This window comes from Triturus cristatus, chromosome 5_2, assembly GCF_964204655.1.
Source record: "Triturus cristatus chromosome 5_2, aTriCri1.1, whole genome shotgun sequence".
In the NCBI taxonomy this organism is placed as follows: Eukaryota; Metazoa; Chordata; class Amphibia; order Caudata; family Salamandridae; genus Triturus; species Triturus cristatus.
The window spans coordinates 207,578,583-207,722,761 of NC_140588.1; the positions used below are offsets into that span (position 1 = coordinate 207,578,583).

The following is a 144,179-nucleotide window of genomic DNA, read 5'->3' on the forward strand; positions in this document are numbered from 1 at the left end:
AGTGCTAGGATAAAAATTAACCTAAGTTTCTCTGGTGTCCTTAATAGAACTCTTCATAGAGCATAGGACCTTCAAAAACAAACCTCACTCTAATGGATTCATAAATATATTACATATCTAGGAGTCTACTTTAGCCTCTCTGTGACTGATTGTAGAAAAGTCCTTTTTTTAGCCCTGATCACCCAAATTTTTCTGACTGGTGCTGGTGGTTATTGACCCTGGAAGTGCCCTGGCTCTGTTAACCAGGCCCAGGGCCAGTGCTAGTACATGGTAATTTGTATGATTGTAATTGGCCAAGACAAGTTACCTGTAAATCCCTAGGTTTAGAAACCCCAATAGACGTAATGCTCATAAGTGTACACTGCTGTGGTATCTGGTGTCATTCTAAAGCCAGGCCTGCCTTGCAGGCTAGGGTAAAAATAAAACTGTGTCCAAATTTGACTTTGGAATTACAAGTACTTCCAAAGACTTAAACTACCTTCCTAATGTAAATGTGTATGTGCTTATATAGCCCCGAATCACCCCTAGGGGTATCTCAGTGCTGTACTCATACCGCTGAAGAAACCCTTCCTGGCTTTCCGTGGGAAGTGTCCACTCCTGGGCACCCCCATGGTGAAGCCAGGTATCCCAGCGCTTTTGGGGCCATTGTGGAGATTAAGCAAGCTATTGCCCAGAGTTGCAGCGTGGGACCCATGATTAGAATAGGCACTGAGGTGAGAATATCCAGTCCGAGGAATTTATAGCCCGAGACCCTGCCGCAGCGGGAATCGAACCCTGGTCCCGGACCAGTGCTCTGCATCGAGATCTGCCGCTCTAACCATTGAGCCACACTTCTCCACATTCTCTAATACATTCATGTCACCCCTACAGTCTTTCCTAGGTGCCCCATGGGTAGGGTGCATTGCTATAAATAGCAGAGACAAAATAAAATACGTCTTTATGGATCGATAAGGAAAAACAGCCAACCTAATGTTTCCCTATTGCAGTTTTGCGAGCCCCACAGGCTAAAATAGGAGGGCTTTCTTAAACTTAACAAAGCCTAACCTTTGATTGGAGCTAGCTGGCCAATCATTTAAAGTATCATAACAATGGTTTAAATAAATCCAACAACTTGCCAAAGTTATAATAATTATGACTATTACAAGTAAGTAGTTTTGGAATATGTGTTCCGGAGGTTACCCAAAGCATCCCTGTAGTAGCCTCTTTTGATTGGTCAGCCTTTTTCAGCCTGAGCCAAGCTGCCACCTTAGTAGGTGTGAAGAGGCCTGAGGCTGCAACAATACAGGCATTTAATGGGAAGAAATGTTTCTAATAGGGAAGCTAAGGGGAGGAAGGGACTTGGGAGATAAGCTGGATTTCAAAGGCAAGAGAACAGCCTTCATAGGACCCAGGTCAGCCCCACTTCCTTGATCCCTATCCAGATAGGAGCCCCTTTAATTATATAAGGGAAGGGGCCTGAAGTTGAATGTAGTCCGATTGTAGCCACATCTCTGGGCTGGGTTACACAGACACACACGCCAAGGAGAGAGTTTCTTCATTTTGATTTTTAGGAGAACAGTAGATTCTGGGTCAAAAATATGCCACACTTGGCAGAAAGTGGTTATAAAAGAGGAAGGTAGCTTTTCCCTATTGATTGAAGTGTTCCTTCATCCTGCCAGTTCAGAATGGAGCATAAATATGGGAGAACTGTAGGAGCCCATTAGATCAATGCTTGGCACATCAGAAGAAGATGGAGTGCCCTGCTGGACCCTTGAACTGCACCACAGAAGACTTGCACTCAGTAGGACTGCATCTGATGCGCTCACAAGGCTCCACACAGAAAGGACTGTGCCTGACTGAAAGGAAAAGGAGTGGACTCCGTGATCAGCTACAGGTACAACAGAGCTGGAAGAAGCCACCTGCCGAGCCAAGAGAGGATCTCCCCAGCTCACCAGTTGCAACAGATTGTCTCCTGGACTGTGTAGGTGCACTGTGGGAAATTGAGTCATAGTCACCAAGAGGCAATTCAGGGTCTGTGAACCCTCAACTGGTGCTACTGGACCCTTGTCTTCCCCAAAGGAATGCAGAATCAATGAGATATCAAAGTTTGGAAACTTTCTGCAAAGGAGGAGACCAGCTCAACGTCAAGAGTCAAGCTGTCATCAGTGAATCGCAAATCAAACTGATCATGCTGATTTGAACCACTGAAATTTCTGGAGATCCTCATGGTCAAGGACAAAGGCTTCCAGAGCCTCACAGAGGCATTATGTTGCAGCAGCCTGCCATCGTCAAATCGAACTCCGGACCCGAGGAACCTGAGGACTCATTGCCAAGAGAAAGGCCCCATGGAAAAGACTAAGGGCCTGATTACAAGTTTGGTGATGTGGGAGCATGGTGGTACTCCACTACTCCACTCCAGGCACCCCAATAGTAATGTCAAACCCCGTTCTTGCATGGCATGGACTGTGAAGCTCATGCCATGCAGGAAAGGGGGTACATGCACACGGGCGCAAAACATGTTAGCCCCTGCAAGCATCCCATGGGCCCGAGGCACCAGGGTGCCCTAACGTTTCCTCACTGACACCTTTTCCAATGCATACTCGCAGCAGTGGTTAGGGTTGCAGTGAGGAAACTTGTGATATGCTTTGCGGTGCAGCAGTGGCACGACAAGCATATTGTGACCTCAAGACCGCCGTGCCAGGGATTGTCGATCCCTGGCAGCTGTGGTGGTCCTTTAATGGTCTGACCACTATACTCATAATAAGTAATTCGGACCACTGGTGCGGCGGTCCCCCCTCCACCACCACACATCCACCATGAGTTTGGCGGTCCAAACTTTTATTAATGCCCTATGTCCGAAGGTAAACTTTTGACCGGGAACTAGCCCTCTGCTTATCCAACCTACGCTCCACTGCGGTCTTGACTTTGCCCCTGTCCAGTGTGACCAATTAGCTGCGAGTGGTGCTTTAGGGCTTTTTGGTGCAAGAGTGCACCATTTTTGATTTAATCTTCAAAAATTCGTATTTCTGGTTTGATTTTTGCTGCTTTGAAGTTGTTTTAAAGATTAAAAAATATCCTCTATTTATATAACTTGGTTTGGGAGTTTTGTTGTGCTCTGTCTTCTACTTATTTACTGTTTAGTTGGTATTAAATGCTTTATGCATACCTGTCTCCTTAGTTAAGCCTGACTGCTCATTCGCTAAGCTACCAAGGGTTGAGCAAGGATTCATTTAATTTACTGAGACTTGACTGGACCTAAAAGTGATTATTACTAGCTTAGGGTGACTAACCCCACCTACTAATTGCCCACTTTCCTACACTGATCTTGGTAATGTGAACTATCCTTGACTCCTTCCTGCCAATTGGAAAAAACTAAGAAACTGGTACATGGCTTAACTCTCTTTTTGGCCATAACAAATGGCATAAAAATGAATGCCCTTTGATGGGTCCTATATATTTTTCAAGTGCTCTAAGTGCAAGTGGACCGGAGAGTCTTTTGGAAGTTAAAAAGTTGTACTTAATTTTTATCTAGCATGGACTGAGGCCATGCCTACCTTACAAATTGCTATGTGCACCATGAAATGGGGAGGACTGGGTCTCCCTGAGTTTTTCTAATACTATAAAGATGTGAATTTGAGGGTGTTGGTGAACTAGTCTCTGTGGAATACTGTCAAGATATGGTTGCGTATGAAGCATGTGCTCATTCAAGGAGACCTGTGGGATCTGCCTGGGATTGCTACGAAGGATCACACAAATTGCCAATGTTTACCTCAGCACACCAGTAGCAACAAACCTGAGAATATGGGGTATTAAAATCAGGCACGTAGGATTGACAATGTTCCAGTCCCCTGTCACTGGTTCACTTTATTTTGTTTTCTTCCTAGCACACCTACAGGACCATTTGGAACAAAGGGGTATGAATCATGAGATCCAATAGGTTTAGAGGGAGACTTATCAGGACTTTTGAGATCAGTAATGTAGAATTTGGCATGACAGATGAGGTTGAGGATTTGGTATGCATACATTATATAATGGGTATTATAACCTGTTATGGAACAGGGATCAGTTAGGGACCTCACCCCCTTCAGAAAGTTTATTAAAATGACTGCGGGATTGAAAGACATAACCTGCTCTATTTATAAGCTGCTACAGGAAGCCTCCACCCAAATGCAAACGTGCCACAGAAAGCTTTGAGATTTTAAATAGCATCAGTGATAAATGACTTCCCTTGACAGCAAGTTGGGTGGGCTTTAGGGAACTGCTAGCATAGGGAAGCTCATTATAAAAAAATGTATGAATGGTATTCGTGCCCTGCTAAATTGTTCCACTACTACACTTGAGGGAATATTCTCAAGAACGTGTGATAACCATCGCAAAAGTTACTTAACGCAACCCTCAAAATTGCAGTCCATCGCGGGAAATTTATACCGTGTTAACCAGGTATTCACAACATGGCGGTACCATGCGATGCTCACCAGATAACGCGTCAACTGACCGCATTAAAATCAACGCCACGACACCAAAATGTGAAACCCGAATGCCCAAAAAGCAGCGATGAGGCCAAACGAGATACAAAAAACAGCGAAAACCAGCTACAGGCCTGCAAATCCCACACGTCTGGTCGGAAAATGCACTATAAAAGCAACAAGAACTACACACCAGAAAGAAGCCAAAGTGCGTAGCAACATGGATGCACCCTGACCGAGCGCAGAGGCCAACGTGAAACTCACAAGCTCCACGGACCACCAGCAAGGAACAACAGGGTCGGGGAAGGCCAAGGAGAAGAGGGAGAGAAAGACGGGGTGCAGTCCGCAGGAAAACAAGACCAGCGTCACAGAGGTGACAGAACACAACCAGCAACTGACCCACAATCAGACTACCTTGAATGCAGCCGGAGTGTTAAGGAAGCCAATGGAGGAGGCCAAGAGGCCAAGAGGCAATGGCATGACGTGTGAATCTAAACCAGGCACTAAGCCGCTGCCAACAGGAAGGCAGCAACGGCAACAGAAGGTGGGAGTCCTACGCCACAGGAGGAGCTGGAGGAAACAGAAGCCACAGTCCACAGTGCGGAGATGGTGCAAGGAGTCAGGAGTGCGGACACAGCTCAGGAGGACCTGACACAATATCAACAGGGTGAGTAAAGACCAGGGGCTGGGGGGACGGGGGGAGATGGGCACAATGGCACACATGTACAAATAAGCAGAGCACACTGCACACCCACAATGACCCTGGATCATGTCCCTCATCCCTGTGGCACACTGCAGCACACACACATAGCAACAACAGCACATCCACATTGACGACAATGTGTTACAATGTGCAACTCCGACACTGCAGAAGAGAGGACACAACTGGCTCCGTACACGTGCAGAAACAGGCCCACTACATCTGACAGAGCTGGAAACTGTGAAATGGAAATGTATGCGTAAAACCTCACACCGGTCATGCAGTCCAAATGTACATTGTCATACAGTCTGCCTGTAAACAAGAACAATATGCTAAAACACATGTCAACACAATGTCAACATGCATCTCCCCTCCACATTGCAAAGGGACACACAAAACCTCCAGCAGAGCACAGAAGACCACACATCAGTGATGCCGGAGATGACCACCACACCTTCGACATCGATGCCCTACAACAGCCCATGGACATCCCATGCAACCCACCACCAGAACCAGGGCAGCCAAGCTACTTAGAGGAGACCCCAGCCCCTGCAATAGACCACACAGCATGAAGCGCCCGCAAGCACGGCAGGCTCACAACACTTCACTGACCCACACATGGCACCCCAATGCCAGGTGTCAGAATGCCAAAAGGAGGTGGCCCAAAAGGTGCAGGCGTGTTCCGAACCCATGGAAGGCGAACTAGATCACATACATTGCGTGTCTATTACCCTTCAGGGACCACCTACACCACACAAATGGAGACCCACACTGCCATAGAGACACATGGAGATTCCCATTCCCAGTACAAGTACAGAGGTCACCCAACAGAAGTGTCCGTGGGTCCCCAGAGCTGAGCGAGCTCATGTGAAGAAAATGTCTACGATTGTGTCCCTTCTTGACATTCATGATGCAGCTGCAGTGGGGGGGTGTCACACCTGCATCATCTCCCTCATCACCGTCCCAGGTCTCCCAAACTGCCTGAGGTGAAATTGTTGCGTGAGCACTCCACATCACATAACCAAAACAGTAATGGGCGATGATTCATGGAGCACAGAGCTAGTGGCACCTGGAGTGCTGAGCAGGAGATCAGCAGAAGATGGCATCCATGACAGGTGCGGGCAACTCCGTCAGTCTGCCAGTATGACTGTTTCAACACTGGCAGTTGACGGTTGGTCCTGGCGGTGGTGGCCTGTGCCTCCTGCGGTGATGCGACATCCGGGCCAATAAGGACTCGCTTTGATGTGTAGGCCCGGGTGGGCCGCATTTGAGTGGAGGCAGCGGACAGTGCAGGGCCAAAGACACATGGCGTTGATGACCCCAAGGCCATCGCTTCAGAGGCCATCCAACATCTCAGAAGAAGGGGTCCCGGACCTGACCAGCACAGAGTTAGTGGTCCCGGATGCACTGCAGCTGGCACAGGCACCCCGCCACAGGACGGTGACTTGTGGTGCAGTCAGATGGGCCACGCGAACTGAGCGGGTCCTCATCAATGCCCGAGGTGTATGTGGCAGAGGGTTGCGGGGAACAATGGAAGGTGTCCTCCAGGGTATGATGAAGAGGGTGGAATATGTCTGGAAGCAGCAAATGGTGTAGTGGAATGCCACGGCATCATTTTAGCCACAAAGTCAGTATCACCGACATGATGGCGATGACAACCCCAAGTCCATGAACTAAGTCGCCACCAAAGTTCAACCAGAAAGTGTCCATGGGTCTCGGGGAACAGACTTAGTGCCAGCGGGATGGAAAGGGGATGCACTCGGCATTGACGCCTGTACAATGACATCAAGTCAGCCATAAATAAATCAAGACTGAATTTGAATAGTGTGACCTACTCAACCGCATTGGTGGCCTGAGGCAGGGGTTAGCGCAGGCCAGCGAGCTCCTCCTGGAACTCTAACACACGACGGTGACACGACATTTGGGGGTGACTTGTGGTTGACGGAGGCAAAAGCACCAGAGCCGAGCAGGTGTTCAGTCAGCGACGATGGCATGCCCTGCCCAGTACAGACTGAATTGAATTGGCGTGAGGACTGCTGGACCACAGTGTAGGCCAACGGTGTAGTCATCAAGGGCCCACAGACACGTGTGGTTGGGATGCCGGGCACATACTTGGTGTCACCACATCGGAATGAGTACAGTGATGTAAAGTCTGCATTAATGTGAGTACTCGGACAATGTATGATCAAGACTCAGTCCCAAATCTGTGACCTACTCGCCCGCAGCGTAGGCCGGATGCAACAGTCACCAAGGGCACACAGCCATGTGTCATTGTCTTGCAAGGCACAGAGTTAGTGACACCAGGACAGATGTCGGTAGTGTTCGATCACCTGTGTAACGATGATCCTTATACCCTCCAGACTGAAATGCATCATCCACTTACACCTCTCCTTGCGTGGAATGATATGTACTCTGCCATTGACAAATCAAGACTCAGTCCCACAGGTGGGAACGACTCGAACTCAGCGTGGTCCGAGGGCAGTAGTCCGCGTGGGCCCACTGACACCTGTGGATGGACTGCTATGCACAGACTTGGTGGCACCACATCGATGAGAGTATAGTGAGATAAAATCTGCCATAATTGATGTTCTCTGCCATAGTGTAATCAAATCAAGACTCAGTTCCAAATGGGTGCCCTACTTTTCTGCTATGCATGCAGGTGGAGTACCTCAACAAGAAGGGAGTACAGTGGGCCGGTGTCGTGGAGGCCGTGATGGTCTGAGGAGGCTGCCAGGTTCACGGCACCCTGGCTTGGAACTTGCACCGGCACGTGGTGGGCCCTCATTGACACACGCCGGTGTCGGCAGGTGTGCATTGAGGCCTCGGTGTGCTGGGCCTAGCAGAACTGGTATGGGGCCCTGTGGCCAGGGGTGCAGCATGAGCACTGAAACGCAGGCAACACTGCTCCCGGTGTCGGTGTGGGCCTCATGGCGGGGTGAAGGGTGCTGCCCTGGCAGAGTTGTTGGACATTCCGGAAGAGGACCACACCCAGAGCTACTTGCTTTTTATTCACACCCCTACGCGTGCCCGGCGTATGCTGTGCCAGCACACTCCGCTCACGCTTATGGGGGGATGTAGCAAGCTACATTTTCGGGATCTCCCTCACTGACTGGGGTGACATGGTTGCGTCCACTCTCCATTGCACTCCATACACCAGCGGTGTATGTCGACATGGATATGTGTGTGGTCTGCATACTGCAGTCTGGCCATCGCTTTGATGGCACACTTGGCATTGTGTACATTGTCATTCATCAGTCAGTTGCCTCCTTCGCACATGCCTGTTCCCCAACTCCTCCCACAGTCTTCTATCATGTGGCTAGGTGCCATGCAGTTGATGGCTTATGTGCATGGCTGGCCCAGGTTGCCAGAGTGAGTTGTGCCGTTGTGTCTGGTGGGTGGGCATGTTGTTTGGCATATTGTATGTGAGTTTGTGACATGTGCATTCCCAGTGTTGTGAGCTGCATGGTTGTGGAATTGAGGTGTGTGGTGTGTTCATTTGGTACTTGCCAATGAACAGCGCATTTACGTAGGTGCCAGCCAGGAAGTGCCAGGTGATGATGGGCTGTCGGAAGATGTAGGACTCATGCACTCGGAATAGGTGGTTGGCGTCGAGGTTGGTGGAGATTCCCAGGTGGTCCACTTTTGCCTGCACAGTGATGGTATGCATGTGCTTTCGGTTGTGGATATTGTGTGCAGTGTCACCAGGAAGCACAAGTAGGACATGTGTGCATTCAATTGCCCCCTGACACGTGAGGGAATCCAGCTATGGCTTTGACGCCTCGCTTGGTCTACAGCTGTTCCTGCATAGTGTGGGGGAGGGATCGGTAGTGTGATACCAAGGTGGTGATGGCATCCAAGATAGTTGGGGGAGCTTCGATGTGGCTGGCTGTGAGACTCCTCGGACTCTGGTGGTTGTTGGTTGGCAGGTCCTAGAAGCCAACAGGTGCGGCCCATCCAGCAGCTTTGTCTGCGGAGGGATGTTGGTTGTCCGCTGTATTGGTACCGTCAGCCTGTGGGCAATGGTGGTCAGGATGCTTAGCATGGTTGTCCTTTTGAGCCTGTAGCGGGCAATGACATTCCCAGGTGTTGAGTCTGAGGTTGGTGCATTTTCAGCAGGTCGCTTTCTTTGTCTGCACTGCCTCAGTGTTGGTCCGGGTGGGGTTTGTGGGTGCGGGGGGGGTCGGGAGGCCTGGGGGTGGTGGCTGTTGTTGCCCTACTGGTGCTCCGGGCTGCATGTTCAGTTGCCGGGTGCATCTGTTGTTCTTCATGTTTGGCCTGGGCTGTGTCCCTTGTCTGTTGCAGGTTGGTGTCCGACTTTGCACCAGGTCAGAGCAGGTGTTAATTTCCTGCTGCTAACACGCCTTATCGCATGTTTTGTGATTTTATCGCTGATCTGGCTGGTCATTGAGAATGTTATGGAGTGGTGCTGTCGCGGCTTTTTGCACGGGAACGCCTACTCTCATTAGCGATAGTTGCCAGGGTCATCTGTGGCGATGTTTTTTGTGGTTGCTATCGCAGGTAAACTGGTGCTATGGGCTGCTAGCACCAGCTTTTGAATGGGGTGATGAATTTATCGTGACTTTGGCTGCGCAAAAGTGCCGTTAACTTGGCGATAGCTCCTTGAGAATATGCCCCTTGGTTTTCCCTGCTGACCTGGAGGAGATTGTGCCCTGATGGGAGAAATTAATCTCATTGGTTGTTACTACAAAAACATCAAACGCTATTGGGAGGAAACCCCTCCAGGCGACGAGAGAGGTATCCAATACCAAATGACAGAAGAACGATTCCTTTAAGAGTGCAGTCCTCCAATTCTGAAATATCATATTAAAGCTGATTGGATACTGTTATTTGTCTATAGCCAAAGTGGTATTAGCATTTAATTGCAAATGTAAATAAACACTGTCTGTCACAACGGCACTTGCGGCTGTCCAATAGAGAGACAGAGGTGGAAGTTGGCAGGTTGGTTTAGTTTAGTTGACTACATTTTGGCCACACTCCTGGAGTACCTTTCAATTGGTCTGCCAAATGTAACCTGTCAACCAAGATTAAGGGCCCTGGTTTTATTTTCCTATTGGGGCAAGGCAATATTCCCTCTGGACGTGAGTGGAGGTAGACCATGTAGGTAATTAGCCTTATTACTGGGTATGAGAAAGAAGCACAATCCTAAAATACAGTTAATTACAGATTTTGACTTGGTTTTGTTTATGGTTTTGGAAGAGGAGAGGGTGGTTTAGAGCTACACAAACATTATGTATGTGTGGTTACATAATGTTTGACCATATGTCTAATGTCACATATGAACTGTTTTTTTTGCTGAGTATCATTGTAATCATGGTTGAACAATGTATGTTCCAAAAACAAATAACAATGATTTGTGACAAACTATACAAGAAGTAATGCCAGTAGGGATGGAGAAGAGTGCTAGGGAACGAATATGTGTTTTTCATGACAGTACTCCTGACTGTATTGACTTATCTCATAATGAGCTCCTTCTCTTCTCACAAAGCCTGAGACTCTGTTCCTGTAGATAGAGGAATAAATGATTATGAGGCAACGTTATCTAGAGTGAGGATTTGTCGTGGAGAACTACTAATCATCTCCATTTACATCTGATCATCGCTATAAACACATAGCAAAGTAGGGCTTTGTGCCCCAAACTAAATTGGATGTCAGAATCTAATGATTGTCAACTATCTACTGAAGGGGTTCAACAAACCTTAGAAAACTCTAAAACTGACATGATCGTATGTTGGGAATGAAAGCAGAAAGGCAATGCAATCATTTGTACCATACTGTATTTTCAATCAAATTTCTTCCAACACCACAGAAGGTTGAACAATGCTGGGTTTCAATGTGATGCTGATATGACTTGGAACCACAATTTATCACTTTTGTAAATATTTGTAATTGTGAATATAAGCAGGTACTGTATCCTACCGCTAGAGACGTTTAATTCTAATTTAGTGCTACAACACCACCCAGGTATGTGCGCACTTTTAAAAGATTATTTTCATTCATTCTTTCATTAATTCATCCCTTTATCTCTGGTGCAAAATCTTACTTAGCATGGTATCTTGCCGTTTCTGAGGTAGGAACAAAATGTAGAAATGTAGAACTTAGACTGTGAATTGAGAATGTGGGGTGTGGTGGAATGATGCAGGTCAGTTACTTACAGGCAGCTGTTGTGGATTGGACTTTTCCTATATATTGAGATACTTCAACAAACATCCTGTTCTGTGCTACGCTTGGGTGTCCAACCTCTTCACACTTAGGCCCTATTTACAAGTTTGGGGCTAAATTCCGGTCCTTGTGCAAACACTTGTTTACACCACTTGTATGCACAAGGATCAAATAGTGAGTTGTGTGATAATTATAACGCTCTTACAGTTTTTCGCTTCTAGATTCTGGGAGGTCAAACCTGCCAAAATTTATTGAGATGAAAGGCATACGATAAAAGGCAAAACATGTAAAACTTGGGGGCATATGTATCAAGCTATATTGCGATCGCAAACACTGCGAATCCCAAAAAAACAGTGTTTGCGACCGCAAAATAGACTTGTGCTATGTATGACACATATTCGCATCGGAAAATAGAAATTGGCAAATTTATCGAATATTTATTTTGCGAGGCCCAAAATCTGCGAATTCCCATTGCGAATTTGCCAGCTGCGACATGCAACCAGCAAAAATCACAAATAGAGAAATCGCAAAATGCGAATTCGCAAACCAATGTATGAAAAATTCGCAATTTGCGATTTTGTGAAATTCGCAATTTTGCACATCAAAATTACCACCAACTCCACGCAGGTGGTAACCAGGTGCAACCTATATAAACAAGCCCACAATGCAACAGAGACTTCCACAATGGCAGGGCTGTATATGATAGCAGGAGGCTGCGAATTTGTGCTGCAGCCCAAGAAGGAGGCGACAGGAACAAATCTTCAGAGTGCGCATCACTTTGTTCCAGCAAACTGATGAGGAGATCCATGAGAAGTATAGGCTGGACTCAGCCACCATTTTGGACCTGATAGAATAGCTTAAATCCCAGCTGGAACACCCAACACGCAGGACCCAAACAATTCCAACCCATGTGCAGGTCCTGTGCTCACTGCACTTACTGGCCTCAGGGAGTTTTCAAGGGGTGATAGCAGCAGCAGGTGGGGTCTCCCAGAGTTGCCTGTAGCGCTTCTTTCATGCATTCCTGGATGCAGTGTTATAGAGGCGACAACATCACATACAATTCCCTTTAGACATAGTGGGAAATACAGACGTCTCAATGCCGGCGAGTTTGGTGAGGGCTACCTGCTAGGTAAATGCATGTCAAACATTCCAACATACAGTAAATGACAGGGGTGGGAGGACAGCAGGACTTCATCCTGACACCATACCTCAATCCAGCCAATGCAAGGGAGAGGAGATTCAATCGCGCACACAAACCTACGCGCTGTGTAATTGAGCAGACATTTGGGATACTGAAGAGCCGGTTCTGCTGCCTGAATATAAGCAGAGGAGCACTCCAATACAGCCCAGAGACCTGCAGCAAGATTGTGGCTACCTGTGCAATGCTCTACAACATAGCTATGAAAAAAGGCATTCCAGTAGAACTAACTGATACAGATACTTCTGAGGATGAGGGCCCAGGTCTGCCTTGCAGACCAGCAGTTGGAGTTGGGCCAGCTGCCGGATGACAGAGACAGGATGAGATCACACTGAACTATTTCTAGGTGAGAAATAATTAAATCGTGCAAAAGATGTTTTGGTGCAGGTCTGTGTTTATTCAATCCTTAAGTCGCAGGATGAATTTAGTCACACAGCCTGACAGACACATCATGAGAGTCACCAGACGTAGCACATGTTATGGCCACAGTGCAGGTATGTAGGCAAGTCACAAGTCCGGTTATAATGGGTTGCTTCACCAATTTGCTAAACTCAATGATGGCAGTTAATCTCTTTCTGGAATGGCCTGCTGGTGCATGCTCAGTGTGCTGACTGCCCTCCCTGGACTCCTCATGTGCTGCACCCTGTCTCTCACTACGCCATCTTGTTTTGGATACTGGTGGGGTTATGCTGCTCATACTCAACAGCTCCTCGCTCTCCCCTGAGCCCAGGAGTCCTGTGCCACCTGTGTTGGCTGTCTGCAGCTGTTCTAAAGCGGTGGTGACCTGCACCAGGCCTTTTGACACATCCTGGCTACAGTGGGCCATCTCCACTTGCATGCTCACGGAGCGACGTGACAGCAGGCTCGTGGCAGTGCACAGGCAGTTCACCATCTTGGTGTAGGTGTCCAATCGGCTGTTGAGACATTGTCTCCCCCTGCACCTGGCTGCCTGCTCCTTCTTCATTGTGGCACACAGTTCTCGGATTGCACCTGCCATGTCCCTGATGCCCTTCCTCATGTCACGTAGGTTGTGGTTTACTGAGACCAGCTGCCGGTTAATTGACCGCATTGATCTTTGTTGCAGGTGCTGTATCTTAAGCATGCTGCCCTCCAGTCCAGCAAACACCGTGGGTTTATCATCTGCGGAAGCGCTGGTGCTCGCCCTTGGCCTGCGTCTCATAGTTCCTTCCTCACTATGTTGCATTGTGTGCTCTTCCTGGACCTGTGTTGCATGCTGCCCTGACTCAGCCTGAGCATCATCCTCCCCTATGGACTGGGTTTTTGCCACAAGAAGTGGCAGTGGGGGCACAATGGTCCGCGTTCTCGGTGGGACAGGTGTGGTCTGCGTGGTATCATTGGTGTCCTCCTGCCCTGCCTGCTCCTCCATATATGCCACCTCCCCAGCTCCTGCACTGTCATCCTGTGTTTCAGGTTGTGTTGTGAATGAAAAGGCACATTTTGATTTTGTGCCATGATCTGCATTTCTCACTCAATAAAGTTTTCTCAGTTTATATTAGCTAACTACTATCTACCGCTTTTTGAATTTACTGGAATTCTCATACTGCTTCTACATTGCTGTGTGTGCTGGAAAAAGTGGACTGGAGTAGCACATGTACTTTGTAGTTGGTGCATTCCTGAATGTATGAATGGGATAGTGATGTGTGAGGCTGGATTTGGCATGCATCTTTCCTTGGCTGGTGTTTTCAGGGTCCGAGCTGTCTATGTCAGCCACACCACTGATGCTCTCGGACTGAAGGGTGGACTCCAGCAACTCCTTGTGGGGTGTTGACTCTGTTGCAGTTGGTATTCCCCCACCAGTCTTCTTAGCTTCCGCCAGCCTGGCTGCCACCTTCTCCTTTGACCTGGAGCGCATGCCATACCATCTCTTTCTCAGGTCCTCCAGAGTGTGCTGGGTCACACCAACAGCATTTACCTTAGCCTGGATGTCCAGCCATATTTTCCTCTTTCTGGACTCTGGGACACGGAGTGACTTTTTTCCAAATAATAAATAATGGCTGAGTACCATCTCCTCTATCATCACCTCCTGCTCCCTCTCACTGAACCTCTGCTTTCTCTTTCTCCTTGCCTCCTCCTTGTCCTTCTCTTTCTCCTGGGGATCAATTGTGGATGTTTGGAAATGCAGTGCTCAGTTCTCTGCCTCTCCTCACAGCCTCTGACTCAGCCTCTGGCAATCATGTGCAGCATGGCACTCCCACTTCTTAGGAGTGATGTCATCAAGCTATACCTGAATTGCAGATTCCCTATTTTTCGCTTTCGATTTCGCAAATAAGGAATCGCTAAAAGTGGGTTTGCATTGTCATTCTGCAAATTTTTGAGAATCGCAATTTATTTGCGATTTTTTTATTACATCGCGGTTTGCGACTCTCAAAATGTGACTCGCTATGAATCGCATTTTGAGAATCGCAAACCTCTTTTTTGATACATATGCCCCTTGGTGTGTTAAAAACTGATTCCTCATGTTAGACCTCATTTGCAAGTTAGCAATTCGGAATAGGATGTATCTACCACTCGTGGTAAATACCGCATCCTGGGGTACAGGTATTTGCCATGTGTGGTAAATAGCTCAACCTATTGCATGTATTGAGGGCCTTACACTCAACTTTACTTGTAAATGAAGGACACACGTCCCTTACTACAGTAGGTGGCATATTTCTTCCTAGGGTTTGCCTCGTCATCTACAAACAATGTTGCTGACAGACTCACAATGAGCTCGCTAAGTAGTGTGTTCATGAGAGAGTTGCCCTTTGTGCTGTAGATACAGATCAAAATAGGTTTGAAACTTTACACAGGTGGGCAAGAATTTTAATTAAAACATACCAGGGCATTCACCACCACTCATGGCCCACACAAAATGCTTGCAAAGTCCTCCATTGTCAGATTTCGAATGACTTCTTAGAATGCCTAGGTTAATTGTTTAGTTTATCATGACTGGGGATGATTGAGGTACAGTCTGACAATGGTGTTCGTACTGTGTAAAATGTATTAATAAGATATTGTATTGTTGTGTGCAGATTTAGATTCCGTATATAGGTTTCCCGATTCATGCCCTTAGATAGGTACAATTCACATTGCCCTTATTTGGACATAGAAATCCGGCCCTTTTTTAGATTTTGTCCGTACAAACCAAATACAGGCATGGACACCTACATCCGTCCATCCACGTCACAACGAATTCTTGGAAAACCAGACCCTTAAGCCTTTAGGAATTTCCCTCACCTTGAATATTGATTACTCCAAAAACTCATTAAGTATGCATGAACATCTATTCCTTAGGGGTTCATTCATGACGTTCCTCTGCCGGACTTTTACGTCAATACTGGCATTCCTAGACACCTTCAAGGTATAAATATACCTGCACTTGCCCTGGCAAATTGCGGTTCCCGGAGGATTCGATCCAACCCAGACTACGCGGTTCACCACGGCAAGTTCGGAAGGAGATCGAGTTCCAGCCTGATGCACTGACTTGACGCTGCCATCCTCCTCACAGAGAATCCAGCTCCAGTGCTCTCTGACTTCCCTTGCGGGGGGTTAGACTATCGAGTCCAGAAAAGAGATTCCAAACTCTCTCATTCTAAGGTATAGAGCTGACTAGAACTTAGAGAAACTTTTGCCAACTCTTGGCTAAACTAAAATATAGGTAGCTATACTTTAGAAATGGCACCTACTTCAAACCTCGTACTATACTTAGGTTAGGTACACTGGGGTAGAACAATTTAGAAGCATCAGATGAGTATCACATTTTAGTTTATGTTATTTATGTATGTATTTTGATTAATATATGTCATAGCTACAAACCATGCTATTGCAGTATTATTTTATCTTACCGCTAACCTCGTTCATATTGTACTTTGCAGTCTGTCTTACGATTGTAGCAATTCATATCTCTTGCATGAGAAATAAGACTGTTCAATAAACCCTTTTATTGAAACGCCCGTCTCTCTATTTCTGTGCAACTCTGTAGAAACGAAGCATGCACGATTGATTGAGTGAAACTGTTATCTATTGTTTCCACGATTCTGAGACTGTTCCGATTCTATTCTGTTTATGCGGTTGTCAGAGACTAATCCCTTCTTGTATATTCGAGAAGTTTCTAGTGACCTCTGAGTTAGCTGGCATACACAAGTAATTAAGTTTAATATAGACATACTTACCTTAGTCCTATGTCAAATCTATAGTGTATGTTATTCCAATGCGCAGAGCCTATCAGGGATATAGGAACTACACTACATGGCACCCAACGGTTTGGTAAGGCACTAATCTAACGCTAGATACTGAAGGAATTCAGTTGTGCTTTTCTCAGAGACCCTCTACTCATAAAACTTTATAAGACGTCTGGAGTGGGTAGTGATAATATCCGCCATAGGTTAGTTTTGTTCAACGTTGAAGGCTACAGCGTTCCAAAATATTGTGCACCTTATCTTTGTTTCCTTGAAACAATGTTGGAGAATGACAATACTATTGTCAACAACGGTCAAGCTACGGCTGAAGTTAAAGGTCTTAATGAAGACAAGGTGGGTGTTATACACATCCCACCAAATTTAAGGAGAGCCATCACTCTAAAACTTATAAAACATGGTCTGACACCAAGAGGTGGTAGAGCAGTTTTCGTGATAGAGGCACATGAATCTCACCAGACAGAGGTATTCTATTCATGGATAGTATTCCCATAATCAAATCCAGTAACACATGTGTTTCACTTCTACAAAGAAGATGAACCACCTGAGGAGTATTTTCCTTTCGAGGATATTGAAATTCCACTCACATACCAGGAGTATGAGCTCTGGTTTAAAGGCCCCCTAAAACATTACAATCACATTACCAGGCTCGGTTCACTAGGTAGACCAGGAGCAACATGGCCGGTTTTAGCCGGCTATACACCTCATCCTGACATTGAAACTATGTCAGACGTAGATTTACTTGCTCAACTCAAGGACTTAATCAAGATATTTAGACAATTGGTTCAATATGTCATGCTGACTTTCATAGTCCAACAACCATTAACAATTCAAAATCCAGCCCCTCATCAGGGGAATACGTTAATAATTACTCCACAGACTTTACACTCAGTCATGGGTAAATTACCCGCAAAACGCGAACAAATTCCATTCTGGTTAGCTCAAAAAATTACTCAAATCAAAGCAGTATTTCCTAATACTACCCCTTTTGAAAAGCACAGAATTTTAACAATTTGTTTACCAATGGGGATCACACCACATCTGGAAGACTGCACCTCTTGGGGCACAGTCTTTGCTACTATCTACAAAAAAACACATGGTGTTCCATCAATGGCGGTAATACCTGATGTCCTGAAACAGATTCAAAACGAATACGGGGCAGAGCGTGCTCTGAATTTAGGTATGAAGTTACTTAAAAATTTCGACCAGGTATCAGCAATAATATTATCTAATATTAAAGGAGAAGCAGCATCAGTGGCAATCCGCCAGAAACTAAGGCAATTTGATGTAACAGAACAATCTCAAGAACTAGCCAGAATAATTGAAAAATCCTATGAGGAATTAGGCAGAGACAGTCTGGGAGGGAAACCAGTAAAACCACAACTGTCTGAAAGTCCTGATATGGTCTTTCCTAAAAACACTCCTACCTCTTCTAGAAAGAAGAGGGAAAATAGCAAACAGAATTCCCAAGAGATGCATTCTCATTCCTGAGGCAAGTCTCTTCCACAGAAAGAGCCCTCTGAAAGGAGGTACAACCTCAGGAATAGGGATAATTTGTGAAAACCTGACAGATATCAAGATAATGATACACGTCCCTCTCGTACCTTTCAGATATCGTCACAGACATCCGAAAGAAGAGGACGGTCAGAAAACAAGGAAGAACGCGTGAAGTCCAAAGACGATCAACACGTTCAGAAAAATAAAGCAAAACCTAAATTCTCCAAGAAAAAGGTAGCAGGTCTGAAGATCAGACATGCCGAGAATACTGAGAACCCAACTCAAGAACGGAGAAAGGGCTTAGACCATGCTGGACAGTGCAGCAGAAATTACAATAGCTCGCCAGAACCTGAAGGGACTTCTGGAGACAGTGGACTTGAATGAAGACATACAAGTTGAGACTGTAGACACCAGGGTTAGTTCTCCACATAGGTTATATGAAATAACACTCCGGATGGAGGGAGACATACCAAGAAAAGTGAAAGGACTCTTTTGGGAGCATCTTTCAAATGGTTATGATATACTTCTAGCAGAACAGGACTGGCCACCAGAATTTGTCAGGGAGTGACCACATGGCAAGGACATCATTATGCCTGCCTTCTCTAACCATGTTCCAATTCATTTAAAATAGACATTAGCCAGGAAATAGGCAGTAGGCCCAAGCCCCAGCACTGTATAAAAATCATGTAGGATGAGATGAGGACTCACCTCACCATAAAATCCAGTTAAAAAATCAACCGACTGCACAAAGGCCGTACCCAGTTATGCAAGAAGCTAAAAAACAGGTCAGGGAGATTTTAGATCAACTTGAATAGCAGGAGGTGATTGAAACATGCACCTCATCAATGAACAATCCTTTGTTTCCTATCTCCAAACCAGACAATACATATAGTCTAGTTTTGGATTACAGACACTTAAATTGTTGTTGCAAAACATTTGCAGTGCAAAGCTCACATGGTACAGCATTAATGAATAATCTTGTGCATAAAAAATGTAAAACCACATTAGACATTTCAAATGGTTCCTTTTGTCAAAATATTGCACCAGAAAGCTTTCTCAATAATGGGGAGCCAGCGTCAATTTTGTCGACTGCCCCAGGGATTCAAAAACAGCCCGGGGTTATTCTCAGCAAGGGTAACAGAGTTACTACAAACTTATGATGACAAGGGCATTGTCATATGTTGATGATATATATCTGACAGACGATGACCTCGATAGGCACTTGAACAGGGTGAGCACCGTAATATTGGGCTTCGCCTCAAAGGGTTACAAATTCAACTTTAAAAAGTCAAGAATTGCCCACCTCAACGTCCTTTTTCTAGAATATGAACTATCAAGTGAAGGCAAAAGCCTGGTAGCCAACTTTTTAGAAAAGTGTGCGCTGCTCCAACCGCCAAAAACTGAAAAATTTACAGTCGATTCTAGGTTTCCTGAATTTTGGAAGAACTTACATTTTAAATTACGCAGAAAGGGTTAAACCTCTCTACGAATTAATCAAACCTGATTTTAAAATCACACATTGGACACAAAAACGCACAGAAATTTTGCGTTCACTCCAAACAGACATGTTAGCAACTAAATACTTGCAAACACACGTAAACGTACGCAACTTAGTGATCCGAATAATTCCGGGTCAATGCGGATTCACCTACTTAACTTTCAACGAAGGTGAAAAAGTACCAATTGCATACAAATTCCACTTGTATACAGAAGCAGAAATGAAATTCACTTCTACAGTAAAAATTCTGACAGCAGTTCAAACCACTATAGCAAAAGAAAGAGTCCTAGAACAGGGGAAATGCATTAGGGTTGTAACTCCTGTACCAGACCTAGAGGCAGTTACAAAGGCTAGCATTCCAAATGCAAAAGCTTTACATCCAAGATGGATACAATGGGTTAATGCTAGGGGTGGGCGGAATTCGCGTAATCGCGTTACGCAAATCTCTGCGAAACGGTAAAAAATCTCCGCGAACACGCGGAAATTCTGCGAACACGCGGAATTGCTTGTTCACGATACTTTTTTCCTGTTCGCGATCGCTGTTTGCGTGCTCGGGGTGAAATATCTCGTGAACACGCATATTGAGAACGCGAACAAGCAAAAAATTTCGCGAAGTCGCGGAACGTAGATTTTTGGGCAGTTTCGCGTTCTCCGCGGAACCCGAAATTGCCCAAATTCCGCAAATTCCGCGAACGGAACGGAATTTACCGCCCAGGCCTAGTTAATTCTCTTGCTGCAACTGATGTTGAGTACGCTTTTGATCCATATTTAAAAACACAAGCATTCCTGCAATATGAACACGAATGTCCTCTGCCTACTAAAATTCACCCTCTTGACCAGTACGAATTTATAATTTATACTGAAGGATCTGCACAGCCCGCTACGGGGAGTAAACAAGCTTACAGTGCAGAGTGTGCTATCGTTAAAGGTCGCATGCGAGATGGCAAATTCAGACCAATGGTCACAAAAACCCAATCTCTAGGAAATTGTACAGCTCAGCGAGCTGAACTACAAGCATTTAAGATGGCACTTGAAAATACAGATCGCGAATTCCCCACACTGATAGTGTGCGATTCTTTTCCCTGTGCTCAATCTTACAATGAATATTTAAAGAATTGGATTCAAAATGGTTTCAAAGATGCAAAAGGTGGCACAATCAAGCACAAATTGCTTTGGGAACAAGTAGTTCAGTTGCGAAACAGACTACAAAACACTCATGTGATACACACGCTGAGTCACCAACGTGATGGCGTTCACGTTGAAGGGAATTCATTGGCTGATGAAGCCGCGAAAGGGGCTGTGCAAATGGCTTCCGTAGCTGCAATCACTCGTTCAAAAATGAAAATAGACAGTGAAATAATGCTGGCTGTCAATGCATCACGAAAAGTCAGCGGAGAGGCATTACCTAAAAAGTTTCCACTCAAATACTCATATATAATTGATGCGAATAACGTTCCGTTTGCTCGAATCCCTGGAGTGGGGGATAGAGTAATTCCAAACAGGGAACGTAGAGCAGCTTTGATTTACGAAGCGCATCTGGGAGAGTGTCTGATACATCAGGGATCTCAAAGACAATTTTAGAGTTAAAAGAGATGTACTGGTGGCCAGGGATGAATATTCTCATTCACATCTTCATTAATAACTGTATAGCATGCAATAGAGATCACAGTGCAGCACGCCACCAGACACCTGACTACAATGTAGCCAGCCCAATTCAGACACCATTGTTAGATAGCATCAGACTAAAAATATACATGCGTCCTCATGGACAAATGCAATCCCAGAAACACTAAGTCTAGGTTCCTATGGATGTGGCCTCAGCGCTCGGCTGATGCTCGAACTGTTATAAAAGATTTATGAGTCTTTATCGGCACATACGCAATAGGCACACTACATTCTGACCAGGGTCCTGCGTTTAGCTCTAGGGCTTACAAAGAAGCCATAGCCAGTCTGGGTGTAGCATTGCGGTATTCTTCTCCATTCCATCCTGAGGGAAATTCTGTTGTGGAAAGAAAAAAACGGGACATAAAGCAATCTATAACAGCTAGGGTATTAGGTTTGGATGATGGGTGGGTCAAACATTTATATGGGGTCCAGCGCGCAATAAACAACTTGCCAAGAAGTTCTCTAGGGGGTGTCACTCCATATGAGGTCCTGTTTTGGACTAGAATGTTGGTTCTGGACTTAGATATGAAAGGCACAGTGGTGGAAAACAAACAATTTGATATCAAAGATCGTCTGGCTGTTTTACAGGACTTAAATGAACTAAGAGCACAACAAAGCAACGTGGTCCTGAAGCCAACCACCACTGAGAAAAATCCGGCTGTCCCAGCAAGGCCTGTCTGGATCCCAAAGCTTGGGGATCTAGTCAGAGAAAAGATCGCGGATAAGAAGGAATTTTGGCCTTCATACAGACAACCAGTACCTGTCCTAGCAATCCACGGATCAAGAACAGTACTTTTGCCGCCCCTTGCTGGAAAAAAGGAGAAATAAATTGAGTCCATCGACCAGATCAAACCACACTATGTGGCTGATACTGAACAGTAGGCCAAGTGGACTCTGCCATTGTAGCAGACGCACTCCTCTAGCTACAATCCAAGAGGTTCAAACTGAGAGACTCATCACCTTTGAAGATTCGACAGTAAGAAATAGAGGACTAAGCAACAATGCTATGGACCTTGTACCTCTTGAGACCCAAATAACAGTTTGTCCAGATACACCTGTTTACAACGAAGTAACAAGTGATCAACTGGTTCCAGCAATTTCATCAAATACGGATGCAATTCCAACCATTGACAGAACTGCTTCTGGCCATTTCATGAACTTTGATACGTTTTCTGAGGATCCCAGCGAGCCTGAAATTACGCCAGTACAAAGAACTTTCAAAGAACAAGCAACAGACTTTTTCCATCTACTGGAAAAAACTTATCTGGTTTCACCATGGATTGAATTATGGATTGTTTTGGGAATATTCTTCTTTCTACTTTGGTTAGCTCTGGTAATAACTCTGGGTATGCTGATTAATGGAAGATATATTCAAATGGACACAGCAAGTAAAAGAGTGAACTTACTTCTCCAGCCACACAAATCATCCCATCGTGAAGCAAGAGACTTGTCAGCAGTGAACATCACAGCGATTCCTATACCTGATGGTATAGTTTGGGACAACACCGAATAGGACATTTTTGGCCCGTACGAGCTTTTGAAGATTCCACATTTATTTCAAATTTCATTAAGTGACTTTATTACCTCCAGTACCTTTTCTGATGATTGGGACTTCGAGACTGTTAATAATATGATGTCTGATCTAGAGATGTCAACTGCATTCACTAATAATGAATATTTACAAGGTTCATCAGACTATGAACAACTGTATTGATATAACCACTATGGTCATCATTTCTTGCATAAATCTGCAACACCTAGAAATGTATTTATGTATAACCAATGGGAACATTGTCCTACGCCACCAAAGGGTAGCTCGAAAACATTTGCAATGAAATTTCCATATTTTTCAGGGTTTAATATCTCAAATGCAGAGACACTTTACTTTAAGACTGTCAGCAAGACAGGCATGAAAAATATGTTAACGAATACCAAACAAATTTATTCTACAGCCTTTATTGCCCAACTGTCTAGACAGGGTTACGACTTTTGGAAAGACAACATTGAGACAAAAACTGTCTGGGGTACTAAAGGTTGGCAAGTACAGAGAATAGAAGCTTTGTTTAGAGCCTGTATCATCCCTAAGCAAATTATGTTTTTGAACGACACTGTCCATCAAACATCATGCCTTGGAATAGCCAAGATAAAAGACATGAACACTCCATCTACTGAAACAACTAGAACAAAATTTGAGATTCATCCCGAAACCTGTATACAACCTCAATAAAGAAGAGTTTCTAGCCATGAATAGTTTAGCACAAAATAAACTTTTAACAATAAAGTGCTGTGACAAAGGAGGAGGAATTGTCATTTTAAATACGGGAGACTATGAAGAAAAAATGCTTAATCTGTTACATAACACATTCTATTCTAAGATTAAGATTAATCCCATCACTAGAATAGCAAAAAGAATACGGACCTAAACTGATTTCGCACTTAATGAAGGATATATTACAACCAAAGAACATGACTATCTAAATTCCTCAAAAGGCAAAACAGCATGTATATACGGAGTACCCAAAATTCATAAAAATGTAGAAGATCCCCCGTATAGACCAATAGTTTCCACTATTGGGACAGTGACAGAACCATTGTCTAAATTCGTAGACAACCAGTTAAGACCATTTATTCCTCTAATTAAATCCTATATACAGGACACTAGAGACATAATAAGCAAAGTAGAACATCTGACATTCAATTGCTATAATGATGTATTAGTGATTCTAGACATAGAGTCACTATACAGCAATATTCCCCAACAGGAAGCTATAGAAGCCATAGATTGGTTTATAGAGTCTTTTAATATACCTTGCTCCAAACCTTTCATTAAAGAATGCCTTCAAATAATATTGACTGAAAACATTTTCACATTTGGAAGTCATCTTTTCCGCCAAATAAAAGGCGTGAGTATGGGAGCATCAGTAGCGCCTTCAATAGCCAACATCTACATGGCAATGTGGGAATCGAAATTTATTTTTAATGAAGTGGCCCCCTTTTTTGAGTCTGTCACCCACTGGTCCAGATATATTTATGACATCTTCTTTATCTGGACCGGTGGGGAAGATACTCTATTCGAATTCACCCAATGGCTAAATCTTACTGATCCTCACTTAGGGCCCGATTCACAGAACAAACTTAAGACTAAATCCTAAACTTAGTACCATTCTGGTATTCACAGAATGCACCTAGTACTTCTGGTATTCACAGAATGAACTTACTACTTTTGCTATTCACAGAATGAACTTAGTACTTTTGCTATTCACAGAATGGATTTACGACTCCTAAACTTACGTCCGCACTCGGGCCGGAAATTCCGGCCCGGAGGCGGAGCTTCCGGCCCGGAGGCGGAGCTTCCGGCCCGGAGGCGGGGCTTCCGGGCCGGAGGCGGAGCTTCCGGCCCGGAGGTGGAGATTTCGGCCATAGCTAAATCGGCCGGAATCCCCACCTCCGGGCCGGAAGCTCCGCCTCCGGCCCGGAAGCTCCGCCTCCGGCCCAGAAGCTCCGCCTCCGGCCCGGAAACCCCGCCTCCGGGCCGGAAGCTCCGCCTCCGGGCCGGAATTTCCGGCCCGAGTGCGGACGTAAGTTTAGGAGTCGTAAATCCATTCTGTGAATAGCAAAAGTACTAAGTTCATTCTGTGAATAGCAAAAGTAGTAAGTTCATTCTGTGAATACCAGAAGTACTAGGTGCATTCTGTGAATACCAGAATGGTACTAAGTTTAGGATTTAGTCTTAAGTTTGTTCTGTGAATCGGGCCCTTAAAATTTACCGCTAACAGCAGCAATAATCAGGTTGAATTTTTAAATATCAACATCATCAATCGATCAGGACAACTAGAAGTAGACCTTCATGTAAAACCCACTGCAAGAAATACACTGCTACACTTTCAAAGTTTCCATCCACGTAGCCAGAAACAAAGTATCCCATTTTCACAATTTCTGCGAGTAAGAAGGAACTGCTCCAGTCTATTAGATTTTGATAAACAGGCTGCCATTATGAAAGTTACATTTCTGGAAAGAGGTTATCCTCATAGACTCATAAGAGAATCTTATAAAAGAGCAAGATTCTACGATCGAGATAGCCTTCTCATAAAAGAACATAAACAAGAACAAAAACAATTGGTATGTGTCACCAAACACTCTACTCTAAATGCCAAAGTTAAATACATTATTAATACAAACTGGCACATTCTGAACTGTAATTCCACGAATGTTGACAAACTAGAGAAACCTCTTTTTGCCCACCGTAGGAACAAAAATTTGAAAGATATTATGGTACATTCCAGGTTTGAAGATCATAGTACAAACATTCCTTTTATTCAGAAATCAATTGATGGTAACTGTCCCACCAAAGGAACAGTCAAATGTACGAATTGCAAATCTTGCGACTCGATTATTTCAGGTGATACATTGACACATAACGGCTATAAGATTTTAGCAACAAATACGTGGAATTGCAAGACATCCAATGTAATATACCTCATTCTCTGTCCTCGTCCACTTGGCTACGTAGGTGAAACCTCTAGAGCTATACATATTCGAATAGCTGAACATCGTTCAGCTATCAGAACAAAGAAATTGATGGCCCCCCTAGTGAAACATTTTCTAGATTTGCGACACAAACCTGAAGAAATCCGTTGGCGCATTCTGGAAAAAATTAATATTTAAAATGATTACACCAGCACAAAGATCCTCAAAAAACGTGAAGTATTTTGGATCTTTTCATTGAATACATTTAAAAACGGTCTCAATAGCGAATTCCCGTGGGAAAATGCAATCGTATAATCATGATACATAATTTACACCATGCCAAGATCATATAGGACTTTGACCTACGAGTCTCACTGATGTATACATTTTTGCATTATAAACTCTTCTGTTATAAGAAACACACAGTACTGGATTTCCATCACTAATAGGGATATATTGTAGCGATCCACTATTTTAATTTGCCCTTCTGACTATTATTAGATATATTGAATCTATGTATCATACATAGATATATTTATCATGCCGTCTCAGCAGCACCTTTATTAAATGTTCTTTTCCAGTCATTCTGGACATGACATACCACCATTAGTGGACTTTTTTTTATGCCCATTCGCAAAGCATTTTTTCGCTATACATGGATAGTGTTTTAGTTTCAGGCAGACGCCACTGTATACGGAAGGTAAAGCCAGCTTCACATTGACGCTACACTAGTAGCGTTCTAGGTACCAGTTCCATTCCGCTATGTACATTGTGAGAATTAGCCTGCGCTATGCCTTGACGTCCATCCATACGTCACACACCAGCACCAATTGGCACACGCTAGGTGAGTAGCGTTTCACGTTACGCTCTCACGTCTTTTGCTCATACGTAATTATACACGTTTAGTATTGCTGCCGGCATTATAGATAAGCGACCCGTAAACACGTCAAGTGCTCTTTATCTTCCCATCAAGGGCTATCCTGCCATCAAATCCTTATGAGATCGCCACTGCACTAAGAGCATTTCTATTGAGGTAAGCTGCCAGTAATTAATAATTTACCACGTTTGATTAATGCATTGATGGCCTCGCTGTGTCTCTCTTTTTACTATCATTCACAGCGACTTTACCGAATTCCATTTTATGTATCCATGAAATAGAAAAGATACATATATATACATATATATATACGGTTCATCTTGTCATTTATTCAACTAGAAGCAGTATCTATTTTGATCGACTGACCTAGATACTTGCTTCAGTTTTAAGTTGCCGTATATTAACAAGACGGTCCTGCTAGTGTTGCCCGACTTGTTAATAATAAGAACAGCATATCGACATAGAGACTATATATTCTAGAATCTGGCATCCTGTACTACTCGTACAGATTAGTCATACATGGACCGCATATAATAACCAATATAGTCCTATTATATCAAACTTATGTTTGACTGCTTTAATCCATGCATTTTTTACTAGTCATCCCAATTGCAGATAGCACAATCTAAATTAGTTTGACACCAGAGATCGTTTAGAGTCATACACGAGTTTCAAGTCTACAATACATTTAGCACTATCTATTTATATGTTCTATTCTCATTTTAAACAATTTCCTTTCTTCCTTTTAACTTATAGGTTATATCAAACTCTATAGAAACTCATAAATCATATGAAACAAGTTCGCCATTCAAGCGATTGCAAATAGTTGATTATCAGATAGGATCTCTCATCCCAGGAGGTAACACTACTAATTAACTGTTTAAAATTGATATGGACACATATATCCCAGCCCACAAGAGAATAATTATGCCCCTCTTTTTAGATTTGACAGTCTTCGAACCCATCAACAAGCTCCGTTTATGAAGCATTGTTACGTATCAACTCACATGTTGTAATATTTACAGTTGGATCAACACAACACCGTCTAGGTATACATTATAACACCTATGACATTACATTATGACTTATTGACCCATTAGTATCACTCTTACCGTTTTTTGTTCTGCTCAATTAGGCATTTATCCCTTGAGGACACCAATAGTCTTCTACTCTCCAGTAGCTCTACTCTGGAGCACAGGTATATAGATCCAGCACATATCTGAAATCTCTATTCACTATTGCGGACTCTATGAAAAATATAATTCTTTCAAGGGATGCTCTGGTATTTACTACATATTCATTTTTTCTGTTTACCAGTTTACTTTCATGTTTGTTCACTCTTTTTTTAACTATCTTGATCTTTTCTTTATTCTTGAATTTCTGTTTACTATTGAGTAATAATTAGGCCTGGGCGAAGCACTACGCTACGCTCGCGTAGTTTGCGAAGTTCGCGCTACTTCGCACTACGCGAACTGCACGTAGCACAGTGCGAACACGCGTAGCGTAGTGTTGCGTAGTGCTGCGGTCATTTTTTGCTTGCTCGCGGTCCTCAACGTCAAGTTGGCGACCGCGAGCAAGCAAAATGACATCCCGGCGAGACTTTTTCCTTGTTCGCGATCAGCAACTGCAAGTTGGCGATCGCGAGCATGGAAAATAAACCTCCCGGCGAGATTCCCAACGCGAGGAGGTCAGGTTTCTCATTGCGAGTGGTCGCGTATGCTCGCGACCGCTCGCGATGAGAAACTACCAGTTCGCGTTGAGAAAGCTGAAGCTCGAGTAAAAATCTACTCGAGCAGCAGAAAACTACAGCTCGCACTGTGCAAGATGCCATTTTCAATGATTGCACAGTGCCGGTTGCTTGTCCGCACTGTGCAATCATTGAAAACAACATCTTGCACAGTGCGAACATGTTACTACGCAGTTCGCGAAGTGCTACGCGTAGCTCGCGTAGTGCGAACTTCACTTTGCGTAGCTTCGCGAAGTGCTACTTCGCGAACTACGCCCACCCTTAGTAATAATCGTCAATAAAGGAATCTCACATATACGCACTCTGACTCACTATGAAGACATACCATAAATTAACTATATAAATGTGTGTCGGTCATATTAAAACAATGTAATTGACAACAATGACAATTGTGTTTTATGAAAATAAGTTGTTAAACCAATGTTCATAGACTCTTTTTTAATTGCAGGAATTGTGACTTTCTCCTGACAAAGGCTTACTTCACGCCGAAACGTGCGTTACGTCACATCATTGTTTACTTTTTATGTATAATATCATTTCTATGAATGTTATGATTTTAGTTCAGATATTTGTAGAATACCATGATGTTTTTATGCAGCTTTCCATAAATGATTTTAATTAACAAAATAAACACATATATATTTTTATGTTCATCGTTGTTTTCAGTTTTCTCTTATTGACCTTGTGACACACATTTAGTTTTTTCGTTGATGATTGCCTAGGTTGCTATTTTTCAAATATATTTTACCCTGTCCTAGGAATTGGAACTATCAGGGGGTCCTTGTTTTATTCGCACATGAACACTCCATCTATACCTGCACCTACAAGTGAAAGCACTACACAGGGGCAGGTTGACATACATACTATTTTGAAAAATAACAGATCAGATCCTGAATGGAAAAAATGGTTGCTCTGACCCCTAGACACAAACAGCTGTCAAGATAGATTCCTGAACAAAACACACGGTTTTACCTTTCAAAGGCCAGACCCACGTTATGTCCAAAAACTGGCACAAAGGGGAGCAGACTCTACGGTGCTGAGCATTGAAAAACTGGAGAAATTACCATTCGCAGTGGCAGAAAAACCGGCTACTGAGTGGATCATACATGGTTAGATTACTCTGCCTGTTACGACTTTCCATTTTGAGTATTGCCTAAAAAATATACCAGCAGGCAAATATGAAAGGTTGGGTAAAGAATTCATCAAGACATCATGGGATTTACCTTACACACACAGATGTTGGAGTGGGGGACGTGAAGTGTTTCTTAGCGGTGAAAACTGTGAACACGCACTAAGCGGTTCTCTCCTTTGTCAGGGTATTAATTTACATGGGGCTTGTGACGGTTCTTCTACAAACTTATCCTGCCACCTGCACGGTTCACCAGCAGCAGTGATTAATCCAATCTTTGGTCAACTTTCAAATGGGAGTTACATTATGTTAAATGATCACAGCTGCTGTGGCATGCTTCCAGGTATCCCATATCTAGTAGCGGTAACATCGAGGGTCACTTGCTGTATGCAGGTCTTGTTTCCACAAATAGACATAGTCAGGGAGTCGCCTTTATGGCCTTCACTGAATATCTCTTCTATTCGATTTGATACTCTAAGCAGAATGAAAGCCATTCGTTTACAAAAAACTGTGCCTTTGACCTCTGCCAAAGAAACCTATGATCTCCAATTCGCAAGGACTTCTGCGGAGAAACATACCCTTTTGTATACAAACGGGCCTGTGCATTTCTCAGAAATGTTAGGTCTTATCTTAAACATGTCTGATACGAGCGGTCTTGTACATGTATTTAAGAACGTGTGTGCAGGACTGTTAGCACCTTTTTCAAGTAGTCCTCAGAATTTTTCCAAACTTCGTGCACTCTGTGTTTGGCAGACTGCCGCTCCTTTTAGCACTTGTTGCAGGGATACTATTTTTGCTCCTACTGCTACGATATGGCAAGCCAAATCACCAGCAACACCCAGTTCACCATGGAAAGAACTCTATTGGAGATGAAGTGTCGTGAGTGCATCGTCCAAATTCTGGGTTTACCTCATCTACGAGAATTAAACACCACTTGGTTTCTGTCATTCAGACCAATCTGGCAAGATTACATCTTACCTGTTTTACGCTGCCTGCTATGCGGTGAAGAGTGCATGCTGGACATTTGTCTGACACTCCCATCAGTAATGCCTACAGATATCGATACTCTGCTAGACCCGATAACGGCCCATGCTATGTGTTGTCCCCAGCGGCTACCAATCCTGATGGCGGCATTCATTGAGATCTCACAAACTCAACATGATACTGCTGAGGTACGAGAGGAAACACCAGGCGCGCAGGTAACATCCAATCCAGACATTGCTGATGCTTCCCATGCTGAAGGCGATAGTTCACATTTATGTGCTGTTGATCTTCTACACAAGGTATTCCAACTCTCACCCACAACGGTAGACAACTTGTTGTCTACAGGATTAGAACATTTTATGTTTTCTCCATCCCCACACACTGACTTTTGATTCAAGCACACAGTGTTCCGGAGAGACTCTGAATTTGGCCTTCATTCTTTTTCAAACGTAATACTGACTTTGGAACTTTTTCTATAATTATATATTTTTTCTCTTCCCGTCCAAAAATTGTATTTTTCATTTTTTGGCACAGTAATCTGCTTATAGTAGAACTATTCATAGAGAACAGAATTCTTTGATAACACTTCCAGGGACAGTATGCCACCTTGTCATGAATAATAATTTGACTTGTGTAACATGATATGAAATGGTTTCAGACCCTTGTTCTTCGTATTTACGAGCCATTTGACACATGTATATATTTTGGTTCATTCACTTAGCATTCCAATGTGATCCTATGCTTAGAATGGAACATTGCCTTTCATATGTACAACACTTTATGCATAGCAATGGTTTTGTAATGTATTTTTAGGACATATCTTTTAGATATGTGTTTAGCTTATTTTAGCAAACCCATGTGATACTCTGTTTTAAGATATGTTTAGAACGTTTGGATTTAGTAACGTCGTTCATACGAAATGGGAGTGGGTGTTGTGTGCAGATTTAGATTCTGTATATAGGTTTCCAGATTTATGCCCTTATATAGGTACAATTCACATTGCCCTTATTTGAACATAGAAATACGGCCCTTATTTAGACATTGTCCGAACAAACCAAATACAGGCATGGCCACCTACATCCGTCCAACCACGTCATAAAAAATTCTTGGAAAACCAGACCCTTAAGCCTTTAGGAAATTCTCTCAGCTTGAATATTTATTTCTCCAAGAACTCATTAAGTATGCATGAACATCTATTCCGTAGGGGTTCATACATGACGTTCCTCTGCCTGACTTTTACGTCAATACTGGCATTCCTAGACACCTTCAAGGTATAAATATACCAGCACTTGCCCTGGCAAATTGCGGTTCCTGGAGGATTCGATCCAACACAGATTACGCGGTTCGCCACGGCAAGTTCGGAAGGAGATCAAGTTCCAGCCTGATGCACTGACCTGACGCTGCCATCCCCCTCGCAGACAATCCAGCTCCAATGCTCTCTGACTTCCCTTGCGGGCGGTTAGACTATCGAGTCCAGAAAAGAGATTCCAACCTCTCTCATTCTAAGGTATGGAGCTGACTAGAACTTAGAGAAACGTTTGGCAACTCTTGGCTAAACTAAAATATAGCTAGCTATTCTTTAGAAATGGCACCTACTTCAAACCTCGTACTGCACTTAGGTTAGGTACACTGGGGTAGGACAATTTAGAAGCATCAGATGAGTATCGCATTTTAGCTTATGTTATTTATGTATGTATTTTGATTAATATATCTCATAGTTGCAAACCATGCTATTGCAGTATTATTTTATCTTACTGCTAACCTCGTACATATTTTACTTTGCAGTCTGTCTTACGACTGTAGCAATTCATATCTCTTGCATGAGAAATAAGACTGTTCAATAAACCCTTTTATTGAAACGCCCGTCTCTCTATTTCTGTGCAACTCTGAAGAAACGAAGCATGCACGATTGACAGAGTGAAACTGTTATCTATTGTTTCCACGATTCTGAGACTGTTCTGATTCTAAAACGAAACAAAGTTGTCATGTTTATGCGGTTGTCAGAGACTAATCCCTTCTTGTATATTCGAGAAGTTTCTAGTGACCTCTGAGTTAGCTGGCACACACAAGTAATTAAGTTTAATATACACGATAGAGACATACTGACCTTAGACCTATGTCAAATCAATAGTGCATGTTATTCCAATGCGCAGAGCCTATCAGGGATATAGGAACTACACAACAATATTACGCACGTTACACTTTGTAGTCGCTGTGACAATTGATAAACTCAGCAACGTCTGTCATAGCGTATTAGCTGTCTCAGATCCAAAAACTAGCCTCTGAACCCCATCCAATGAAGAGTGGGATGGTGCAGAGGTTCTTCTTATTTATGGCTTAGTATTGCCGTGGGCTGTCCGTGAAGCTGTTTGTTTATAGGAAGCAATGGGACCCAAAGGCATATAATGGATCTTGGGTGTAATTATTTCAAAGGAAGAATGGTCCCTTACAGTAAGACAGCACAGACCATAACACATGGAAATATAACAAAATCTATGTCAAGCGACCAAATGCATTTATTCAAACTTGTAGCGCATAAATGAAGTGGGGAGCAGCACCAGAAAGAAATAACCTTAAGGCTCAGACACTTTTATGTGACTGTAGTAAAGGAAATAAAAACGTGTCACATACTCGCTAAAGTGCCAATGCACACATAACTTTATACTACCAAAAAGGAGATCCTTAGTGGGGCCCTAAAAAACGGCCCATACCTAGTAGACGGCTACTGACTGCTAGTCAGGTCGGACTTATGTAAAGCTACAGAACAGAGGCAGTGGGAGCTAGGAAACAAGATGGAGAAGCTACGGAAGTTGGGAGAGAAGGTCCAGTTAAAATTCCCCGCAATGCTGTGCATTATGTGGGATAATCAAATGTAAATTTTGGGACAGTAGAGGATGTTGAGTCACTAATTAATAGGATCTAAAAGAAGGGAGATACCGCCAAGTGCCCAACTTTAGACTACTGGGCCAGTTTGTTCTCTTGTATATTTTTGAAATAGTTTAAATTCCCCTAATGGTGTGCCCATAGGCATTGTTATGCCTAAAAATAGAGGGAGGTTTCCCAGGGGTTGGTTAAGGGGGGTGGGGTGGGATGGTGATGGGGAGGTGTGGACACGGGTGGAGTGCACTGGGTTAAAAAAACAAAAAAAGTCCTCAGAACCTCTTACGCGGGAGAGATTTAATAAGCCAGTAATGAAGCAGGAGGTGGAATATGAGAGGAAGTACTATGGCCAGAATCCCAAATATTGACATACTCAAATGGAACATGAATAGTCTTAGGTCCCAACCCAGACAGAGGAAAGTGCTGAAGTATTTAGAAGACAGTCAGGCACAAATTATGATTTTACAGGAGACACTTACTAGCAAATGAAAGTAAGGACCTATTTGGCAGGTGTGGCTGGGTCCAAAATGTCATTGCCTCAGATCAAGCACAATGTTGTAAGGGGGTTGCAAACTTAATTAGAAATGGCAGTGGGATTGAGCTGAAATCATCGAGTACGGACAGCTCCGGTAGATGGGTTCTAGCTCGAATGAGATGGGCGGATCGAGATTTTATATGTGACGGGTTTTATGGACCCAATGAGGATGATCCACAGCATATTATAGAATTGGAATTGAGATTGACAGATATTTCAGCACCTGCAATTGTGGGCGGAGACTTCAATGTACTGTTGGATCCTATAATGGATCTTTCAACATGAAGGGAGAGTGCTTCTGTTCCCAGAATGAGGAATGTGTTGAAAAGTCTGATACAGTATCTAGACTTACTAGATGTGTTGAGGCATCTGAGAGGGAAGGTGAGAGGGTATATTTACCATAGTAAAAATACCATTACTCCTCAAGATTAAACTACTTTTTGGTTGATAGATGCTTTGCAACCAATATAAAAAAGATTGAGCATCTTCCAGCCCACATCTTGGATCATTCAGCAGTCATCGTTACTTTACAGGCTCCAGGACCACAGCCCTGCAAGAGATGGACACTAAGCGTGCCCTTCTCCTTGATGGGGGAGTAGAGATAGCCTTGAAAATGGCTGCACTAGAATACTTTATTAATAAGAAAGATACTGCCTCCCTTGGAATAGTATGGTCGTCCTTTAAGTCATATATACACAGGGTCCTAAAAAGCCTTGCCTGCGCAAAAAGTAGAGAAGAAAGGGCGGAATTAATAAACATCGAAAAGGAAGTGGGGAACCTTGAGGAAGCTTTGCATTCTATAAGTGTGGGAGATGAAAGGGAGAGGTTGGAAAGGAGGTTAGAAGAGGCCCAACTAAAATACAAGATCAGGTTGTAGTTAAAGTGTAAGGCAAGGTGGCGAGCTGCAAATGTGAAGGAATTTGAGTATGGAGAGAAAGCGGCGGCTTTGCTGGCCTGGAAGCCAAGGGTTGAAAGAACCAGAAATGAGATAAAGGAGCTGAGGAGTGTGTCAGGGGAGGTGTTTGATAGCTGGGATGCTATGTATGAACATGTAGTGACACTTTTTTCACAGCTCTAAAAGGAAGATTTTACCCCAGACCCTCAAAAGCTCAAAAGTTGGCTTAGTACGCTTGGTCTCCCTGTTCTGAATGGTGAAGGGGAAAAAATGATGTAAGGTCCAATCACTCAGGAGGAGATTAGGAGGGCAATAAAAAGAACTAAGAATAAGAAGGACACTGGTTTAGAAGTCATCCCTTCAGAAGTATATAAAATCTTAATAGAGGAAGTACTGCCTGTTTAGGAAAGCCTATTTAATAATGTGTATATGGGGGAGACACAGGCCCCAGAATCATGGAGAGAGGCCTCCATAGTCCTGGTATTAAAAACAGCTAAGGACCCGGCAAAAGCGGAGTCATATCGAAAAATATCCCTGCTAAATCTTTTTTAGCATTTTAGCAGGGAGGCTGGCTAGAATTGTCCCTCAGCTCATACATGACGATCAGAAGGGCTTTATCCCTGGGAGGCAGATGCACGAACTGACCCAGCAGCTGATTGGTTGTATCGACATAGCTACATCAAGGTCGGTACCCTTGGTGGTGGTCACAGTGGACGCCGCCAAGGCTTTTGACCGGGTTTGCAGGAAGTATTTATGGGCAGTATTGGAGATCATGGGGTTTGGGACACATTTTATAAAAATATTAAAGGCTTTATATCATCGCTCTACAGCTAGAATCCTCCTAAATGTCTCTCTCACTAGGAGTTTTTAGATTCTACGAGGGACAAGACAGGGGTGCCCCATTTCCCCATTATTGTTCAATATATATATCGAACCATTTGCCCAGATGCTTCGCCAAGATGATCAGGTTATCGCTTTCCGTGCAGGTATATATGAAAAGAAAATCGTGTTATACGCGGATGACCTAATAATATACACAGCAGATCCAGCTGTTACAATCCCCAGGGTAGAGCTATTAGCGAAAGAATTTGGAGCTTTTGCAGGCCATACAGTAAACAATGAGAAAACCGGGATAATGTGCTGGAACGTCTAAGACTGGAGGGGAAGTGTCCAGAGAGAGATCAGGTATCTCGGAATAGGTATTATTAATTCATTAGAGGGAATCCCTCAACACAATCTAGAGGGTAGCAAAGGAAATCGAAAAAACACTTACCAGATGGAAGAACTTGCCTTTGTCATTATATGGAAGAGTAAACTTAATCAAAATGGTGTTACTTCCCAAGTTGACATTCTTCTTTAATTGTGACCCTCTTACTTGTCCCAAAGGCTTGATCGATAAAATACTGGGCAAATTGAGCAGTTTTGTCTGGAAAGCCAGGGAAGCACGGTTGTCTTGGAACAAATTGAGGCGTAAATTGGGAGAAGGCAGGTTGGCACTTCCCGACTTAAGATTATATTGCATGGCCTTTCAGTTTAATAATTGCAGAGCTCTCTTAGGTAAACCGGGGCCCTTGGAGTTGGGTGGACTATTGGAGCAGATGGTAAAGGAGTGGGGCTCAAAAGGGTTTCTTTACCAATTTGGGGGGCAAAAACATTCTTTCTGAAGACGCTTAAGGCAGCACTCACCCTATGGGTAGGAATAAGGAACATACTTGAAATGGGGTACTTTTCGGATGGTGCACCAAAATGGGATTCACCAGGTATACCAGAATGTCTGCAAGACTAGTTGAGCATCCGACTAAGAAGGGCGGCAATTGAACTATGGGGGGATCTCATGGTGATGAAAGAGGTGGTACCATGGGAAATCTTGACGGTAAATACAGGGTTTTCCCTCTCAAGGTTTGAATACCTGCAGGTGCTATCCTGGGGGGAGGTAAACAGGAGAGAGTTTGGTGGAATGTGGGAGTTTGAAAAGAAAATTCAGAATGAGGCCCCGAGAAGGAAGGAAGTTACTGACTGGTATCAGACTCTGGTGTTCTCTGAAGACAAGAAGTTGAAGGCACCCTATGACATCTGGGATAGTGCTATTCAGATGGCGGACCCACAGAGAATGTGGCAACTTTCTTTTAAACTACTCTATAGGGTGGTCAAGCCAATAAATCTGAAAAGGAATAATTTTTTCACAGTCAATAAGTATTGGACACCCCAGAAATTGGCAAAATTCCTAACAGCCGTAGACCCAAGATGTCATAGACGTGGTATCTTAAGTGCGGATGATCTGCACATGTTTTTCGAATGCCCCGTGTTACAGGACTATTGGTCTTCGGTCGAGAATGTAATAAACAAAATTCTCCATACTAATATTAAAATAAGCTTAACGCTGATCGTGAGGGCTGGAGGGTCAGTTGACTCTGCACCTATCGGTGAACTGGAGGGCCCTACTCTTCTATCTGATCCTTCTCGCTAGGAGAGAGATTTGTAAAAAATGGATAGACTCTGCACCACCTCATGGTTCAGACTGGCTCCAGGTGGTTAAAACTATCTGCAAAAGGGACATAGGAACCGAGGCTGGTACACATACTAAGATCTGGGAGGATTTTTTTGAACTGGAATGGTAGAATAAGAACTTGATCTCTCGCGTCCTATGATTACACCTGCGTGGAATTAGTAACCAGGAAACTGGTTGGGCTGGAACGCAGGACTATATGTGTTATTGCAAATAGCCTGGGGTGGTACAGGTCGGATGTCAGGCTTGACCGTGCAAACAATGGTGGTATGAGGCCAAATAAAAATTTATAAAAAAACGAAATGCACCCATTACTTATTTTCATAAAAATTGAAAAAGTCATGGTACTATTTGCCAATGATATTTTGATCCTTTTAATAAATGTGGAGACCATCATCAGGACAAAGAATTATGTCTGAGAGAAAAAGCCAGTAAAAGAGATGGAGAGAGAGGAGGGAAAAAGAGAAGAGGCAGGGTTGAGGAATGAATACAAGGAGGGGAAATAGAATAAAAGAGGCTGTGAATGATTTATATAAATCAGGAGAAAGTCCGATCAGTCACTCCATGCAGATACCTGACAAGTGTCAACCAAATATGTAAGGCCCTAAGGAATACAATTATAATGGCTGTGAAATAAAACCTGCTTGTGAAAATGTTGTGATTCCCGATTGAGGACTTAATTGGGAATAAATTGATACAGGTAATGGAAAGTGACTAATCTAGGTAAAATAACCCATACGGGTAGTCCAATTCGAAGAGAGGGCAAAAGCCCTATGTGCCATGACGCGGCACAGTGAAATGTAAAAATTATAATAGTAAATCATTATCATTTCCTGCCTAAATGGGGGAAAGCAGTATTGAGCAGCAAGGGACTTGCATCATGAGAACTGGTAATTAGCAAGCCAACTTGAAAGCGAAAATACTCAGGCTAATGGTGAGCGGAGGAAGAATATTGCTGATCTAAAAAGGAAACCCAATTAGACATTAGACAATGCAAAGCGCATCATGGGCACAGGTAAGCTCTCTGGTAGGGGTTACCAGACCAGAATGGAGGCTCTACTTACTGTGTGGCGTGATAAGATCTGGTGGCAGTCACCTTAAATGGTAGACAGTAGCGAGGTGTAGGCATCTCAGTTAAGGAAAGTGGTGCACATATGTGTGACATATAGAGCTGCAAGTGAAAGTGAGGAAAGGTGCAATATCCCTAGAATTCCACGAAACCAAGGTGCCCATATTGAAAGAGGTCTTATATGGCGAATAAGGGATAGGTGACCTAGATGGAAAGGCAACATGGTTTGAAATACATGATCCAAAGGCAAATACCAGACATAACCATAAAGAAATATTTTGAAGTCAAACAAGGACAGCGACAGAGAGAAAGGTTACCTGTTGATACATAAATGTGGAAAAGTCATTTGACATAGACAAACGGTCAGCCAAGTAAAAAAATATATAGTGCATCAGGGATATATAACAATGCCTGTATGTTTGATGTCAAGAATTGAAGGGCACATGGCACATATTACATATTACTGAAAGAAGGCCAGCAGGTACTAAACAACCATGTTCAATCGGTGCAAGATAAAACCAAAGGCACTAGAAACCTGAAAGATTATATCAGTTCTGCCCAATCCTCCACTCTGTTCAAGCCAGTGTTTAAGCTGCTGGTGTGAAGTATCCACTTGAATTACTCCTTGTTTAGTATTGAAGTAATGTTGGGGTCTCTGGGTGGGGGGTTAACAATGGTGATCACTTGCCATCATAGATCATTCTCTATATGTCCTTTTGGTTCAAAGTGGTCCACCAGTGGTGTGTTAGTGATTTTGCATCGAATGCGGCTTCTGTGTTGGGAAATCTGAATGCGTACTTTCTGTGAAGTTTGCCCAATATCAATCTGACTGCAAGTGATGGCACAGATAACATTCATGGTATTACAATTACAAAATAGACTCAACAAAATCTTAACATTGTCATGTACAAAATCCTTGGTCTCAAGAGTTAATGGGCAGACACTACAATTGCCACATTTATAATATCCCACGCTGGGGTTCAAACCCCAAATGTCAGGAAAGATTTGTGTTGCTTTGCTAGGTGGGACGCTTGCCATAACAAAATAACTTTTAATACAACTACTTTTATGAAATGCAAATGGGGTGGCTCAAGTTGAAGTTCGCCTGCATTAAAAGAAATGGCTAGTGTTTGAGTACACATTTCTTCATCTGATAAGCAACAGGAGAGTAAGTCATCACACATACCTTGCAGTCATTGTCTTTCTTAGTTTGGGTGTCAAGTGTGCTTTGCTAGGGTAGTACCAGGCCCCTTTCATGGACTGTCTCACTAGTTTACATGGATAGCCCTTTGCTTTGTAATTTACATGACAGGGTTTGTCTTCTCAGAAAAAACCTTGTTTAAGGAAGCAGTTTCTACAAAGACGGAGAAACTACAAAAATGGTAAGGAATGCCTCAAAGGTCTTGTGTGATGGCTAGTGTAAGTGATGGAGGGTATTCCTCTCTGTCGGTTTGCAGAACAGAGATGTAATAAGCTGGGCCTTGTATGTTTTAATTAACAAAGCCAGAAGAGCAATTTCTGATCTACTGTGTGTGAGTGAAAAATTCAGACCACTGCAGTGAGTGTTGAACCAGTTAATACAGTTTTTGAGAGTGTTCTCACAGCCATGCCGAATCATAACAATGTTGTCTATGTAGCATTTCCAATTGCTAATATTGTGGTGAAATGGATTTTTGTGGGACAAAATTATGTTGGTTTCAAGATAATCCATGAAAAGTATAGCAACATTTGGGGACAAAACTACTTCCATGGATGTCTCTTTGATCTGTTGGAAACAGTTTCTGTCACATTGGAAGAAGGTATGAGTCAGGATAAGTTCCAAAAGATGCCATAACTACGTGAGGGTGTGTCTTAAATTCCAGGGTTTTTTCAAAAATCCTAAGGCTGCCTTTCTGGGGAATATTAGTATATAGGGACTCAACATCCAATGTGCAGAGGATGTTGGTACTGGGATCAAATGGGGCGTTGTTTTATCTGGTTAATCATGTCCGTGGTATCTCACACATACCAATGTGTTTGTGATTCAAAATCCTTAATAAAGAAGTCCATGTATTGGCAGAGTGGTTCCAGTATAGAGCCACACCCTAAAACAACTGGGTGGCCAGGTAGTGAATTGGTGTCTTTATGAACCTTTGGTAGTGTGTAAATCACTGGTGTCCTGGGGGATTTGGTATTTATGAATAAGAACTCATTTTGAGTCAGAAAGTCTTTTGATTTCCTTTTTTCTGTAATATCAAGAATGAGTCTCTGGATGTCTTTGGTGGGATCAGTGCTAAGTGTGAGATAATGATCTGTGTTTGCCAATTGTTTGAAGATTTAATCCTTGTATGAATCTAGATTTTGGATTGCCACCCCCCCCACCCCTGTCAGCTGGCTTTATGATTAAGGAATGGTCTAGTTTGAGACGAGTCAATGCAGTTTTCTCTGAGACAGGTAAGTTGTATGGGATGAAATTGTGCTTTTGCTCAAGGACAGAGATTTCATTCAAGACTAGTCTTTCAAAGGTGTGTATCTCTGGAGGAATGCAGCTATATGGGCGGGGGACAAAGTAGAGGGAGGGCAGAAATATGTATTGCCAGTACATGGTAGGCTTGGATTTTCAAGGACAAAGGCATAACGGTGAATCTTTCTGAAGAAACACAATATCTCAGTTCGAAGTTCTAGAATGTTAGGGCTTGTGGTGGGGACAAAAGAAAGTCACTTGCTGAGTAATGAAATTTCCTATGTCGAAAGGGGTTCATCCCAGGCCTCTTCCTTAAAAAATCCTATTAGGAGTGTTAGAGAAGGAGCTGATTCCCTCACCTGGGTCTGAGTTGTCTTAAGATTCAGAAAGGTATCTCAGAATTTAACTACGGTGTTCTGTTTGTTATGTCAGCCCCAAATATGTCCATAATTAGATCTTGTATAGAATCTATTGTTGTATAGTCATCAGTGAGATAAGTATATGTTCTTTCAGCTCTGTAGTAGTGTTCTTGTCCTGTTCAATTCTATGAAACTCTGCTATGGATTTCTCAATTTTGCTGAGCAGTCTCTTGCGTCAGTGATCACATTTTTTTCATGAATTTGTTTTTCCAAGTCCCTAATTTCCTCAGCAGGTTTTTTGGTGTGTTCAATGGCTGTACCAATGCCTAGCACCATCCAGTGCCTGGAGCATGTAGTTCCTATACAAATAAAACCATGTTGATATTTTTTGCCATCGGTGAAGACACCCCGAAATTCCTAACCTGTAGGACTACTGGGATGGTGTATACGTCAGGTATTCTGTTAACATGTGTATCATCAACTGTAATCTGACATATTTCTTTTTACATTTCTCAAGTTGTTTGGGTAAACTGGAACTAACTAGCTGAGCAGAATCCGTTGTTTCAGAAAAAGTAAGGCCCTTCTAGGATTTTTCCGATATAGTCATCTGAATACAAGGCTGTGCGATCTGATTTAGAATGGGTAGCTATGCTGTGGGGACAGGGTGACAGGAAAGAAGAGTGGACGGGGGGAAAGGGGAGAAGGAGAAAAATCTAGTGGAACTAGTAGAGATATATTCTTAGCTCTTGCAATCCAGTGATTGCGCAAAACGTTTTTAGAAGAAACAAGGGGAACCAAAGGCATATGAGGGACCATGGGTGAAAGTATTTAAAAGGAACAAGGGTACCTTATTGTAAGATAGCACAAACCATAACACATAGAAAAATAGTGAAATCTATGTCAAGCTTCCAAATGGAATTTCAAATGCATTTATTCAAACTAACAGCACATAAATGAAGTGGGGAGCAGCAACAGAAAGAAAAAACTTCAGGGTTCAGACATTTTTATGTGACTGTAGTAATGGCAAGACAATCTTGTCACATATCACATAAAGTACCAATGCTCTCATAACTTGTTTACATAACAAATGAAGAAGTCATGGTACTATTTGTGATGACTTTTTGATTCCTTCATAAAAAGTGGAGACCATCATCAAGACATAAAGAATTATGCCTGAGATGAACATGCCTGTAAAAGAGATGGAGGGTGAGGAGGAAAAGAGAAGAGGCAGGGTCGAGGAACCAAGAACAGGAGGGGGATTAAAAGGACAACAACACAGAGAAAAGTTACTTGAAAATATATAATTGTGGAAAAGTCAAGTGACATAGACAAATGGTCAGTCAAGATATAATGATATATAGTGAATCAGCTATATTTAACAATGCCTGTTTGCATGATGTCAAGAATTGAAGGGCACATATTTCATATTACTGAAATAAGGCCAGCAGGTAACAAACAACTCAATTCGATCTGTGCAAGAGAAAACCAAGGGCACTAGAAACTAGAGAGATTATATCAGTGCAGTCTACTCCTCCACTCTGTTCAAGCCAGTCTGTGAGCTGCTGGTGTGGAGTATCTACTTGAGTTCCTCCTTGTTTAATATTGAAGTAATTATGGTGTCTCTTGGTAGAGGTTTCAACACGGTGATCACTCGCCAGTGTAGACCATTCTCAGTATGTCCTTTAAATTCAAAGTGGTCCACCAGTGGTGGGTTAGTGATTTTGCATCAAATGCGGCTTCTGTGTTGGCAAATCTAAACACTTACCTTCTTTGTAATTTTCCCAATATAAATCTGATTGCAAGGGCAAGTGATGGCATAATAACATTCATTGTATTACAATAAGAAAATTGACTCAACAGAATCTTAACATTGTTCTGTACAAAGTCCTTAGTCTCAACAGTAAATGGGCAGACACTACAGTTTCCACATTTATAATGTCCCACACAGGGGTTCTTACCCTAAATTTCTGATAAGGTTTGCTAGGGGGGAGGCTTTCCGTAACGAAATGATCCTTAATACTCCTACTTTTATGAAAGGCAAATAGTGGTTGTTTAAGTTTAAGTTTGCTTGCATTCAAAACTGGCCAGTGTTTGAGAATAGATTTCTTCATCTGATTAGCAATGGGAGAGTAAGTCATCACACAAGCCAAGTGGTCATTGTCTGTCTGAGTTTTGGGTGTCAAGTTTGATTCACTAGGGCAGTACCATGCTCTTTTCATGGACTGCCTCACAAGTGTATATGTGTAGCCCCAGGATTGTAGTTTACTTGATATGGTCTTGGCTTCTGAAAAAGCAGTTTCTGTGAAGACAGAGAAACTGTGAGAATGGTTAGGAATCTCTCAAGGCTCTTAGGTGGTGGCTTGTGTAAGCGATTAGGGTAATCTTCTTTGTGGGTTTGTGGAAGAGAGATGTAAAAAAAAACTGGCCCTTGTATGTTTTCATTAACAAACCCAGAAAGGCAATTTCTGATCTACTGTATGCAGGGCCGCACCCGCCGTAGCGGGCACCGGGCATTTCCCCAGTGTGCCACTAGGGTGGGGGCCGGTTTTTGGCCCCTGGGTAGCTGTTTTTGCTACCGGGGGCTGGCAATATCCGACCCCTGTAACAAAATCAGCCGAAACCGGCCCTTACAAATAGCCCGGCTGCACCCCCTCAGCCCCCCCAGGGGGGCCAGCCGAGTAGTTTGTCAAGGCTGGTTGCACTTCCCAGTCCGGTCCTGCCTGTGTGTGAGAAAAACATTCAGACCACTTCAGTGAGGGTTGAGCAAGTTAACAACGTTTTGAGGGTGTTTTCACAGCCATGTCAAATCATAAATATGACGTCTATGTAGCGTTTCCAATTGCTAATATTGTGCTGAAATGGATTACTGTGGGACAAGATTAAATTGGTTTGAAGAAAATCCATGAAAAGAATAGCAAAGCTGTAGCATTTGTATTTTCTTGGAGCTATGTTGAGATGCACAGGTATTTTTCTGTCATTTTGATGTCACTTTGCAATAGGTGGTTTTGTGATGACTTGATGTCTACTTTCTAGTAGGTACTTCGGGACTAGGCCTTCAGCACTAGGACTTTTGGGAAGTGTAGCAACCTGATGACGTGTGGTCTCATCCCTTTAGATCAGGAGCATTATTAAAGTTGTGATACATATAGGTTGTTAATTAAAGTCAAACATGTTGTAGCTCACTTCTTTGGTATAGTTTGCAGTACCATAGTCAGCATGATAGTGCATTCATTATACTGGGTTATGTGTTGTGAGGACTTGTACCCTGATTTATTTAGAGTGTACTAGGTATATAATCGAAACTTTAAATATTGTGTCCATGGTATGCAGTGTTGTGTTAGGCATTAGTTCTACTGTCATGCCATCCATGTGTAATTCTCCTTTCGACAATGTATAGAAAGTTAACTGGTTTGAACTTAGGGTGGGGATTCCCACCCTAGTCCATTTTGAATGCATAGTTATAGAACCAGGATTTCAATGGTACACATAGTCAAGTTTGGCAATAATGCCCTCATTATGAATGTAAGATGAACACTCCACATCATTGTTGAGTCCTATTTTATAAGTGGATAAATTAAATATCCACTTTTGCTTTTATAGTAGTAGTTTGTGTGTTAAGGTAGCTTTATCTCTTATTTTTACAAATTTTCTTTATTACAGTTGATGTGATTTTTCTCCTGTTGTTTTCTCAAAAGTGTGACACTTTCCAAATCATTAGTTTCATGCATCTATTACTGACCTGATTTAATGTTCTAGTTCTTTTTTTTTTATTGTCTCTCACCCCCGTATTTATTGACTTACAGGCCCCTAAAATGCAACACAAAGATACACTAACTCGCCGATCTATTGCCAATCACTTTCCCATTTGCAAAATTGGTTTTGCCATTAGCTGTTTAACATTAAACAATATGACTTATTGGAAATTAGACACACACGAACATCATGCTTTTTTAATAGACCACATCTATAAACTATTTGCACGATTAACCACCCTTGAAACCTCTGTGAAATAATTACTGTAGATACCATTTGATTAAATGGCCGCTTTGTCTTAAGATAAAACATTAAAAGAGTCTGAGTGGGAAGGGAGCTTCCTGAATTTGACTGACTTTATAATTTCCCTTCAAAAGACAATAATGGCTGCATGTCACTGTGAGACTTTGAGAAAAGCAACTTTGTGGGATACAGGTGGGCAGGTTAACTTCCTTCTTTGGCATCATAAAAAGTTATCTTTAAGAAAGTATTGCAGCGACAAGTGAGCTCTTATTGCTGAAAAACAAAGTAACTCTTTCCATAACTATTGAGACATATTAACTAAAACGGAATGGTTACTTATCACCTGCAGCAACTATAATAATAATCCACATTTGTAAAGCACGAACAATCGTTCATAAGGGTCTCTAGGCACCGTTGGGAAGATTAAGCAAGCTATTGCCCAGAGTCACATGGGGCTGGGCTGATATGCCGCCGGCGATCGAACCATGATCCCCAGATTCCAGAGTCAGTCGCCCTGGCCGCGGCGCCACAACTCTTCCTGCTCAGTAGGTTTAATTACTGTGATTTCATATATGTTCCCATCACAATGATATGACCACAGTTTTGGGGCCTTTTTGATTGTTTATTAGTCGTATCTTGGTAGGACATGCCGTCTTAACTTGCCCCTGAATAATCCAAACTTGTTTCTACCGTCACTGAGTGTGAGGGTCAAGACTGCGAAACACGCTGTTACAGACACTGTTCACATTTAAAAGCCATCTGAGTTTTCTGACTGTGGTTTCGACACGTTAAACATCTTTACATGTGAGATAATCTACAGTAAATCTGAAAAAGAATATGCTTTTCGTATACGCCTGTGTTTTAAAGTTCATACTTATAATACTATTTTTAATATTGTTCGTTTTTCCTGTACACAAGAGTGTTATGGAGTGCAAGGGAAAAATTTCAATTATGGAAGATAAACAATTATGAAATAAAACACTGGTTAAGGACAGGCATTGTCCAATCATATTTACAAACAGTAATGGAGATAGTGTAAAGAAATACTTGAAATTTAAAAGTGCGGAAGTGGGTCGAGTTAGATAGAGAGTTTACTGTACATTACACAACCAGATAGTCAGGAGACTAGTGGAAAGCGAGTTTGTGGACTTTCTATGTCATACATTACCTGGCATTAAGGCCTCATTTTAATTTGGCTGCAAATTCTGGAATTGGGAGTTTAAAGTTTTGCTCTTGGACCCTTTTAAAAAAAAATTGTTATGGGGAATAATATCAAGGTTATTCTCCACTCGATTTCATCAGGAAATAGTTGGACACATTTAAAAGAGGGGGGGATCAGACTTAGAAAAACAAATACAATAACTTAGATCCAGTAGTCGGAGGCGGCAGGATCAGCAGAGCAGGGCGTGCCCCTACTTTTTAAATTTATTGGAATCCGTTTCCCTACTTTTGTATTGTAAAAATGCATCCCAAAACGGCAGACATAGCCAATGCCTACAGATAAGGGTCGACAGTTCCTGGCAGTTGGTGGATGGGGGGAGGAGGGGAGGGCAGAGACGGAAAAGGACTCTGTGTTTTCCTTCTTGCCCAGAGAAGACAAGGACAGTGTCCACCTTTCTTGCTCTGCCACTGGCAGCTGCCTCCTCTCTCTCTTTCTTTCTTCCTCTTTCTCTTATTGCCTCTCTTTATGTCTCTGTCTTGCTCCTCCTTGCTGAAAACCTTAATTCAAGAAATAGCTCTTACCCTCTCTTTCTTCTCCTTCTTTTCTTTCGTTCTCCTGTTAAATGGATCCCAAAAAGAATAAACTATTTTGCTGGAATTTTTGTTGTTTTCTGACAATTTTCTATTCCAATGTACAGATTCGGGACAGAGTGAGAAAAAAGGTTCAAAAGACGTACAATAAAGAGGTGTTTATAGTGGGCACAATTGGGTTCTAGCTGGAGGCAGTTTCACTTTAAATTCAAATTAAGGCTCACGTTTCACTGGTACAAAACGAGTGTAATTTAGCAGTTATTGTTACCTGAGCTAACTATAACTTACGCCCCCGAAATGCACTGCTTATGACCTCACATATTACATCACTCATGACATGGTCAGTGACATCAATTCATCATATGGCCTTTTGTTTGGGCCACCAAATATACCCATAATTTGGTCCTGCTGATCCAGTGGAAAGCCAGGTATAGACACTTCATAAAACTGAAAATTTCAATGGGCCCATATACAACAATCAGATTTCCTGGCTATTTTGCTGGGGGTCAAGTTTTTTAATTCACTTTGATCTTGATCAGCTAATTCACTTGAGATTCAATATTACACCTCACCTGAAAATATATTCAATGTCTAACTAATCTTCACAGATCAACACTCTTCCTTTGGTCAATGGACCATTAGTTGAGTAGTTGATGGTGATATGAACAAATTAACTAATCTGATTTACGGATCTTAGTGAAATAAACCACAGACTATGGGTAAGATTCAATAAGTTTAACTAAATCTCAGTCATGAACGCTCATTAATACAAACCAACAGTGCAAACAGCATTCAAATTTCATGGGAGAGAAAATTCATTTATCAATGTACATTCAATTCACAGACTCATTCAACAAATCAATGCATTAAGAGTGGATAGATGAAGCGACAAAAAGCATAATAAATCATACATTTTCAAAAAGTATGCAAATTTGGGACAGAATAATTAATTATCCAAAGGTGATTATAAAAAAACAACTCTCTGGCCAAAGATTGCTGGTGGAGGTCTCCTGATTAAGAATCAGAAGACAGAAGCTATAGGACAGGCTCAGGACAGGGTAATACTTACTAAACTTCTTTACGGACCCAACGCACTGGGGCGCATCCCTCACTTACACTCTCTCCCTCATCAAAGTTCTTACGGAATCTTCAATCTAATCAATTATATTTTAGAGGTGAATCTTCCCAGTCTGTTCTCTCCTTCCTCAGCAGTGGTAGTTCTTGCCTCTCTCTTTCTCTCTCTCTCTCTCTCTCTCTCTCTCTCTCTCTCTCTCTCTCTCTCTCTCAGCAAAGTCGATCTGTCCAACACGCCTGACTACACTAACATTTTAAGTCTCTCCAATTATAGTCTAAATTTCTGCATGTCCCACCATCAAAAGTTACAAATCTTGATGAAATATGAACTCTGGTTGGACAGGGGACAGGGGAGTTGATATCACCTCATATTGACATATTCTTTTTATTAATCCTTCTTTGTCTAGCAAACCCTTCCTCTTTAGCTCATTCACAAATTTTATTTTATTTAATTCCCATACATCTATTGTTGCAATTCAAATAACAATACAGTTCCGCAGTTGAGGGCTTCTTTTGCACGACTCTTGTCCTTGAATCTTGGCAGCCATTCAGCCACACGGTCAGCAGGTCATATCATAACTTCACGCCCATGCGTAGCTTGCCTCCACCTCACCACTTCTCTTGTACGCCACATGAGTCCCAAAACGTACACTATTGATAAAGAAATCATAAACAAATGTTAATTTCTCAAATAAGTGTTTTTCACTTTTCACCACCCACTTCTACTCTATCCCATGTTACTTTCTTCTGTTTTTAAGCAAAAGCATTAGCAGCGATAGCTCTCTTTAAATTCCGGTAAGCATATGCCAGGCACGCGGTACCTCAAAACCCAAGGTTAGTAATTCCTGTGCATGCGTGAGAGTTTTCCCTCTCAAAACAGGTTAGTCACGTTATTATCTACGTAGTTCTAATTCGCACATGCGCAAAAGCGTTTTTTGTTTAAAGTGCGTTTTAGTTGTGTTGTGTTCTATTTTCATTGATTAAGCATGCGTAAAGCTCTTATTACCATTTGTAAATGTTGTGCGTGTATATTCATTTAGTTTTCTTTACTATTTTCAATAATTAGTACTGTTAATGAGGGAATGCTCCGAGCACGTTTCGTTTTCTTGAATCCTTGCTCCATCCCTGCCATAGGGACTTTAGATCTCTTCTACAATGCAGAATTGACCCATAACCATGCAAATTATTTTCAAACCCATGAGAATCCTAAATTGTTAGTATATGCTTATTCCTCATTCATTTTTTGTCCTCCGCAAGCACAGTAGCTTGTGATAACAGAGAGAGTTCTTGATAATTCTCCTCAGGCATGATACTTATCGACACACCACTGTCAATTATGAATGGTATCAAACACCCATTTATTTTTAGAGCTATCTTCAGACAATGTTTGAATGAATTAGGTACTTCTTCGTATTGATTTTACTTCACTTTATATTTTTTCTCACATTTGACCAGTCTCATTTGTGCATGTCTCTCTTAGGTAAACATCACACAATTATCATTGTCACTTTCACTGGAAACTGAGACTGAGGAACTGTTTGTTGATAATTTAGATGAGGATTATCTTAATTTGATGTCAATTTGCCTCAGTTGATATGATGGCTTGGCCTTGATCAAACCTGTCAAACATCACCAAGGCAGCATCGGTCAGCCATTTTATCTTCACTCTGTGATGCACTTATTTTTGTCTCTTCGCCCTTCAAGTCTTCACCAAGTGGTTCGATTTACCACAGCCGAGGCATGTTTGTCCAATGGCGGGATATTTACCTTCATGTAGAAATGATAGTCTACATCTGTAACATGTTCTCTCTTTTTGTGGCGAAATCGGTTTGTGTCCCTCATCCTTGTAACCGGGCTTACTTACTTGGCGTCCTTGTTGCTATGAAACTTTGCAAGAATATAGTTCACAAGCTCACTTCTACAGTCCATGCACCAGTGGACCTTCCTGAAGCACTATCTTTGGTCGTACCTCCTGATGGACCTCGCCAAGCAGAGAGGAGAAGAGGCCAACCACTAATGCCTTCAAGTTTGAACCTTCTGCTCCTTTCTTAAGGCCCGCACCCTGATAGTCTCTTGTGTGTTTCTCCAGGTTTTAGTATAGGGTATTCACGATCTTAAATCTGGAAACTTCCAGGTGCTTCATGTGGCTCTGCAGATCAGGAACAAGCAAACAACAGAATACAAGCGGCTGTTCATAAATGTGCATGTTTATTTTTGGGTGCTATTTTTTAGCATGGAATACGTCCTTGCTTTCTAAAATGGATGTGAAAAGACGTAATGAGCTAAAATAATTAGTAAATGCCAGTTTAGCATTTCATGCAACTAAACATAATTTTGCATAATTGTTCTGAAATTTCACATAAATGATGCAAATGAAAATTACTCACACCCAAAATCAATATCCCAGAGCATAATATCTACTTTGAAGCTCAAGTTAGTTTTCACACTTTGCTTGATTTTAGCAATATCTTGATATATTTTTTTCACAAAGCTCTGATCAGAGAGTGCTAAAGGTGGCTTCCAAATTCTCCTTTTTAAGGGCCATCCTCTCCTCTGTCTTTGCATGGCTCTTCGAAGATGAATTCCCCACCTCAGGAGTGCTGCGCATATATTATGTTTGCAATGGATGGTAATATTGACTAAATCCTGCCTGAAGCCTCTTCGGAGGCATGGATTTCCCAACTACCACTTCTCGTTGAGATGCATAGATTACTGCATTTTATTTTTCTTTGGAGCACTTTCCAGCTTCAAGGCCCCACTAGTTGCATTGATGACATCCAGTTTTAGGCTCTGTAAAGTGAGCCTACCCCACCACTTTGGACAGTTTTGTGATTTCCTTGGGCAGTTTCCACCACCGGACCCAGCAGGGCTTTCTGCCTCTCAGAAGAGTGCATTGCTATCTAGGGGTCTCCACCTACCTCAATAGGGTGCCCTTCTTCAGGACTGTCCTTTCTGTCTGCAACTTTACAGCATAGAATCAGCAGTGTCCGGGTCAAGCGCTGGCAGTAGGCACCAGCCACTCCTTCAACCAGTGTATGGCCAAACTTCACTTGTCCCCCTTGGCTTCATCTAAGCTTTGTGCCGCTGGAGTGGGCATCTTCCCCTTCCTTCTTTACAGATTACAGAAACTGCTCTTATTATTGTTGGAGCTTCATGGAGGTTTGTTTACTGTCCGACCTCCCTCCATCCATATGCAGGGGACTATATGCAGGGGAATGAACAACTGTACAGGTTAGGACAATGGATTGAGATGGAGATCCTCTGGCGTGCGACTGTTCAACAAAGTGTGTATTTTCTGCTTTTATTGACTGTGAAGCAAGCAAGGTATAATTTTACTTTAGAGTGATATTCAGAGAAACAGTTTGAATACTCAAAGGCTCCTGAGTAGTTGGCGGAGTGAAATTTCATTCAAGCCAGCTTAATTGCTTGTAATTTACACATTATGGAGCATATTTATGAATGGGGTTACATCGCGCTTCCACCACGCAACGTGGTGCATGCACAAAGCTAGCCCAAAATGTGATTTACCAAGCCACGCAAAGCTACCTTGCGTGGCCTTGAGTGGCCTAATAAATCTGGAGTAACGTAACACAGTGCAAATGAGTGTATTGCATTACTCTGCACCGGGTAGGCATTCACTTGGGTATTGTGTGGGTGTTTCCATGCACCATCCAAAGATTTTGATGCATTCCCAGATTTACCTAAAGAGGTAGACCTGAGAATGCGCCAAAATGCTGCTCCTTTTCTAGTGAGGCATATCGAGGAGGAATATCTTTATTTCTTCTTGTTACTTCCTCTTTCCACACACAAAGAAAAAGGAAAATGCCTCAGGGCACCTTCCTGCACAAAAACAATCATCCTTAAAACATAGGCACCCTTGCACCATGGTGCAAGATTGTCTGAAATGGCACTAGGCAGGCAAAATGGCACCAGCACAGGGACATAGGCAGAAATGAACCATCCTATTTTAAATATGGTGCATTCTTGCCCTTTCCCTGTCACGCAGCGCAGCAAGGTTACCTGCTCTGCAGCTTGAATTTGTCATAAATATGCCCTTTAGTGTTATGATTGTTCCACAATTTCCTGAAATAACACCATTATGTCATATTACCTAATTGACACTTGGTTTGGCTGTTGCAAAATGTATGAGAGGCTGTTATATGCATCATGTACAAAGTTGCATTATTTGTTTAGTGAAAAATGTGCCCTCTCACAAAGAATGGATGCCAGCATGCACTTTGCACTGAAAAATAGATGCAAAATCTCAACGCTGGCATTTTGCTATAACAAACCTTAATTTTGCTTTATTTTTCGGGGCATTTCACAAACTTTTGCCAAGAAAATTTCTAGAATTTCGCCCAGGCCTACTCTTGAGTGCTATTTCCAAATTGAGAAACATGTTTTATAATTACCACATATAGATGTACTCATGTTGTTAATCTTGAAAGAGTAAAATATTTAAACCTGGCATCTCCACTGCACAGTCAGCAACATGATCACAGAGCTATTTTACTGAGATTAAAACTTGTAACGTAAATATTGCACTACATCAATGTAGCAGGTACCCCTATCTCTCATGTACCCTCTGATGTCATACAGGGATTGGAGTATAAAAGTACAAAGTGAGAGATTTGCAAATCTCTCAGTAGCGGGTTGTCATTGCATGGTTAAGTTCTTTATAACATGGCATGTTTATGGTGATGTGACTGTCTTAGGAATCGAATATTGGCACATGATGCAGGTTACTATAGAGGGGCATCTTCAGAGCACCCGGCATATTGAACTACAGGAACATCACTGCATTGTGTAGGTCAGTAAACTGGTGAATTATTACAGACCTGTGAATGTGTCTGTACTTAGAAGTGCACAATACATGTCTATTGGAGATTACAAACCCTCTGTGTGTCTCAGTAACTGAAATATCAGTGAAAGGAACAAGAACAAGTACATCATTAAAAATGTTTCAGTAATATTGAGTTAAATATTGAATCTCAATAATGGCATTTAGATGCACAGTGCTTTTCAGTGTAGATGTTTATTTGGAAAGTTTTATATAGCTCGAGCATGACCTGTAAGGTTATCAGAGGGCTGTACTGAGAGGCAGAATATGATTGGTAGGTAAAGGCATAAACACTAAACATATATGGGCATATTATCAAGGGCATTATCACCCCTTTAGCTGCATTTTTTGCCCCTAAAGCGGTGATATTCTTATCGCCCAATTAACAAGGCAGCGCTAACATGCCTCAGCGCATGTTAGCAGCCTATTTCGTAACGCATCTCATGACAGCGATAAATATCGCTAATGAGATGCAAAGTAGGCATTCCCTCCTAAGTCAATATGTCAAATGCTTGCAAAACCAACATCGCTGTATCAACAACGCTGCCCCTGGACAGCGAAGCGATAACAAAACACGCTCTAAGCCCCCATTATCGCATGATGCCAACGCCAGTAAAAAATCTGGCCTACCATTTATGCCTATGGGAGGTGGATTGTAAGGCTGAGTCCACACTCCCCTATTACCAAGCTTGGCATTAGCGCTGTGAAATCATCGCAGGATTTCACATGCTAATGCTCATTATCGCAGTCTATCGCAGGATTTAACATCGCTGACACGATGATGAAATCCAGCGATAGCGGCGATAATTCAAATTGCGCTAAGCGCGTTTAGCGATAATTATCGCTTGTCCTTGGTAATATGCCCGATAGTAGGTTAACAAGTACAAAAAGAGCAGACCAACAATGTGGTACATGTAATTAACAAAACTGGCATCGGTGAATGAGAGACCTATGTTGTCAACAAGAAATAAAACTTAGTTAGGGTGGCTTCAGGTTGATGGTTGCGAAGGGTTATTGAGGAGTAAGAATTTGACTTGTTTTTTAATGAGGAGGTCGAAGGGTTAGATTTGATTTCAGGAGAAAGAGCGTTCCATATTCTCGGTGCACGACCAGAGAAGGAGTTGTAAGTTCTTATCTCTTTGAATTTCTGAGGTTTCAGCAGGAGAGTTTTAGAACTTCTTATGGACCGATTCAAACCAGAAATCTGAGTTTTTTTGCCAGGTAAATAAGGGTGTTCAAATGAAGAGCTTTTGGCAACAAGGAAGCTATCTTGAACCGAATCTTAGCTTTGTGCGGTAGCCAATTGAGCTGAATTAGGTCTAGTGTGATGTGATCATGTTTTCTTGATCGCGTAATTGAGTCTGGCAGCAGAGTTCAGAATGGCCCTTAAAGGGGCCAGTCTAGATTTGGGTAATACTGTAAGGGTCACAATTCCATATTGCAAGCGGGAGATAACTAGGGATTGGACTGCTAGCTGCAAGTCCTCAGGAGGCAGGAATGGCTTGATGTTCCTAAGTGTTTTGAGATGGTGGTTAGCTCCAGTTCTTGTTCCACTGATGTGGTCTTGCATATTCAGGTATTTGTCGAGAGTTATGCCTAAAGATCTTGTGGAGTCAACAACATTGGGGCACAGTTGAGAGCTGTAAGTTGTTTGAGCCAGTATTTAATGGTGCAGAATGGTTGTGAGAGGTAACCAAGAAGTGTAATTAGCATAAGGTGAATGGAAGCTAGCCATTGTTGAGTTTTCAGAAGAGCACAGTTTAGAGTTTTGATGTCACCTGGGCAGACAGTGTTCATATATAGTTGAGTGTCATTGGCGTACATGTAGTGTTGTATGTCTGAACTGTTCAGAATTTCAGAGAGAGGTTCCATGAACAAGTTGAAAAGTGTTGGACTGAGTGTGGAATCATGAGGCACTCCAATTGATATCGGTGTACTAGGGGAATATGATGGGAATTCATTTAATTGTAAAAAATTAATTATTTAAATATTTTTTGTATATTGATAATTCATTTATTATTAATTAATTATTAATTGGTATTAATTGTATTTATTTTTTGTTATAGAAAATTAATTGGTTGTTAATTAATTATTAATAGGTAATTATGTAAAAAATAAACTATTGGTATTTATAATTAATTAATTATTAAATATTGTGTGATTGGTAATTAATTTTAATACTTTTTTTTGGAATTAAAAATTAATTTTTAATAAAATATTAAATTATTATTTTCCCTACTATTGCACTCACTGGAGTGGGAATAGTAATTTTTACCCCTATGCTATCCAACGCTTTCCCTACTATTGCACTCACTGGAGTGGGAATAATACATTTTACCCTCCCGCTATCCATGCTTTCCCTACTGTTGCACTCTCTGTAGTGGGAATAGTAATTTTTACCCCTAAGCTATCCAACGCTTTCCCTACTGTTGCACTCTTTGGAGTGGGAATAGTAATTTTTACCCCTACGCCATCTGACGTTTTCCCTACTGTTGCACTCACTGGAGTGGGAATAGTAAATTTTGCCCTCCCGCTATCCAACGCTTTCCCTACTGTTGCACTCTCTGGAGTGGGAATAGTAATTTTTACCCCTACGCTATCCAACGCTTTCCCTACTGTTGCACTCTCTGGAGTGGGAATAGTAATTTTTACCCCTATGCTATCCAACGCTTTCCCTACTGTTGCACTCTCTGGAGTGGGAATAGTAATTTTTACCCCTACTCTATCCAATGCTTTCCCTACCGTTGCACTCTTTGGAGTAGAAATAGTAATTTTTACCCCTACGTTATCCAACGCTTTCCCTACTGTTGCACTCACTGGAGTGGGAATAGTCAATTTTACCCTGCCGTTATCCAACTCTTTCCCTACTGTTGCACTCTCTGGAGTGGGAATAGTAATTTTTACCCCTACGCTACGCTATCCAATGCTTTCCCTATTATTGCACTCTCTGGAGTGGGAATAGTAATTTTTACCCTCCCGCTATCCAACGCGTTCCCTACTGTTGCACTCTCTGGAGTGGGAATAGTAATTTTTACCCTCCTGCTATCCAACGCTTTCCCTACTATTGCACTTACTGGAGTGGTAATAGTAAATTTTACCCACCCACTATCCTACGCAAAAAATATTAAATATTTTTAATTAATATTATGTTAATATATATGTATTAATTTTTGTTTACTTACATTAATTATTTATTAATGTGAAAGTTATTTAAGTATTTTTAAGTATGTTTCAGTTAATTATATGTATTATTTAAATAATTTTACATTACTTTTAAGACATTTAAAAAATGCGATATTTTGACTAACTATATTTTTTACAACGATATTTTGGATTCTATATTTTTGTACTTACCTGTTTGGAGATAGGCATTCGATATTTTGGCATTCTATATTTTTTCCTCTATATTTTGTTAGGTCGATATTCTCCTTCTCGATATTTTGTCAGTGATCCAGAACATAGTATATTGTGTACCGGGTCCCGTGAACACTACAACAGGGACATACAATCATCAGTCACTTCCATGTCTGGACATAGACTGAACCACGCCCAGATCCCATGTGTCATTGTTGCTAGCCCTGCGCTGGTCCAGTGTATGGCAGGCCAGACCAGTCCTCCTACACTCCGAGGGAGGCACTCATTGCTACCCGTCGCAGGCGTACTCGCTGGTGGTGTGCAGGACACTGGTCTAGTTGTAAGCATGTCACAGCCACTCCCTGAGGGCAGGTTTGCACACACACCACACCCATCTGGCACAGGCGTCACAGGCCATGTGCCTCCGCCAACATAAAGGGGCGATGACACATTTCCCTCTGACGGTGGTGACTGGAGGACAGACGCTCCATGGTTCTCAATCATAAAGGGCCCATGAGTTGTTGTGCACAGGGTTAGTGGCACCAGAGGCCTTGCGGCCGTCATGGGCCTGCCACCACGTGGCACTGACGGGGCTTGCACAGGGTTAGTGGCAGCCGAGGCCTTGCGGCCGTCACGGGCCTGCCACCATGTGGTGCTGACTGGGCGTGCACAGGGTTAGGGGCACCCGAGGCCTTGCGGCCGTCACGGGCCTGCCATCACGTGGCGCTGACTGGGCTTGCACAGGGTTAGTGGCACCCGGAGCATTGTGGCCGGCACAGGCACCCCGCCACGGGACGGTGACTTTGGGTGCACTGTGTCAGTGGCACCTTAAACTGCTGAGCAGGTGTGCAGCCTGCGATGATGCCCTGTCAGCTCAGGTTTTGTGTGCCCTGCTGGACCTCAGTATAGTCCAGAGCCAGCGGGCAGCACAGGCCTACCGCCACGTGGCGTCGCTTCCGGGATCACAGAGTGGGTGGCACCTATGGGGCTGAGCAGGTGTGCAGCCTGCGATGAGGCCGAGTGCCCTGGTATGTCCTCTGCCATGGAGTAATCAAGTCCCAGCACCAAACGTGAGACCTGGTGGCCTGCGGAGCAGGGCAGCATGGTGTGGAGTATGCCATGTCTGCAGGCCCCGGGCTTGAGGCCTGCAGCGGCACGTGGTGGGACCTCCTGTCTGCACGCCGGTGGCAGAAGGTGAGCAGTGTGGCCTGGGTGTGCATGGGCAGGCATGCTCCGATGGGCCGCTGGAGGGGCTGGGGTGCCTCTGTCTGGGTGTGCATGGGCGGGCAGGCAATGTTGTCTTGTGCGATTATGTGTACTGTGCCAAACATGTATTCTGGATGGGGCTGTCTCAGATGTGTGACCTAACGGACTGCACTACATGCCAGCAAGTGGTTGGAAACACACCAGTGACAGCAGGTGAGCAGTGTGGGGTGGGTGCGCACTGGCGACGCTCTCCCTCTCTCTCTCCCCCTCTTCCTCTCTCTCTTTCTCTCTCTCCCCCTTTCCTCTTCTCTCTCTCTCTCTCTCTCCTTCTCTTCCTCTCCCTCTCTCTCCCCCTCTCTCCTTCTCTCTCCCACTCTCTTCCTCTCTCTCTCCCCCTCTCTTCTTCTTCTCTCTCTCTCTCTCTCCCTCTCTTCCTCTCTCTTTCTCTCTCTCCCCTCTCTTCTTCTATCTCTCTCTCTCCCACTCTCTTCCTCTCTCTCTCTCTCCCACTCTCTTCCTCTCTCTCTCTCTCTCTCCCTCTCTTCTTCTCTCTCTCTCTCTCTCTCTCCCTCTCCCCCTCTCTTCTTCTCTCTATCTCTCTCCCACTCTCTTCTTCTCTCTTTCTCTCTCTACCTCTCGTCCTCCTTCGCCATCTCTCTGTCCTTTGATGTGTGCAGGACATACCTTCTCATCATGATTTTTGTCTTGCAGGCTGTGACCTACGGATTGGCTCGAGGGGAGCTGCAATGTGTCTTCGTTTCATTTCTGTGTTCATTTTAATAAGTTTGATTTATTGCTTCGGAAATGAATGTGTGATGCTCAGTTTTGTGACGACACATGCATGTCATCAGTTGTGATTCAGCGATAATTTTGTACGTGTAGCTGATGTGACATGTCTTTGGTCGGGGGGGCATGGGAGGGGGTCCGGGGGGCGGTTGCAGCGGGTGTTGTTTCCCTTTCGGCCCTCCGGGCTGCATGTTCAGTTGCCCGGGTGCATCTGTTGCCCTTCCGATGTGGCTGTGGGCTGGTTTCCCTTTTGTAGTGCAGGCTGTGGTCCGACTTAGCACCAGGTCGGAGCAGGTGTTATTTTCCTGCTGCTAACGTGCCTTATCCCCTGTTTCGTGTTCTTATCGCAGTTCTGTCTGGTCATTGTGAATGTTATGGAGTGGTGTTCTCGCGGCTTTGGGCACGGGAACGCCTACTCTGCATCTCATTAGCAATAGTTGCGGGGGTCATCCATGGTGATGTTTTTTGCGGCTGCTATCATAGGTAAACTGGTGCTGTGGGCTGTTAACACCAGCTTGTGAATGGGGCGATAAATTTATTGCAACTTTGGCTCCAATAAAGTGCCGTTAACTCAGCGATAGTTCCTTGTGAATATGCCCCAAGGAATAGTACTAAGCACATAAAAATGCACATAGGACTTTCGCATATAAGAATAATATGTCTTGCTAAAGGAAAAATTCCACTTTATTGATGACATTAGAAACAAACCCCATATTGCATATGATCGACAGCGGTAATATTAATCTTAACAATAATTTTGACCCTCAAATCAATCTATATCTCCTATATAACAGAAATTATACATATCTCAAAGATGTCTTCATTTTCAGGAAAATCTATTTTTGTGTATAAAAGCAAATTCATAAGACATGAAACATTAAATATTAGAAATCAGTTCTGTACATCTCTATTCCAAAGTCCCTTTTATTTATTACTGTTAGATATCAGTATCTCAGTCATGTGATTTATTTTTCAAATAAACATACTATGAACAGTCCTCATTGCTACGCATTCATTCTTTTTTTCAATTTATAATCAGGGTGCCCCACAGTGCAGCTTTTGTAACTTCTGGGGACACCATGTTTCACCTATAATAATGTCTTTCAAACCGCCTTCCTCAGGAAACCTAAAAAACTCTTGTACAGTATGTGGTCATATTTCCTCAAAACACATTTCCAAACATCTGATGATGTCACTCTAGTATCTCATTGTTCTTCCTCAGTTATCAATCAAAGCTTTGGTCTCTTTATAGTCATTACATCACCTAGTCCATTGAAATGGTTCCTCACAGGGCCTAAATGGTATCCTTTGCATTTAGAGGTTCAGTATGAGCTTAACATAAATTAGATCTCTTAATAAGACGTCTATTTTCTGTATTTTGTCTGTCTCTTATTACTCTTTCATGTCACTCTTTTTCTTCTAGATATGAACTCTGCCTTATCAGATCTTTTATACCAGCACAAAAGTAGAAGTGAGGGAAGAGTTTTCTTTTCTTCGTTTGCTTGTCTGCAGTGCACACATGCAGAGTATCCAAGGGGAAGGATTGTCTCCCCACAGGAAAGACAAAATGATAATTACATCATATTATTAGCATTTTATTTTACCCTAGTGGCTCTGTCATTGCGGGGCTAGGCAAGGTGGGGCTAGGTTGCCCAAAAAGCAGAGGACGGAGTGGCGATCATTTTCTAAGTGCACATGATGGTTTGGCCAGCCAGTCATGCATACCTAGCTAGCATTTTCGCCACCCGGCGGCATTACACAGCCTGGGTGGGGAACATCCACAGCCTCCCAGCCCCTGTCTGAGTGCCAAACCATGGTGCTCAAACCAATATTGATGCTGCTGTTCATTATTGACTTTGTCTCTAAGAAAAAGAAACATGCCCTTTCTCAACGTAATGACCTATCATATAACATTAAATGCCTGGAACATCAATTCTATACTTCCTCCTCAGATTCCACTTTGCAGGAGCTTGTTCGTACAAAGCTAAACTTTAACAAAATCTCTACAGACAACTCCTCTTGTATTCTCCTTCGTAGTATTGCCCTATACTATGGTGGCCGTAATATGGTGGGCTCTCTTCTGGCTAATTACCTCATATCCAGAAGAGAAAGAACATTGATAGATTCTATTCAGGCAGAGGATGAGACACTTCTTTTTAAGGACCAGGACATTTTAGATGTATTTGCCTCCTTTTACGAAACCTTATATACTTCGGAGTTTCCCACTTCGTCTCCTCTCATTGATTCATATCTGTTAGAACTGGAGGTCTCTAGTTGGCAGAGGTAGGTACCTTTGACCAAATAGGGACCCTTGCTTCTAAGTCAGGCAAAGGGAATTACACTACTGGATTTATGTATTTATTTATCGTATTTGTACAGCGCACTATCACCTTGCAGGCATCCTGGCGCTAAATATAAAAAAAAACTATTAAGTGTGGGCAGAGACAGCAGAGCAAACAACATTGATTTAGGTCCTAGGAAAAAGCCAGGTCTTTAAACTCCTCCTAAATGGAAGGAGGTCATTCACCATTCTTAACTCCAACGGAAGCGCGTTCCAGAGTCTGGCAGCTATCACACTGAAGGCTATACCTCCAGATCTAGATTTCTTGAATCTCGGTACTGTAGCCAGTCTGGCAGATTCAGAACGCAAACATCTCCCTGGAATGTACCAAACAAATTTCCTCTGCAACGCGATAGGGCCGATCTCGTGCAAGGCCTTGAACTCCAGGCAGAGAGATTTGAATTGGATTCTTTGTCTAATGGGGAGCCAGTGCAACTCCGACAAGGCCCGAGACGAAGATGCGTAACTCGGCCATCCAAGCACCAGCTTAGCTGCTGTAGACTGGATGCGCTGCAATCTGTCTAATAGATAGTTCGAAGAGCCCAGTAGCAGCGCATTGCAGTAATCCAGTCTACTAAGTATGGTGCCCTGAACTACTAGAGCTCGCGCCTGACAAGGCATTAACGGCAGAATTTTTCGCAGCGTACGAATCATGGTGAAACAGCTTCCTACCAATTGGTTAACCTGAGCTTCCAACGTTAATTTGTTGTTAAATATAACGCCCAGGTTCCGCACCTTCTCCACTGGGCGTAGAGTCTTAGGGAGATCCAAAGGCCAGAAAGTCTCCGGCAACAACTGCGGGGCCTTTCCTGCAGAGAAATCAAGAACCTCAGTTTTACCAGCGTTAAATTGAAGGGAGTTTAATCTCAACCAATGAGACATCGCCCTCAAACAATCATGAAATGCTTCTAATGATGTCATGTCATCGCCCTTCAAGGAGAGAATTAGTTGCGTATCATCAGCATAATTTACAGTCATAATATTACATGCCTTAATGATAGCCATCAAAGGAAGCATATAAATATTAAAAAGGATCGGGCTAATTGCAGAGCCCTGGGGGACACCATACTCCATCTTAGAGAAGGAGGATTGATAAGGAGGCAGAGCCACTGCTTGACTCCTCCCAGCGAGAAAGGATTGAAGCCAGCTAAGGGCACACCCGGTTACCCCAATCTCTTCCAGCCTCCTCAACAAAATCGCATGGTTGACCGTATCGAACGCGGCAGACAGGTCAAGCAGTACAAGAGCTACTGACCTGCCCCTGTCTGCTTGCATACGGAGCTCGTCCAACACGGTCACCAATGCTTTCTCCGTGCCATGTGCAGGCCGAAACCCAAATTGTACCTCCTCCAAGATATTGTTCTTCTGAAGATGTTGTGAGAGGTGCTTGCCCACCACTCTTTCTACGATTTTAGCTGGAAACGGCAAAAGAGAGATGGGTCTGTAGTTACTAGGGCTTGCTGGGTCCAATGTGGACTTCTTCAGCAGAGGCATCACAAGAGCCTGCTTCCACTGCGCAGGAACCACACCACTGGACAGAGACTGATTACAGATCAGCCTAAGTATGGGAAAAATCTCCCCTTCAAATTCCTTCCAGACTCTCGATGGCAAAGGGTCTAGAGGTGAGCCTGACATAACCCCTGAAGTAGCTTTACCAAACTCTTCTACTGAGAGGATCGGAAATTCAGATAAAAACTTCCCACAATATAAGCTCTCCGGGTGGGAAGGAAAAGTTACATCCCCTACCCATGGTCCACTTTCAGCCCTGGAATGTACTGGACTTACTACCTCCTGACAGCAGGGAGTTTCCCCCAAATTTGCAATAATCATATTAATTTTGTCATAAAAATAGCTTGCCAGGCTATCACATAATTCTTGCGAAGGGGGAATCTGATTCTTGCCGCACTCGGGGTTAGTCAGGGAGTTAAGAATTTTAAAAATGCACCTTGGTCGATTCTGAGCCTTTAATATAGTGCTAGAATATTAGTTAGCCTTGGTCACATTTATTTCTGTCTTATAGCACCCTATCAACCTTTTCCAACTACTTTTATCCTTGTCATTGTAGCTCCTCCTCCACTTTCTCTCTGCCTGCTTACACTCAAGTTTCAGTTTTTTAAGGTTATCGTTGAACCATGGTGCAGACGCTCTTCCTACCTTCTTATGCACTTTAAGAGGGGCCGTAGAGTCAAGAACAGAAATAATCTGTCCACAAAAGGAGGCATAATTCTCCTCCACTTGTCTACTCTGCAAAAAACAGTCTTTCAAATCAAAGACCGAACCCTGACCATTGTTTCTTAGAAGGGACTTCCAATCCCTACTCACATAGTTAGTAGCAGAACTCACTGCTGAGGCATTGTCACGAGGCATAGTGACCAAACATTTAACCAAAAAGTGATCTGTCCAAACCATTGGCAAAATACCCACCACATTAAGAACTTGGTCCCCAGAAAAAATAAGATCTAGTATGTGACCGTCCTTATGAGTAGCCTCGGTCACCCGTTGGTGACGGCCCAGACCAATACATGACTGGAGGACATTGTTGTAACCGGAGTCCAAGGACCCATTCAACCACAAATTAAAGTCACCTAGCAGCACTACCCTGGCGTGGGTAGCGGCCAAGTTGGTAACAGCCTCTAACAATAACTGCTGTTGCCTCAAGCAAAGTGCCCCTGGTGGTCTATAACAGACTACACCGGTTAAGATATAACCCTTTGTATCTTTAATAGCAATTCCAAATAGCTCGAATCCCTCAATTGTGTCAATCTCTAGAGCCGCACAGTTCCAAGCATCTCTGTAAATTACCCCGACTCCTCCTCCTCTTCCCCTCAATCTTGGTTTGTGTAAGATTTTAAAACCAGGAGGGCAGGCCCAACCTGGCTCCACCCCACACGCAGGGATGGTCCAGGTTTCAGTCATGAATAAAACATCTAGTTCATGGAGTTCCAGTAACACCCCCTTGGTAGCTTGGCACTAACAGACAGGCTTATCTCAGAGGCAGTGTGTTAAGCATTTGTGAACACATACAGTAATACAGTGACAACACTACAGATGGACACCATACAGGTATTATAAAAATAAGTATTCTTAATATAGACTTAACACAATACCACGAACTACAAAAATCCACAATACTGTACTTTAAATTGGTTTCAAGATGGTAGAATTCACTTAGTTCAAGTTGTTAGTAAATGCGACACAGTTCTCCAAAAGTACCTGGATGCGTAACGCAAAATAAACAAAAGACTTGCAGCGTTGGAGATGCTTCAGTTCCTTGCTTCGGGGGAGACGATGTGGCATGCCTCAATGCTTACGCAGAGTAGGGGATGTGTCTTGATCCATATTAGAGAGGAGGTGATGCGTAGATTCTTGTGCTGCAGCCCGGTTGCGATGCAGCAAGATGGCGCCTCAATGCGATGCGACAATCCGATGCAATGCGATAAGATGGTGCCCTTGATGCAAAGATGTTGAGACGATGCGACACGCCCTAGCAGCCTTGCGGCGACTCTGTACTTTGGAGCCACGACAGGCCCTGCGACACGCTTCTCCGATGATGCAACGGCAAACCTCACGATTGCGACATGCTTCTCTGGTGATGCGACAGCATTCAGCTGCGACAAAGGCACGCTTCTGGGAGATGCAGTGGCGGCATGCTTCTCCGGCGCTGCGATGACCACAGCTGCGGTGGCGACACACTTCTTGTTGCGTCACGCTTCCAGCTCCCAGCGACACGCAGCCTTCTGCAGATAGAATTCCCAGCACAGAAATTTAGAGGGGAGCTGGTGGTGAAGTCTGTTGTCCCTGAGACTTCAGCAGGAGGCAAGCACAAGTTCAAGCCCTTGGAGAAATATTCTACAAGATGATGAAGTACACACAAAGTTCCTTCTCCTCTCCTTGGCACTGAAGACACCACTGTAGGCCAACCCAGCAACACAGCACACTGGCAGGGGGCAGTCCACTCCTACAGCTTCCTTTGGTTCTTCTCCTTGGCAGAGGTTTCTTCTTGTTGTTCCAGAAGTGATCTAAAGTCTTGGGGTGTGGGTCCCCATATTTATACTACTTTTCTCTTTGTTCTCTGAAGGCAGAGAGGCCTTTGCCTAGTCCAAACCAGTTATGGTCAGTCCTAGAGCACTTTGTTTACCTGACTCCTTCTTTCCTTTTAGATGGCAGGGCAGAGACATCAGACAAACCACAGGAGGAGGAGCCAGCATTGTGGAGGGAGGCACAGCCCTATTCAGGTCCCAGGTGCAACTCCTCCCACCCATCTACATGCAGATCTTCCTATTCAGCCCTGTGCTGACTCACCCTCTCCCCTGGAATCCCCAGCCCCTGTCACTCACAGAACCAGACACACAACACACAACCTAGCAGAGGCAGGCTTGGACAGTTAAGCAAGAAAATACCTTTTCTAAAAGTGGTATTTTCAAACACAGAATGTTAACAAACTTCACTAAAAGATGTATTTTATCATTCTGAGTTCAGGCATACTAAATTCGAATTTCTACCATGTTCCCCCCTTAGTCAGTTAGGATTATAAAATGTAATAATCTAACTGCCCATTCTGGCCTATGTAGAACAGGTAGCCTTGCAATAGTGAAAAACAGAAATGGCTGCAATTCACTATTAGGACATGCCACACACACCAGGGCATGTCTTACCTTATACTTACAATGCACCCTGCCCTTGGGCCTACCATAGGGGTGTCTGATATGAAGTTAAGGGAAGGTTTAGAGACTGGCAAGTGGGTGCACTTGGTCAGTCAGCATGGCAGTACCAGACTCTGCAATGGCAGACCTGAGACACACTTTACAAGCTGCGTCTGTGGGTGGCACAACCAGTGCTGCAAGCCCACCAGCAGCATTTGATTTACAAGCCCGGGGCACACATGGTGCACTGTACTAGGGCCTGACAAGTAAATCAAATAGCCCAATCATGGAGTCACTAATCAATACATCAATTTAACATAGGCAGCACTTGCACTGTGACACTGAATGGTAGTGGCACAGTGCCCAAAGCATCTAAACCAGCAAAACATATAAAAAACAGAGGAGGCAATCAGCAAAAATGGAAGGGAGGCTCACGCCAATGGTACCAGGTCTAACAATATCTTAATAATGTTTCGCCCTCTCCATCATCAGGTCTTGATTTCGAATCCTTAGATTCAGATATTTCGACTCAGATTATTAAATCCTTAAGCTCACTGAAGAAAAACAAATCCCCTGGCACTTATGGTTTTTCTGTCGAATTTTATTTACACTTTTCAGTTTTTTACTTCAAAAACTCTATAATCTTTTCCAACACTTCTCCAGCACTGGCGCAGCAAGTGGTTCCTTTTTGGACGCCTCTATTTGTCTTATCCATAAAGAGGGTAAAGACCCGAAATTTTGTGAAAATTATAGCCCTATTTCTTTAATAAAAGTAGGATATCAAATTTTCGTCAAAATATTAGCATTGCGCCTCATATCACTTCTACCTCATCTAATTCGTCCGGAGCAGTGTGGTTTTGTCAGAGGCAGACTAACCTTGGATAATTCCCGGCTTTTCTTTAATGTTCTGAACAAGGTGTCTATTCTACCCTATTCTATGGCAGCAATTTCTATTGATGCAGAAAAAGCTTTTGACAGAGTTGATTGGTCTTTTTTATTTAAATCACTTCGTTGGCACAGTTTTGGTCCTAAATTGATTTCTTTGCAAGCCCACCAGCAGCATTTGATTTACAAGCCCGGGGCACACATGGTGCACTGTACTAGGGCCTGACAAGTAAACTTTACAGAAACACAGACTCACTGGATGATGTCATCAGTGATGTCACTTGAGATGTCATCAGTAATGTCACTGACCATGTCATGAGTGATGTAATATGTGGCGTCATCAGCAGTGCATTGCGGGGGCACGCGAGTTATAGTTAGCTGAACTAACTATAACGGGGGAATTTCTAGGGTTTTGTACGAGGGAAATGTCCAGCTAACTATAACACCCCTGAAACCTATGGTTTTTTCAGTGAATTTCTAAGGTTTTTTAAATGCCAATTCCTAACCATAACGTGCATAAAACCTATGTTTTTTTCAGTGAATTTCAAAGGTTTTTTAAATGCTAATTCCTATCTATAATTTATCTCTAAAGCTATGATGTTTAATGATTTTTATTGAATTTCTAAATTTTTCAAGTTCAGTGTGTCAGTTCCTTTAATTATGTTTTTTTAAAATACTTTTTTATCACCTTTTTTTAAACTTATTTTTTCAATTAATTCTTTAAAAAATAAAAAAATATTATTTGTTTTTATTGGATTTCTGTAAAAAAAATGTTAATGTTTTAAAATATATTTTTTAAAATATTTTTTAAACTATATTTTCAAAACTTTATTTTGTATTTATTTTTTTCCATTTTTTTGGGATCCGCGCACCCTATGCGCACCGTTCTTGATCCCTACGTGAAAGCATCCGCGTACGGTAAGAGTTGGGTACGTATTTGGTGCGCGATTGCAATGCGACCGGTACGCGACTCCAAGCCTATACGCGACAGGTACGATGCACGTTACGCGACGCTTGCGCGTTTCCGCGATGCGTCATGTGCGTGCAAGACGCGGTGGGTGCGCGAATCCCGCGAAAGATTTAACATTTACAAAACATATATATATGTATTTCATGTGAATATTAATTGAAGACAAACTCTAAACTACTCATAAAAGTAATACATTTTTACAAATATTCCTATATTCTTTATAAATTCAATTTCGCGGATACGCGCTGGGTGCGTGCTGCGTAAGCGCACGGTGCGCGGATCCCATGTGACCTGAAAAAAAGAGATTTGATTGGTTCATTACACTTCCTGTTCTAACTATTGAAAGACCCCACCCATTTCAATCATTCGTCTTTGACCTTCTTTGGAGGAGCATCTCTTTGCAGAGAAGAAGCTTTTTTGACTAAGTTTTCACTTAGCTCAAACTTTTTTCTTTAGAAACAATGTCTTCAGGGCAGCAGGCATCTCCTGGATCTCCTCATTCATCTGAAGGTGATTTTTTGGAAGAGCCAGCACGCACATCACGTTTTTCATCTGTGGTGTGGAAATTTTTCACGTTTCAGTTGTCTGTCAGCAAATACATAATTTTACCAAATGCTTCTCTCACAATGCTTACCCAAATACACACAGACTCACAGTGTGATTGTAGACAGACAACTATCCCTTGTACAAAATACATTTACTAGTCTACAAGATCTAAGGTGACTACACACATTGTACAAAATCTACTACTACAGATTAGTACAAAAATGCTTCTCTCAAAATGATTCCTAAATGCACACAGACTCACTGTGTGATCCTAGACAAACAACACTATCCCTTGCACTATACCAAAACACATTTCTTAATCTACAAATACTACATTTTAGAGTAGAAACATGACTCATTTTGCAAATTCATAAACATTGACTCATTTCTAATTGTACCAAAATATAAAAACAGCACAGTTATCTGTCTGCAAACACATGAAAAACACAAATACTTATCACAGAATGATTTCTACATGCACACACACTGTCAATAAGATTGTAGACAAAAAAAGTACTCCCTACACTTTAGCAGGAGAAATACATTAGTCTGATTAAAATCAAAATAGACGACATACATCCCCTCACAATTAAATAACTCACCTTTCAAGTTGTTTTGTAGATTAAGAAGTATATCAGTCACACACCAGATTTTCTTATACAGAATCTCTGCACTGTGCACCTGTCAGCAAAACCAAAGAATGGCAACGTTTCCCTCTCATTTTCCACACATGTATATGTAAACATCAAATCACATTCCTTCCCACATAAATTCAAAAGCAAACACACATTGCTATTGGTTAAACATTTCAACCCTTTCCAAATGACATAAATTTGAACCCTACCCCCAATCTGCCTTCTGCCTGTTACCATAGAAACAGGTCATGGAACACTGAACTGAGCACACAGGTCACAAGTTCAGCACACAATGTTGCTAATCAAAACAGCAAGTGTGCTTGACTTTTCAACATATCACCTTATCATATATAATGTTCCTTTCAATCACTTTTTGTTAACCAATAAGAATCATGCGTTTAAAAAACAGAAACATGCACCCTACCTTTCAGTGTAGAAGGTTGTCAAACAACCAATGATTTCTTGTCTTTTTTCGAAACTGCATCATAGCGACAAATTTAGAAAAATCTTACTTTTCAAACTGCCATTTCATTTACAGAGACCATCTGAGTGCATCCAGACCTCCCTTCAAGATGCTTAGAGTGTGGATTGTGGGACACAGCTATATTATTTGAAGCCAAAGGTATGCAGAAAACAAAGGCATTCACAAAGACCTAGGTTTGCCAAATGTAGACATTAAATGGATTGGACAGAGAGGGTTAAAGTGGCACCAATTGATGCCATTGGTAAAATCCTTTATGCATATCCAACACCCTGACCTCATAATAGTGCACTGTGGTGGCAATGACCTAGGCACTTTGACTGGGGTAGGTCTGGAAATGCTTATGAAGGACACCTTTGCAGAATTGATTTCACTTTTTCCCAAAACTGCCTTTGTGTATTCTAACATATGCCAAAGGCAGAAATGGAACTGGTCCAATCATTTTTGCCCACAAATTGAGAAAGCTAGGAAACATGTGAATAAATCTGTTTCTGCTTTTCTCCGAGTCTATAGAATGGGTTCCATTTACAATAACATTCTGCGCTTTCATATGCAAGAGATGTATAGGAGTGATGGAGTACACTTTACTGATGAAGGAAACAGAGTTTTCCTCAACAACTTTAGACTCTGTATAGGTACTTACTTATAAGTACCAAAAACTCTCAATGAACACAATAGCTCTTTTTAGAGCCACTAAAGAACAAAACCCTTAAGCTTGATGTTTATCTCCCAAAAATTTCAGTTTTTTTTCCTTGGATCCGCGAACCCAACGCGTTAGGAACCGCGCAACCAACGTGAGAGAAACCGTGCATCCTATGCGTTAGGATGCGCGACTCCTAATTTTAACATAAAAAAAAAAAATAGCCCCTATCACAAATTTGTATTATCCCCGGGGACCCCATCCCCCAGGGCTTATAAAAAACATTGGAGACCATGGGGGGAGCCCCAAAGCCCCCACGGTCCCAGCCGGCTCCCCGCGTCCTTCGGGAGCCGGCATTGCTTTTCCACATGGGGAGCTGCTGACATGCAGCTCCCCGTGTGGAAAAGCAATATCGTTTGGATTTTGAAAGAGAGAGCAGGTTTCCCTGCTCTCTCTTTCAAAATCCGAACAAAGTTTGCTATGGGAGGGTGGGAGACTCCTGCCCTCTCATAGCAAACAACAGTGTCCTGGGGTGGGCACCCCAGGACACTGTAGGAGCCGGCCCTGGGGGGTGGTGGTCCCCAGGGCCATCGAGGGCTCCAGGAGGGGGGCCACGCAGCCCCCCTCCCCCTTTTAATTTATAACAATTTGCCCCCGGGATTTGGCCCACCCGGGGGCTAATTATTAACGAAGCACGGAAGCCCGCGCTTTGGGGTTTTTTTTCCGGCCGGATCCGTGCACCCTGCACGCATTTCACCATTTAAAAAAAAAAGGGGGCCCCAGGGGGTCCTTCTGGGACCCCCTAAGCAACACTAAAGGGTCAGAGTATTTCTACCCTGGCCCGTTACATCTTTCACACACTTATTCCCCTTACTTAATCAGCCTCGCTTCTACCGAGGCACAAAATGGCTGCCAACAGTTCCTGGTTTCGAATTTACACAGACACTTGACAGCCAATTAGCATTCAGTGCGTGATCGGGAGGGTGCGCGCTCGGTTCGGGGAGGATGCGTTTAGGGTGCGCATAGGATGCGTGGATCCTCCGAGGCCATATATATATCTATCTTTTTTACTCTAATTTTCTCAGGAACTACTGAACAGATTTACACCATTTATGCAAAAGGCACGAGTCTGAACTGAGGACTACCTCTTTGCCAAATTTGGTGTAATTCCGTTCAGCATTTCGGGCTGTAGCTGCGTCAACAGATCCTATGGAAAAATGCATGGGGAAAACGTGTTATGGAACACCCCTTTTTTCTCGGCCCCCGCTTGACGAATCACCACGAAACTTTCAGGATAGGAGCAGACCGGAGCTGGCCAAAAGTTTGGAAACTTTCGTGAAGATTCGTCAACTGGCGCTAGACTTATAGGGAATAGAATGTTGCAGATTTCCTATGGAAAATAGGTCCTAACTATAACTACCTACTGGCGACTGCCAGTAGGTAATATATATATATAAAGCAATACATGCTCTTGTTAATGATTCAGAAGATGCTGAGTGGTCCACTCAACAACAACTATCCAATTTAGGTACTACTGGAAATTCACCAGCTCTGAGCCCTTTTCGTCCTAATTCTACCTTTATTCCAGTCATGCCAAAAGATGCTTTGGACGTTTTTAGTGATTGTGTCATTCAAGAACTTAAAGTACTGAATCGCACATGTTGAAAGCCAGTAAAAATCGATCATTCCGTGATCAACAATACTCTACCCTAATGAAGAAATTAAAGAATAATAAGAATGTTATTATAACTAAGGCTGATAACAATGTTGTGATGTGGGCTACAAGCCAATATCTACAGGAAGCATACCGCCATTTAAAGGATGAATCATGTTACAGGAAGGCCACAGTCAATGATATAAGAAAACTAAAAGATACTATTCACAAAGAGCTTGGGCAATGGAAAAGAGATGGCCTTTTGAATAAAAATGAACACAGTTTTTTGAAAGTTGAGTTTCCGATCACTGCAGTTCTATACTTTTTATCTAAAATGCATAAACAACAAGTGCCTGTTCCAGGTAGACCTATTATTTCTACCCAACACAGCCTTTGTGAAAAAATGTCCAAATATGTGGATTTCTTCCTTCATGAATTTGTTGAAGAATTACCATTGTATATCAAAGACACCAGCCATTTCCTATCTACTGTTCAAACTGTCACTTGGCAAGTGGGGTATGTATTCATTGTGATGGACATTTGCTCCTCCTACACAAGTATACGCCATTCAGACGGATTACAGGCAGTTAAATTCTACCTTGACAAAAGAAACATCATCTTCCACCAGCACAATATTATGTTGTTAAGAATGATAGAGATCTGTCTATACAACAACTACTTCATGTTAAACAATGAGCTTTTCCAGCAGCTGCAGGGTATAGCCATGGGGGCTTGCTTTTCTCCCAGCTACGCGTGTTTACACGTTGGCTGGTGGGAGGAGTATGTCCTTAGGCACACCCATGGTGAGCTGTATTTGTCTCATGTTATACGCTGGTGGAGATTTATCGATGATATCTGCATCATTTGAAATGGATCCATTGAATCAGCAAATTAGTTTGTAAAATGTGTCAGTAACAATGAATTGAATCTAGAATTTACTGCCCAGATTAGCTCAGATCAAGTTCAATTTTTGGATGTGGAATTGTATATTAAGAACAACATCATACAATCTCGATTACATCGTAAAAGTACAGCCGGAAATGCTATATTGCATGCCCAAAGTTCTCACCCTTATCATTTGCTTAAGAGTATTCCATATGGGGAATTTCTTCGCATTAATCGTATATGCAGTTCTGAATCAGATTGTGCTACTTATCAGAATGAATCCCTTTTAAGATTTTTAGCCCGTGGGTATAAAAGGAAGAACTTAGAATTAGCACTAGCCAGAGCTAATACTATGAAACGTAGTGATTACTTTGAGACAGTCACCAGAAAGACAATCCATAGAACAGTTTCAAGCACTAGCATTGAGCCCATTGATCCTAGCCCTGTCCAGCTCATTACGACCTTCAGTAGTCAGGACAAAGATATAAGGAAACGTATTTATAAAAACTGGCCCATAGTAAACAAAAGTGCCTAACTTACCTCAGATTACTTTCAGGCAAGCACCCTCTATGAGGGATGCTCTGGTGAGAACCAGTCCTGAAGTTATTACTTCAAATACCTGGCTTTCCAATCGTAATGGCTTTTTCAAATGCAGCTCTTGTCGAGCCTGTAAATTCGGCATTAACACCTTTTAATTTAGGGATGCTTTTGAAGAAACTCCAACAAGTATAAAGGGATTTTTTACGGGCAAAACTGATCATGCAGTATATAAGCTTGAATGTACATGTAAACTAAAGTATATCGGTAGCACGAAACTACAAGTATCTGCACGGATTTTACAACACCTCCGTGCCATTGTCAACTCAGACCCCAGTTACCCTGTTGCACGCCATTTCAAACTGGTTCATCACAACAATTTGAATGAGTAAAAGTATTTTGTGATTGATGCGGGACCAAGGTTACCGAGGGGAGGCAACAGGGAAAAACGTCTCAGACAGCTAGAATCCCACTATATACTGCTTCTGGACACAAAGATGCCTAATGGTCCTAATACTGGGGAAGACATGCATAACTTTCTATAACACTGTAAGAACTAGTTATCATTGGTGTCTGTGAAACGTTTGATGTTCCTATTTTACTGTATCCATGTTTACATTGAGGTATTCTAGTGTTGGCCCTCATTTTATCGTTCTTCTAGCCAGTTTGTTCTTTGGCTTTAACCGAATTTTAACCTATGGGTTGTGATTGGGTTTTTACTGAGGTTTGTATCTGGATTTTTTTGACGATTTTATGGATGTTGCACTATTTTTTACTTCACTGCTTTCTATCACCTTTAAGCATAAAATTTCATCTATTAATTTGTTCTTTACTGCTGCTAGTGTTTTGCTATTTTGCACATGTTTTGCGGTAATATGCACTGGTGCACATGCACTTTATAATACAAATATACTTAGAGGCTTTTATTCTTTGTTTAACAATTGTTTTAGAATGTTTAATATTAATAAGTTTTTAGCATGATGTAATCCCTTTATTTATTGCACTTGCACTTTATTTTAGATTAACATTTCCCATCTACTAATTAATTAGATGAGAAAATGTATGCTATTAGCAGCTATATATCAAGCTTAGTGACTTCTACACATTCTATTTTCTATATGAAGAATAATGCCTTCAAACCATATGGGATCTATTATTTTACCATTACTGTGCATCAAATATACCTAGTATAAAATCGGCAGTATAAAAAAAGAAGAATGAAAATAAGAAATATGACGTATTATTGAGTACACTTTGCCTTTCACGTTCATTCTCATATTTTGAATTGTTTTGGTGTAATTTGTCAATTTGAGAGAAACGCTATGGCCTCTCCCTTATATATATATTTTTCTCTAATACATTCCTCTTCCTTTATTTTTCTGTTTACTTCTTGTTTACATTTGAGTTTTTTAATTTTCTTAGACCTTTGTAACGGAGGCCAATATATTTTACCAGTGGATTTGTGATCAGTGTATGACCAAGACTTTAAGATGTTTACGTTTAACCACTATGGTATTATTGTTAACAATTTAATTATTGTTTTTGAAACATTATTGTGCTATGAGATGAAGTATCTCTTTCATTTCGTTTCTTTTGTATCATGTGACGTTTGCTGTTTGTCTGTCTCAATTCCATTGGTTTACACTGGAGGAGGAATGATGTTTTGCACTATATCTGTCTCGATTGGTTCAAGGTGTGTCATGTGATCAAGGCCGTGGCAACATGGCCGAAATGCGTCATGCTGATTAAGGAATACAATTGCACTATATACTACGTTCAGCATGCTCTGGTCTGTACCTGTGCTCCTCTACATATATATATATATATATATATATATATATATATATATATATATATATATTCACTGAAAAAAACATAGGTTTTAGGGGCGTTATAGTTAGCTGGGCATTTCCCTCATACAAACCCTAGAAATTCCCCCGTTATAGTTAGTTCAGCTAACTATAACTCGCGCCCCCGCAATGCACTGCTGATGACGTCACATATTATATCACTCATGACATGGTCAGTGACATCACTGATGACATCTCAAATAACATCACTGATGACATCACTGATGACATCACTGATTATGTCATCCAGTGACTGTGTGTTTCTGTAAAGTTTAAATATGTTTTATATATTTATAGTGAAAGACATGTGGAAGAATGAGTGGGTGTATAAGTGTGTGAATGGATGATTTTCTAGGTGCGTAACTGACTCTATAAGTGAGTCATTAAATGTATCTTACTGTAGACTAGTGACTAAACTGTGTGAATGTCTGTATGTGTCTGTGTTTTGGTGTATAAGTGGCTGCATGGTTTTGTGAATAGCAATATGAGTGTCTATATGGGTTATTGATTGGTTGTCTGAGTATCTGTATGGGTGCCTGAGTGTTTGTGTGGGTAGGGTATGTGTGACTGTGCATAGATGTGTGAGTGGGTGATTCTATGGGTGCATGGTTTTAAGAGTGCAACTGTGATGGACCGTATGGTTGGGTGACTGTATGTAAGGGTGTGTTAGTGATTGAATGTATATCTCAGTTGTACATGTGTCAGTAACTTCATATGTGAAACGCAGTGTATATGTGTGCAAGAGTATATAACTATCTATATGTGAGAGTGTGTGATTGCGGGAGTGGCTGTATGGATGCGACCCCCTGTGCCTTCACAGACGGACGCTCCCTCCCACTGCTGCTACCTACCTGCCTCCGCTGCCTGACGCCTGTTTGCCGCTCCTCACCACCTACCTGACGCCGCTGCCTGCATCTCGCCTCCGCCTCCCAGGTACCGCCTGCTGCTTCCTGGTCGCTACCCACGCCGCTACCTTCACTCCTCACGCCCGCTGACCACCGCCACTTACCTGGTCACTCCTTGGGCTCCGTCGCTTCCCGCCGGTTTTCCCGCCGTTTTCTCGGCGCCGCTGCCCCAGGCGCACACTCCCACTCCCGCCTCCTCCTTCAGTCCCGCCCCCCCTCCCTGCCCATTGGCCACCCCGCTCCCGCCTCCCGCTGACCCTCCCTCCCGGCTCCTTATTTAAGGGGACCCCGCGGGCTGGTCAGTGCGACCCCCTGTGCCTTCACAGACGGACGCTCCCTCCCACTGCTGCTACCTACCTGCCTCCGCTGCCTGACGCCTGTTTGCCGCTCCTTACCACCTACCTGACGCCGCTGCCTGCATCTCGCCTCCGCCTCCCAGGTACCGCCTGCTGCTTCCTGGTCGCTACCCACGCCGCTACCTTCACTCCTCACGCCCGCTGACCACCGCCACTTACCTGGTCACTCCTTGGGCTCCGTCGCTTCCCGCCGGTTTTCCCGCCGTTTTCTCGGCGCCGCTGCCCCAGGCGCACACTCCCACTCCCGCCTCCTCCTTCAGTCCCGCCCCCCCCTCCCTGCCCATTGGCCACCCCGCTCCCGCCTCCCGCTGACCCTCCCTCCCGGCTCCTTATTTAAGGGGACCCCGCGGGCTGGTCAGTGCGACCCCCTGTGCCTTCACAGACGGACGCTCCCTCCCACTGCTGCTACCTACCTGCCTCCGCTGCCTGACGCCTGTTTGCCGCTCCTCACCACCTACCTGACGCCGCTGCCTGCATCTCGCCTCCGCCTCCCAGGTACCGCCTGCTGCTTCCTGGTCGCTACCCACGCCGCTACCTTCACTCCTCACGCCCGCTGACCACCGCCACTTACCTGGTCACTCCTTGGGCTCCGTCGCTTCCCGCCGGTTTTCCCGCCGTTTTCTCGGCGCCGCTGCCCCAGGCGCACACTCCCACTCCCGCCTCCTCCTTCAGTCCCGCCCCCCCTCCCTGCCCATTGGCCACCCCGCTCCCGCCTCCCGCTGACCCTCCCTCCCGGCTCCTTATTTAAGGGGACCCCGCGGGCTGGTCAGTGCGACCCCCTGTGCCTTCACAGACCGACGCTCCCTCCCACTGCTGCTACCTACCTGCCTCCGCTGCCTGACGCCTGTTTGCCGCTCCTCACCACCTACCTGACGCCGCTGCCTGCATCTCGCCTCCGCCTCCCAGGTACCGCCTGCTGCTTCCTGGTCCCTACCCACGCCGCTACCTTCACTCCTCACGCCCGCTGACCACCGCCACTTACCTGGTCACTCCTTGGGCTCCGTCGCTTCCCGCCGGTTTTCCCGCCGTTTTCTCGGCGCCGCTGCCCCAGGCGCACACTCCCACTCCCGCCTCCTCCTTCAGTCCCGCCCCCCCTCCCTGCCCATTGGCCACCCCGCTCCCGCCTCCCGCTGACCCTCCCTCCCGGCTCCTTATTTATGACGCCCCTTCAGCGACCGCGCAGCGGACGCGCGCAGCGGGAGCGCCGACTGAGCGCCGAAGGTGCGCCAAAGGTAAGCCCGTCTGCGCCCGTCCGCGCCTGGACCGCGCCCAGCGCCAGACCCCCTGGTCCCCGTGCCCGCCAGCTCCCCCGCAGGATCTACGACTTCGCTACGCTCATCGCACTCAAAACCGCCCGAGCCCCCGGATGCTACCGAGCGTCCCCGCGACGCACCCATGGACCCTTCGCCTGCCGATCCTGCAACTTCTCTTGCCTCCAAACAAGCACCAGGCCCACCAAGACGGACAACAGCAACCACCTCAAGTGCATCCTGCTCAACACCCGCTCCGTCCACAGACACGCCGTGGAACTCTGGAACCTCCTCGACACTGCATCTCCAGACGTCGCCTTCCTCACGGAAACCTGGATGAACGACTCTTCAGCCCCCGACATCGCCATAGCCATCCCGGACGGCTACAAGATCATCAGGAAGGATCGCGTCAACCAGACCGGAGGAGGCATCGCCATCGTACACAAGAGCACCATTCGCATCTCGACTGACTCCATCGACGTATTCAACGCCGCCGAATACCTGCACTTCCAGATCCACACCGACCCCAAGACTACCCTCAGAGGCACCCTCATCTACAGACCCCCGGGACCACGCGCACAGTTCTGCGAAGACATCGCCGACTTCATCAGCCCTCACGCCCTCCCCTCCGCCGACTACATCTTCCTCGGGGACCTCAACTTCCACCTGGAGAACAACAATGACCGCAACACCACCGCCCTGCTGGATAACCTCGCCAACCTCGGACTTCAGCAACTGGTCAACACCCCCACCCACTTCGCCGGCCACACGCTCGACCCACTCTTCTCGTCCAGCAAGCACGTCACCTTCAGCCACTCCACCGGACTTCACTGGACCGACCACAGCTGCGTCCATTTCAGCTTCAGAAAGAACACGGTTCACCATCACCCGAAGCAGGCTCCCCACAGAAACTGGAGCAAGATCACCGCCGACCAGCTCGCCACCTCCCTCAGCCAGAGCCCACCTGTCAGGACCATGGACCCTAACACAGCTGCCCTCGACCTCACGCAGTGGCTGACCTCCTGTGCCGACGACCTCGCGCCACTGAAGAACCCCCTCACCAGGCCCAGAAGCAAGAAGGCCCCCTGGTTCACCAACGAACTTAAGGACTCCAAGAAGGCCTGCCGCACCCTCGAGAAGGCCTGGCTCCTCAACAAGACCGCCGACAACAGAACAGCACTCAAACTCGCCACTCGCAGACATCACCAGCTCATCCGCACCACCAAGAAGAAATCTCTGCGGGAACGACTGGACAAGAACGCCCACGACAGCAAGGAGCTCTTCAACATCGTCAAGGAGTTCTCCAACCCCAGCACCGGCAACAACGACATCACTCCCTCACAGGACCTCTGCGACTCCCTCGCCTCGTACTTCCACCGCAAGATCGCCAACATCCACAACAGCTTCGACATTTCACCCCCGCACCCATCGGTCGTACCTTCGCACCCCGCCGCCACCCTCCAGACATGGACCGAGGTGACCCCCGAAGACACGTCACGCATGATGAACACCATCCACTCCGGATCTCCGACCGACCCGTGCCCCCATCATGTTTTCAACAAGGCAGCCTCTACCATCGCACCCCACCTCCGAGACATCATCAACACCTCCTTCAACACAGCAACCTTCCCGGAGAGCTGGAAGCACGCCGAACTCAGCGCTCTGCTGAAGAAACCAACAGCGGACCCGACCGACCTCAAGAACTTCCGCCCCATCTCGCTCCTTCCTTTCCCCGCCAAAGTCATCGAGAAGGTCGTCAACAAGCAACTGGCAGCCTTCCTCGAGACGAACGGATCCCTCGACCCATCACAGTCCGGATTCAGAGCCAACCACAGCACCGAGACCGCCCTCATCGCAGCCACTGACGACATCCGAGCCCTGCTCGACAACGGCGAAACAGCGGCACTCATCCTCCTAGACCTCTCCGCAGCATTTGACACTGTCTGCCACCGCACACTAGTCCAACGCCTCAACGACACCGGCATCCAAGGGAAGGCTCTGGAATGGATCATCTCATACCTCTCCGGCAGAACACAGAGAGTACGCCTCCCTCCGTTCCGCTCCGAGGCCACCGAAGTCATCTGCGGCGTCCCGCAAGGATCGTCGCTCAGCCCCACTCTCTTCAACATCTACATGAAACCCCTCGCTGCCATCGCACGCCAACACAACCTCAACATCATTTCCTACGCCGATGACACCCAGCTAATTCTCTCCCTCTCCAGAGACCCTGACACCGCCAAAGCCAGCCTGCACGAAGGGATGACAGACGTCGCTGAATGGATGAACATCAGCCGCCTGAAACTGAACACGGACAAGACAGAAGTCCTCATCCTGGGACCATCACCCTCCGCATGGGACGACTCCTGGTGGCCCCCGGCACTAGGCACCGCACCTGAACCGACGGACCACGCACGCAACTTGGGCGTCATACTGGACTCCTCCCTATCGATGACCAGACAAGTCAACGCCGTCTCCTCAGCTTGCTTCCACAACCTCCGCATGCTCCGAAAGATCTTCCGATGGATCCCAACCGAGACCAGGAAGACGGTCACCCACGCTCTCGTCACCAGCAGACTAGACTACGGAAACACCCTCTACGCCGGTACTACAGCCAAGCTTCAGAAAAGACTTCAGCGTATGCAGAACGCCTCCGCCCGACTCATCCTGGACGTCCCCCGACGCAGCCACATCTCGTGCCACCTGAGAGACCTGCACTGGCTCCCTGTCAACAAGAGGATCACGTTCAGACTCCTCACCCACGCACACAAGTCCCTCCACGACCTAGGCCCAGGGTACCTCAACAGCCGCCTCACCTTCTACACGCCCACCCGCCGGCTACGTTCCGCTAACCTCGCCCTCGCCATCGTCCCTCGCATCCAGAGAGCCACCGCTGGAGGAAGGTCATTCTCCTACCTGGCAGCTAAGACTTGGAACTCCCTACCCCTCCACCTGCGGATGACCCAGGACCACCTGGCCTTCAGGAAACAGCTCAAGACCTGGCTGTTCGAGCAGTAGCAGACCCCCTTCCCCAAGCGCCTTGAGACCCTTACGGGTGAGTAGTGCGCGATATAAGTTCCATGATTGATTGATTGATTGTATCAGTAATTGTATAAGAGCGTCAGAATTTGTTAGTATTTTTATGAGTAAGTGAACTTGACTGTGTTTAACTGTATAGGTGAGTAAATTGGACTGTGATTATTTATTTGCATGACTGACTAGGTGTGTCAGTACCTCAGTGGATGATTGGCGGTGTGTGAGTGTCTATATAGGTGTATAAATGCATATGATAGTCCTGTACGGAGTGACTGTAAGTATGAGTGACTGTACAGGTGAGTGAGTGGAGATGTATGTAGACCTAAGAGTCAATGAGTGGGTATGTAGTTATTGGTATTGGAGTATCTATGGTTTTCAAAATGGCCGTCTGAAATTTTGAGTCGGTGTATCAAAGGTTATATTAGGGTGTGAGAAGATGCACTAATTTATCACATGGATGACGTCATCAGTGATGTCATCAGTGATGTCATTTGAGATGTCATCAGTGATGTCATCAGTGATGTCACTGACCATGTCATGAGTGATGTAATATGTGACGTCATCAGCAGTGCATTGCGGGGGGACGAGTTATAGTTAGCTGAAGTAACTATAACGGGGGAATTTCTAGGGTTTTGTATGAGGGAAATGTCCAGCTAACTATAACGCCCCTGAAACCTATGGTTTTTTCAGTGAATTTCTAAGGTTTTTTAAATGCCAATTCCTAACTATAACGCCCCTGAAACCTTTGGTTTTTCAGTGAATTTCAAAGGTTTTTTTAAACGCCAATTCCTAACTATAACATGCATGAAACCTATGGTTTTTTCAGTGAATTTCAAAGGTTTTTTTAATGCTAATTCCTATCTTTAACTTATCTCTGAAAATATCAATTTATTTTTTCAAAATACTTTTTTATCACCATTTTTTAAACTTATTTTATCAATTAATTCTTTTAAAAATTAAAAAATATTATTTGAATTTAATGGGTTTTTCAAACATATTTTTTTATATTTTTCAAAATATTTTTTTAACTATATGTTCAAAACTTTATTTTATATTTTTTTTCCATGTTTTTGGATCCGCGCACCCTAAGCGCACCGCTCCTGATCCCTACGCGATAGCATCTGCGCATGGTATGCGTCGGGTACGTGTTTAGTGCGCGATTGCAATGCGACCGGTACGTGACTCCCAGCCTATACGCGACACGTTCGATGCACATAATGCGACGTTTACGCGCTTCCGCGATGCGTCATCTGCGTCTATGACGCGGTAGGTGCGCGGATCCCGCGAAATATTTAACATTTTAAAAAACATATATATATGTATTTCATGTGAATATTAATTGAAGACAAAGTAGTTTTAAAACTAATATGTTTTTACATCTAATCCTATAATTTTTTTTATTCAATTTCGCGGATGAGCGCTGGGTGCGTGCTGCGTAAGCGCAGGGTGCGCGGATCCCATGTGACCTGCAAAAAAAGAGATTTGATATGTTCATTACACTTCCTCTTCTAACTATTGAAAGACCCCACCCAAATCAATCATTCTTCTTTGACCTTCTTTGCAGGTGCATCTCTTTGCAGAGAAGAAGATTTTTTAGACTAAGTTTACACTTAGCTCTAGCTTTTTTCACCTAAAAATGGATTCAGGGCAGCAGGCATCACCTGCATCTCCTCATACAGCTGAGGATGAATTGGAGGCACCACCCAAAGAACGTTTTTCTTCAGTGGTGTGGACATTTTTTACTTTTCCCGAGGGGCTGAATAAGACCAATGCCACCTTGGTCACGTGCAAGATTTGCAAAAGAGTGCTGTCACGAGGGGATCCTAACAAGAAATACTCGTGCAGCACGGCAAGTATGATGAAGCATATACATGTAAACATCAAATCACAATCCTTTACACATAAATTCAAAAGCAAACACACATTTCTATTGGTTAAACATTTCAACCCTTTCCAACTGAAATACATTTCAACCCTTCCCCCAATCTGCCTTCTGCCTCTTACCATAGAAACAGGTCATGGAACACTGCACTGAGCACACAGGTCACAAGTTCAGCACACAATGTTGCTAAACAAGACAGCAAGTGTGTTTGACTTTTCAACATATCTGCTTATCATATATAATGTTCCTTACAATCTGTTTTTGTTAACCAATAAGACTCATACCTTTAAAAAACAGAAATATACACCCTACCTTTCAGTGTAGAAATGGAGAATTCCAATAGAACCCCATGTTAACAAGAGAACATAGGCTTCTATTGGAATTCTCTACGGCATATTATCAAGCCCATTATCGCCGTTTTAGCGGCAGTTTCCTGCTGCTAAAGCGGCGATAATTTTAACGCCGTTCCTTGATAATATGGCCCTCAGTATGTAATGTTAGAATATAGGGCTGTCATGAGGGGAACCTTGCGGAGTTTGTACACAGTGCTGGATTAGATGGTTGCTTTGCTGTCTGCTCCTGTTGGTGGTTGTTTCAGGTGTCTTGTTTTCTTGTAATAAATCTACTTATTGGATTCACTGCTGTCTGCCTCTTCACTACATAAATTTGGCGATGAGTGGGAGAAAGCAAAACGAAGGCATCACTCAGCAATATATCAAAATTGCTTGCGTTGTGCTGAAGACCCGTTTTGTTCGTGTAGCTGTTTCTACTCATGCCAGGGTCGTCGGCTCATCGAGCTATGTCATCCGACTTCTAGTAGGATTTATATTTTTAGATTTTGCACTTCCTCTGCTTCTTCACTACATTCTGGTCGCTGTACTACACATGTTTAAGTAGTGTTAGTATGCGTTTATACTAACAAATGCATCATGGTAGTAGAGAGGGCGACCTCTTAGGCGCAGCTCATACAATGTCCCGGGGTGTGCATTCGCTGGACATTTGTGTTTGCTATTAGAGGGTGGTGCATGGCTTCCACCCTGTGATAGCAAATACTTGTTTGACTACTTGAAACAAGAGGAGGAAAATGCTGTAATAGAGGGGATGCAGATGGTAAAAATGGAGAGAAAAGAACAAAAAAAAAGCTGGGTCTCACCCGTTCTTCTAAATGAGGTCCCTGGTGGGTGGGTAATGTTCCGTGGCCAATCCAATTATTATATTGCGGGGTCTCTGTAGGACTGGGGATCTTAATGTCACATGTAAATTAGGCGCGGAAGGGCACAGAGACATTTTGCAGCCTAGGAGAGCACCACCTTCCCGGGTATTGTTTACTAATTGTTCGGGGGGTTCGAGGCCAACTGAAGTCCAGGGATTGCCACACTCCGGGTCTTTATTTAAATATGCAGGGTGGACCACGGCAGTCCCTGAAGCCTCGGTGGTCCTAGGCAGTGCCTTATTTGTTCTGTAATCACACGGGCAGTACTTATGGTGTTATGAAGTGATACACTCATAGAACTCTTGCAGTTGTACAATTAACCAGGCTTTATTTGTCTAATAGTCAGTTAGATTATGTTTGGTAGGTGCACTCTAATATTAAATAATGTTGTCCTTAAAATCTCTTATAAACAGAAGATTTTTACAATAAACAATAGACAAGTGTTGTCAGAAAAATAAAACTTATACACTCAGTTATTTATTTGAAAAAATAAGTAACCTTTATTAAAACAGAAATAAATAGAAATGTAACTTTAATAGAACAGTATAATAAAAAAAGTGGGTTGGACTCCAGTGGAAGCAGCGTAGGAAACCTGCAAGACAAAAATGAAACATAAGTATGTGTGCTATGTGGAAGAGGTAAAGAATGGTAGTCCGAATGAAAGGACCATACAGAGAATGGAAGGGAGGGGGATGTGGGTGGAAGGGAGGAGGGGAGGGAGGGAGAGTCAAAAGAAGAGAGGGAGGAGGAGACAGAGCGTTGGCCTATTGCACCCAGCCCTTAGCGTTTACCCCCCGTTACCCGTTTGTCTAGGACGCTGGGGTCTGTGTGAAAGAGTGTGGTTCATCAAGTCCATAAAATTAAATACATGAGGCCAGAGATTATGGGCCATATTATGAAGGAAGGGCGATAACATTATCCCCGCTTTAGCGGCAGGAAACTGCAGCTAAAGCGGCGATGAGGGGTTGATAATATGCCCTTGTGAATTCCCTTAGAAGCCCAGGTTCTGGTGTGAACCTGGGCTTCTATGGGTATTTACAAGGGCATATTATCAACCCCTTATCGTCGCTTTAGCGGCAGTTTCCTGTCGCTAAAGTGGTGATAATGTTATCGCCGTTGTTTGATAATATAGTCCTACATTATTAGCTACGGGAAAATCACTTGCATGCACCTGTGCACCCAGGATGATGCACCCTAACCCCTTCCCCCACACTGTGCTCAATTGTAGGTCTTGCACACCGAGGCTTCACTGCTCACCTGCCACCACTGGTGTGTCCCACAACGTGTTGGTGCAAGCTCTTAGTCCGGGGTATTTTTGTATGATAGACCAGGTCTCCGGTCGGGGACGGTGTCTTGATACCACGATGGAAGGTGTCAGAATGCCAGGGTATCATTGCGGGGTCAGCTCCCGCTCCGCCCTTCTTGTGGCAATCAATGGAATGTCTGAAAAGGGAGAAATAATTTAATGGTGGAAATGTCTGGAGGTGAATGAAGGTTTATTTCAAGCTTGATAGAAAATAGGAGTGGAGTGCATCCTTCGTTTTTGAAGTACGATCTACCAACTGTTAATGGTAATCGTGGTTCAAAGAGGAGTTGGAGTGCACGAGACTACACAAGGTTAAATAATAATATGTTATACCAACGTTCATATACAAAGGAACAGAGCGCATGCTAGAAGCATAATGTGCGCGTGTAATGCAGTGGCGGGAGCCTGTGTGCATGTACACTTAGTAAGGAGCTCACTACAGTGTCCTAAAAGCCAACGCCACGTGTCTGTAGGGCAGCGCTGCCCGCTGGCTCAGGCCAACAGTACAGTCCAGCAGGTCCTTAAAATTAGACCGATGTGACTGAATGAGGTCAGAGGTCACAACATTACGCACGGCAACATCGCTTTTTCGCATACGCGCAATCAGGGTGATGCACCCCACCCCTCCCGCAGAATCGCCCTCAACAGGTGTCTGTAGGGCAGCGCTGCCCGTAGGTTCAGGCCTACCTTATGGTATAGCAGATCTTTAAAATGAGACAGAGATGTGACTGAATGAGGTCAAAGATCACATCATAACACATGGCAATATCGCTTATTCGCACGTGCGCAGTCTGGCTGATGCATCCCATCCCTCCCGTAGCACCGCGCTGAAGAGGTGTCTGTAGGGCAGCGCCGCCCGCTGGCTCAGGCCTACAGTACAGTGGAGCAGGTCTTTAAAATGAGACAGAGATGTGACTGAATGAGGTCAAAGATCACATTATAACACATGGAAATATTGTTTGTTCGGACCTGCGCAGCTAGGCTGAAGCACCCCACCCCTCTCGCCGCAGCACGCTCAATTGGAGGCCCTGTGCACCCAGGCCGCTCTGCTTACCTGCTGTTATTTTTGTATGAGCAAACTACGGGCAGCAGTGCTCACAATTCGGATGGAGTGTTGAATGCATTAGAGTGTACACCTCATGGATCCCTTTCATAGATGACGGGCAGTAAGGCTCACAATTTAGAACCCTTGTTGATTGCCAGGATGGAGTACACCTCATGGATCCATTTCTTTCTCTTATTGCGCATTGTGATATGCGAGGTGGATGCGGCAAATCATTTGAGGTAGTGTGGAAGAAGAGGGACGTGTGGCGTCGTGGTTATCCTATTTATACGTACGCAAAGTAGGCTGGGCTTGCGTACGCAAGGCTAGCATAGGGGTGTGAATAATTATTCTGGGGACTTGGGCGTTGTTTAATTCCTGTCTGGCCAGGAAGTGTACTTATGTGTGTTCCTTTTGTACTTTTGATCCTCGCAGAGTGTGCAATTTAGATTAGTGTAGCACGTGTCGGGAGGGCGGAAACTATCGTAAATGAGATGGCATGTGATCTAGGATGTGCAGTCTGCCCATATCTGATGATGCTCCTTAGAGCAAGCAATACCCAGGCCGAAAGGCAGCACAATAATGTGCAGACACACACACCAGGGGCATTGTGTAACACATATTTGTTTTTTGATGGAACGTTTGAGATGCATGGCAATCACACGTGGAAGGTTAATGTACAGAGCATGAATATTGATCAAGATGATCGTTGCATGGTGTGTGTAGTATAAGATATGTGTATACAGGAAAACACTTTTCAAAAAAGCTTTCTAAGCAGAAGAGGTGTTTCTCATCAAACGCTGTAGAGAGAATGAGTAAAATGAGTGGGGTCGTACAACTGTTACAATGGGAAATGTTATGAACCAATCAAATGCTTTTTTTTAGGGACACATGGCAATCGCGCACTGAGCACGCAAGGAGGCTGAACCTGACGCGATTTTTACAAAATATATTTATCATAATATAAATTTATTACAGTTAGAAATATATAAATGTTTAAAATAATTTAGATTTTCGTGTGCTCTCATATACTGTTTAAAGTTATTTAGATATACTTGTGAGACAAAAAAAAGAGAATGGCGTACCCGGCACGATACTATATGTCTGTGACGTAACACAGGGCCTGGCAGCGTGTACTCGTCGAATACACAACGTGCAGCAGGCATGACCCCATACATACATGATGTAACGTGGGGCTTGGTACTGCGTACCTGTCGGATACCAAAGTAGTACCTGGGGTGACTTCATGCGTATATGATGTTACCTGGGACGCGGTGCCACAAACTCGTCGGATACTGTTGGACTTGGCCCTTTTTGCAGGGTCATCCCTGAACTTTTTGCCTTCCTCTTATATTTTTTCTGACCTGTTGTTGGCTGTTTTATGACTCTGGGCATTTTACCACTGCTGATCAGTGCTAAAATGCATATGCTCTCCCTATTGCAAATTATTGTACAAATTACTGATTCCATGATTGGTTGGTTTGGTTTACCTGTCAGACCCTAGTACAGTGCACCAGGTGTGCCCAGGGCTTGTAAATCCAAATCCTGCTGGTGGGCTTGCAGCAATGGTTGTGCCACAAACAGAAGCAGCCTGTAAAAGTGTGTCAAAGGTCTGCCATTGCAGAGCCTGCGTGCAGTCTGGTACTGTCATGCTGACTGGGCAAGTGTACCCACTTGCCAGTCCCTAAACATTCCCTTTTCTTCATATCAGACACCCCTATGGTAGGCCCAAGGGCAGGGTGCATTGTAAGGATAAGGTAGGACATGCCCTGGTGTGTGTGGCATGTCCTAATAGTGAATTGCAGCCATTTTCGTATTTCACTATTGCAAGGCTACCTGTTCTCCATAGGCTAGAATGGGCAGTTTGGTTATTACATCTTATAATCCTAACTGACTCAGGGAACATGGTAGAAATTCGAATTTAGTATGCCTGAACTCAGGATGATAAAATACATATTTTAGTGAAGTTGGTTTTAACATTCTGTGTTTGAAAATACCACTTTTAGAAAGTAGGTATTTTCTTGTCTAACCATTCAAACCTGCCTCTGCTAGGCTGTGTATTCCTTTGTCTGGAGTTTGAGTGACAGGGCTGGGAAATTCCAGGAGACAGGGTGAGGTGTCCCAGTGGTGAATAGAGAGATCTGCATCCAGATGGGGGGAGGAGTTGCACTTGGGACCTGAATAGGGCTGTGCCTGCCTTCCACAATGCTGGCTCCACCTCCTGGGGAGCGGCTGATGTCTCTGCCCTGCACAGTGAATGAAGAGAAGGAATCCTGTCAACAAAGTGCTCCAGGGCTGTACTTGCCTTCCACAATGCTGGCTCCACCTCATGTGGGGCGTCTAATGTTTCTGCCCTGCACTGTGAAAGGAAAGGAGAAGTCTGGTAAACAGAGTGCTCAGGAATTGTTTTGGACTGGGCAAAGGCCCCTCTGCCTTCAGTGGACAAAGGATTTCTGGGTATAAATATTGGGACCTTGATCCCAAGAATTTAGATCACTTTGGGAAAACAAGAAGAAACTCTGCTGAGGGAGGAACCAGAAGAAGCTGAGGAGGAAACTATCCGTGAACCTGGGGGATTGGCCTGCAGTGGTTGCCTTACTGCCAAAGAGAGGAGAAAGGAACTTTGTGTGTACTTTTGCTCAACTTGTGAAGGATCTCCAAGGGCTTGGAAAAGAGCTTGACTTCTGCTGAAGTCTCAGGAATAACAGACTTCACCTCCCAGCTCCCCAGAGTTCTTTGGAAGTGCCTGCTGCTGTTGTTGGGCCTCCTGAGGGACTGTGTGTCGCAAGGAGCTGGAAGCACGACTCAAGAAGGAGAAGCGTGCCGCCGTCGGAGCTGTTGTCGACGCATCTCGTAAAGTGTGTCGCCGCTGCAGCATCGCATCGAGCGGAAGTGTCTCGCATCATCCAGGAAGTGTCTTGCAACGCCGAAGAAGCGTGTCGCCATCACAGCCATCGTAGCTGACGCATTGCACTGCATCAAGGGAAGAGTCTTGCATCGAGGAAGAAGCGTGTCACTATCGCAGCCATCGTAGCTGACGCATTGCACCGCATAAAGAAAAGCGCCTCGCATCCATGGAGAAGCATGCCACCGTCGGAGCTGCTGTCATCGCATCGCGTAAAGGGGTGTCACCACTGAGTAAAGGGGTGTCGCATCGAGCGGAAGCATCTCGCAAATGTCGGAGAAGAGTGTCGCTGCCAAGGCCGCTGTTGTCGCATCGTGTAAAGGGTGTCGCCGCTGCAGCTGAAGCATCGAGTCGAGTCTTCTTGCAACATCGGTGAAGCGTGCCGCATCTGGAAGATCTTCATGTCTTTATTTCTTTGCACCAAACTTTCATTGCATCAACATCGTTGCAACACTTTCGTTGCCCTGCAAGTCGCATCTACAAGGTACATTGACTTAAAGTGTCGCATCTAAGAACTTAAGAGAACTAAGCAAAATTCTACCATCTAAAGTAACAGTATTGTGTGTTTTTGTCGTTTAATGGTCTTGTGGTAAATATATATAAAGAATACTTATTTTTTATATAAAACCTGTGTGGTGTCCATCTGTAGTGTTGTCACTTGGTTACTGTATGTGTTCATAAATGCTTTACACACTGCCTCTGAGATAAGCCTGTCTACTTGTGACAAGCTACCAATGGGGTGAGCAGGGATTATTTTAGTAGTGTACCCCCTTACCCTGACTAGGGGCGAGGGTCCCTATTTGTCACAAGTGCATACCTGTGCCAACTAGAGACCACCAAGTCTAACAGATACGTAATGCGCATCATTTACGAGTTTAGTAATATGGCTGATAGGAGTCGTGTGGTGATAAAGCTTGGTACGCTACCGGTATGAAAGTGCAGTTTTCTCCCCCCCCCCAAAAAAATATACATATTTTTTGAGAAGATATGAAACATTATATGATTTTTAAAGTTAAAAACAAGAAGTATAATAGAGTTCCAAAATATTTAAAAATATAATAGAAAAAATACAGGTTTTATAAACATTAAAATATGAAATTAACATTTAATAAACCTTCGAAATTCACTGAAAAAAACATAGGTTTTACAGACGTTATAGTTAGGAATTAGCATTTAAAAAACCTTAGAAATTCACTAAAAAAACTATAGGTTTCAGGGGCGTTATAGTTAGTTGAACATTTGACTCATATAAAACCAGAGAAATTCGCCTGTTATAGTTAGTTGAGCTAACTATAACTTTCGCGCCCGCAATGCACTGCTGATGATGTCACATATTACATCACTCCTGACATGGTCAGTGACATCACTGATGACATCACTCATGACATCTCAAATGACATCACTGATGACATCACTCATGTCATCATCCACTTGACAATCTGATGCACATATGGATGCTCTAATATAAACTTTGATACACCCATTCTAAAATGCTGACTACTATTTTTGAAACCATACACAGAAGAATGCCATATACTACATAGCACTCACTTTTTCCTAGGTCTACACACACACATCCAGTCCCTTATACATGTAGTTACTCATCAATAAAGGACTATAACATGCACTCATACATCTACACATGCAGTCACACGCTGCCATTCATCCATAGAGTTACTCACACGCCTAGTCAGTAATGCAAAGAATGAATCAAATACCCATTTAATCATGTATACAGTTATACACACCAATTTTGTTATTTTTAGACATACCACATCACTTATTTATACAGATACTAACACATATTTACTGTCTTATCACTGATAGAAGCAGACACTTATTTATACACCCACTCTTGAAATAACTTAGTCTCACGTATACTCATTTATATACTCCAACATTCACATATAGTGGCTTAAAACATATGTAGTTAGTCACAGATATACCACTGAGACATTTATTCACTCACCAACACCCACAGACACACTAACTCACACATACAGCCCTATCCAGATGCATTTTTAATCCATACAACCACTGAATCACCCACTCAGACATCTATGCACAGACTCATACACCCACCCACCCACACAGATACTCAGGGACCTATACAGATACTCAGACAACAAATCAATAACCTATATAGACACTCATGTAGGAAGTCAACAACCCAAGAAGTTGCTTACACACCAATGGAGAGACTAATACAGACTTTTACACAGTTTAGTCACTAACCCTTGCATTCAGTAAGACATGTTCAATCACTCACTTATACAGTCAATCACTCACATACAAAATAATCCCTTAAGGCACTTGTAAATGCATTCATTCTTCAATTCACCTTGGCATATATATATAAAACGTATTTACATTTTATAGAAACACACATTCACTGGATGATGTCATGAGTGATGTCATGCGTGATGTCATTTGAGATGACATCAGTGATTCAGTGATGTCATTTGAGATGTCATCAGTGATGTCATGAGTGATGTCACTGACCATGTCATGAGTGATGTAATATGTGACATCATCAGCAGTGCATTGCTGGCGCGCGAGTTATAGTTAGCTGAACTAACTATAACGGGGGACATTCAATGGTTTTGCACGAGTGAAATGTCCAACTAACTATAACGCCCCTGAAACCTATGATTTTTTCAGTGAAATTCTAAGGTTTTTTAAATGCTAATTCCTAACTATAACGTGCCTGAAAGCTATGGTTTTTTCAGTGAAAAAATATATATATACATATATATATATATATATATATATATATATATATATATATATATATATATATATATATATATATATATATATATATATATATATATATATATATATATATATATATATATATATATGTCCAAAGACTTCTCCCACCAGCCTTGAAGATCCTCCAACTGCCAAGGAAGTAAGTACACGAGCCTGCATATAGTGCAAGTTTTTTATTCAATGCCCAGAGCGACGGCCATAACGTTTCGGCTCCGTGGAGCCTTGTTCACATGTATATATATATATATATATACTGGCGGTCGCCAGTAGGTAGTTATAGTTAGGACCAATTTTCCATAGGAAATCCGCAACATTCTATTTGGAATAACTTTGGCGCCCGTTGATGAATCTTCATGAAATTTTCAAAACTTTTGGCCAGCTCCGGTACGCTCCTATCCTGAAAGTCTTGGGATGATTCGTGTAGCGGGGGCTGAGAAAAAAGGGGAGTCCCAAAACGTGTTTTCCCCATGCAATTTCCCATAGGACCTTTAGCCGCTGCTACAGCCCGAACTGCTTAATGGAATTACACCAAATTTGGGAGAAAGGTAGACCTTGGTTCAGAGTCGTGCCTTTTGCTTAAATGGTGTATATACGTTCAGTAGTTCCTGAGAGAATCAAAATCAAAATCACATATATATCTGGGCGGAGCCTAACCACACATATCATCGTGAGATCTGATTGGCTGTTAGTACTTCATCCAAGAAGTGTTGGCAGCCATCTTGGGACCAATATACATGATAGCACCTCATTAAAAAGCATTGCAGTTAATAGAAGGATTTAAGACTTTAGTTACATTATAAATCATTTGTTGATGGTACCATACTCATTTTAGGAATTGTGGTGTGTTATAAGGTGATTTTACCATGTGAAAAACCCCTCTGCTGTGATACCATGAATCATGTTTGAGAGAAAACTATTTTCTCATGCTTTTCCCATAGAGGTTTGGAAAGTAATCTATAAGCTAAACTGAGAGCAAATTTTCTGTAAATTCACATTATCTTTCTCAGTCATGTGAGAATTAAGTCTGACATTCTCAGTAAAACATGTACATCCAACAAGGGCAGAGACTGTCAGTTGATTCCTTTGTGTTCTACTGCAGATTCCCAGAGTGTTCTAAAGAACAACTAGAGTGCTAACAGTCCTACTTATGACAAACGTATTGCACACCTGAAGCCATCTTGATTGGAATAAATTGGTAACTCTTAAAAAATTTTATTAAAAAGGAACAAAATAAGGTGGTTCATTTTGCCATAGAAAGTATGACTAGTGCTGCAGAAAGAAAAATTAGGGCACATTTTGAGTGACTTCTCAAATCCTCTTCTATTTCATTAAAAGATTCTGACATGCAGACTGAAACATGCAATTTCAATACCAGCAGCAGACTTCCCTGGTGAGCAGTAGCTTTACTACAGTGATCTAATGAGCAACTAGAGTGCTAACATTCAGAATTTATGGCAAATGTGTGACACATCTGAATACCTTCTTGATGGAATCAAAGTAAAAAACTGAAAGTATTTTCTACTGAGGAGACTGTAGTAAATGAGGAAATTAGGAAACTTCATAACAAATAAGTCTCCCAAGATGGCCACCAGAGACAAAAGAGCCCAAATGTAGCACAAATATCAACCAGATGTAGCCCAAGTATAGCCCAATGATAGAATGTCCCAGAGTGTTCTAACGAACAACTAGAGCACTTACTGTCTTACTTATGACAAAAGTATGGCACACCTGAAGCCATCTTGATTGGAATAAAGTGGTAACACTTAAAATATTTAATTTAAAAAGGAACACAATGAGTGGGGTTCATTTTGCCATAGAAATTATGATTAGTGCTGAAGAAAGAAAACTTAGGGCACATTTTGACTGACTTCTCAAATCCTCTTCTATTTCATTAAAAAATTCTGACATGCAGACTGAAACATGCACTTTTAATACCAGCAGCATACTTCCGTGGTGAGCAGTAGCTTTGCTACTGTGATCTAATGAGGAACTAGAGTGCTAACATTCAGAATTTATGGCAAATGTGTGACATATCTAAATACCTTCTTGATGGAATCAAAGTAAAAAACTGAAAGTATTTCCTACTGAGGAGACTGTAGTAAATGAGGAAATTAGGAAACTTCATAACAAATAAGTCTCCCAAGATGGCCACCAGAGACAAAAGAGCCCAAATGTAGCACAAATATCAACCAGATGTAGCCAAAGTATAGCCCAATGACAGAATGTCCCAGAGTGTTCTAACGAACAACTAGAGCGCTAACAGTCTTACTTATGACAAAAGAATGGCACACCTGAAGCCATCTTGATTGGAATAAAGTGGTAACACTTAAAACATTTAATTTGCAAAGGAACAAAATGAGGGGGTTCATTTTGCCATAGAAATTATGATTAGTGCTGCAGAAACAAAAATGAGGGCATATTTAGACTTCTCAAATCCTCTTCTATTTCATAAAAATAATTCTGACATGCAGACTGAAACATGCACTTTGAATACCAGCAGCAGACTTCCCTGGTGAGCAGTAGCTTTACTGGAGCCAAAGTAAAAAACTGAAAGTATTTCCTACTGAGGAGACTGCGGTAAACGAGGAAATTAGGAAACTTTATAACAAATAAGTCTCCCAAGATGGCCACCGAAGACAAAAGATCCCAAATGTAGCCCAAATATCACCCAGATGTAGCCCAATGACAGAATGTCCCAGAGTGTTCTTAAGAACAGCTGGAGCGCTTACTGTCTTACTTATGACAAAAGTATGGCAAACCTGAAGCCATCTTGGTTGGAATAAAGTGGTAACACTTAAAACATTTAATTTAAAAAGGAACACAATGAGGGGGTTCATTTTGCCATAGAAATTATGATTGGTGCTGAAGAAAGAAAAATGAGGGCACATTTTGAGTGACTTCTCAAATCCTCTTCTATTTCATTAAAAAATTCTGACATTCAGACTGAAACGTGCACTTTTATTACCAGCAGCAGACTTCCGTGGTGAGCAGTAGCTTTACTACAGTGATCTAATGAGCAACTAGAGTGCTAACATTCAGAATGTATGGCAAATGTGTGACATATCTGGATACCTTCTTGATGGAATCTAAGTAAAAAACTGAAAGCATTTCCTACTGAGGAGACTGCAGTAAATGAGGGAATTAGGAAACTTCAAAACAAATAAATCTCCCAAGATGGCCACCACAGACAAAAGAGCCCAAATGCAACGCAAATATCACCCAGATGTAGCCTACATGTAGCCCAATGACAGAAGTGTGCAAAACACTTATTTTTTGTGTTTTTGCAGTTTTATATAGTGCAGACCTCTCAGGTATTGGAGTGCTTTACATGAGCATTGGTTACATCACACAAGATCAAATTCATTTTGGTTATAGACATGGGGAGATTAAGTGATTTGACCAGAATCACAGAATGTTGAGCTGAAGCAGAAACTCCAACCTGGTTCCCCAGTTGCAAAGTCTGTAGCTCTAGAAGTAGCACCACATCCTCTCCCCTAAGTGCAACATTTAATCAAGTGGTCAACTGGATAATCAAATATAAAGATAATAAATAATTTAAAAGTGCTTTGTCGCTATTTGAAAACTCCGAAAATATGTCCTCATTTTAGTTTTTTAGAGCACTAACCATAATTTTGATGCAAATAAGACCCTCTTATATATGTAATTTCTAAAGGAAATGCTCTAGGTATTGCAGTTTTAATTACATCAAGATGACGTCAGGTGTTCCACACTTTTGTAATAAATATAGAATGTTAGCAATCTAGTTGTTTATTAGGATACTGTTGAGAGGCAGAGGCCAGGGGCACGGACTCTGAAAATTGAAGGCAGGTAGAATGTTGCAGAGGCAACAATTTGACCACACTGGGCAGGCAGGAAGGGCAGTGGCCGCACAACAGACTATGGAGGGCAGTGGAAAGGGGGGCAGGGGCAACAAACCAACAATATAGGACCGGCAAGAGAGGCTGTGGCAATATGATAGACCATTGTGGGCAGGAGGAAGAGGCAGTGGTAGTACAACCATACATGCCAACAGACCCGATTCAGCCAGGAATTGTCCAATGTTTTTAAGCTCAAATGTGCTTTATTTGATCTGTCTCCTTTCTACAATCTCCTCTTTTTCAATGTAATTCAAAGGGGACAATCAATACCCCAGTTTTTTTTTCAAAATCTCCCTCTTAACAAGTTCATAATGTTCGCAAGTATGGTACATTGGATCATGGAAGGCAGGATGAATTGGGGTAGGGACATGGATTCGGATAACAGAGGACAGCAGGGACATGGAGAGGTGCACCAAACTGACCCTACAGGGCAGGCATCAGGGTTTGCAGCAGCACAATACACCACACAGGGCATGCGGGATGGGAGTGCAGCACAATAATCCATAGAAAGCAATAGGGAGGGCGCAGAACCATGCACATGGACAACAGAGAACAGAGGGGATAGAGGCAATGGTAGCTAGCTGAGCATAATGGAAAGACTGGAGAGAAAGCTGCAGCATAACAGATCAAAAAGGGCAGGAGGGACGGATCAGGGGCATTACAATGGAACAGACAAGCCAGGAGGGAGGGAATAGGGGTCTGCACATGGAAACAGAGGGCTGGGGGCAAGGGGGCAGGGTAGGAGCAGCAAGATGACCATGGAGGTCAGGCAGTATGGGCACTAGAAACAAGACACACCATGGAGAGCAACAGTGAGACTATGATGGCATACACACACACCATGGAGGGAAGGTTGGAGGGGTCAGGGGCAGCTAGCTGACCACACAGGGAAGGTGGGAGGGTCCGTGGCAGCACAGAAGACCATGCATGGCAAGCGGGAGGGTTATGGCAGCACAATGGCCATGATGGGCAAGAAGGAGGGTGCAGGGGCATGCACAAAGGACCATGGAGGATAGAAGGGAGGGTCAGGACCTGGGCACAGACAAGAGAGTTCAGGGGAAGGGGCCTCACAAAAGACAGCGTGGTGCAGGCAGGAGGAGCAATTGCTGCACAACAGACCAGGGAGGGCAGAAGGGTGTGGCAGTTTGACCCTAGGGACCCTTAGGATTCAAGGGGACTTAATCTCTCAACTTAGAACTTCCACAGGGTGCGTTTACACAGTGGTGAAGGGAGGGGACGGGGCCTGAGGTGACGTGTGCAAACACGCCCTGTGGTGCATTTTAAGTTGGGGAAATTATTCCCTTTCAATCATGAGGGACCCTGGGGGTCAACTAGCCCACCAGGTGCTTCCAGTAAGCGCCACTGCTCTGCGTTGCAGAGAGGTGGTGCAGGCTGTGCCCCTTTTTACACCTCTCTGCAATGGCGCTTACTGGACGTACCTAGTGGGCTATTTTGCCCCTAGGGACCCTCAGGATTCAAGGGGACTTAATCTCCCAACTTAAAACGGCCATAGGGTGTGTTTACACAGTGGGGAAGGGAGGGGACGGGGCCTGAGGTAACGTGTGCAAACACACCCTATGGCGCGTTTTAAGTTGGGGAAATAATTCCCCTTCAATCCTGAGGGCCCCTGGGGGCTAACTAGCCCACCAGGTGCTTCCAGTAAGCACCACTGAGCTGCGCTGCAGAGAGGTGGTCAAGGCCGTGCCACTTTTTACACCTCTCTGCAACGCAGCTCTGTGGCGCTTACTGGAGGTACCTAGTGGGCTAGTTGAACCCTAGGGACCCTCAGGATTCAAATAAACTTAATCTCCCAACTAAAAACGGCCACAGGGCGTGTTTACACAGTGGTGAAGGGAGGGGACGGGGCCTGAATTAACATGTGCAAACACGCCCTGTGGCACGTTTTAAGTTGGGGAAATAATTCACCTTCAATCCTGAGGGACCCTGGGGGCCAACTAGCCCACCAGGTGCTTTGCATGACCTCTGCTGATGACGTCAGATATAACATCACTGTATTTAGACACTTATTTACCCATGTCTTCTTCCATTAATCTTTAGCTATACATATATTACAAATATTTATTTTTCATAAAGACAGATATGTCATCAGTGATGTAATATCTGACATCATCAGCAGAGGATTGCGGTCGCGTGAGTTATAGTTGCCTGCAGTAACTATAACGGGGGAATTTCATTGGTTTTTTACGAGTGAAATGTCCAGCTAACTATAACATGTGTGAAACCTATGTTTTTTTAAGTGAATTTGCAAGGTTTTTTAAATGCTAATTCGTAACTATAACGTGTGTGAAACCTATGGTTTTTTCAGTGAATTTGTACGGTTTTTTAAATGCTAAGTTATGTATTTATTAATTATTTTTTTTTAAATCGCGAGGTGCGCGCACCCTGCGCGCACGGTTCGGTTCACAGTTCGTGCCGTGCGCGCAGGGTGCGCGCACCTCGCGATTTAAAAAAAATAAAAAAAAATGTTTTTTCCTCACTTGGGGGTCCTTCTGTGACCCCCTGACCAAGGCTAGGGGGTCAGGAACTGTCCACTCTGCCCCCTTTTCACGTTCTCCACCATTTTTTCACCCCCTCAGACTGCGAGAGACAAAATTGCGGCCGACACTTCCTGGTTTCGACCGATTCGAATGTTTACCGACATCTAACAACCAATCAGAATTGCGCTCGCGCACGGCAGGGTGCGGGCATAGTGCGCGCACGGTGCGCGCGTATAGATATTGATATGCTTTTAAATGCTATTTTCTCAGGAAATACTGAACAGATTTACACCAGACCTGCAAAAGGCACTTCCTTGACCTTATGGCTACCTCTCTGCCAAATTTCGCGTAATTCTGTTCAGCCGTTCGGGCTGTAGCTGTGTCTAAAGGTCCTATGGAAAATAACATGGGGAAAACGCGGTTTGGGACCCCCCTTTTTTTTCGGCCCCCGCTTGACGAATCACCCCGAGACTTTCAGGGTAGGAGCTGAGCGGAGCTCCCCATTAGTTTTGAAAATTTCGCGAGGATTCGTCAACCGGCGCCAAAGTTATTCAAAATAGAATTTTGAGATTTCCTATGGAAACTAGGTTGTAACTATAACTATCTACTGGCGACCGCCAGTAGATAATATATATATATATATATAGAGATAGATAGATAGATAGATAGATAGATAGATAGATAGATACAATACAAATCAATTAGGACAACCAATAAGGAGAAGCATACTTAGCTAATACAATATGACTTAAATGAGAACAGTAGAAAAATGTCAGATATTTTATCAATGATGGCTTACAACAGGTATAATTCTGTAAATCTTAACATTCCTTCCAATCAAGGTAAAGTGAGAGAAAAGGCCAAACGTCCCTGGTTACCTTTGCTATTCCAGACAGCGATGGCGCCAGGGGCCCACTCTAAACATACCCTGGGGACAGCAGCTGTGGGCGATGGCAGACCTGCATGACTTTGTCTTTGAGTTTATCAGATTTTAACGCACTCTTCGATATTATATAATAGCCGTCTTAGTCTATCTCACATTATCCTCTCATGTACCAGCTGCTTCTCTTTAATGTGGAGGAACCCCCCGACCAAGTAGCTTCTTGTTTTCTTAGATTTATTCTTAGGCTCATTCACATCAGGTCTGATTGACATGACCTAGGCAGTACGCCACCCCCTATCTGCAGACCTTGCAAAACATTGTAATGGCAAATTGCTTTATGTACTTAGCAAAAGATGTTTACCCTACAAAGTTACTGTAAAATGAAGACTTTCAACATTTCTCTGCAGTATATGGTCTTTTGCGCATATCTTTAATATTGAGCCTATTAACCCTTTCACGCCACAATGTCTTCCGCACACTAAGTCCTATTACTACACAGCATGTAACCGAACACAAGGGGCCAGATGTATGACCATTTGGAAATGCGACTCGCAAATTGCAAACAATAGCAAGTCACAATTTGCGAGTCACAATTCCAAATGTACAACAGTGTCAGAGACACTGTTAGCGATTCCCAAAGGGGACGCAAAATATGGAGATCATAAATATTCATGAGGCATTCGCATTTGCGACCCCATTGAGAATGGCTTGCCCTTCCAGGGATGGTGGCCTGCTGGGCTCAACAGACCACCATGTCTGGGAATGCTATTAAATAAAGCAGCTTTTTTTTTATTCCTTAAGGGAAAATGGGATGCATTTTTGTCAAAAATTGAAACGTTTTGGGACCACTGCCTGCCCTTAAAAAATATTTTTGCATGCATTTGCAAAGGGGAAGGGGTCCCCTAGGGACCCCATCCCATTGGCGACTGCATTACCACCTACTTGGAGTGGGTGGTAAATTGCAACTGTTTTGTGACCGTAATTGCAGTTGCAATACAGTCATACATAGGGCTCAGAGTCGCAATTAGGAAGGGACTCCCTTGAAACGCCATTTCCTAATTGCAAGTTTCAAACGCTATTTAGCGAGTCAAAAATAAATTGCAATTTGCTAAATAGAGTTTGTACATGGCCCTGTAGAGTTTTTGCATGCACACATGCAAAAACTGGTCGTAAATCTGGCCCAAGATTTCTTAAAAACAGCAAGATTGGTGTTGAACTTAATATTCTGTATGATAGAAAAGAAAACATGTTCACAGTTTAATAAAGTATTAATTGTTGGTTTATCATGGTGAAGGAGGTACTAACTGAGATTCTCCAAATATTGTTACCTCATCGGAATATCAACTATATGAACTCAAAAATGATTTTAACCCAGTGGCTGATCATCGTATCTGCAAGTAAACCAACAACAATAAGCTTTTCAAACTATTTCTAGTAATAATAGGATACTCTTCATGTCAATTTGCCAAACAAAAAGGATGTTGTAGGAAATCTAATTTGGGAGGACGCAGAGCCATCAAACATTACTGGGAGTATATAACATCTGGTGTCCTGGAGCATTGCAAACAATGGGACCAAGTGATCCTTTTTGCACTTGACCTTCAGGTATTGAGACAGAGATGTCCAAGACTGAACAAGAGATGTGCTGTGTGCTAGATACTTAGAAAAAAGCAACATAAAAAATAACACATGATAACTCATTATCCAGTCATTATTTTTTCTTTTAATACGAATAATACTTTGATATGCACACAGTTAATTACTTCCTACAAGATTATAACTATACACAAGTTCACAGGTCAAAATTATAGATTGGATTCTCTTCTAAAAAGGACTTCACAGAATAACCAAGGTGCTAATCATACAGCCCAAATAAGTGTTATGGGGAAAACAATCCTTCTTAATATAGTTTTCTAAAATAGTGATACCCCTACACATGAATATAGCAAAAAAAAAAAGATTTTCTCTGTTTGAAGGTCATCCACACAGACATTTCAGAAGTAAACACAATCAGAGTATCAGGCCTGCTGCTTTTGTCACTATTATCTTTTGGTCAAATATGAGCCTATTAGGTTTAGTATACTAGGAAGAGCATTTAATTTTTACAACGTTCCACAATAACCCTAATGACTGTATGATAAGCACACATTTTTTACAAAACAAAATACAGAAGTAACACCCATTAATATTCACCTTTCACTATGCTCATTTTGAGTGTCTTTCAACAGCTCCTGAGCCACAACAAAACAGAACAATTGCCCCAGATATTTCAGACTATAAACTCAGATGTCTTGTCCATTTGTTAAGCACTACCCTTCTTCGGCAAACTTGTTCCTCCGGGGGACCTACTCTGTCAAGAGTTGACTCTTCCCTGTGGGCTTATTGTGAGTGAGCCACTGCTTCCAGATGCCCCAGAAAATGTTGTGAATGTAGTGGTGAATATGAAAATTATTTCTCTCTCCACAGAGGACTTATGGGGCATGCTCTAGCTCCTGCAGCAGTCCCAAGTTCCACATTTCAGGTTTCTTTTGCCCAAAAAATGATTATTGTTTCGTCACTGTTGCTTCTGACCCTCCTTTGAGTACATAGCACTCAGTTCTGGCTGCTCCTGAAGCTGCGTGGACTCTGTGGGCTTTGAGCAGGTCGATGGAGCCAGCTTCCGTAACTCATCCAGCACCTCTCCTGTCATGGTGATTAGTGGGTGTGATTCTGCTAGCATTATGGTAAGAGGAACTCGCCTACATGTAGGGTAATAGTTACATTTGGTCCCAGGGGCCGTCAACAGATTCCTTCACCTCTAAGACAGGAAAACATGAAATGTGCATGGGTCCTCTGTTGTATTAATCAGAGACAGCCATAATTGGTCAACTGCACAACCTGGTAATTGTTTTCTAATGCGAGCAGTGGCCCTTATCACCTGCAACCATCAATGTGATGGATAGAATATTTGCAATAATCTCAGCAACCGACAAGGGCTCTGGTTCTCATTCTATTCAATTATTTTTTACCCACCATGCCACTCCAGATAGTGACCTGTTTATTCATATCAGTAGTGACCCTGCTCATCATTGAAACAGTTCATGCAGAACTGCCAGGCGAGTCACCCTTCGGGAGGGAACACAAGCAGTCCCAGAATGTTTTTGGCCTATTGGCCATTTGATATTAGTAAGTAGGGGGCACCTTGACTGTTATGGCACAGTGAGCACAGCACCCCCATCTCAGCATACCCTTTGAACTTAGAGCATTGACTGAAAAAAAAGTAATGGATTGAATGCTTAAATTTGCCTCATCCACCTGTAATTGCTCGTGCCCCTTCAACTAGCAACAATAGTATGGGAAAAAGGGCTCCTCTCAAATAGAGCTTCCAACCACGGCCCATGCAGGTAAGAACGGTGGGCAGTGGGGTTGGGTTGGGGGGGATTCGACAGACGACCACAAGGGAAAATGAAATAAATAATACATTTTTCCTCATCATTGTCTGTTGTAATCCCACTCACCGGCACCACTGCCACCTCTCTCTTACCTTCACGGAACACTGCTGTGAGCTTTAAATGCTGTAGGTCGGCCCTTAGGGATGGATTCTGTGTGTTCAGGGGTTTTTGGTCCTGGGAACAAACCCTAGACAGCTGTCCCAATTGCCTAGAGCCTTCATGACCCCAAATATAAATGAGAAATGTTCTTTTTTGTCTTGGAAACGTCTGGCTGAACTTCTATCTTTATTATTGGCAGCAGCATACTTGCAGGGTGACATGTTGTGTTGATCTCCTGACCTACTGTTTCTCTGGCAGATGTCACCATGACTCCTGCAACAGACTACTTTCTTTGCCTGCCCTCCTCAACCAGCCATACCTTGCACCACTTTCAGAGTGACTGTGCACAAAAACAACAGTCAACTGTTCCACCCTTGGGACACCACAGCAGAAACAATCCACAGAAGCCCAAGGAACCTTCTTCTTCTGGGTCCGCACCAAGTACAACCTGGTGTGGACTATGGAGGGAGTCAGGGGACTCGAGTACTCATCACACTCTGAACCAATCTACGCCCACACTTGTCTGCCTACTTCACCCAAAACTCTTAAAAACTGACCAACTGATAGGAAGGCAAGGCCCCTCTCTTGTTAACACTTGGCATAGTGCCACCGCTGACTTTCTAGCCACGATAGGATAACGGCTATGGGAATTTCAACCCCACCTCCTTCCTTCAACAGGAGATACTTAATCCTACTGGAATTAGCCAATTGCCTACTGGAGCCTTTTATCTGCTAGCTTGTTAGTCAGTAATTAACTCTCTTAGTTGCACATCCCAAAGGGCAAATCTCATTAGGGGTTAACTCATAAAAAATATGCTACATTTTAAAGCATTTTGAGGAATATGTCATAAACTTCTCATATTTGCATTTCATTCCAAATAATTTATGTATGTGCATCATTGACTCTTCCATCATTTTCCAATTTGGAGTTACAGTTTTAATACAATTTAATTTTAAAATTCTCAATACTATTTGATATACTTTACCAAGGAAGAATGATGCAGTTCTTCCTAGCCTCCAATAAAATCATAACAATTCAGTGCCCAATGTGTCATAGTGCTACCTTTGTGCCGATGCAAATCTAAGTGAGCCAAACATCTTCTTCACTTAGTCTCCGCACATGCATGTATGTGTATGTTTCATGCATAACCTTCACTGAGCCACCTACCCCTGTGTCAAAAAGCAGCTGGCCATGTTTTAAAAGTTGGGTTGAGTTCAAAACTATCTTGTACAGAGGATAACAGAAGGTGAGAAACCATCACAGAGTCACACAGCAGTGGTCAGTAAACCAGAGGCCCAAAATCAAAGGAAAAAAGAGAGAGGCTTTGCCTTCACTTCTTTCCAGGTCTCTTCCCGGGGTAAATTATATAAATCTTCATACACAAATAGGAAAGAAAAAAGTGCTTCCAATTGCCTCCCTCACTGAACCTTATGGCAATTTTCAGTAAGTGAATATCATATCAACACATGGACAAAATATTTGCTCCAGGTATCAAATATGTGGAAGTAAGACAAATGTGTGCATCATAAAACATGTCCACTTATAGTAAGCAATTAGGAAAAACATTGCAAATATTAAGGTCATTGCATGAATAAATATAACACATTATGACACATGACCCCCATGGGATTCTACCTCTTATTTGTGACAAGGAAATAGTGGATTCAGGAAGGATAGATTGGAGAAGGTCCATGAAGATGGGACATCCATTGGTCTAGTAATTACTCAAGCGGGCAAAGTCAACATTTGATGGCAGACTAGTCATCTTCAATTAAATAAATAAGCCCTTAGATGCTTCCATCACCACATCATTCACATAATCTACAATTACTACAAAATATTGTTCACTTTAGAATGAGAAATCCAAGAGTAGACTAATCGTGGAAAACACTAACACCTGGTGCAAATCCAAACTTTTCACAATCTAATAATGTTTCCCTTCCAGATAAAAGGAAGGTAAAAGATGGTGTGAGTTATTATGAAAACATATTCCTGAATTACCATTTATCTTTTCCAGAAAAGCAACATGACATGTTGGATCACAGACATATATTCCAATTTTTAAAGGACTTTCAAGCATAAGTGATCTCAGATTTCCAGGGATTTTGGCTTGAAAATTTCTTCTGACTACTTTGGGCAGCCAACAAGAATTTTCTAGGGTGGAATGTGCATCTGAATAAGTAATTGACAGAGTTTAGAATGTATAACTGTTTAAATAATATTGAAATGAAATTAAAATTGAAATTAAATAATAATGATTTACTGCTACAAGAAGGCTCAAAGAGAAAAACTCATCACTTAAAAGGTGCATTTGGTAAAGCTCAGTGAGTAGGAGAGCAGCTTTGTGATTAATAACTAAGACTTTGAAATCGGCTACATCTATCTCTTTCAAACTGTTTAGACCAAGACTCAGTTGTTATGCTATGAAGTCCTGAGTATCTCGCAAGTTCCAATGATATTGCGGAAAAAATGTCAGCGATCAGATTACTTTCAATAAGCAAGCACCTAGTATACTTCTTGTCGCTTGACAAATAATTTCTTTACATGAACCATAAGATCACAACTAATTTGTGCTTTCTGTCTGCAATAAGCATGAGAAATTAACTGACATGAAAAACAGAGAGACAATATTAGTGCTCCCTATTGGTTTTCATTTGAACTCTATTAAACTGGCACAGACCAATGTGGGATTTTTGCATGAATACAGTCATTGTCAATATGTTGTTCTGCCTAATGCTTGCCATTCACTGAGAACCTTATTATTGCTAATGCCCATTTGCCTACAATAACCATAATAATACAGTAAATGTGCTATTCAAGACAGTTGATTTTGTTATTTTTAAAATGTCTCATATTTAATATAATAAATGAGATTTTATTGGAATCCAAATCAACATCGAAAATGAATATTTAAACACAGATGGTAGAGATGAAATATTGTATATTGAGTATAAATGGCTTGTGAACTTAAAAATACTTTCAAATAGAAAGGAAGTATATAGATAGTAGGTCTTCTGAGGGAATGGGGCTTTTATTGCAAATATGGAGCATTTTCCAATGACTATTTGGCTCCATTTATGCATAGCTGTGTTGGTTTAGTATAGTATTTTCATTTTTTTTTTTAAATATTACATCACTGCAAGTAGTGGTTTGTTCTTGGGAGAGATTCACAAACACAGAAATCCACAGCAATGCTGTTGTGAATAACTGGACACTTACTAGGGCATAGTAAATGCAGACAAATCACAATCGTCCAGATTTAAAAAGGGCCTCAGCATACATGGTGGGGGCCCGCAGTCTTGGGGGAATCTTCACACTCGTGGCTGAATCTCTGAAATGAGAATTCTCATTGTGAAGACTCCTACACAAATGCAGAGACTCCCTGATTACTGAGATGCTCCCACCATGAGTATGGAGGCCCTTTTTTACTCGGGCCCTTTGTGTAAAGTATATTCAGTGCAGATTGTCTCTTCATGTTTGGCCATTAATGTTTCTCCTCAGTTTTGTCTGTCAGGGCCATATGTGTTCTACTGATCACTCTCAAAAGAACCTGTAAGGTGTGAGATTCATCAGTCATTTTATGCAAGGGTACACAAATTATCCTAGTCAAAAGTTTTATCTTGGACATTGAGGGGCAGATTCCGATCCGTGTCGGAAAGGCACCGAATGCGATCCGGCTGGAAAAACTAAGAGCCGTACACGTGTTTTCCGCCCGACTCGTACAGCTGTACGAGCGAGCAAGTACTATGCGAGCTACGTGAAATTCACCGACCAAGTCATTTCCGGGTCGGAGCCGCTCCGTTCGTCTCGGTTGTAAGCTAACTGTGGCATGCAATGGATGCGATTTATGACTGAGGCAGTACGATGCACGTGTCGGAGTGTCTGGCTCGCAAAATGTCTGGGTGGTTGACTTTGGGATCCGCGTCGGACCCCCGTCACCTGCAGCCCTATGACTCGGACACAGGGGGAGACGCAAGGGCCCCCCCAACACAGGCATGTACAGTGCGGATGGCACCAAAGCGTACCCACTGTAGGGGGAGCCCTTGCGCGAGACGTACCCAATCAGTCAATGGGAGCCCATATACGAGTCGTACGACCGGCTCACATTGACTTCTATGGGAGTCCGACCAAACCGAGTCTGGCAGCATATGGCCGCATCGTACTCCCTCGGTCGGACTGCAGGACTCCGGCTCGGTCGGAAAACACTCCGGATCTGGCTTGGTCGGAGTGCTTTCAGACCCGGATCAGAATCGGCACCTGAATCTTTTCTGGAGGTGAAAACTTATCAGTGGGCAAAGAGTCGTTAACCCTCTAGCATCTAAGGGGTTAAAGTCAAGTCATCTATGTGTGGGGAAAAATGTCAGAGGTGTGTTTATGTAGGCCAAATGTGGTCAAAAGAGCAAATAGTGCTATGGGATATCGCATCTCACAACAGTGCTTGGTTTTAATGTATCAATGATTTAAGCAAAACTACAATGCTTCTTCACTTCTTTTTCCTGCTTCATATGCTTATTTGACACAGCAACCTTTTGTAGTGGCACACCATAGACTTTTCACAACCTCCTTATTACATTTGTATTCATGATCATTGTGAGAAGTTAGCCTGATATATGATGTCCACTAGTTATAGTGGGCACCTTGTATCAGTCCAAACAACCCCTCATGGTGATAGTTAAAAGACAACCTTTATTGAAAGCTATCCTAGTGGTAGCTATGGAGAGCAGCCTTCAATCTAAGTCTTGAAGGAATGTAAAGCAGCTTGTTTTACCAGTCTATAATCTCTTGAATGATCAAATGAAAGGACAACCACACAAGGTATATATTTAAAATATATGTATTTAAGATAAAACACATCCCTCTAGTCTCTTTATGAGACTGGAGCTCGAAGTACTTAATTTACAAGTCAGTAATCAACAGTATTAGCACAAATACACTTTTGGGCCCTAGGGGCGTACCAAACAATATACCAAAAAAAGTGGTATAGGAACCACAACTGAACTAGACACAAGGCCTAGAGCTTGTAGAATTGCTGGGACCCCAAGGAACCACCCAAGGTAGTGTGACAGGGGACCCACGGGGACTGTGTGCAGTGTGTGTGCACAGCCGCGGGTTCCCGTTAGCTTCTATGGGCAATGTCGCAGTTGGAAATTTAAAGATTAGGGACACTTAGAAACAAGTCAGGACCAAACCCTTTTAGACTTAGGAAGTTCTAGGGCTAGCACTCATGGGAGCACAGGAGTACTCGTGTTACCTCACCCAGGGAAGCCGGGTGCATAGGTGTCTTTTGGTGTCGGCTTGCGTCGTCGATTTCAATGGGAGCTGGCGAAGAAGTGCTTCTGCCGTGAAGAGGAGAAGTATCCGAAGTGATCCAAGCCTGGATCTAGGATTGATGGAACCTGAAATCAGAGGGGACAGAGTCTGGTTCACTTACCAGTGACCAAGGGCACGATAGACCAATGCCCACAGATGTCGGGTGCTTCAGGTGAGTTGACAGGTGTCTTGACTCTTCAGCCATGAGGTCCAGGAGGTGCCGATGACAACCAGGAGCTGGATTCGAGCTGTCCCACAAAGTTTGTCGAGTGCTGCGGTGTCTGCGACCAGATTGGACCCAACAAGCCTTGGCAACGGCAAGTCACTTGGAATCAGAGAAAGGACGTCTGTGCAGACCAGCAAGGTCGGTGGGACTCACGCAGAAAGGGTAAGTTGGGGCTTGTCTGGAGAAACAAGGAAAGACCAATTAGAAGAGGAGTTGCCTTCGTGGGGACCCACTAGCCAACGGGCTAGTGATCGCGATGGAGCCTCAAGCAGTCACATTGGAAACTGGCCCACGGGTCACTCGTGGAGTGGAGGCCAGCAATCTTCAGTGCAAGAGGTGCTCAAGGCTGGGGCTACTTGGAGCCCAAAGCACAACTTTGAGGAAGACCAGGAAGATGATGGATCAGCAAAAGGTCACAGTGTCCAGGGGTCATGGTTTCACGTCACCCACGATAGCCACAGGCCTCAGCTTTGCTGTGAACTCAGGGTAGCCTCGGGGAAGTCTGGAAATCCACCTCTAGTGATGTAAAGACTTCAGCATCTGGCGGGAGCTTCAGCGATGCAGACTGGTCAGTTGCTTCTTTGGTGCCTGCCAAGCAAAGGAGTCACTCCTTGACCCCAAGGGAGATTTCTTCAGTCTTCTAGTTAAAGTAGAACATCGACGGTCCAGGATATATGTTGCAGAGTTTCGTCCAGGGTAATCTAAAGTTGCAAGGACTGGGTTCCCATACTTATACTAAGTTTGGGGTTTGGACATACTCTAGGGACCCACCTATGGGAGGGTTTGGAAAGAGGGGTGGTTACACCCATTTCCTTTGTCCAGTTTTGCGCCAGAGCAGGGGCTGGTAGCCCCTGCAACTGGTTTGAACTGGACTATGCACAGGGACACCAAGTGTGCCCCCAGTGCAGGACTTCAAAGCACCAGAGAGTGCTCCCGCCCAGCCCCAATACACATCTGCCTGTCTGGGACAGGAAACCTATTGTCCAGGCCTCTCCTGCCGGAGTTTTGGTCAGCAGCAGGAGGCCAGACCCGTGTCTCTGGCAGTGGCATCCATTTTGTGATGCCAGGGCTGTAGAAAGTCTTTACCTGATTAGACCAGTGTGAACATGTCTCTCCCTCTAGAAGGGTGGAATGCTACCCCCGCCGCCAGAACTGGCGGGGGGTAGTATTTCCAAGTGTTTGACACCAAACACAACATGTTTCCGTGCAGCCATCCCAAAGTTAGCATTTACCGCGAGGTTATAATGCACTTAAGAGTATATGGTCAGGCTGCACTACAAACAGCATCAGAGGAGTTACTCTGAATGCTGCAGAGCAGCTCTGCTCATGCAGGGGCGCCCTCTCACTTAAAAACCAAGCACTCTGCCTTCAGGATTGTTAAGGCCTGCCATAGGAGTGACTTATAGGTTTTATATGTGTGTGCAATGAAAGTGATATAGGTAGCCTATACCACAGTAAGGGGTGCAAGCACCACCTTACCCAGGCTGCAGTAGCAGACCTGTGGTGTCATTTTGTAGTGCTTCCCAGGGGTGGCATAATACATGTTTCAGCCCCTGGTAGGCCTCTGAGGTACCTAAGCCCTAGGTACATAGTATACCATATACTAGGGGCTTATAAGGCACTCCAGAATCCAATTAGAAATGTACCTAATGTACATGGAAACCATTTTAGAGAGGAAGCAGCTAGGCTGGGGTCCTGATTAGCAGAGCCACAGCCAGACTAAGGTCGAAAAATAGTGAAACACCAGCAAAAAGTGGGGGTACCCATGTGAAGCAGATCCTACTCTCCTACACTCATTACATACACATATTCATACACCGAGACAAACTAGTAACTCGTAATAAAAGTAGACTTACTTGTAATGCTTCTACTCATTTTATAGCGCTTCTCTTGAAGGTGCTAAGTATATTTGATATAATAACTTTTGTGCCCACTCCCAAATTTTTCATTTTGTACTTATCGAGTTTCCTTTTCTTTTGTTTGTCTCATTTTTTAATGTATTTGTGACAATGAACGTGTAAGCAACATAATAAATAAATGTTGCTCACTTTAGCTATTAAAGTTTATGTTTATTTGTATGTTATGTTATTTATGTTTTTTATCATGTTTTAATAGGTGCCTTTAGTGGTCATGTGTTACGAGTTGTCAAACTACCGAGGACAGAAACTATTGAGTGAAATTGAGTTTCGAATTGAAAAAGCATTTTAAATTATTTTACAACTGGATATTATCATTGTATCATTTATATGTAATTTTCTAAAATTAAACTGATCCTATATATTTCTTTAAAGTTTACAAACATTAATTTATTTTTCCTCTATTTACTATAGGGTTTTATTTTAAGTCCCTAAAGTCAATATTGTCAATATAGGTGTTGCAGTACATGTGTGTGGCTATTTGTGGTGTTGGAAGTACTCCGGGTCTGAGCTGGGGTACATTTACAGCTCTTTTGCGCTAGAGTAAATATCGAAGGGGCATATTATCAAGAAAGAGTGTTAAAATTATCACTGCTTTAGCGGCAGAAAACTGCCGCTAAAGCGGCAATAATGGGCTTGATAATATGCCGCAAAGAATTCCAATAGAAGCCCATGTTCTGGTGTCAACATGGGCTTCCATTGGAATTCTCTAGTGCATATCATCAAGCCCATTATCGCCGCTTTAACGGCATTTTTCTGCCGTTAAAGCGGCGATAATGTTAACGCAGTGCTTGATAATATGCCCGAAGTTTTTTTTTCATATCAAGAGAGAATGACTCTTTTGTAGGTAAGTGCATGTCCCATTCCAAACCCCTCCTCTCTTTACCCCTTCTTATTCCTCGTAAAACCTCCCCTTTTATGCTGAATATGAAATATTTTTCAACCACTCTCTGTCCCTCCCACATTTACTTAAAAAACGTATATCTACATGTGCAGAGAGTTCTGCAGTTAGAGGGGAGATGTCCTCATAGAAATGATAGGAGATGTTGGGGCAGCAACCTCGGCACCTAGGTTTGTGAGTAGCATTTTGTGGTGCATTAGTTGTACTATTGTTGTACTACTAAATGTACTACATAATGCACTTTGTTAATAGGTCCTAGGGAACAATAGAGAACTAGAGGATCACCAAGAGCAACCTTACTCCATACTTGAGATTCTTTTTTACTTTCTGGAGTCTCTTCAGTAATTTCAGCCATTATATTCTCTTCTTGGGAATTCCTATTCAACATTGTTCGGAATGGTTGGAAATCAGTACACCTAAGAAATGCAGACAAATAGTTCTCATAAGATTTTCATAAGTCCATCCTTAGAAAACAGAGGCTTGAACAACGGTAAAAAGACCCATGCAGCTGTACTTTGTTTTCTTTTTTGATGTTGTGTACTTTTTTATGTTTTGCTAAATGTCAAGTATATTATTTTACAGAGTAGTGAGCTTATTCCTCATTGCTTATTCAGCAACCCATTGCTTTTTTGGCATATAACTGAGCGTCTCGGCACAGATATCTCTTGGCAATGGATGAGCAATATAATTCTGTCCGGCAGCAAAGTCAGGATGCCACTGGGAACTGTGGCCATAGAGCTAAGGCACGTTGGGGCATTTTAACAAGCACGGCATTAAAATTATCGCCGCCTTAGCGGCAGAAAACCGCCGCTAAAGCGGCGATAATGGGCTTGATAATATGCCGCAGAGAATTCCAATAGAAGCCCATGTTGACACCAGAACATGGGCTTCTATGGGAATTCTCAAGGGCATATTATCAAGCCCATTATCGCCACTTTAGCAGCAGTTTTCTGCCGCTAAAGCGGCGATAATTTTGACGCCGTTTCTTGATAATATGCCCCTGTGTGATTTTCTGCGTGAAGACATGAATCTGTCAGAATAATGAGGAAAAATAACATATTCAACGAAACAAACATAGTTGGATTGTGTATAAACTACTCCCTGTCGTTTGTAATAATCTCAGCATAGTTTTAATAAAAAATATTTTGAATATTCTTTTTCATTTTCCCTTGAACCTGCTTTCTGTTTTACAAGTAATCTTGTGGACCAAAGCGGCCCACGTAGTAATCAGTGTGATTTTATTGCAGTTGGGACAACTTTCTTTTTGGTGGAAGGAGTGGAAGATCCCGGAAAAAGAAAACGTTGTGTCAGCCTGGAAGAAATTATGCAAACCAGTTGTGATTGAACGTTTGACTGTAGACCTAACTGGAGGTGGTGACAAGCCTTTTCAGTAATTAAGCTTGTGATGGTGTCGAAAAAGCTCTCATAAATTATGTGAAGGCATTTGTAGCACCATGAAATAGGTTAGAAAATGTTTCCTTAATGTTTAGATTTTAAAATGTTGTTTATTGAGTACTGGAAAGAAGGTGCTGATCTTACCATAAAATTATGCAACCATGATGGCTCCATTTTCTTATCTTCTCCTATTGCAAGTATTTGAAATTAATGTTTGTGGCTACCGCGGGACTAAAAAAAATCTGTATTCTCCTTTTTGGAGCCGTGCTTATCCAGAGCTTCCATCATTGCCCTCCTAAATATTAAAGATCTCCGCAAAAGTTTGAAAGTCTGAAGATACATACATCTTTTTGTAGCGGTCTAGATGCCGCAGAGAGTGTTGACCCCACATCCCCCAGCCCGGAAGGGTTTGCACACATTGTAGCACTCTCTGGCAAGGCATAGCCAGGGAGCATAAATAAATGGGCGGAGGTCGCTCAGGACTTCCAGCTCATACTAGATATCCAGTTGTATGTATGCGTTATTCAGCGCTGCCAGTCTAGTGCCTGCCTCCTCAACCCAGGAACATAACACTGACGACCAGGGTGGGCGTTCCATTGGCTGTTGACGACGAACTATACCCGCCTGTTGTGTGGCGCCAGATCCTGGCCCGTCGGAGCGGTGGAGCGGAAAAAAGCAACATTGCAGCGTCACGAGGGGAAACATCCTTCAGCCCCGGCTGCGTGTGGCCAGGCTTCGAGAAACTGCTGAACACTGTCCCCGCCGCACAAACGTCACAGATCCCAGTGATATATAGTACCCTCCTGCCGGGAGTGTTCACTGCCACATCAGCCCAGGTACGTGTTTGCCTGCCCCCTACCTGTGCCCTGCACAATACCTGCGTGTCCTGGTGACGCTGGTGCTCCCGGTAAAGGCCCTGTTGAAGCCAGCGTCAGGCTGTGAAGTGCGCACATGAGCAGGACGGGCGCAGGGCTCCAGTGATGGCGTGCACGTGGCCTGAATCACACCACTATCCCTGCAGCACTCTCTTTCTCCTGGATCAAGCCATGTGGTGGCAGCGACTGAGGCAACCTGAACGCCCGCTCTCTCCCTCCTGCATCAAGCCACATAGTGGCAGCGCCTGAGGCATCCTGAACACCCAGAGCCTCTTCCAAAACCCAGCGCCCATCAGGGACAAGTCTGCAGCATCGTGAAAGGAGGAAAAAAAAACACTACACAAACCACCTCAGTGAAGAGTACGTGGGACACAGTCTCCGACACCTTCAGGTAAACATTTTCATGCCTTGCTGAAAGAAAGTAAGAGCCCAAGACACATGACGCACACACAGAGATGTCTGACCCAGCAGCTCAGGCAGCACCACAACACCTGCCATACGCCCAACCAGCTGGGTCCCCAGCCATACAGCCAACAGTGCAGCACTTTCAAATCAACGTGTTACCACCGTTCAGCAAGCTCATAGACCCGGCCACCGAATCCCCCAGATGGACTGTCTGGATTATCAGGCTAAACAACTACTTCACAGTAATGTGAGAAAAGGATGGCGCAGTCAAAAGGTCTTTACTACTGCATTTTGCAGGGGAAGAGATATACAAGTTGTTTTCTCCCCTACCCGACACCGGAGCACCCAGTGATTACAATGCGGCAGTGACGGCTCTGAACGCCCATTTCGACCCTCAACTAAACCCTGATTATGAAAGATTCAAGTTACGCCATGCATGCCAGAGGGAAGGAGAGAGTCGATGGACGCGTTTCATACGCTGCTAAGGGAGCCAGCTAGCACATGTACAGCCGATGACCAGAACAAAGATGGCAAGGGCCCAGGTAATCCAAGGATGCCGAAACAAGAACTTCCGGACTCTCATCCTACGACAACCAGGAATCACCCTTGAGGACATCCTCATAATGGCACGGTCACATGACCTATCTGACGCCAGAGCGACGGCAATGGAGAATGCCATAACACAACAGGTGGAAAAAACAGCAATGGTCAAGACTGAGGGAGCGGATGCCGTACGCACACCAAACAAGGCACCCGCAGGAGGTGGCCGAGCAAGAAAACGCAAGGGTCACGTTGCGGATACTGCGGGAGGGAATAGCACCCACAAGATGAATGCCCTGTGCAAGTCCGAACATGCTCAAAGTGCAGCACCCTAACTACCTTTCAGTTGTGTGCAGAGGGGACCACGAAATCGAGGAACCCGCGGAAGAAGAACACTGTCCAAATCAGTTAAATACCTGTGGCTTGAAGACCATAAAAATCCAAAGACACCCAGGACCTCAGTAGGGCCAAAACAGTACATGGAAGACTCATCCACAGACGAGGAAGGCGAGCGCTACCTCATATCCTTTGCCAGTAACCTCAAGCGGAAGAGACGCCCACAGCCCACATGCACCCTCGAAATCGCCGGATCACAGGTCAATGGATGCGCCTTGATTGACACTGGCGCATCCATTAACGTGATGGGGTGCCAACAATACAAGAGAATAAATCCGAGACCCACATTGGTCCCATCGCATGTTCAAATTATCACACACGACAGTCAAACGCCACTGCCTCTCAAGGTGAAGATGATGGTGCAAGTAAAGTCGGAAGACCGCAAGATTACCATGACCTTTCACATAGTCGACACCCCAGTAGGAAGCCACACAGCCAAAAAACTCAGCCTGGTCATGTTTGCCAACGCGGTTAAGACCTTGCTGACAGAAGATGCCCTAGAACTATTTCCACAGCTGTTCAGAGGACTGGGATGCGTGAAAATGGCCCGTTAAAGCTACAAGTCGACAAAGCAGTAAAACCCGTTGCCCTGCGACATCAAAGAATACCTTTCCATCTCAGACCACTCGTTGAACAAGAGCTCCTCGATCACAAACAGCAAGGAGTCATAGAGAAGGTCACCGGGCTGACACCGTGGGCCTCACCCATGGTGATAGCGGAGAAGTCGAAACAGCCAGGCAAGATCCGGCTGAGCATGGACATGTGTCAGCCTAACCAAGCAATCAAATGTGAAAGGCACTTGACGCCAACGGTCGACGATATCCTGGCTGACCTAAACGGATCCCGCTGGTTCTCCAATCTGGACCTCAACGCGGCATACCATTAGTTGAGGCTGCCGGAGGAGAGCCGGTACATCATGACCTTCTCGACCCACATAGTCCTATGCTGCTACAAGAGACTGAACTTTGGGATCTCATCAGCGGAGGAAATATTTCAGAACACAGTCCGAGAAATATTGTCAGGACTCCAGGGAGTACTAAATGTCAGCGATGACATCTTAATGCATTCAGCAACTATAGAAGAGCACCACCTTAGAGCCACTCTCTAAAGTCTCCCAGAACATGGACTCACCCTGCAACAAGACAAGTGCTTGTTTTTCCAAAAGTCAATAGAATTCTTTGGATACGTATTTAGCCAAGAGGGGATCAGGGTAGATCCACGACACTCACAAGCCATTCAACAAGACCCCGCATCAACAACAGCATCAGAAACCTGAAGCTTTCTTAGGATGGCCACCTACTGTGACCAGTTCATACCAAACCTGGCCACGCTAGCTGAACCCTTACGAGCCCTTACGAAGAAAGATGCCAACTGGAAGTGGGGCAAAGAAGAAGAAGCGTTCCAGAAGATCAAAGTGGTGCTTCTGGGGAAAACCACCATGGCGTATTTCAACATGACTCGATTGACCGAACTCCTAGTGGACACCAGCCACATGGGGATAGGAGCACTCCTGACCCAAGAAACAGAAAAATGAGCTCCACTCGTGTTTGCAAGCAAGACCCTAAAAGCGACAGAAGCTAGCTACTACCAAATTGAGAGGGAGGCACTGCCAAAGAAGTGGGCCTGCAATCACTCCCATGTCTGTGTCAGCGGGCACCCATTTAGGGTGGTGACTGAACACCAGCCACTAATCCGACTGTTTAGAGACACCGCTAGGCATCCCCCACGAGGATTGAGCACTGGGCATACAACTACAGCACTATCAAATGGAGCTACTCTACAGACCAGGTACGAAGAAGCAGGCCGACTTCCTGTCACAACACCCCGCCGGAGACAGATAAAGACAGCAGCAATCAAGAACTGAGAACGGAAGAGGATATAGACATGGTGTCTCATTGGCCTGCCCACAAGCCCTCACCATAGACGAGATCAAGGAAAAAAACAGCTTGGACGCCGTGCTCATGAAAGTGCTGAATTCCATCCAAAGAGGCTCCTGGGAAGACTTCCTCTGCAGCGCCAACAGCTGGAACAAAACATACAGAGACCGACTAGGGAAGTTCTGGAGAGTGCGGGATGAGCTAAGCGCCGCCGCAGAAGAGGTGATACTGAGAGGCTCCCGGATTGTCATCCCCGCAAGTCTCCAAAAGCGATGAGTGCGAAAGTTTGGTACAGCTACACCAAGTACACCATAGTCAAGGTAATTGCATCCACGTCATTCGCTCACCTCCAACCAGTCCTGGAGAAGACGTTTGCGCTCTTTGGATTGCCCCACGAGATCAAGACTGAATACAGGCCCCCATTTCAAGGAGCCGAGTTCAAGAACATGTTGGTGCTACTTGGAGTACATCACCACCGTATCACTCCCCAGTGGCCGCAAGCCAACGGAGAAGCAGAACGTTTCATGAGAATACTTAGCAAAATCATCCGGATTGCAGTGTCGGAGCAATCGGACCCGGAAACCACACTACACAGCTTTCTGCGAGACTATCGCAGCAAACCACACTCCATGATCTCCCTGGTCTCTGATGCTGGCCAGGTCCCGTCGAGACACCATCCCCACTGCCGATGGCTGGGCCCCGGAACCCTACGAACCTGCTGGCACCCAAGTTTGGCAAACAACAAACAACAAGTGACCCAGTGAGAAGAGAAGGGCGAAGACCCGGGTCATAGCACCAGGGAGCTCTTTCCTGGGATGAAACTGGCGCAGCAGAGGGAAGTTTCACACAGCATATGAACCTGGGCCGTGGATGGTGCTGACAACCAATGGCACAGCCATCACAGCTCAACGAGCTGATGAAACAATCACCTGGAACATATCCTGGTTCAAAAGGATACGAGACTCAGACACTGAGAGGATACCGTCTGGATCTACAGAAGCGGAGAGGCAACAGCAGAATGTAACCCCCCTTGCCTGAGCAGGTCCGCCCTCTTTCATAGTCACTGAAGCCGGAGTAACCGCGACCAACAACACCGCGTCGTCAAGCCGCCCTCTGGAGAGTCAACTAAGCCACCAACCAAGATACAATCTGAGACCCAACCCCAGACCGAGCCAAAGACTCCGAGACTTATGTGCTAATTTGTTTTATTGTTTTGAACACTGACTTGGGAAGGGATGTATTGGCCTAGATGCCGCAGAGAGTGTTGACCCCACATCCCACAGCCAGAAAGGGTTTGCACACATTGCAGCACTCTGTTAGTTTTAAACAATCCTATTCCCGCAATGCACTTGTTTCATGCTATATTAGGTTAGCAGTATGTTGCTAAATGTACTCCATTTGTATTCATGTTATGCAACCCACTGAGTTTTCCCCGTAAAGTGCAAAGCTTCAGTTAGTGAGTGTGACTCCATTTTTGTATTTCATAATCTCTACTAGACTGCTTAGGCTGTGCCCGAACTAGGCCTCAATATTCAGTATTGCCTGCCTCAGCAGAACACTGTACTTCATTATTATTTTCTCTCGTGTTCAGGGCTGCTTCCTGACTTACTAATAAATAGGCCATTCTGCCCTCACATACCTATCTGTGTGTGTAGTTTCTGCTCCCGCGTTAGGAGACGCTGAGACCCAGCACTGTAGCCTTGAATCGCAGAAAACATGTAACCATCTGGCTGGTGGTAGCTCATCCTACTGTGCATCTTTGTTCATGTTCGGCCCGGGCCGGTAGTTTTCCATTGAGGGAATGGTTGGAGGCTTCTTGGAAGGAATGATTACTTACTGTAGACTGTTGGGTGGTCAGTCCCTCGGCAGACATGTTAGGGTGCAGGTCAGATTGGACTCCTCTGCAGAGCATTGCTAATGATAAATGTATGTTTGTAGTCTCTACTGTCTGACCGACTCTTCATTCTTGGGAAGGCATAACAGGTGGTTGTAAGCAACACAGGTGGCCATTGAGGGCCTCTTGCTTCAACTCTCTGCCCAGACGTGGCCAGAGAGTATAAATAAATGGACGGAGGTCGCTCGGGACCTCAGGCCCACACTAGCTATCCAGTTGTATGTGTGCGTTATTCAGCGCTGCCAGTCTAAACCCAGCTGCCTCAACCCAGGAACATCACACTTTTGACAGGGATGGTCTGTGAACCCTTTCCTGAATTTGCTCCGCCATTGGACCAGATAAAGATTAGTGACATTATTGTTTGGTGAGGTCTCACAACCACCCCAACCAATTGACTTTTCTCACACACACACACATAGCCTTCAGCTAAAAATCCTATGTTCATGTCGGTATGGGAACCTGCTCTGCTTCTGTCTCAGCCCCCGTGTCTGTACATTGAACAATATACATAGTGCAGCATATCCTCAGGAACATAAGCACCGTTGATATTACAGTCACAGCCATGACTACCCCTCTACAAAACCAATGCTACTGCATTACTAAATCAACCCTGAGAGCCCACAATCCCAATGTATTTTTTTATTAAAGTTTGAACATATAGAAGCTATCTACCTTTTCCATACTCTCCTGACACCCCATGCTCCCCAAAAATAGGATTTTCCCGTGAAGCAATCTATCAAAATCTTGTCTGCGATATATAGTATGTGGCAACATTATAAGTGTGAACTTATAGTCAGAAATTTGGGCTTTTTATATTTGTAATGCATGTGGCTCCTGGTTAACAATGGCAGTCTCCTTCACTACCTAGTTGGGTAAGTACTTTATATGACCACATCTGCTTGTCCAGGTGTAAACTGCAATCATCAATCAGCATTTAGACTGATGTTTGGTGCTGCCAGCGACATTATAATCAAATTGAAGAGAACACTCCCTGTGCTAAAGGTAAAAAAAAGACTGCCATCCATAAAAATGAATGAATGAACGTCACCCTTTCAAGATCACAGGAACTCACACACCAGACTTAATTTGAAAGGCCACTTTCTCATCTGTTGAGATTTGTGGGACACCTGGATCTTTGGATGTAGGTGGAAAAAGGACTGTGAAACTCAGGCTGTTAACACTTTTATATAGCTTGAACTTGACCCACTGGCATTAAGTACTTTGCATGAGCTCCAAATGGCATTATACCATTTTTAGGCACAGGGAGATTAACTGATTGTCCAGAATCAAAGGATATGAGCTGAGGGTATGACTCAAACCTGGATCCCCAGGTCCAAAGTCTACAGCTCTGGCCATTCCAACATACTATGTTGCTTGTTTCTATTAATTCTATAGCAGGGTTCTTAACCTGTGGACCGGGGACCCCTAGCTTTCCGTGGAACTTACTCAGGGGTTCTGCGAGTGCTGTATAGTAACAGACTAATAAAGTGTATATAAATAAATAAGTATAATTGAAAATGATACAACTTTCTGTAGATGTGAAGGAATCGGAAAGTGGAGGCTAAAAATGTAATTGGTATCCTCAGATTTATGTGTGCAACACAGTGCATCAAACAGAATATAGTAGAAATGACGAGTTGCCTTAAATACATTTAGAAGAACTCATACCTTCCCATTAAAATTAAAATTGTTCTTTTTATTTTATATTTGTTTGCAAATTAAATAATATATTTAATAATTTCTGCATTGTTTTGTGGTTAAAATCATCGAACTTCCTTAGACTGGCATCCCTGGCTTACAGTAATGACTCATTGGGGGTCCTTGGATTCTAGAAATAATTTTGGACCTGAATATAATATTGGCAGTGTGACGCTGCGGCCCAGCTCCCATACTTACAAAATCCACCACCGGCCGCCCACCAGTTAATGAGTTTTCTCTTTGTAAAAGGCACCGCAATGGAGTGTCTAAGTCTGTTTCTGTATGGCATGGACTCTGCAGTACATGCCATGCAGGAAAGGGGATGCATGTGATGGAGCGGGTAGTACAACATTTTGTATACCCCCCATTCTGCATGTCTATATTAATCTGAATAATCAACTAATAGTAATCTTATTAATTTGTTTGCAGTGAAAGATTTACCAACTATATTAACAAAATAATTACACGTGGGATTTGCACTTTGCATGGCTAAACTAATTGTAAACTAACATAAACGCATACTAATAGTAGAAAATTTAAATATTGCATGTTATATGTTGCTTTTGTGATGTAATTGTGAGTTGTGCTTCATTGAGTGAGTATAAACGCTTTGAATGTTGCTATTATGCTACATAATTACTTACACATAAGGGAATTAGTGAGGGTTTAACATTTTATTAGCCATTTCCATGTTTTAATTACGTTTTTGTGTTTGTTTTGCTTAAGTTGACGATTTCGGCCTAATCCAAAATGGCTGAACGAGACGCTTAACGTGACTGCTCCTGACAACACGAGGTTCTGGTTGAAGTGCACATGCGTCACCGCCAGCAACAATGGCCTAGTCCTGACCCCAGGAGATGGTGTTCTAGTCAAGGGCACTCTGGGAGCTTCAGCAACGACAATACAAAGAACTGTCTTAAAACCGGAACCAGCAAGTACGATGACTTCATTTTGCGGACTATGTGAGAACTTTACCGGACGACCCCAAGTCCTCCAATCAGAACTTTCCAAAACCCCAATCTTGATACATTTTTACATTAATTTCATTATAAAAGTAGGTAAGAAAGGGAACTAAAAAACTCTTCTTCTTTGACGAACTCGATTTCCTGACGTTATGCTGACGGAGAGGACGGTGACACTGCTGGACAGGTGTTATCCTGAATCTTTGAATTGCGGCCTGACTTTGATGAATTTAAAGGTTTTTCCACGACTTGACTGACTTAGAGGACGACTATTAGCCAGATCAGGTAAATATGATGTTCTGCGGTTCTAATGATGATTTCTAACAATTTGCAATTTTCTTAGATAAATGATATTTGATTAATTTACAAATGTGTTGTGTCGATTATTTGAAGAAGGAAAACTAGGATAAAGAGTAAAGTATAGATGAATGAATGGGTTCGCTAAACTACAAAACAACTAAATGATTCATCTCCTAATGAGGGGAATATCACAATGTTGGAGTTAATAGTCGTAAATGTATTTAGGGTTTTAGGTAAAGATATTCCTCTCATGTCAGCGTTTGGAAGCCAATTCCTCTAGGGAAGCAGATCAACGAAGTATGAGTGTTGGTGTTATGGGCCCCACCAATGAGTGTATTTTGAGTGAATTTGATATTGAGGTATTTGGTCTGCGACGAAGGGGAATTTGTTGTTCCAAGCTGCAACACATGCACAGAGGGTGGCAGAAAATGTCCCCCCGGCGTGCATTCCCATGGCCTGAGGCACCACAGGGCCCCCTTAGATCCCCCTCTGTCAGCCTTTTAATGGCAGGCTCACTGTGAGGAAACTTGTAATATGCTTGGCAGTGCCGCAACAGCACAGCTAGCATTTTTGCTGCATCACACAGCTGCAACACTGCTGGGGAATGGTGGTTCCCCGGCAGTTGCAGTGGGCAAGTGGTGGTTCGACCGCCAAATTCAAAATAGGGCAGTCAGACTGCGCCACTGCGGGTTTGGTGTTCCTTTGGACCGCCAAACACGTAATCACCCCCTAATTGAGGGTCCACCGAACTCAAAAGGTGAAGAACCACTGTTCGACATAATTTACACCAGCCAAGAAGAACAAGGGTAAAGTATCACCATTTTCTCCACTTCACCCAAATTTCTTGAATAAAAACAGCATTTTCCTAAAACGTCTTCTCTTCTTTTGTATTATTAAAGCCCCAGCATAATTAGTTTTACTCAATTTCTTGTTGCTGGCCGATGCAAATTTTACTTGAATATAATAAATCATATTTGCCAAACCCAAATTATTTCAAGTTAAAAATATATTTCATGTTTCAGCATACAATTACAGAGAAATGAATCATTCACTGGTGACGCTGCTATCATTTATATTATGTAATGTGCCCGGTGCTCGCTATGATTATAAGAACAGATGCCACACATTACCTGATTACCACAAACCTCCTATTAGCATGTTAATTAACAAAAATTCAAAAACTCTTGCCCACATGCGAGAGTTGTTTAACAATAATTAATTTGGCATCTGTGCTTTAGAGAAACAGCAAGGGAAAAACAAACAAAAAAAAACTTGTTGAATGGGGTTTTGCAGTGAAAATTGGCCTTGTCATGAATATGCAAATGCCTATGCAGGGCATTGTCCTGTAGCAAAATATGCCTTTTGGTATTTCATTTCCACTGTGGATTGCTCCATTACATATAGCATACATGAATGTGATTTTGATTTTATGTTGCTGCTCCTTTGTTTACAGAGATGAAGTTGTATGGGCTTTAAACTTCATTGGGCATCATTCATAAAGAACTTTTCTTAACTTGCTTTTGGAGTACTTCTGGTTTACACCTGATTTCCTGGAGCAATGCAGAAGTACTAGAGTAAGTCCCGCCAACGCGAAGCCACATTTTTTAGTGTGAATCAGGCCATATACGTTTCTTACATTGAACAGAGGATTGATTTGCAGCACATAAACCTATCTCACTATCGACAGGGTAACAGTGTACATTGTAGAGTTCCAGCGCTGCAGGTAAGAGAGGTGGGGCGGAAGGCCAGGTGAGGGGGGATTTCGAGAGACAGCCACGAGAGAAAATTAATTATTTATTTTATTTTCACTCATTTTCGTCTCTCGAAATCCCCCCTCACCTGGCACCAAAGCCCTACCGCTCTTACCTGCTGTGGCCGCAGCTGTAGAGTTTATAGCAGAGTTTATAGAAATTGGAAGTAAACGTTTATAATTTTTTGATTTTTGAATTATTAGTCATTTACAATGTCATCTATGGTTGGTTAAAGTAATAATAGCAAAATGAGGTACATTTCACAAGGAATGTGTGATAAACTTCTCCTTGATTTCATATCTTAGGGCCTGATTACAATGTTGGACAGTCAGACCGCCAACATTCCGTCAGTCCAACCGCCATATTCTGATACTGGTGGTCGGACCAATAGGCTGTTGGACTCAAGACCGCCGGCTCCGCCTAGATCATAGGTCCCGACTGGACAGCAGTGAGAGCAATGTCCCTGAATTGCGGTGGTGCAGAGGTAGGCACCGCCATCGGGATTACAATAGCCTTTTGCAACAGCCTTTTAATGGCGGGAATCCTGCCATGAAAATGTTGTCAGAAAGGTATGTGGAGGGCTCTAAACAGGTCCTCTGCCGTCGAAGGCCACTTAAACGTAGTCCTGGTTCCACATGTAGTGCACCCACTCACCTCCGTGCAACGTGATCCATGCACAACATGGTGCATGGCACGCGGTGCACAGATGTGCAGGAGCTGCTGCACGGTGTCAGCATGTGTTGTGGGCCTTTACCATGGTTTCAGCATGCCCGACAAGTTTCCGACTGTCAGCACGGCGGTCACATCATGATAAGGCGGGCAGTCCGCCTGCAGGCTTGCCGGCAGTCTCCTGTTTAATGCTATAGCGGCTGGTGGTCTGACCAACCGGCATCATAATGATGCCCTTTTTAATGTCAAAGTTGGCTGTTGATTCCTACAAGTTTGGATTTAAAAGCATATTTCACTAGCAATCCAGACCAACAGTTCATGGAAACCGGGCACAAAACCTTACTTTAAAAACATATTTCATAATAGTCTGATTTCTGATGTTATGGTGGCTTGTTTTTGCTGTGTATCTAATTTAAATGCATTTATTTATAAACATTTTCTATAAGAAAAATGTTGCTACCTTACTCTGGCATCTCACCAACCTCAGAATGGAACAAATCTATGTCCCTGGCACACTAGGAGTTCCTCTTGACTAGCAACTGGGACTTTTTTTTAGATTTTTTCCTGCCTGGGACTGCCATCCCATGCATGGTGGTAAACAACATGGACAGAACAGCATCCCGAGGCCCTTCATTCTGGCACATTTCAGAAGGAGAGTTAGTTCAGTGAGACCTAACAATCTGGGATAGCTAAAAGGGCCTCTCAATGGGATACACAGCTGCACACCACAATCAAGTTGTTTGCCAGAGAGATGAATGTGGGGAAGTTACTCAAGAGAGACTAGTTACCAGACAGGAGAAAAACACTGTGTTACTGTCAAAAGTTCAAAAATACAATCTAAGAATGTCAGAAAGTAAAAGAAAGGCCCTGATTTAGAGTGGAATACTATTTCTACTCTGTCAGGGAGGCAGAGTACAATAATCCATCGTCTTGATGGAGTATTCATCCTCATCTCCATTTAGAAATGTGTGCCAACCCTATGGACATTTCTAGTCATTAGCAGGAACCACCATAATTGCAGTCTCTGTCAATGTGTTAAAAGTTTGACAGGCATTTCTGTAAAATCCACTGACATTTGTCAAACTTTTAACATGTTTTTGGTTTTTCAAAAACAACCTCCCAAAGTGGGAGTTTGTTTATGAAAAATAAAAAATGAGTGACCCACAAACCATGAGAGCTAAATATTTTCACTGTCGCTTACACCCAAGTTTTACCCAGCGGTGACAGACAGTGAAAACTGGCCATTCGACCACCCACTCTAAATTGAGTGTGTGGTTGAATCGCCAAAACTCTGACATCCCATACTCTGTTGGGTTGTTGGAGCACTAGCTAGGTGACAGAGCCAGAGTATGTTCCATCATCAAGATAATGAAGATCAGTTCAGCTATACAGACCAAGGGTTTAGCAGTAAGGATGCTCCATCAGAGTTGTGACAGAGTTACCTCTGTGCCAAACCCTAAATCCTTCCCAAAGTCTCTCCTAGAAATCACTCACACCCAGTCTAATGCTGATAGTAAACATGAGATGTTGTTTTTCTCAGAGGTAGATAACCCAGGCCTGACAAGTACTCTCTTACCCTCTTCTGCAATGACATTTTGTTGTTCAGTACACAGCCTGGTGGCCCAGCAAGCACCTTTACTTGGGGGTACAAGCAAAAGCTCTGAGTAAAGACATTACCAGTACTAGTCTGCCTCCTTATTTACAGAATATTAACTATGGGGTAATAACATTGGATGTGAAGTTTCAGCAAAGCCCTCAGTGGGCGACACAGGAACTATAGGAGTTATGGCAGTTACTGGACCCTAACAAGGCATAGGAGTCATTGTTTTTCCTATCTGATATGCCGCATGTGCGGATGCTCATTTGGAGTCTGAATCAGAGTTAGGGGGTCCGGGCTCAGAGTCATGTACCTGAGTTCATTGAAGAATTATTTGAGGTGAGGTCATAGATAGTCTAGATACAATAAGTGCAAACAAGTTTCGTGGTGAGACTGATGATGAGAACAAAGATCATTTGTAGTGTGGTCAAACGGCCAATCGATTCCCTCATCAGCACATTTAAATTAAAAATATAGTAGCTTCCCTAGTTATGTAAAAGAAATTGCAGAAAGACCCCCCAAGTAATGAAATTTTACCTCTATTTATGAATTACACGGCAACCTCTAAGATGAATATAAGAAGAACTATATGTTATAAGTCGAGTGTCTGCTTGGCAGAGGTATGCACTCTGTCCAAGCAGGAGCCACAATCTTAGTCAGGGTAAGTCATATGCATACCATAATGTAACCTGTGCTCTCCCTCTAGTAGCTTGGCACAGAGCAGTCAGGCTTAACTAAAGAGGCAATGTCCCTTTAACCCCTTCCCCGCTCATGACAGAACCGCTCCGTCATGAGCCACGGTTGCCGTGTGCTCATGACGGAGCGGTTCCGTCATGCCACGACCGTTGGCGGCCGCTCCGCCCACGCGGCGCTGTTTCCCCGCCTGTGCGGGGGGACAACGCAACTGGGCGGAGTCATGACGGAACCGCTCCGTCATGAGCACAGCTCAACCGTGGCTCATGACGGAGTGGCTCCGTCATGAGCACAGCGCCACCGCGCTGCCCCCCTGCACCCCCCCCGCGCTGCGGCGGAATTCCCGCCGCAGCGAAGGGGTTAACATTCCATTTCATCCAATTCTCTGTCTAGCCTCCTATTGATTTCCAGCGTTTCTCAAATTTTATAAGTGTGCCTGACCTTAGGGTGTAGCGTCTCTCCAGCTCTTTAACTTTGTGCAGTTTAGCATGGAAAGTAGGTACAGTGTTACTTCCCCAATTCTGGAGAATTAATGATCTTGCCACAAGGGCCGATATAAATAAAAAGTCCTCTTTTGTTTTATTTGTCATTATGTTTGGTGAACACCCCAGAATTGCAATATGCTTGCCAATGTTTAATGCATGTCATATGGTTAGTCTAAGGTGTTTCTCAATTGCTCCCCATAGTTGCTTGATGTGTGGGCAATCCCAAACAATATGGTTCCAGGTACCACCTCCCTCTTCAGAACAGCGAAAGCATCTATCTTCAATCTGAGGGTATATATTATGGAGAAAGGATGGAGTCCTGTATATTAATCATTTTATATACAATTGCATTCTCCTGAAATTGGCGCCTCCTATTATTGTGGCATTAAATGTGTTGATTCTAATCCAGACCGCTCTTGAGATCTGGAGGTCTTCTTTCTCCTGCCATTTGTCTCAGTAGAGGCTTTATTTTCATTTAAAAATTTCACCCAGCTACATATTGACCGTTTCTTGGTTGTTTCTAGTAGTGCCTCAGTTAGTTCTTGCTCTTAGTGGTGTTAAATCAATATTTTCTAAAAAGTGCTTGATTTGAATAAACAACCACTTAAGCATATCTATAGAATGAAGCAGCCCATTCTCTATCTCTGGCCCTTTTTTCCAGGAATCTGAGTTAAGAAAGTCTCCCCCATAACTGTACCCATTCTCCTCCCATTTCTTTAATATGCCAGGATGCAACAACCTGTCTTTCCCGGCATGGAGATCGGCTAAACATGTAAAGCCATTTATCCATGGAATTCGATAATACTTTGACAGTTGGGCTTTTTGTTTTAGAAACCACTGGAGAACCGTGTATCATACTTCCTTAGGGTTATTCACTATCCTCATAGGATCTAGGATTTAATATTTGTTCATTATTTTTACCATTAAAAAAATATCCATATCTGATGAATTAAAATGGTTATGGAATCTGTGCTTATTATGTGCAAAATTTGCATAGTAATATTCCCTCAGGTTTGGGAGAGCTAACCCTCCCTCCTCGTTTGAGTAGCTTAAAGTGATTAGTGCAAGTCTTGGTACCATGTTGGCCCATAGGAAAGAAGAGAATAGACCATCTAGTCCTTTAAAAAAGGATGGTTGTAGTGCACATGGGATTGCTGAAAATAAAAAAATGAAGAGTGGTAAAATTGTCACTGTCGTAAAAGTGCCACCCGGCCTATTATTGAAATTGGAAGTTGATTCCATTTCACGAATAGACGCTTAACTTTTTGCACTAAAGGGACATGATTTAATGTATATAGCTCATCCACTCTTTCCGACACATAAATCCGTAAATACCTCTTGGGTCTGGAGTTATGTAATAACTGGAAACTTGGTAGTAGTGTCTTACCTAAATAATTACATAATAAAATATCTGTCTTAACATTATTTATTTTATAGCCACCCAGTGCTTGAAATTCTGAAAAAATCTCCAATATTTCCTTTTGAATGTTCTCCCCAGGTTTGAGAAATAGACTGATATCATCGGTATACTGTTTTATATTAGTCATGCCTTGTAAAGGTGCAACTTGTAAGGCTTTTTGCTTGATGGCTATTGCCAGGGGCTCTATGAATAAGGCAAAGAGAATTGGAGATAGGGGACACCCCTTTGTTGTACCCCTATTTATTCTACAGCTGCCTGCATTTCTAGAATGAATTATTATCTGTGCCATTGAATCTTTATACAGACTTTTCACTATATGTATGAAACTTTCTGGAAAACCAAATCTAGAGAGAATTAAAAAAAGACACTCCCAAGACACCATATCAAAAGCTATCTCAGTATCTAAAAACCACACCTGCGCCTCTGGTTTATTCTTGGTAAAATAGTCCACAGCTTCTATCAAAAATGTTGTATTCAAGGAGGGTTGTCTACTTGCTACAAAACCACATTGATCTCCATGAATTATTGATCCCACAATTTTATCACGCCTATTAGTGAGAAGCTTTGTAAAAATGTTATAATCAGACTTGAGAAGGCTTATTGGCCTGTAGGAATTAATGTTTTTCCTGTTTTTGTCTTTCTTCAAAATGCTAACTAGCACTGCCATATGAAAGAAGGCTGGAGGTTCACCCCCTTTTAGTAAATAGTTAGCAAGAATAAGCAGTTGTGCGTTTAGATTAGGGGCAAACCTTTTACATAATTTTGCTCGCAGTCCATCATCTCCAGCTGCTTTACAATTAGCCATTGAGCTCACAATTCTGCAGTTACTATTTTGCTGTGTTCTTTGCTCATGGATGGAATTGGTAGTTTGTCTAGGAAGCTTACAATACAGTTATGCATTATTTGTTGATCTGTCTGATATACTTTCTCATAGTGCCTCCCCAATCTCCAGGGGACTGGTTATTTATGCTTTAAACTCCTCATCTATCAGCGATTAGATTCTATTTTTGTCCTATTTCTCCTTTGCCTGCCACACAAGTAGTCTCCCTGTGTATTCAATCTCCTCATATGTATTCTGGAGGTAGGGCGTTGTAGCCATGTCACTTTGTAGATAATAATATTCTTGTATTTCTAGCTTCGCCTGTAGCAGCTCCTGTTTTGTTGCTAGGTTTTTATCTTTGGTGTACTTTCTATTTGCTTGCTTCAGCTGAGACTCAAGCTCAGATCTTCTTTCCCTTTTTGACCTTTGTTGGAGGATTTCTTTAAAAGTAATAATCCCCTGCATTGTAGCCTTATTGGCATCCCACACTATGCTTACCGTGGCACTATTTGTGTTGCTAAGGAAAAAAACTATTGATTTCATTCGCTACCTCTGTGCACCATTCCTCTCTCTCTAAATTAATTTTATTAAAGTACCACATCCTAGGTGTTCTTTCAGGCCCTACTATTTTTACTAGTACATGGTTGAAAAGGCATTCGGAATGTATCATGCATACTCATTTTAAAACCATGTTAGATTAAAAAAAGTCTATTCTGGAAGCAGTATTATATTTTGCTGAGAAACATGAAAAAGCATGTTTCCCAGGATGCAGGGGGCACCATGGAGCTACTAGGTCTAGGTCCCTTTTGCAGCTAGCCACAGCAATGGCCACTTGTGGCTTCTTTTGTTTTTGGGCTTTAGTGGAAGAATCAACTAATGGATCCTGAAGGAAGTTGAAGTCACCACCCATTATGATAAAGCCAGGGATGCTGGTTAGGGTCTGTTTAAGCTGAAGCAAGGGGAGTGGGTTATCTAAAACTGGTGCATAGATTGTTGCTATGGTGAGACTTGATTGGTTCAATCTCCCATGCACTAGGAGCCATCTCCCTCCAAGATCAGCCTGCGTGACTTGTGAGTAGCCAGCAGCAGAAGTTGGCCCACTGCTGCAAAATCCTACCGCTCTATTTAAATTCTTAAAATGAGTTTCCTGTAGAAGTATAGCGTCTGGGTTGTGGCTTCTGAGACAGCTTTCTATAGCGTGGGTTTTACGTTTATTGTTCAATCCATTGGTATTAAAAGAGAGTACTGTAAGTTCTTCTTTATTATTATTTGCTGGTAGCTCAATTAAAGTGATTTGTGCTGTTATAAAAAAAATGTTGTAAACAAATAAACCCCCAACCTCTCAGAAAGTGCTGCCTGCATGCATAGCTTCATGTTTTGAATAAATTCAGTCCAGTTAAATACCATATGGTATCCACTGGAGCGGGGGCTATAACTGAGATTGTAGTCTGATGCTTTGAGTATTTCTGAAAGAGAGGGTATTGCCTGGGGGGATAGGGTTTTTATTTGGATCCTGCACCTCTGTGATCCTATCCTGTTCCATGCTGCTCATTGTATCCAGCCATGGATCGGGCGAATGATTGAGAGCATCTTCATCATTTTCCACCTCTGACGTTCTTTCAGTATCTGAAGGATCGTCCAGCTCTGTTTGCTTTTCAATTTCGGCTAGCGCATTAGCCTTTAATTACTTCCTCTGCTGTGCATTTCTCTGGCCTCTTCATTTCCCTCTAGGAGCTGGTGAGGGGGTAGGCTGTTCTGGCATTTCGATGTTATCCTTCTTTACTATCTTAGACTGCTTTGTGCTCATTCTTTTGCCCCCTCTTTGGAAGAAGAAAGGGCAAGCTGGCAAGCCTAAACTTGAGTGGAACTGCGAGTAGGGCCACTATGGACTCCTGAGGTTCGTGAATGTTTACAATCTTACAACCAGAGTCCACAGGGATTAATAAACAGCTTCTCAGATGCTTCAAGCTATTTAGCAAGCGTGTTGACAAGAACAGCCCTCCTTGCCAGTAGTCCTGATATAGACAGCGTAAGAGTGTCCCCAATACCCTCGTAGCAAAGCTCCACCTTATACTAAATTATATTGCCTTGACCCTTTAATCCTCTGCAATGCGGTTAGTGAACAAGAGCTCAGGCTCAGGGTCTCAAGAATCCACAGGAGCCACAAAAGTCTTAGGGAGCCGCAGGGAGCCACAGGGGACACAGTTTTTGCTTCAGATTGGAATTGAGAGCAGGGCTGGAGTGGCAAGACTCATAGAGACATAAGGAGCCAGAAGGGCCGCAAAGAGCCCCAGGGGGGGAGCTACCGTGTCTGGTGTGCCACATGAATTTACTGCCACGTGTCCTCACCTTATTAACTTAATTCACCCCCCACAGCGTGGCTTACCTGCCACTTGTCCCTCTTCTCAGCTCTGTTTTTACCTCAGGACGCAATCTTCACTCACACTTAGATGCATGTAGCCGAGCGCCCAGAGCCTTTTGAATCTAAAAGTGCAGCGTAGATATCAGTCCCACTCCTTGCCTGTTAAGCACTGCTGTCGCCCGAGCTCGCAGCCACAGACCGCAAGCCAAGGACCTTGTGAGGCTCAGTAGTTTCTATATGCGGGCTCCTGTGCTTGCTTCTGTGTGGGCTTCTGTGCCTTCTCGGTCGCCTGGATGACTGCTCATTTCTCGGTGTCTCAGTCTCAGCGCTGACATTGACGTGGAGCAGGAAATGGGAGAGGGTAGGTGGAGAGTTGTGACGCTAGCGCCTACGTGTCGCCATGCCTGCCTCTCATCCTCTATCCAGAGTGGCAGTCCTTGAGCAGCACAGCAGATCCTCTTCTTCCTAGCAAAGTGCTCACAGGTCCAGAAGTGTACTGACGTTGTGGTGTCATGGGTCCATTACTTATAGCTAGTTGGGCCTTTGAAGTGGGGAAGACTTCTAAGAAAGCTTTGAAGTGCACAAAAGTCCACCCTTCCTGCCCTGGCTCCAGCCTCACTAGATGGGGGAATTCAGCCATTTGTGTGTGAAAAATGCCCAGCCTATTCAGGTGTAAATGTGAGGCTGTGCCCAGCTCCTCCCGCCTAGCCTCCCAAGAAGATCCAGCAGTCACACCTAAGTATCCTTGCTGCGTGGCTGTCTTGTGGGAATACACAAAGCCCAGCTGCCACCTACCCCAGACTGAACAGAGACAGGCAGCAGGCACCAAATGGCTAAAGTAAGTAAATGCCAGCTTTCTAAAAGTCACACAACATCATACGTGCCATTGATATCAGTACTAGCACGTATGATGTTGTGTGAATGTTAATCAGGCCGAGCCTTACTAATTAGGGGCCTAACCCTTTCTAGTTGACAAATTAATAGCGAGTTGCTACAAACAAGGTTTGTTACCTTTAAAATTTCGGGTAATCATTGTGTGTGGTTTTGTGTAGGACAAGGTATTCCTACAGAGTTAGTGGTGCACCTATAAAATATGACAGAGCAAGATGCCTTTGAGTACACAGAAGAGTACATCCAAAGATTGCTGAATACACCATCCCTCTATTCATCAGTATCGTTAAGTGCTACTGCAAAACAGCAGAGCGAATCAGAAAAACTAATTAGACTAAAAAAGAAGCAAATTAGGACTGATTTGCATGGACATTTCCAATTAGAACATTTCAAAGCCGGGACTATACCCTTATGGCTACAGATACAGTATATTCCGGTGATTTTCACCGAGGATCCATTTTACAAAAAAGGTTCAATTCAATTCAATTATAAACTTTATTCGATATGTAAAAACAATATCACAAAGGTACACATATATTAAAAGAAATAAAATAGAATAATAAGATGCCGCGGACGCACGTAAAAACGTTAAAAACATATTCGAAAGAGTACAGTAGGCATAATTACAATGATTTAACAGCCATCATGCAGTCATTTAAGTAAGAAATACACGACAAGCGTGGATCTTATATCATCTAAGGTTGCATTGAAGCCCTCACTCTCACAATCACTTTTAAGTAAGAGGAAACAACAGCAATGGCTAAGGGATTGTCCAATGTTTTTAATTTGTAATAGGCCGCCCTACACGATTGTAGTCCCCATGATTTAAGTAAGGGTTTCAAATAGGTTGCTCTCGGCATTTGATAAAACCTACAAAACAAAATGCAGTGGATGTTAGATTGTGTTGACAGACCATCGCAAGGGCATTTCTCCAGGTTGCTGGACCAACAATTTTGATTGGGGAATGTTAGTAGTCTGAAGAAAGTATCAGTACGAAAACGAGTTACGAGCATACGGATAAAAGGAGATGGTATTAACAGTAGATACTGCTGGGTCCCTTGTGTTATGGTAGAATGTTGGTAGTCAACTACCGTGCTCTTATGTTTTTCAGATAACCAGCGTCGGCTAGTCAGATGGCTTAAGACTAGTCGTTTTAGTGTAACTCTAGGGATTTTATTCAGAGTTGAAGGATCAGAAAAAAATTCAGGATGCCCTAGGTCAGATGACAGGTTTCTTACATATTTCAGCCACTTGATGTTGTCAGCCTCATTCAGGCTAAGGCAGTCTGTGATGATTTCCCTGTTTAGGTTGGTCCTCAAAAAAGGTTATAGTTGCATAGAGACAAAATGTAGCAGAGACTTAATGGTCCTTTCAGTTGAAATGGCCCAACGATTATCTCAACAGCAGTTAGTAAAGATTTCGAAAAGGACAACAAATTGATAACAGATGCAAAATCCTTGTTGACTAAGATAGACAAGGAAACAGCAGAGTGCAAGGATTTCACAATAAATCAGAAAGGCACAAAATTTGAAAAGGCAAAAATAATTTCTCCTTGGAGACCACCTATCCTTATCTACAAACAGACTTTTACTCAGTCCCAGATTCTAAAAGATTTCTTTCTGAATATCAGGCCAGGTAACAACACAAATTCATTTCCTTTTCGGATACATCATCCTTGTCAGACAGTGATTCAGATACTAGTGTAGGTAGATTGAATACTAATCGGCAAGGAAGGAACCAACAGCAACAATTTGTTCCTTTTTTAGGGAGAGGCCAGCAACGACCAAGAGGAAGAATCAGATACACAAATCAACCATGGGAGATGACAACAAGACGTCAGTACTACAAAACTTAGTAGTGTACCCCATTTCTAATTTATCTGACGGTTCACTGACTAAGGCAGAAGTGAGCATTTTAGAAAAAGGACTTTCTTTTGTGCCAACGAAAACCAGAGATTTTGCAAAACTGAAATCAGAAGTGATAGAATTTTGTCATAAAATTCGCCTAAAAGCTTTTTTTCTGGACGATGCTTTGCACCTACTACTGAAGCCTCCAAGGTGAATTATTGTCAATTTTGAAGCAAGGGCAAGATCACAGGTTTATAGGTCCAAAATAATTGGATTATTTCACAAAGAAATATCCAAGGATCCCACTGATATATATGTTGCCAAAGGTGCATAAAAACGAAATAGAACCACCAGGCCGTCCAATAGTATCTGGATGCGAATCAGTTTTAGAACCAATATCAAAATGCATGGATTTTTTTCTAAAACCTTTCATGGGAGAGGTCCCCTCACATTTAAGAGACTGCATGGACTTTATAACTAGAATTGAAACAAGTCAGTTCTCGGCAGAAAATCAGATATTGGTCACTTTGGACGTAGTTTCATTATACACTCAAATACCACAAGAAGATGGATCAGTAGACATTGAAATGTTTTTGAAAACAAGACTGAAACCAGAACAGTTTCCGACACAATTCATTGTGAGTTTGGCCAGCTTTGCCCTTAAAAAAAACTACTTTAAATTTGGAGACAATTTTAATTTCAAGTGAAGAGGACATGCTATGCGTTGTCCATTTGCGCTTGAGATGACAATCCTATACATAGCAAAATTTGAAGAAAAGTTTATCTACAATAATAATACGTTTCAAGATCATATCTCACACTGTGTCGGATATATTGACGATATATTCTTTATACAGAGAGGTCAAGTAGACACACTTCAGCAATTTCATGGCTGGTTAAATGACAGGTCAGTAGATATTAAATTTAGTGTACATCACAACCCCTGGAAAATTACGTTTTTGGATGTTGAAGCCTATGCTTCAGATGAACATTTAATGACTACACTTCACACAAAACCAACAGGCAGGAGTAAAGTGTTGCACTATTCCAGTCAACATCCTCGTAGCCCTCAAAATAACTTTCCATTTGGGCAATTTGTAAGGATAAGAAGAAATTGCTCACATAAAATGGACTATACTTTTCATGCAACAAATCTGTTGGACAAATAAAAAGCAAGGTTTTCCCCAAATAAATACTGAAACATTCTATGAAGAGGGTGTGATGGACATCACGCAAAGAATTGCTACATAAGAGAGAGAAACAGAAGGCTGACCACCTTGTATGTGTCACCACATTTCGCTGAAAGACCAATCAATTGAAGAAGGTGATCAATCACAATTGCCATTTGCTAGAAAATATTGACGGATCTTTCACTAAACCATTGTTTGCACTCAAAAACGAGAAAGGCATTGGAAATCAAGTGGTTCAGACATCATTTCCAAAAACATCTGTTAAAAGTACATTGCGCAAACAGCTCAATTTACCACCCGTCATGGGACATGTTCCTCCTGCAACCAAACCATTGAAGGATCTTTGTTCTCACATAAAAACTTCAATTAGAATCATTCATCTTTTCCCAACTACAAGACCAAAAATGTGGTTTATGGAATACTGTCTCTATGCCCTAAACTGTGTAACTGTGTATTGGAAAAAGAAATCAGGAAATACAGCAATGTATTACCTAACATAAATCCAATGGGGTGGAAAAAAGTACTGTCTGGCATATTGGTGAGCCATTGGGTTGATCGGAATCATGCAGGTGATATCACTTATAGAACCAGACACCCGGGGAGGAGATAAGGAGAGAAAACTGATCCAGAGAGAGGCACTACTAATAATTAAATTCAACTCTGCTGTTGATGGCTTAAATGAAATGACAGAGCTTCAAAATATATAGATTCACAATATCTTTGTAGCCCACTCCTAGTAGTTATACAAAGAACTGAGCCTGTACTGAACTCTGACAATGGAGCATTTAACAGCAAGATCCTCAAAGCAGTGTAAGACATAGTTCTGGTTTTAGGAGAACAGTTCATTTACTTGAACTACATTTCCCATGATTCCAGGTTCCATTTACATCTAGGAACATACGTGGAGACAGTGACAAAATGAGCTTCTGTACCCCTAAAGGATTTTCAATTAATTGTTTTTGAGATTGTTACTAATTTTCAACACATACAAACTAATTTTTAATCCATACATCGTAGCTTTTGACGGGCAACCCGGAATGACGTGGTATGCGCTGACCCAGAAGTAAACAGGGAGTACAACTGGCTAAATATCAGCATTGGATACGCCACAGTGAATTGCCAGCACGTACAGTAATAGCCACTTTCGAGGTCGATTCAAGTTTAAGGTACCTAATCTTGAAGTCTCTATGTCAACCTTACTGTATGCCAAATGTTTTTCGGTTTGAGAAAGCTTCGCACTCCGGTGAGCTAGTGAACCTGCAGAGTGAGTGTTCTGTGAATTAAAGTCATTTTCCCTTTCTTTCCTTGCATTTCAGTGGATTTATACACAGTGTCACAAAGTATTGATTGGTTCCCATCGTGGGGTAAGACTTTCCCATTCCAAGTCAGTGGTTTCTTTGATTTGAGTCATGAAACGGATTGCAACAACAGAAATATGGATTAGACTTTAGTTTGTCTTTCGTTGTCTTTTTTAGTGTTCTAGTAAAATGGTGAAGCGGGTGCCATTTTCTTAAGGCTGTTCAGAAAAGTAAGCAGTAGAGACTAATTTGGGATGTAAGAGGTAAATACAGTATGGATGGTTTTTGGTAGGCATGTTGTGAATTTGTTTGTGTATGTTTGTTAATAGGAGAACTGTTATTATTTTTTCAGCTCATTGCGTGTTCTGAGTCTTGAGGAGAACCCCGTAAGACACAAAATAGGGTGTGAAATGCGTCAACTGTTGTTTTTCCAAACAAGTGTGTTTTGCAAGAATTCACCATGGAAGCTCATAATGTGAATTAATATATGTTGTAATTGAGAAGAAACATATTGAGCCCCCATTGGTACACTGTTAGGTTTTGCCCTTGTGACAGGAATTTATAAACAGGGTGTTGTAACACCAGCACAAATGGCTGTGTTTTGTTTTGTTTGACTGAGAGATGATTTCAAGAAAATTACAGAAACAGAGCTAATAAGAACTTGGTACTATGTGTTTCATATTAAAGTAAAGTCTAAAAAAGATATTTTTTTTATTTTTAATGTTTGTTTTTTTCTAAAGAATGTCATTTAATTTAATAATAATGTTGTTTCTCTGTGTTATGTTTTGAGTAAAATTGATGTTGTGACAGAAGAGTAATATATTTTGGCAATTTCGATAAACGAACATGAAATAACAAAATAACAAAATAAAAAACGTATGGTCACATCAAGCGAGTAGTGTGATGATGATGTGAGATGTTAAATTGGTATCAGCACTGGCACGTATGATGTTGTGTAAATGTTAAGCATGCCTAGCCTTACTGATTACGAGCCTAACCCTTTCTAGTTGACGAGCTTTCTAAAAGTGGCATTTACCAAACTGCAATTCAAAATCCTATTTCACCATAAGTTGTGATTTTAAATTGTGAGTCCATTTACACCAAGCTTGAAAGGTCCATCTCTTCACGGTTGGGAATTACACTTTAAAGATGTAATAAGGTAATCCCAATGTTATCCTATGGGAGAGATAGGCCTTGCAGTAGTGAAATACAAAATGGACTGTTTTCGCTACCAAGACATATAAAACTTAAAACTACATGTCCTGCCTTTTAAATACATTGCACCCAGCCCTGTGGGTTATACAGGGCCTACCTTAGGGGTGACTTATATGTATAAAAAGAAAAATATTGTGTCTGGCAAGAGGTTTACTTGCCAGGTCTACATGGCAGTGTAAAACTATACAGACAGGCTCTGCAGTGACAGATCTGAGACATGGTTACAGGGCTACTTTTGTGGGTGGCACAATCAGTGCTGCAGGCCCACTGGTAACAGTTAATTTTCAGACCCTGGGCACATGTAGTGCAGTTTATCATGAACGTATAAGTAAATTAAATGTGCTAATTGAGGATGAACAAATGCTACTATGTTTAGGGGCTAGAGTACAAACACTTTAAGACTGGTTAGCAGTGGCAAAGTGTGCAGAGTCCTAAAGCCAGCAAAAAAGATGTCAGAAAAATGGAGAGAGGCAGGCAAAAAGTTGAGGAGAGACCACCCTAAGGCTTTCAGGTCTAACACTATACTACCATGAAGTTAAAAAACGTATTATCCCAATGGCCATTTGTAAAGTTTCCAAACAAGTAGGCTCATTATTTGAATGACTCACTGAAATGTAACAGCAAAGAAATGGCTTTGAGTACAAATCCCAGTCAATTAGGCAGTAGCGCACAGAACACATACAGAAATCAAATGATGTTGCATTGAAACTGGAGGATATGAGGGCCCACCTTCAGAGTACTAACATAGGAGACCTGTGTCTTCCAGAATGGGCTGAAGATGATGATCCTAGAGGATATATAGCCCAGTTATTTGGGAAAGCTTTCCCAATTTAGCAGACATTTATATGAATTACAAGATGCAGGAGACGCATCACCTTCCTTTTAAAAAAATGATATTAAAAGAAACACAGGGACACCTGCAGAATTAACCTATTCTGATACACCCAGGCAAATTAATTTTATGTCAGCATATATATCAAACAGCTCACCCTAATTATCCTACTAAGGTTGAGGAACTACCATTTTATGTATGTTCTGACTTTTGGTATGAGACAGTAGAATGTCGTTGGAGGTTATGCTAAATGATCAATCAATCAATCAATCAATCAATCAGTGACACTTATAGAGCGCGCTACAAACCCGTAGGGTCTCAAGGCGCTGGGGGAGGGGGGGTGCCGCTACTGCTCGAACAGCCAGGTCTTCAGCTTCTTCCTGAAGGAGAGGTGGTCTTGGGTCAGGCGCAGGTCGGCCGGGAGGGAGTTCCAGGTCTTGGCGGCCAGGTAGGAGAAGGACCTTCCTCCTGTAGTCGTTCTTCGGATGCGGGGGACGGCGGCGAGGGCGTGGTTGGCTGATCGGAGGTGGCGTTTGGGAGCGTAGAAGTTGATCCGGCTGTTGAGGTAGCTCGGGCCTTGGTCGTGTAGGGCTTTGTGTGCGTGGGTGAGGAGGCGGAAGGTGATTCTTTTGTTGACGGGGAGCCAGTGAAGGTCTCTCAGATGTCCGGAGATGTGGCTGGTTCGTGGGATGTCGAGGATGAGTCTGGCTGAGGCGTTCTGGATCCGCTGGAGTCTCTTCTGGAGCTTGGCGGTGGTACCGGCGTAGAGGGCGTTGCCGTAGTCCAGCCGGCTGGTGACGAGGGCCTGGGTGACGGTCTTCCTGGTCTCGGTGGGGATCCACCAGAAGATCTTCCGTAGCATGCGTAGGATGTTGAAGCACGCCGAGGAGACGTTGTTGACTTGCCTGGTCATGGAGAGGGAGGAGTCCAGGATGAAGCCCAGGTTGCGTGCATGGTCTGTCGGTTTGGGTGCGGTGCCCAGGGCGGGAGGCCCAGGGCGGGAGGCCACCAGGAGTCGTCCCAGGCGGAGGGTGAAGAGCCCAGGATGAGGACCTCCGTCTTGTCAGAATGATTCAGGCTTATGGAGCTCATTATTTTTTCCAAGAGCCTACTGAGTTAAAGATCCCTTGGAATAATTGTACTATCATATGTACATTTGAAATACGGGCAAAGGAGTTATTGGGCTCTTGGAAAAAGGGGCAGCCTTAGAAGTTGATTTATTATAGGAAAAACATATTTTGTTAGGGAGGGAGGCTTGGACAATGGTCCATACTCGATAGTAACCAATGCCAGTTTGTAAGGGTGACTTCCCTTAAACTGTTTAGGAGGATAATGATTTGCTTTTACTGCAGATGAGATAGTAATAGGGCCGTGGATACAGGAAGAAGGTGAGTAAGAGCATTAAGGTTATGATCTGGGTGGGGAAGGGCAAACTTGAAAGAGAAAAGAAAGATGTCTTGTTCTAATATCAAATGTGTTTTTCAAAAGATTACTATATTACCCTGAATTAATGCGGGTAGATAAAATAAAAAGATGGGTGTCTGGATGCTTTTTGAACATCAATAAGCTCTACCTAGGATGAAAATTTCAATTGTGCATGTGGAGTTGGAATTTATTTGGGCAGAAATCATGTGTCTCTATGAATTTCATTTAACATAATGGGAAAAATCTAGTCATAAGTCCTAGGAGGCAATATTTTGGTGACTACAGCCCAGAAAGTTCCTTTTGGAGTGGTTGCCATATTGGCCAAAGTCTAGCAATGCTTTGATGTGAAAATAGATAGCAAGATACATTTGGATACAGTTAGCATTTGCGAGGCAAGTAGACTCCTAAATGAATATTCAGTTTATGGACCTAATGTAGAAGATCCCACTTTATTTATGCACTTGGCTTAATGAAAGGTTTATGTATCCAGTACGGATATAGAAATTTGCCAATAGAACAGACTATTAATACATCAAGATGGGTTGTGGAGGCAAGAACGTACAGCTTGCAGCTTGTCTGCCATATTATAAAAGCATATGGTGTAGTGAATGGTTAGCACTTCTGCTGATCCCATACACATATCTTTACTTACTATTCTGCCACCCACAATCAGGAATGATGTGATAATCATTGCTCAAGTGCATTCACCATACCTTTCTATGCATTTATCTGTGAATTGTTTCCAATCACAATCCTCTGGTACTTGATATATCTGGATTATTTGTAGTTCAGGAGATTTTCCCCACAAATGAACTTTGTTGATGGATCATAAAGATTATGATGATATTTGTAAACTTTTTACATGATTTCAGAGGAATGTGAGGGCACAGCTTGAATTGGTATAGTTTAGGATGCTTTTAAAGAGGTAATTGCGGGGCAATCTTAAGCTTTACCATTTAAGGAGAACTCCAAGTGCAACAGGAGACAGAACCACCTCAGTATTCACTTTTGACTTTAGATTAACAACATGTTTTTCTAATTCAGAGCAACACCACTTCGTGGCAAGAAGATCTACATCTAAGACTTCTATTACATTGGTGAAGTATGTCCTGATTCTGTACCCTCTAAAGCATTTCCTAATGTTCCTCTTCCTTTCTTCTTACCCATGAATAATTAATTGGCTGTGGCCCCTTTCAGTACAAAGCCATGAATAGCTATGTTTCCCAAGAACAATAAGGACCTGAGGTATTTTAATTCTTATTGCTTTATATCCTTGATTGGATGTGTTTCCAAAACTTGTGATCATATGGGCCATTCTGTCAGCAAGAATTTTAAAATAGATATGGTGGATCCAATGCAGCATGGATTTATCCCACCGAGTGACACTACTGCTCGCGCTAACATGGCAACTGTGGTGTTTGATTTTGCCAAAGTATTAGGGCATGTTTTCAGCAAGATCCTGTTAGATACACAAAAGGCTTTAGACAAGGTAATCAATCCTTATTTCAGCTTACATTGGAGAAAACGGGCTCCAGCCGTTGAATCTTAAAAGGAATTCAAATTCTTCAAGAAGAACTAGAGGCCACCATCATGAGCATGGGCAGAGTGTCCGATAGCTTGAATATAAATAGGGGTTCTCAGCAGGGCTGCCCACTTTCTCCTCAACTGTTAGCATTCTAATCATGGGATTCATGTGGGGCTTCCTATGAGTGCCTGCCCAAACCTTAAGCAAATCAGGGCCAAAATTGACTCTAGAATCTCAGACCAAGGAGGTACTGAAATCTTGGTTTCAGATCTGGTAAATTCAATTTCAACAAGCTCTTGAACTTAGAGGAGGATCTGAGTCATGTTGTTAACAGTCATGTGGGATGCTAAACTTAAGACGGACTGCAAAATGATCGGACCACAGTAGAGAAAGAGGGGTATCAATAACCAGATCCACTACGTTGGATCATTAGTCTTTTATATTTCTTAGCTCTAAACTCATTCCACAAATAACATTAAAAGACTAATCAGAGTTTAAAATGATGCCCCAGAGGGTGTCTCATGAAGATGCCAGAGATATTTGGGACAGTGCTCCATGCAAAATTAAAGGAAATACAAAGACCTGGCCAACAGCAGGAAAACCCATCTGTACTCCCTTGCACCATTGTGACTCAATGCATAGTCATCCTATACTATTTCATGGACGCTGAAATCAAGTGAACAGCACGTTTTACAAACTGCCAGTTAAGTGATCGTAATTTAGTTCTACCAACCAACTCTACTCTGCGAATTTTAATTCTACCAGTTTTGTCCCCACAGTACCTGACCCCTTTGAAACTCCTATATTCAACTATGCAAATTCATTGAATGACATGGTTGGATCTATTAAAAAAATGAGAACTTCAGGAGCAATGGGTCTGGATGAAATCCCCATGATGGTAATCAAAAAGGAGCCACTTTTGTGGGCCACGTACCTAGCCCCACTGTTTAATTTTTGTTACTCTCAGGGGAAGACACCGCCATCTTGGTCTGGAAGTATTTTAATCCCTCTGCATGAAAAGGGCACTAGGACCCATCCGGGTAACTATCGGCAAATAGCCTTATTAGATGCAGCGGGGAAAATATTTGCACGTAGTATCCTCGATCACCTCACAGAATGGGTGATGGAGAAGTAGGTCCTCCCTATAGAACAAGCAGGTTTTAGGAGAAATCATTCTACCATGGATAACATTTCCATGTTGAAACTAATTGAGGAGAAATACACAATCTCTCGTAGGTCAAACGTTTACACGGCCTTCATAGATTTTTCAACGGCCTTCGATAAGGTAGACCGACCACTATTATGGAGGAAATGCCATAATATGGGATTGCCTGCTCCCCGGCTATCCTTAATTATTGCATTACATTCTCAAACGTGGTGCCAGGTACTAATGGGAGGAAACCAAGGTTTATCATCTGTAATTCCCATAGAAAATGGCCTGTAACAAGGTTGCCTACTAGCACCGCTACTATCTTCCTTATATATAGCAGACTTACCCGATTGTTTTTCCCAGCTAGAGGGAGAAGCTCCAAAGATGGGCAGCTGTCCTTTCGCATGTCTACTATATGCAGACAATATAGTAGTGATGGACCTAAACCCTATTGGGCTGAATAAAAAGCTGATATAATTACAGAATTACACAATGGCTCATTTCTTGAAGATAAATGTATCAAAAAGCTAAATTCTAATCATGAAATGTAACAGAAGTGGAAAATCAAGTAATTTTAAATGGCAAATTGGTCTTGAAAAGCTGGAGGTGGTTGATTCATACCTTTATTTAGGGCAATTATTAGCGAGCAATACGAAGAATAAACTTCTTATCGAACACAATTCCTGTAAAGCTATATCCCACGCTTACTGGTCTCTGCAGTGCCTATAGTGCAATGGGCAGAAGGCATTTTTTACATCTGCTGATGGTTTTCAAAGCAAATATCCCTCCAACTCTGCTTTATGTTATTGAATCAATCCCTGTAAAGGACTTGAGTTTTTTATATAGGATTGAAGACTAGACTTTACGTAAACTGTGTAATTTTAATACGTTAGTTCCATCAGCTGCTATTAGGTTGGAATTTGGCTTGATAAGCTCCTATATTCAAGGTGTCTCCAGGGTTTTACATTGGGGATACCAGTTAAAAAATAGCAAACCTTACTCATTAAGAGGTTTCATGTGTCAAGAAATCTTTGGTGGTATTGGGGGGAAATAATCCCTATATCGTGATTTCTTTTTGGCACTAAAACTCTTCTGTGTACAGGAAGAATCAGTGATTACACTCCCGCCATTAGAATTTAAATCCTTTCTAAAAAAATTAAGTGGTAAGATCAGCTTTAATAGAGATATTAAGTTCTGTAATACTAAAGAGAGATTTAAGATAATAGCAAGGACAAGCTCTCCGAGAATTTCCCAGAAATATTTATCCTGGAACCTAGAACATGGAATTCAACGTTGGCTCACTCTCTGTCGCATGAATCTTTTCTATCAACCAAGGAAAGGGCTACTTTAAGGTTGACCAAACATGTTGGTAAGGGCATTGCAAACTTATTTTGGTGTCACAGCATGGGTCGCCTATAAAAACAGCTGATATTAATTTTAGAGGATGCTGCCAGAACAGCAACAGTGCAGATCAATAGAGAAAGAGGAAAAAATCTGCTATTTGTGGGGACAGTTGCATCTAATCTTGGCATCAGCTGCACGCTGTGATTACGCAATATGCCTCCCTCATAAAAAAACACAGATTTTTTTCTTTTTCCCATGCTGCTAGAGGATTCAGCTCTAAAATGCCATGATTTACTTGATCTCTTTTCATTTTCAGACGTTCCTGTATTCAGGCATAGGACACTATGCTCTTTCAATTTAATTAGGGTAATCTTTTTCTGGAATCTCTGATGTCCTTGTTAACTGCAGCCTTATGTGCATTGCTTGGAAAAGGTGAAATTATGTTTTTTCTATACATCACCACTGGCTTTGTTTCGAGGCTTTTTAACCCTTTCCATGCGCCCGTCGGCCAACGGCCTCCGCAAGCACTACCTCCGTCGACGCGGCCCCGCCCACGCAAGAATTTACCCGCACCGCAGCGGATTTTACGCCACGGTTAAAGGGTTAAAGATATGTATATAGTTATATGTTCACTTTTTTAGCTGTTTCAGCTACAATAACTAACTCTGTTGAATAATTCTTTATTCCTAAATATTGTTTAATCTGCTGACAAGCTCAATTTTAAAAATAAGGGTTGTTTTTTTTTAAATATGTAAATATATCCAAACACCAGGTCTTGCACCTCATGCGGATCGGATGCAGATTGCATACAGGCTTGTCTAAGATACTGTGACGAATGCACAATCAGCGTTTCCGGTTTAACAAAGTTGGTACACGTTTTGAAATTCGCCGGCTCCTGTCGCATTTAAAAAATGTAAAACATGCAAATTGCACGTTACCCTGGAGTTTCTAGCAACAGCATTTGCAATGTTCTCCCAGTGATGATCACTTTCCCGTTCTCCAAAGGTGTTACAGCTACACTTTATCTTCAGAAAACAAATGTGGTTGCAGCTCCGCTTCACTGCAAATTAACTGTGTTACTATTTTAGGGAGGTATTATTAACCCCCTTCACTGCTAGGCCTTTTCCCCTCCTGTGCTAATCAGTTTTTTGGCTATTTGGGGTAGTTT

The 144,179-nt window shown here is 43.2% G+C and overlaps 1 long non-coding RNA gene across 1 annotated transcript; it reads left to right on the forward strand.

The window, feature by feature from the left end:
• The first annotated feature begins 26,761 nt into the window (after positions 1-26,761).
• Positions 26,762-111,677, forward strand: LOC146822805 (uncharacterized). Its single transcript, XR_014961836.1, has 3 exons — positions 26,762-26,879; positions 28,919-28,962; positions 111,403-111,677. It is a non-coding gene; the product is annotated as an uncharacterized LOC146822805 (long non-coding RNA).
• Positions 111,678-144,179: the final 32,502 nt, after the last annotated feature.